The sequence below is a fragment of the Canis lupus genome, chromosome 3 (assembly GCF_011100685.1).
Source record: "Canis lupus familiaris isolate Mischka breed German Shepherd chromosome 3, alternate assembly UU_Cfam_GSD_1.0, whole genome shotgun sequence".
NCBI lineage: Eukaryota > Metazoa > Chordata > Mammalia > Carnivora > Canidae > Canis > Canis lupus.
This window is the reverse complement of record NC_049224.1, coordinates 53,453,170-53,575,065: the sequence shown is the minus strand read 5'-3', so window position 1 is coordinate 53,575,065 and position 121,896 is coordinate 53,453,170. Positions and strand designations below refer to the sequence as shown.

General features: G+C 49.3%; 2 protein-coding genes and 2 long non-coding RNA genes across 10 annotated transcripts; 3 read left to right on the top strand and 1 right to left on the bottom strand.

Annotated features, from left to right (window-relative positions):
- The first annotated feature begins 249 nt into the window (after positions 1–249).
- On the top strand, positions 250–16,787 carry IDH2 (isocitrate dehydrogenase (NADP(+)) 2). Its single transcript, XM_038532853.1, has 11 exons — positions 250–451; positions 9,666–9,757; positions 10,626–10,791; positions 12,026–12,186; positions 12,269–12,412; positions 13,228–13,364; positions 13,559–13,710; positions 15,542–15,654; positions 15,829–15,926; positions 16,037–16,129; positions 16,447–16,787. The coding sequence occupies exons 1-11, from the start codon at positions 331–333 to the stop codon at positions 16,529–16,531; spliced, it is 1,362 nt and encodes a 453-aa protein (XP_038388781.1). The 5' UTR covers positions 250–330; the 3' UTR covers positions 16,532–16,787.
- Positions 16,788–20,748: 3,961 nt separating this feature from the next.
- ZNF710 (zinc finger protein 710) lies at positions 20,749–84,720 on the bottom strand. Of its 3 annotated transcripts, none has more exons than XM_038532851.1 (5): positions 84,670–84,720; positions 29,011–30,499; positions 25,935–26,126; positions 25,322–25,496; positions 20,749–20,951 (listed from the first exon to the last, which is right to left on the bottom strand). In XM_038532851.1, the coding sequence occupies exons 2-5, from the start codon at positions 30,469–30,471 to the stop codon at positions 20,785–20,787; spliced, it is 1,995 nt and encodes a 664-aa protein (XP_038388779.1). In that variant the 5' UTR covers positions 30,472–30,499; positions 84,670–84,720; the 3' UTR covers positions 20,749–20,784. The 3 variants fall into 3 exon arrangements, with proteins under 3 accessions (XP_038388779.1, XP_038388778.1, XP_038388777.1); XM_038532850.1 differs by lacking the exon at positions 84,670–84,720 and adding an exon at positions 48,443–48,863; XM_038532849.1 differs by lacking the exon at positions 84,670–84,720 and adding an exon at positions 30,647–30,797.
- Positions 32,553–45,428, top strand: LOC111095226. 5 transcript variants are annotated; one of them, XR_005357079.1, is made up of 3 exons: positions 32,553–32,695; positions 37,419–37,572; positions 42,018–45,428. It is a non-coding gene; the product is annotated as an uncharacterized LOC111095226 (long non-coding RNA). The 5 variants fall into 5 exon arrangements; XR_005357081.1 differs by lacking the exon at positions 32,553–32,695 and adding an exon at positions 36,915–37,270 and having other exon boundaries at positions 37,422–37,572; XR_005357080.1 differs by lacking the exon at positions 32,553–32,695 and adding an exon at positions 36,915–37,270.
- A 7,203-nt stretch (positions 84,721–91,923) lies between the features above and the next one.
- LOC119876138 lies at positions 91,924–92,604 on the top strand. Its single transcript, XR_005357073.1, has 2 exons — positions 91,924–91,982; positions 92,064–92,604. It is a non-coding gene; the product is annotated as an uncharacterized LOC119876138 (long non-coding RNA).
- Positions 92,605–121,896: the final 29,292 nt, after the last annotated feature.

The window sequence follows — 121,896 nt, the reverse complement described above, 5'->3', positions numbered from 1 at the left end:
CCAGCGCCCAGCTCCCGCCCGCGCCAGCCGGTCCGGGGCAGTGGGGGCGTCGCGAGGCCTCCCGCCGCAGGCCGTGCGCGCCAATGGAGGCGCGCGCCACGGGCGCGGGGGCGGGTCCGCTGCTGCGGCGCCGCTCGAGGAGTCCGGGTCCCGGCCCGCCTCCTTCCGGGCGAGGCCCAATCGGGGGGCGGCCCCCGGCAGCCCCGCCCCGCCCCGCCCCGCCCCCGCCCGGGCGCCGGGCTGGCCTCTGCCGCACGCAGCCTGGCCGCCGGGAGCAGCGCCGGCGCCGTCTTGCCTGTGGCGCGCGGGGAGCTGGCCTGCGGCGGCGGGATGGCTGGCTACCTGCGGGTCGTACGGTCTCTGTGCAGAGCCTCGGGCTCCGGCTCCGGCCCGGCCTGGGCCGCCGCGGCGCCCACAGGTCCCAGCTTGCAGGAGCAGCCGCGGCGCCACTGTGAGTGCCACGAGGAGGATCCGGGCGCGCGCGCCGCGACGTGGCGGCCTCCCGGGCGGGGACCGGGGAGCGCGGCTCGGGACCGTCGCCGGGCCGGGGACGGCGGGGTTGGCGCGCAAAGAGCGGGGGGACGGGGACGCGCTCCCCGACCCCGGGGCTTCCGGCCGCGCCAGGCGCACGGGTGGGGACTTGAAGGACAGTGGCAACTGGTGGCCCTGGCGCGGCGGGCGCTGCGGCCCTGCGCGGGCGGGGTTCTGGGCTGCTCCGCGCCCCCAGATACTCCTGTAGGGGGTGCTGGGGGTGTCCGGGCCCGGAGGGCCTCCCGCCTGCCCTGGGAGGGGGGCCGGCCAGCGAAGAGGGGGCGGGAGCCCCGGGCCGGTGTTCCCGTGAGAGGGAGGGTCGCGGCGCGGTCTCGGCTCAGACAAAGGCGGGGAGGAGGCATCCACTTCCCCTTCCTTTGCAGCCCGGCGCTCTGTAATCCCTCCTCGCTGTCAGGCCCTCGTCGGCTATTTTAGGAGCCTTTTACGCGACAGCTGGAGGAGCGTCCTTCTTATTTTCCCTTTTGTTTGGACACCCCCCCCCCCCCCCCCCCCCCCCAGCCCGTCACTTAAGTCTCCATCCCGGGTCCTCTCCTTGGCCTGAGCTGCCTTTTCTCGCCAGCCGGCTCCTGCGCTGCTCTTCGGCCCGCCCCACTCTCCCGCCTGGGAGACTGGGCCCTGGGCAGCCACACCACGGTGCCTCTCTCCTGAATAGTGCCTGAGTGCTTCTGTGGTACCCTCAGCACCCTGCTTAGGAAAGAAGCCAGTAGTCAGGTGAGAATAAGCAGGATTTAGCCTGAATCTCCATTACCAATGCCTGCTGCCCCCTGTGGCATGTGGGCATCGCCTTCCCCGTGACTCTCCATTGCCAGCTACAAAAGGCCAGGACAGTGTACCCCCCTTGGCCCTGCCTCTTGCCTGTTGCCACGGGAACCTCTTTCCTGACCTGGCCTGGGGCCCCTTGGAGTGAGCCAGGGCAGTGAGGAAGAGGGAGGGGGGCCCAGGCAGCCTGGCATTACTGGTAGGGTAGGTAATCTTTAACGAGTGTGGGAGCAGCTGACCAGAATTGGGGAAGAGTGGGCGGTGGGGAGCACAGAGCTTGGGCCCCCACCCCCACTCCCCTGCCAAGGAGAAAGGGACATTTCTGCTTTTGTACTTCTGGGATGTGTCTCTTAAGTGGCCAACCCTGCAACTCCAAGATTCCAAGTGCCCACAGGCCCCAGAACAGTTTCCCATATGGCACCACCTTTAGCAAAATAGTTAGAGTTACACTGTCCAGTTCACCCTTTTTCTCTCCTGCATCGATGATAAAGAAAAAGAAAGTTTTTAGTTGTAGGTCCTTCTAGAAATCCCCAAGTGGTGGGTTGGTTATTAATGGGGTGAATACATAGTATTTGATTGAGTTAGACAAGAGATGACAACTGTGGCCTCTGCTAGCTTGTTACCTGGCAACACTGCTGGAGAGAATATTTGGCATTCCCCTTGATGACCAGAAAGAATATATTTTTTTTGGCTAAAACACTCCTGTGTCTTTGCTGCTTGGTAATTCCCACGTCTCTAGTTTTGCAATTCCCTGGCCTCCAGCGACTGCTGGTGGTAGTTCTGATAAACTGGACTTTGGGAAAGTGAGGGTGGGCTCTGCTCAGGCACTCCCTGGGAGAATTATCTTGGCTGGCCCTCCTTAGCTCTGTTCCTCACCTAGGAACTTCTTGATTTTTCTTACCCTCCCTCTTCACTTTTCAGACCTTGGTGACTTGCCTGCACTCTTAGATTCTAGGGCAGATTATTTAATGATTGATCAGCGTTCTGCAGACCTACCCGTGGGGTGGTGATTATGTGTTCTCCGCTTGTTTTGGCCACATCAGATAAGACCACTGCTGCCCCATCAGAGGTGTTTTGGGTGGTCATGTTTAGGTCCAGCAGGTTTGGAGAAAGCCTGGGGCCCTCAAATCCTCCATGTGAGGTTGGAGCCTCTTGTGCTGGTTGCATTCCGGGTGTGAGGTGCTGGACACTGCCCTCTGGTTACTGGAAGCCATGCTCTGTGACCTACCCTGGAGTTTACATTAAGGTAAATGCATGTTTAAAATGTCAGTGGATTGCACATATTAACACAGTATAAGTTGTGAGTTTTTCCAGGGCAGTTTGCCCATTGCCTGGCAGACATGCCACCCATGTACATTTGTGTTGGTCTGGTGAAATCTGATGGGGAGAGCTCACTGGTCTCTGTGTGGCATTCCCAGAAGGTAGGAGGGGAGGGGGCACATTGCATCCCAATAGGAGGTGAGGACAGGGTAGCTGCTTACTCTAGACCAAACTGACTGACTTGGCATTCATTTGTGACTTCAACAACTATGGTGCTCTACTGTGTGCCAGCCTCTGTGCAAGGTGCTAGGGACAGAGCCAGAAATAAGAGGCAAAGATTTCTGCTCCTGTGCAGCCTAAATTCTAATGTGGGGACAGTCAGTAAAACAAGGTAGAAATTGACTAGTGTGGTGTGTGAGAACACGAACTAAGGGGAACAAATTGGTCAGGAAGGTGTGTGTGGAAGTTTTTATGGGGCCGCCAGAAAAGACCTTGAATGAAGGGCTAATGGAATAAGGAAACAGGTCATTTGGTTATCAGGTGCCAAGGCCTGGTGGAGAAGTGCACTTTTGCTTGTAGGGAAGCAGAGGGGTAGGGAGTGCCTGAGGCTGGCACAGAGTAGGGTGGGGAGTGGGGGTGGGGTAGGGAGGAGGGCAGTAACAGATCTGGTCGGGCTGGTTGGGAGGTGGGGGGCATGCTTTTTTGAGGACTTTGACCTTTGGAGGGTTTGAGAAGAGTGTCTTGGCCTGATTTAGATTTAACAGGTACACTTTGGCTTCAGAGTTTTGGTAGGAGGCTTGGAGTCATAATCTGGCAAAAGAGGGTGGCCTGCACCTGGCTGGTTGCGCTGGGGGTGGTGAGAAGTGGCTGGACTCTGGATGTGTTTTGAAGGAAGAGCCATTAAGATTTTTTGATGGTGTAGATGTGGCTGTAAGGAAATGGAGGAGTGGAGGTTGACACCAAGGAAAATGCTAGAGCCTCTTCCAGAATTGCTGCCCTGCCTTCTTGAGCTCCCAGGAATTGGGGGCTTCCCCCTACATGCTGCTCAGCTATGGTAGCTGAGAGCAGCCTGAGTGAGAACGTGGTAAAGTACTTAGTCTTGGGGGTGGTAGCTTTCTTGGGAGGGATCTTTAGCCTTGGGTTTGGAGCAGCAGGTGGATCCTGAAACTGGGGACAGGTTTTAAAATCCTTCCTTGGGGAATATAAATAATAGTGAAAGGGAATATAAGGGAAGGGAGAAGAAATGTGTGGGAAATATCAGAAAGGGAGACAGAACGTAAAGACTGCTAACTCTGGGAAACGAACTAGGGGTGGTAGAAGGGGAGAAGGGCGGGGGGTGGGAGTGAATGGGTGACGGGCACTGGGGGTTATTCTGTATGTTAGTAAATTGAACACCAATAAAAAATAAATTAAAAAAAAAAATCCTTCCTTGGTGTTGGGTGCTAGCAGACCAGATGGTGAGGAGAGTTGGCCTACTGTGACTGGTGTGATTCCATCCCACACTCTGGCCAGGACAGTGTGCAACGTGTCTTCCGAAGATTTAATATGGTGGCTGTTCCTTCAAAGCTTTCAGGGAGGTCCGTGCCCTTTTCATTGGATTTCAGATTGCTTGTCATCACTTGTCACCCAGAGAGGGGCAGACGATGGGGGTGTCCCTACCATATCGGCTGAACACACAACATCTCCTACTCTGATGCCTTGGAGCTTATGTCCTCTGGAGGGTACAGGATAGGCCTGGAATCAAGAAGCTGTCTCTAGTGCCGCCCATCCTTGCCATGAGTGAACACCATCTCAGTGTGGTAGAAGCAACTCACCCTTCAAAGAAGAGACTGTATTTTTACGTAAAATCTCCTCTGGGTTGTTGTTGTTGTGTGTGTGTGTTTCTTTTTTTCTTTTTTCTTTTTTTTTGTTTTTGTGTGTTTTTCCCCACTGGTTTAGATTTTTAAAGACTAAAAATTGGGCAGCCCCAGTGGCTCAGCGGTTTAGCGCCGCCTGCAGCCCGGGGTGTGATCCTGGAGACCCGGGATCAAGTCCCACATCAAGCTTGTTGCATGGAGCCTGCTTCTCCCTCTGCCTGTGTCTCTGCCTCTCTCTCTCTCTCTGTGTCTCTATAAATAAATAAATAAATAAATAAATCTTAAAAAAAAAAAACTAATAAAAACTAAAAATTTTTCTTATTTTGCATCGTGGCAAAACTGCGTAACAAAAATTTCCATGTTAGCCATTTTTAAGTATGAAGTTCAGTAGCATTAATACTTTCACGTTGTCGAACGACCAATCCCCAGAGAGACCAATCCCCAGAGATTTATCGTCTTGCAAAACTGAAACTCTGTGCCCATTAAACAACAGTTCCCCACACCCTCCTCCCCCACAGCTCCTGGCAATGACCAACCAACCGTTCTACTTTCTGTTTCTATGAATTTGACTCCTCTAGGTACCTCTTGTAAGTAGAAGCAGGCAGTATTTTTCTTTTTGTGACTAGCTTATTTCAGTACTCTTAATGTCCTGCAGGTTTGTTTTTTTTTTTTAAAGATTTATTTATTTATTTATGATAGAGAAAGAGAGAGAGAGAGGCAGAGACACAGGAGGAGGGAGAAGCAGGTTCCATGCCTGGGAGCCCGACGTGGGACTCGATCCCGGGACTCCAGGATCGCGCCCTGGGCCAAAGGCAGGCGCTAAACCGCTGAGCCACCCAGGGATCCCCTGTCCTGCAGGTTTATCCCTGTTGCAGCTTATGTCAGCATTCTCTTAATTTTTAGGACTGAATATTCCATTCTTGAGATACCCATTTAAAAAAAAAAGAGTTTAAAATTTAATTGACCTTCTGGGTAAGGTACAGGGATTGTGAGAAGCTTAGGCAGTATATGGTTATTAATTCCTTGCATAGTTATTACTGCTTTTAATTTATTATAAGAGTAACCTTCTAGAGGTACCTGGGTATCTGGTTGAGCATCTGCCTTTGGCTCAGGTCGTGATCCCGGGGTCCTGGGATGGGATGAGTCTTGCATTGGGCTCCCCGCAGGGAACCTGCTTCTCCCTCTGCCTATAATTCTGCCACTTTCTGTGTGTCTCTCGTGAATAAATGAATAAAGTCTTAAAAAGGGGGGGAAAAAAAGAGTTACCTCCCAGAAATGGTTTGAGAGTGTTTGGGAAATGTGGAAATGCTGTCTATGTAAGTATACCACATCATAACTCCACTGGCCATCCAAGGGGAAACTGGCTTTATGGGATTTGAAACAAAAGAACTTGAGCAGCAAGAGATATGGAGGTAGGTCTGGATCCATTGCTGTCACTGACGGCGGCAGCACTTCCTTTTTTAGTTTCCAAGCAAGTACATTCACATTTGAGTGCTGGGGAGCCCAGTCTTAGAGAAACTTGGAATTATGAACATCATTTAATCTTTTGTAGGGACGTTTTTCTTAACCTTCCTGCATTAGTTTCCAGTGTCCTCTCGAAGGCTCATACCACATTTCATTCATCCATTCGTTCCTTGGTGATATTTGAGTTGCTCCCACCTCTTGGCTATGTGAATAATTCCTTTTTTTTTTAAATTTCATTTATTTATTCACGAGAGACACAGAGAGAGGCAGAGACATAGGCAGAGGAAGAAACAGGCTCCCCACAGGGACCTGATGTGGGACTTGATCCTGAAACTCCAGGATCGTGACCTGAGCCGAAGGCAGACGCTCAATCGCTGAGCCACCCAGGTGTCCCAGTGTGTGAATAATTCTGCTATGGACATGAGTGTACACATATGTCTTTGAGACCCTGCTTTTAATTATTTTGGATACATATCTAGAAGTGGGATTGCTGGCAAGGTGGCAATTCTCCCTCCCCCCCACCTTTTTTTTTATAGGGGAAGGGCAGAGGGAAAGAGAGAGAGAGAATCCCAAGTAGGCTGTCCCCCCAGAGCAGAGCCCGAGCCCCAACCCCATCTCAACACTGAGATCATGACCTGAGCCAAAATCAAGAGTTGAATGCTTAACTGACTGAGCCATCCAGGTGCCCTGGACAATATGGCAATTCTATCTTTAATTTTTTTTTTTTTAAAGATTTTATTTATTTACTCGAGAGACACACAGAGAGAGGCAGAGACACAGGCAGAGGGAAAAGCAGGCTCCATGCAGGGAGCCTGACGTGGGGTCTTCCAGGATCATGCCCTGGGCTGAAGGCAGGCGCTAAACCGCTGAGCCACCTGGACTGCCCTCTATCTTTAATTTTTTGAGGAACCATCATACTGTTTTCCATAGTGGCTGCAACATTGTACGTTCTTACCAGCTGTATACAAGGGTTCCAGTTTCACCACATCCTCACCAACACCTGTTGTTTTCTGTTTTGGGTTTTTTGTTTTGTTTTTGATAGTAGCCATCCTAATAGGTGTGAGGTGGTATTTCATTGTGGTTTTGATTTGCATTTCCCTAGTGATTAGTGCTGTGGGGTGATTTTCATATGCTTATTGGCCATTTACATGTCATTTTTGAAGAAATATCCATTTAAGTCCTTGGCCCATTTATTAACTGGCTATTTGTTGTTATTGTTGTTGAAATTACCTTTTAAAATCTTAGTCACCAATTAATAATATTTAGTTTCTTTATTTTTGTAGTTGTTTATAATTTTTATTTTATTAAGTCTGCTCCGTGCCCAGTGTGGGGCTTGAACTCATGACCTTGAGATCTGGAGTTGCATGCTATACTGACTGAGTGAGCCAGTGCCCCAAGTCTATGCTGCTTTAGCTCCCGTGGTTGCCCCCAGCTCTGGGAAGTGCTCCTTCAGGGTGGCTGTACTCCTGACTCTGATGACAGAGCAGCTGCTTGGTCTCTCTCCATCATAGATTTACCCTTACTCACACTCCTTGAGGCCAGGCACTGTTATGTTTTTCTCAGTGTTTCAGGAAGAGGTGCTTAGCACCTGGTTGTAAATAAGTGGGCCTGTGTTCTCTGAGGGTTTGACACCTGCAGGCACAGCAGGGAGGGCTGCCTGCTGTGATCTTGACATTGAGTTCCCCATACAGGTGTCTGGTGTCGGAAGTCCAAAAATTGAGCAGACCCAAGTGAGGCTGAAACCTTTAGGATTAGCCCCAGATGACTTCTCCTTAGGGATTATGATTATGGCAGATTCAGTACAATTAAAATAACACCTTGATTAGCTCTCATGACTTTAATTCAGGAGAAGCGCTCTTAAAAGCTGAGCTAGCTCTGCAACAGCCCAGTAGACTTTCTGAGGTCCCGAGGCCCTCTCAAGCTTTCAGCCAGGAAAGGTGAAGAAATTTTGTAGCTTGGGTCCAAAGGCCCCTTCGCGTCCTGGAAAGGGTGGTAGAGCAGTGCCAGCTGCATCCACCTTGTTCTCTAGGGAATGGAATGTTTGGAGTGTGTGTTTGCTTTCTGCTTCTCTACATGTGACCCATGAGGGTATCCAGAGGCTATGCTTGAGCTAGAAACCTGGGATCTATCCTGACTTCTGACATAAGCCACACTCCCTGGGTCTCATTTTTCTTCCTAAATAATCTCTAAAAATCTTTTTCGATTAAAAAAAAAATCTGTTTGCATATCTTTGGGAGATTATTTTTAGATTAAAAAATCTGTGCACATCTTTGGAAAGTGAGTCATTTTGCTGCACATAATTCACCTTTTTCTCTGTGGGTTGGGGATGCCAGCATGAGTCATGGTTGTGGTGTGTATTGTGGGACAGTTATATGTTTGGAGTTGTTGGGTTTTGGTCACTTCTGTTTTAAATGTGCGTAGGTGGCAATGCTTTTTTTAGTTTGAGGGCCTGCTTTTCATAGACTTCTGTCCCTTGCTGTCTACCCGGCAGTGGTCACTTCTTCTGACCATTTAAGTGTACATCCTGGTCCCCTCTTTGGACTTGCTCTAATCTCTGGTGAGGTGGAAGACCCGGAACTATATTCGTAAGGATTGTGTGTGACATAAAAGTTAATGGGCCCTAAGTGAGGGCTGAGGAGACTCCACTGGGGACAGAGCCCCACTCTCAGCTGTCCTCTTGCCTGGGTTTCAGCAGTGAGTGAGCCTTCTGGTGATGGAAGCCCAGTGGTAGGTTTGACACAGATCTGGTCGCCCTACTTAGTCACTGCTTCTTCCTGGCTGTGGGTAGAGGAACGTGCTGGTGCTCAGGTACCTCTGTCTACTCCAAGTAGCCTGCACTGATTTAACTGGATGAGCCATTTTCTTGTGTTTTCTTTGGACCTCACTTCCCAGACTGTTGGTTTTTCTCATGAGTCAGACTTTCCTTGGAGAGCCTCCCCTGGTTCCTCTTGTCCTCCACCATCTCCCCGGACCTTTAGTGCTTCTCTGTGCGACAGGCCACCTTGAGCCAGCTCGGATCCAGGGTTCTGAGTTCCATTCCGATGTCCTAAGCCTATGCTTCCCATTGAGAAAGGTGGAAGATGTGTTGTCTTCAGGCGGTGTAACCTTTGGCAGTAAGCTGGGAAACTCTGAGAGTCTCAGTTGTATCACATTTAAAGGGGGAGATAACCATATACCGTTTTGGGAGCAGTTTGAGACCTAAAAGGAATCACGTAAAGGGCGTGTGTATGCCATCAGGCACACAGGAGGTGCCAATACAGTTTCTGTCCTCACTTAGCTTTAGTCCGGCTCCTGTTACAAGGTTAGTAACTGGGTGACTTTGAGACGAGGTTACAGAAAGGATGTGGGATAGCTCATAGAGCTGCAGGGATTGGGCCACAGGGGCTGCTGGCTGCCCTGGGGACGGAGTGGCAGCAGCTTGTAGGCGTCCGCTTCCTGACTTGCTGTTGGACAGGGTGGCCCCAGCTGGCTCTTTGTCTCTGAGTTGGTCTCCTCTGCCTTCAGATTCCAAGGGAGAGGATCTGATTGTCCAGGCTGGCATCTCTCTGGCTGGTCCTAGCTGCCCGTCCTCAGTGGGGTGGTCCAGGTCCCCCAGGTGGCCCAGGAGCTGCTCCTGCTGAGGGGGAGAGGGAGGGCACGTGGGTAACTGGGCCCCTTGACAATGCTCCCTCCTGGGTGAAGGGCAGGTCTGGCTGGTGGGGCGAGCCAATCCCCCGCCCCCCGCCACCGCGGCCCTCCCCAGAGGTGTGACGCACTGCGTGTGCCCGGTCCTAGATGCCGACAAGAGGATTAAGGTGGCAAAGCCGGTGGTGGAGATGGACGGCGATGAGATGACCAGGATCATCTGGCAGTTCATCAAGGAGAAGGTAGTTCCTCCCAGAGTGGGCAGCTCTCTGCACAGCTCCCTGTGCCCCAAGTCAGGTCCCAGGGTCACCAGCTGCCCTGGTGGGCGGCAGCAGCCCTGTGGCCCAATCTGTCCTTCCATCCACCTTGCTGTCATGTCCAGACCATGCATGGTTTTCACAATATCGGGCAGGGGTCCGTCCTCAGCAGTGTGTCCTGTGCTGGTGCCAGAGCCCACATGTTTTACAGAGTGTGTGTGCATTCAAGGCCTACCCTGCATCGTGGCCTTTTGATACCCCATGTTCTGATGTGCTTTCTGGAAGGAGACAGGGGCTGGTGTGCCGGGCAGCATGCATAGAGTTAACCTATCCTTGGGGTTCGGGGCTGCTACCCAGATTATGGCTGCAGTGCTCATCGGACAGGGATGTATGTGTCTGAGCTATCATGGTGTTGGCTTCCAGCATGGCTACTTGGCTTCTCCAAAGTTGCTGTGGTGTGGATCTGCCTGGGAGAGCCCATATTGTGTGTGTATTCACAAGAAGGTTGAGAATTGCTACTTCCCATTGGGGAGGAACAGGGAACCCACTGTACAGAGAAATACAGAGATACTTGGAGTTGGGGTTCAGCTGAGTTGGGCCACTGCTGTCCATGCTGGGAGCAGAGCCCTTCCAGAGGCTGCGGCCTGGTCTCTCCCGAGAACCCTGGCATCCTGACAGCTCTCACCTGGCCCCACTGAGGAATGGCTGATCTCATCCCTCTGCCATGCTGTCCCCTTGCTCCACTGGCCTTCTGTCATCCTTGCCCCAAGTGGGTGTCCTCTGCTTTCGCCCATGCATGCCCCTCGGTCACAGACATCTGGGCTGATACCTTGTCCTGGTCATCTGTCTCTAGCTCATCCTACCCCACGTGGACGTCCAGCTCAAGTATTTCGACCTGGGACTTCCAAACCGTGACCAGACCAACGACCAGGTCACCATAGACTCCGCGTTGGCCACCCAGAAGTACAGTGTGGCTGTCAAATGTGCCACCATCACCCCCGATGAAGCCCGAGTGGAAGGTGTGAGGGGGCGGAGGTGGGTGGGCCAGGGCCGTGGGGGCTGAGCCACGAACCCAGTCTCCCTGTGATTGCCTGGGAGGCAGGGGAGCCCTTGAGGTTCTTGCAGATGAGGCTGGGTGGGGTGGTGTTCCCAGGCCCGTGGGCTTTCTGCTGTGCTATGTGGCTCTGGCCAGTGTAGGTGTCTTTGGTGACAGTGAGGAGGATGCTCATGCTGATGCCGGCACAGTAAGGAGAGCTGCTTTGGCAGCCTGCCCCTCTGGCCTCCTGGATTGTTCAGCAGGCAGGTTTACGAGAGCCTTGGTGCCACCTCTGTCCAGCAGAGTGCTGTTTATCAGGCTCGAGAGCCTCAGGGGGCTCTGGGGAGCATTGCTCATGTCTCGCCATCATCTTGGCATTGCAGCTCTGCCCCTTGCCCCTGTGGCTGTGGAAAGGTCTCAGCCGCCCTCACCAGGCTTGGACTGGCTGCTGGTCCCTGGTTCTGGGGACCACTTTTCACGGTTCCAGGAAATAATGGCACCAGCGTGTGGATAAAGGGGCCAGGTTTGGAAAATTTGAGAAAGGGTGGTTTAGGGGTTTGCAGAGCTCTTTCTCTCTTGCTACTTGCTACAGTGTGAGGAAGCTAGAAGGAGGCATTCAAGGCACATTTCCAAATGCTCCAGAGCTCCTCCCGTCTTTCGGGTGGTATTGGAATCATTTTAGTGTGAGGCTTTTTTTGCAGTTCTTATTTCTCCTGAGCCCTGGGATTTATATATTCTTATTTTGTGGACAAGGAAATAGAGAGTCACAGTCTTAGCAATGTGGGCTGGACCCCGAGGTTCGTGGCAGTACCGTGGCAAGAACAGAAGAAGGTCTGCAGAGTGGCAGCGTGCTGCCAGAGTCCCGTCAGACCGAGCGTGATGTGGGAATAATGGCAGCTGATAGAGCACTTCTTTGCCAGGTGCTGTGCTAGCCACTTTACATACGAGTTCATTTAATCCTCACAGCAACCCAAAGGCTAGGTATCTTATCAATAATTTCATTTTATAGCTCAGGTTAAGCCATTTGCATAAAACTCACAGTTGGAGGTGGTGGACCTTGCAGCCAAGGAATCTAATCCCATGGCCCACTCCTTCATATTCTAGGCATTCCCCAGGATGATTTGCAGGCTCCCATCAGGCTGCATTCTTGCTTAGGGTTCACATTTTGGTTGGAAGGTGGGGGCTGCAGCGGGGCCGCTCCATCTCTGTCCTCGTAGAGTTCAAGTTGAAAAAGATGTGGAAGAGTCCCAATGGAACCATCCGGAACATCCTTGGGGGGACCGTCTTCCGGGAACCCATCATCTGCAAAAACATCCCACGCCTCGTCCCCGGCTGGACCAAGCCCATCACCATTGGCAGACACGCCCATGGTGACCAGGTGGGCCACGGCGGGAGTTGGCTCTCACTGGCCTGGGACCCTCACTGGACCCCTGGCCTGAGCTGCACTCTCATCTCTGTAGTACAAGGCCACAGACTTCGTGGTGGACCGAGCTGGCACGTTCAAGATCATTTTCTCCCCAAAGGATGGCAGCGGTGCTAAGGAGTGGGAGGTGTACAACTTCCCCGGCGGCGGCGTGGGGATGGGCATGTACAACACCGACGAGGTAAGGCTGTGGCTCCCGAGTCCCTCCTCGCTGGGCCCTGCCTCCCTTCAGGCCACCTGGAACTGCTGACTCTGACTCCTCCCGCGCCCAGGGCCTGGAAAGGTCTGAGGCCTGTGAGCCAATGCCTCCGAGATGCGTTCAGGGGGACCCATGGTGTGCCCGGTATGGAGTGGGGCTCTAAGACCCCTGCTCAGCCAGACGCCCCTGCTCTCCAACTTCCTGTGCTCATTCTCCCAACATGCCTTTGGGACTGAGTTAGTTGTCAGGATGCTTGGCTTAAACAAACCGGATAAGCATTCTTTTTTCCCTTTCTCCAGCTCTTGGTTTTCATTTCTTCTGTGGTTGGCTTCATTCTTGGGTTCTGAGGAAGTGGCCATCAGTAGCTCTGGGCTTATCCCCGGCCAGCTTGGTTTCCCTATCAGGAAAGTGCCCTTTTTGTTCATGGTTCCAGCAAAAAGTGCCAGGCCTGGGTCATGAGACCATCTCTGAGCCAATCATGGAGGTCCCAGATAGGCTCCACCGGGACACACGGTCAACTCTATAGAGATGGGTTGGTGGGCTGGGGGAATCAGGGGAGAGGAGGGGCAAAATTCAGGGGCTGCTTCCTCCCAGAAGTTGAGAGGGGGATACTAGGCCAGCAGACACAGCGGATGCTCCCTCCAGGGTGGTGGGTTCACCCAGGCTGTCAGAGCAGGTCGTACATCTGGAGGGAGAGGATGCCATTCCTGGGGCCCCGGTCCTGACCCTGGGGACCAGGAAGGGTGGGCAGTGCCCAGACTGGGTACCATGCCAGGGGCCTCTCTCTCTCCCTACAGTCCATCTCGGGTTTTGCGCACAGCTGTTTCCAGTATGCCATCCAAAAGAAGTGGCCCCTGTACATGAGCACGAAGAACACCATTCTGAAAGCCTATGACGGGCGCTTCAAGGACATCTTCCAAGAGATCTTTGAGAAGTAACAGCCTCTCCCTTTATTGCTCTCTAAGGATCCCACACCCTTTCTATGGAATACACTAAGCAACCCCCTCAATCCCCATCCTACAGGGTGGCTGCTGTCCCAGTGAATTCAGCTCAGCTCTGAGCTCAGGGAGAGATCCCCAACTTGTTAGCTTCCTGCCCTCTCCCCACATCAGGCCCTTTTGCTTCCAGGCACTACAAGACCGACTTTGACAAGAATAAGATCTGGTATGAGCACCGGCTCATTGACGACATGGTGGCTCAGGTCCTCAAGTCTTCAGGTGGCTTTGTGTGGGCCTGCAAGAACTACGATGGGGATGTGCAGTCGGACATCCTGGCCCAGGGTATGCTGGGAGTGCTGTTCCCCAGGGGGTCGATTGTTGATTTTCTCTGGCTGGGCGATTTTCAGACCCTTTTCAGAGAAAACCTCTTTAGTGAGGCAGTAGGACTGGGGCTCACTAGCTCATTGAGAGGTTCCGGTTCCCCGTGGACAGCAGGGGGCAGGAGCTCCCTGGAATAGAAGGGAGGAAGGATCGCAAATTTGGTTTGGACTGGTGTATTACTAAGGCTACTTTTCCAGAGAAAGGAGAACATAGGAATTCAGGTCCTAAAGGGTGAGGTGTGTCAGCTTTGAGGTTGCTGCTGTCCACGAAGGAGCCAAGTCACCCTGGCTCCAGGTTTGGGCTAGATTTGGCTCTAGCAGAAAAATGGGATTGAGCACAACCGAGTGCTTTTTGAATTACAGAGAATTCATTTTGCCCAGTAGATCTGTTGGTTGTAGGATAATAGTGGGGAAGGTGGCAAAGCCCCAAGCCCTAGAGCATCCTATGAGACAAATTGGATTACAGCAAAAAGCATGGATGAGGCCATTAGAGAAGTAGCTATAAGAACTAGCTCCTGAGAAGAAAAGTGAACTCTACTTTTTCCAAGTGAAAGTTGTGAGGAAAAGATACAGTGTCCTAATGTTTTATAAAAACCTTTGGTTCGGGACTCCTGGGTGGCTCAGCGGTTGAATGTCTGCCTTCGGCTCAGGGCCTGATCCTGGAGTCCTGGGATCGAGTCCCATGTCAGGCTCCGTGCAGGGAGCCTGCTTCTCCCTCTGCCTGTGTCTCTGCTTCTCTCTCTCTCTCATAAATAAATAAATAAATAAATAAATAAATAAATAAATAAGTAAAATCTTTAAAAAAGCAAAAATAAAAACAAAAATCTTTGGCTTTATTTCAGTAAGTAGATCCTCTTACTAGAACAATTCCTGTCTAGGATGGAAGGATGAAAAGCCATAGCAGACAAGAGAAAGACATGATAATTACCTTAAAGTATATAAGGAATTGGTGGGTATGAGAGTCTAGTAAACATAGAGAAGGGACCCCTTTCCCATGCCCCAGCTGCAGGCATTTTAGAAAACTAATTTTCTTTTCTTCTTAAGATTTTATTTATTTATTTGAGAGAGAGAATATAAGTGGGGTAGGGAGAGGGGGGATGAGTAGATGGAGAGGGAGATGCAGACTCCCTGCTGGTCTGGGAACCTGACTCAGGACACAATCCCAGGACCCTGAGATCATGACCTATGCCAGAGGCAGATGCTTCACTGAGCCACCCAGATGCCCCTTGGACAACTAATTTTTTTTATAAGTTTTTCACTTTTTCTAAATCTGGGGACTTAACAGTTCTTATTTTTGGTGCTGTGGGGTGCTTTTGAAGCCCAAGAGACCTTGACAATAGAAAAAGTTGACATCTGGATTTGGGAAAATTTGGGAATAAATCATAAATCGCCAAAAAGTCGCCTAAAAGAGCAGCAGATAAAGTGATCGTTGTGCAGTAGCTGGTGGTGGGCTTTCTGCTTGAATGAGCTGTTTGGTTATGAGCCAGACTGGGTGGGTGGAATGCTTGGGGTCTGGGGCCCTGGCAGTGGGGACACAGATGTATGTTCACAGGCTGATGTGTAGCCATCTGTGAATAGCCCCGTGCCCTGTACCAGGCTCTGCAGACCCACGACAAGGGTAGTCAAGCCCAAAACAGTGACTGTCCTCCCAGGCACAGTCGGGGGTCATGAGCAGAGAGGCAGCTCAGAGCTGAGAGGCTCCTCCTCACAAGCAGGAGGGCAGGTGGGCTCAACCCATGGTTGGAGGAGTGGTACTCACACTCCACTGAAAGGAAGGTCTTCCCCCTCTTCAGGCTTTGGCTCCCTTGGCCTGATGACATCTGTGCTGGTCTGCCCCGATGGGAAGACCATCGAGGCTGAGGCTGCTCATGGAACGGTAACCCGCCATTATCGGGAGCACCAGAAGGTGAGTGTAGGGACTGTGGTCGCACGCCCATCTACCCCAGGGGCCCAGAACCCAGTGATGCTGAAGGCTGGGAGGATGGAGTCTGGTTTGTCAGCCTAGGGGTGGCCAGCTGCATCCAGGTGCCCCCTTGTCGGCTGGTTTGGTTCCTGATGCCCCTGTGGCCCCCACCCCCAGGGCCGGCCTACCAGCACGAACCCCATTGCCAGCATCTTTGCCTGGACACGCGGCCTGGAGCACCGGGGGAAGCTGGATGGGAACCAGGACCTCATCAGGTGAGTGGAGAGGGAGGGGGCCTGAGCTGATCCAGGGCAGATCCTGGGTCCTGGTGCTGTAAGCTGGGGCCTCACTCTGTGTCCCCCCCCCCCCCCCCCCCCCGCCGCAGGTTTGCGCAGACCCTGGAAAAAGTGTGTGTCCAGACTGTGGAGAGTGGAGCCATGACCAAGGACCTGGCAGGCTGTATCCATGGCCTCAGCAAGTGCGTGGCCTGTGGCAGAGGGTGGGACTGACCTTTAGGGACCTCAGGGTTGGATGGGAAGAAGCCAGAGGATCCTCTTAGAGGCCCCCTCTAGGGTGAGCTTAGCCACCAAGGGCCCGAGCTTGGACAGGTCCCTATCCCCGAGGCTAGCACCCCGAGCCTGGCCATCCCCTGCTGAACTCACTGTGGCCCTTTGGTGGTGGGCTCTCAGCAGCCTCTGACCTGGGAGGGCGGCCACTCAGGTGCCCAGGCTCAGGCTCTGCCCTGGGAGGGCCCGGCTGGAGCCGCTCCTCATGCGAACGGTGTTCTCTCGGCAGCGTGAAGCTGAATGAGCACTTCCTGAACACCTCCGACTTCCTGGACACCATCAAGAACAACCTGGACAAGGCTCTGGGCCAGTAGTGGGGGCGGGCCGCGGGTGGCGGGTGGGGCTGAGCTAGCAGTGGGCCTCGAGTGAGCCCCCTCTCAGGCCTTTGTAGGGAACTTTTTTTTATAAGCAAGATGTTTTTAAAAGTATCTGTGTGTTTCCCCTCATGGTGATGTGAGGCGGGAACAGTGTGTTTTACCTCAGCCACTCAGTGTGTTTTGCATACTGTAATTTATATTGCCCTTGGAACACATGGTGCCATATTTAGCTACTAAAAAGCTCTTCACAAAACTGTCTGTTGTGTTTGTTGCTGAGGGAGGGAGGCACCCAGCCAAGGCCCTGAGAAAGAGGTCCTCGGAGGGCTGGCGGGTTCGGGTTCCACCTGGGACAGCCCGTGATGCCGCAGGGCTGTGTCGCGCACGGTTCTCCATTCAGTCAGGGGCCACGATGGGTGTGAACATCCTGAATGCTGTGGTGCTGTCTGACTGAGCCCCGGGGAGTCTCAGGGTGCAGGCCTGTGGGCTCCCTGAAATTTTCTAGCATGATCCGGTTCCTACATCCTCCTCTCCATTTTCTGATTGTTACCGCTTCCTCATAGATTGTTTTTTTGCTTTGTTGGTTCTAATGTTCTTTTTAAAAAAAGATTTTATTTATTCATTCATGAGAGACACAGAGAGGCAGACACCGGCAGAGGGAGAAGCAGGCTCCCTGCAGGGAGCCTGATGTGGGACTCAATCCTGGACCCCGAGATCATGACCGGAGCCAAAGGCAGACTCAACCACTGAGCCACCCAGGTGTCCCTCGGTTCTAACCTTCTAAACCTCGCCAGATCTTTATTTGCCCTTTTCTCGGTTTTCAAAATGAGTCCCACCCAGCAGCTGCCTCTCCGTCCTCTCCATGGCTGCCTGGGGCTTGGCGCTGGGACTGGGGGCCCCATGGGGTCTAGATCACTGCATCCCAGACTTGGGTTCATTTTCACCATTCTTGGGCAAAACCAAAAGAGTAAGATTATAAAGTTGCTGTAAAGCGAAATAAATCCAGATTAAAGGGCTATTTTTTATGCAGGGATCATATCCTACTTTTGGTGTTTATATGTCCAGGGGAAGACTTGTACCAGCTTCACTTGATAAAATAAATACTTGGCAACCCAAAGCCAATTCCCCAGTTTCGGGGGACTCTCGTGGCTTCTGACACTGGACCTTGATAGCTTTGCGATGGGCTCCAGTCGCCACTCACACTGGTGGCCTCCACCTGTTCCAGGGACTACTCGCTTGCTTGTCTTCAGTAATCACACCGAGCCCCCAGGGCTGTGGGAAAAAAGCTGGTGAGCTGGCCCAGCTTAGGCCCAGTTTCTGGGCCTAAGCTCGAGGTTTCCGGCCCCCTCTTGCCCACTGGTAGAAAGGGCTGGCAGCCTCTGAAGTGCAGTCTGGCATCGTGAGCTGGCTTCTTTCCTGGTGCTCTGTTGGTGGGTCAGGAGGGGACACGGCTTTTCTCTGCAAGTGGTGGGAATTCTGGGGCCTTGGCCAGAGCCCTTCCCTCTTGGGCTTGGAGCTGCTTCGTGTAGGCGCCTGGCCCTGCAGGTGGCCATTCTGATGCCAAGGATGATCTGGGTCTCTTCCCCGCCTTGGGGAGCTATGGCCCGCGGCATGGGGTTGGGAAGCCCTGTTAGGGGTTCCTCGTGGGAGGAGGGCAAAGACCAAGGCCTCAGGAATGATGGGAAGAAGCACTCACAGTCACCTCACTAAAGAATATTCATTTATTTATAATTATTGCTAAGTAAACTTCTCTTTTAAACGGGAACATAAAAACACAGTAGGGCTTTGCACAAGTGGAATTTCTAAACAGTTGGTTTGTATACACGTCAAAATAAGTTAGAATGGAATTCGTCCAGGAGTTTCTAAGTCACCCAAGAGGCTGCACGCCTCTCTTGAAAGGTCGGGGAGGGGTGAGGACAGGAGCCTTGCCGAGACCACCCCCCAGCTCAAACTGTGAGTTGTGCTGCTTCCTTCTCTTAGCTTTGCCCGGGTCCAAGGCACAGGGCAGGGGGGCGTTCAAGTATCGAATCTCGCAGAAGGCCGGTGCTGATGGCAGGGCTGGGGGAGGAAGGGGGAGCCCCACCCTGGGGGCCAGACCTTCTCCCTTAGGTTTCCAAGACCAAGGCCACTGCACTGGCAGGAAAGAGGAGGAGGATGGGGAGGAGGTACAGGGTTCTTTTTGGTACCAGGGGAGAAAGACATTGTGGGAAGAGGTAGTTTGCAGGGGGTGATGCTTCTGCTCAGCAGGAGAAAATGTCTTCTACAGTGACGGGGGTCACTGCCACCTGAGGGTCATCATGGCGGGCACCTGGGGGGCTGTGGTCAGGGGGCCTCGGGGTTCTGGAGGGGAAAGGCTCCTGTGAGACCCCAGCCATCTTGTCTGCTGCCTCTTAGCATGAGCTTTAGCAGAGACGGAAGGGGGCACCTGGCTGCCCGATCCCGAGGCCACCTTGTCCTCCCCTCTGTCCTGATCACAGCCACCCTGAAGCCTGGCTTGGTCCTTCACTAAGGATACAGCTTTGGGGGTAGCTGCATTTCAGACTGGTCCCTGCACCCCGCCCGGGCTGCGACCCCTCCTTTCCTGGTATCCAGGCTGAAGTTGGCGGCTTCACTTCCTTCGTGCCTTTGGGGACAGCCCTGCCTGCCCCTCCCCACTGAGGCCTCAGGAGGTAAGTGGGTAGGAGTCTGGGTGCCCTAGTGTTCCTGAATGTGCTATGATTTCACACCCTGGGCCTGTCTTTCGGTTCCCCGGGGCAGGAGCTGTCATGGGGACAGAGGCGATGCAATCGGGCAAGCAAGGGAGCGAGCTGCCGGCCCCAGCGGAATCAGCCGCTGCGGTGGGTGGTGCCAGGTGAGTCACTGGCCAGAGGGGCTGGGCAGAGGCCGAGGGCCTGCCCAGCTCTGTCTCCCGCCTCTTGCCCGGCCCGAGGCTCCCTGCGGGCACCTGCGAGGCCAGAGCAGCCCCCGCTCTGCCCGAGTCCTGCCTGGCTGGCTGCTTGCTCGAGGTTGGGGAGGCACGGAGCACGCACAGCATGCGAGGGAGCTTCCATTTGGAAAAAGAAAATGATCTCCATCAGAAAAGAAAAGGCGACACAATTGGAAAGGAAAAAAAAATAAATTACCTTCAAAATACCCCTTTTGCTCAAAAAAATTTTTTTTCTCTATGGTCTTCATTTTCTTTTTAACTATGTTGCTCTTCTTGGGAAACTGTTGACTCTTGGCTGTCCACTTCCTCAAGATGGATACTTGTTAATGATACGATACTCCAGCCGCCGCCACCCCGGTGGTCCTTGGCCTCCTCTGAGGACAGCCCTTCCAGGTCCCGTGATCCCATCTCTGTGCCCTGCCCCTCGTCCAAGGGCCTCCGCCTGTCTTAGCGTGTGCCCAGTGAAAGGCATGTCCCAGCTCTGTTCACACTGGGGGACCCTCATACAGTGACCAGTATAACCAAGAACTGGGTGACATCTGTTGAAACCCACTTTAGGGACACCCACTTTCAAGCTGCTGTTAGATGGGAGCCTTGGGGGGTGGGCTGGAGAGGGCATTAGCTGGGGGCTGGGCCGCATCCCGCTTTCCTGAGGCCAGGGCCGGGGCTGCATGCATGCCTGGCTTGAGGAGAGCGTGGGGACACCAGGAGGTAGAAGGCAGAGGGCCCTGCCTGGCTGTTCATGGACAGGGTGGGGAAGGGGCCTCTGGGTTTCCCTAACCCAGGGGCTGGTGGGGGGTGGAGGTGGGGGGCAGTGCTGACCAGCAAAGGAGCTCAAACATCCCTAGAGGCAGGAGTTGGTCTACAGGGGAAACAACGCAAGGCTCAAGTTCTTCCTCCAGTGTCAGGACCCCTGAGGAGCTATCGGGAGGCCCTACCCACACCGGCTGCTCCAGCTCGGCTGGGCCTGGAGAGACCTGAGGACCTGTGCCCTTTGTGAGCTGTCCCCAGCTGGCCCCATCAGCATTTCTCCCATCCTCCCACAGCAGAAGGCCGAGGAGACCCAGAGCTGGGCCTCCTGCATCCTCCTTCCTCCCCCCATGCCTGGGGCCTGTGCCTGGCTCGCAGCTGAGGCCAGTAGTACAGTCTCCATTTGGTCAAAAGGTCCCTAGTGGTGCAAATGACTCAGTGTGTGTGTGTGTGGGGGAGGCCTCAGGACTGTAGGCAGTAGCTTCTCAGCTGCAGGAGGTGCAGCCCGCAGCACGTGGGTCCCCCCCCACGCCCCCTGCCCCCCACCCCCCGCCCCTTCTGGGCGGCCCTGCTTGTGCTATAGCACGTTGTAGTAGGCCATCTCTTTCATGGCCTGTTCGGTGAGGACGCTGGCCTCAGCGCTGCTGTCCACACCGGCGTAGGCGTAGGCGTTCTCGAAGTCCTCTATCTCCTGCTGGCTGTCAAGCTCAGAGGGGTCCGTGCCCGTCAGCTCCATCATGGGGTCTGCAAGACAGGGGCACGGTTAGGCCCGGATGCTGCCTCCTGGCAAGAGCCAGTCGCTTCTACATGGAAGCAGATGACCTTTCTCAAGGAAGGACTCTTAGTCATTGCTTCCAGAGGATTCTCAGCTGCCTCTCTTCCTTCCTGCACTCGGAAACCCCAGGCTCCTGTGGCTTCTCAGAAGGGTCACCAGACCTGAGCGGTAAAGCTGGTGGGGAAGGCGGGGGGGATGGTGCAGGCCTGGCCTTGAGCTCTTCTTTGGGTCAAGCCTCTGCTGCCCTCCTGAGTCAGCCCTACTATGCATCCTCTGCAGTGTTTCTCATTGGTCCCATTGGCCACATGAAACCCTGCTGCTCTACGCCATGTTTCTGCAGCACCACTTATTTAAGCACCTACTGTATGCCCAGTACTTCCCATACACTGTCTCATGAATGCTCGCAGCAATCCCATGGAGTAAGTCAAAAGGAAGTTCAGAGAGGTCAATCAACTTGCCCAAGGGCACCCAGCTGGTGCTGTTGTTTTGATCCACTGCACTGCTCTGGCATTTCAAATGGTGGGAGGGAGCCCTTTCTAACCTCTGCCTTGCTACCAGCATTGGTGCTTGCTTGCTTGCTTTCAAGATTTTATTTACTTATGAGAGACACAGAGACAGAGAGAGGCAGAGACACAGGCAGAGGGAGAAGCAGGCTCCATGCAGGGAGCCCGATGTGGGATTCGATCCTGGGACAGGGATCACGCCCTGAGCCGAAGGCAGGTGCTCAACCGCTGAGCCACCTGGCGTCCCAGCATTGGTGCTTTATTTTTTTATTTTATTTTATTTTTTTTAAAGACTTTATTTATTCATAGAGACATACACAGAGAGAGAGAGAGAGGCAGAGAGAGAAGTAGGCCCCATAAAGGAAGCCTGACATGGGACTTGATCCTGGGTCTCCAGGATCACACCCCAGGCTGCAGGCAGCGCTAAACCACTGCGCCACCGGGGCTGCCCAGCATTGGTGCTTTAAACCCATTCTGCCCAGTGGTCTCCTTGGGCTTTGCTCTTCAAGGACAAACATCCAAGGTAGCTTTTTTTTTTTTTTTTTTTTAAGTAGGTAAGCTTGCTTTCTTTCTTTCTTTCTTTCTTTCTTTCTTTCTTTCTTTCTTTCTTTCTCTTTCTTTCTCTTCCTTCTTTTCTTTTTTAAGATTTTATTCATTTATTCATGAGACAGAGGGAGAGGCAGGCTCCCTGCAGGAGCCCGATGTGGGACTCCATCCAGGGACAGGGATCACGCCCTGAGCCAAAGGCAGATGCTCAAACGCTGAACCACCCAGGTGTCCTCAAGGTAGGTTAACATAGATGCACAAGGCAAAACCTCTAGGAAGCCTCTTGTAATTTTATTAATTTGAAATATTACTATAAAGTGCTTAAGTATCTGAACAAAAGCCAGTTGGAAAGCTCCACAGAGGAGGCCTGAGGCCACCTTCTGTTACATGGAGGGAAGCCCAGGGTATGATCTGGGGACCCTGGGAAGCTGGCTGGCAAGGATTGAGCCCCACCTAGGACAAGTGAGTGATGTGTTTTGAGGAGAAGCAGACCCCAGTGGGGGGGGGGGGGGTAGCCCTAATAAACTTAAGGCAGGGTTTTGGGACTATTAACATTTGGGCCATAATTCTTTGTTGTGGGGGGTACTGTAGGATGCGCATGATGGGATGACTAGCAGTATCCCGGGGCTTTACCAGCAAGATGCCAGTAGCATCACCCCAGGTGCAACAATCAAAAATGTCTCTAGACTTGGCTAGACATCCCCAGGGGGCAAACTCACCCCCAGTTGAGAGCCAACGGTCTAGGGGTAATTCCGGCCCTTGCCAACCAGAGGTTCAGGAATGAATTCAGGCCTCTGAATCCTGAGGAGGGGCCTGCTTCTGAATTCTTTGAATTTACACAATTCTCATTGGTTTTACAGAGCAAAGGGAATAGGCTTACTCTCCCACTGGTTGTGCACAAGCAAGCACACTGCCCTGAAGAGGCTGGCAGCCATCTTGTGACCATGAGGAAAATCAGAGCTAATGCTGTGAACAAATGGAGGGAGCCTCACCCCGCTGACATTGTTGGGGGGCTGAATCAGGCAACTCTGAAGATGGCCTGGATTTCAAGCCCTTTCTTAATCTATTTCATTATCGTTTCAGCCAGCCCAAGTGTTGGGGGTGGGGTGAGGGGGTGGGGAGGTGGTCTACTACTTGTGCCCAGAGCATCTGACACACTATGAGTCTTCCTGACTTTATAAAACAAGGCCAGCTGTTCCAAATCTTAAAGACACTAGGCTGTTTCTTCCTGAAATCCTTGTGCCATACCTTCACATGACAGTTAACTAAAGGATGAAAGACAAGCTAATAGTGTACCATTTTTGACAAGGACATTGATCCACCTCCCAAATCATAGTTCCAGTTTACTAGATGGTTCCATCTAGAACGTACACTGCCTTCCTCCTACACAAGTGTGAAGCCTAGGCTTTCAGACCAAGGTTATACGTGAGGCAGGTTGGCTTGGGTCCCAGCCATCCAGTGCCCATCACTACTTTACGTCCGTCATCTGGCACAGTCAGGAAGAAAGCAGTCATGTGTATGCCTGGTTCCTGACCTCAGACAGAAAGAGCTGGTGCCTTAACCACCCCTTGGAAGCAAGGTGTGCAGGACAGCTGTTTCCAAAAGGACAAGTTCTGTTCTGGTCCCTCCTGGTGGGCTAGGTACAGGCAGGTCTGCTGGAGCAGTGGCTCTCAAACTCTACTGCACATAGAATTATCTAAAGTGCTTTAAAGTGCTGATCCTAGACCACATGCCAGATCAATTACATTTGAATCTCTGGGGTTGAGACTCGGGCATCAGCATTTTAAAAATTCCCCAGGTGCTTCCGATGTGCAGCCAAGTTGGAGAACCAGACCTTTAGAGTCCAGATCAAAGGTTCTCAAAGTGAGGTCCCTCATCAGCAGCTTTGTCATCCCCTGAGAACTTGCTGTAAATGCAAATTCTGCAACTCTACCCCAGACCTACAGATTCAGCTGCTCCAGGGGTGGAGCCTCACCATTGCTTTTAACAAACTTCCAGGTGATTCTAATGCATACCAAAGTTTGAAACCACCACTCTAGTGCCATTGCCTCTAAAACTCTACTGTGCAAACTGATCGCCCTGGGATCTTTCTTGAAATGCAGACTCTGACTCAGGAGGTCTAGGGTAGGACTGAGTATGCTGTTCTAACAAGATCCCAGGTGATGCTGATACTGTTGGTTCCATAGCACATTTTGAGTTTGGAAGGGCTACAGAGAGCGCCTATATGCAGCCAATGGGGTTGCATCCTTGCTCACAAGACTAGAAAACTGATTGACAGTCCTTTCTGCCAGAAAACCCAGGCCATTCACTGGTTAGCTGCTGCAAAACCAAATCAGGGTTCCTGCAGTCATCCCCCAACATCTGATTGATGGCTAGTGAGTAATGTCATCCAGGCAAGTCAACTTACCCATATTGTCAAGGCATGTTCCTTGCTGCTTTGTCTATAGGGTTTTTTGTCTATTTGCATTTCCAGCAAGTTCTTTGACACTAGTCAAATAGCTCCAGACCATACAGGGAGACTTCCTGACGTGCCATCAGCTTTTTCTTCCAGTAGAATCTCTAAAGTCCCTCCTCCCCTCAATATGCCACAGAGACTAATAGTCTTCCATGTCTGATGAGCGTGGAGGGGACAGGCTGTCACTCACACTTCAGGACGTTACAACACCAGCCTATGGAACTGCTATGGACCGTGAAGAGTGTGACGGATCACATTAAGCTTTTTGCCTTGGCTGCTGGGAAGCTCAGAGCTCCTCCCAGATGCCCACAGACCTTCCCATGGTATAGCTGGAATTAGGATCTCACCCGGTTTCCTTCATCTCTCCAGCTGCTCCTTTTCCCTTTTGATCCTTTCAGTCCCAGCCAACCATAAATCTTCAATGTCATTGTCATAGTCATAAAAATGTCTGTGTCCCCTGCCCCCGTGCCGCCCCCGCCGTGTTGTGACCTTCCAAGCATTACCTAACTTCTCTGTCCTTCAGTTTCCACATCTGTAAGATGAGGATAATTAGTAGAGCCAACTTCACTGTGAGGATCAGGTAAGTTACTAAAGGCCTGACACACAGCATGGGATCAATATCACTTAGTGTATTTCTTTATGATCATGAGCATGCTGAAGTCCTTTATAGAATATGTCAATACCCCATTCTTATCACCAGGACAACCCTCACAGGGACCTGCTCTCTCAGCTGGGGCCCCTCCCAGTGAGATCCCAGGCCTGGCCGGCCTCCCCAATGTCCCTGATGGGACAGGGGGCTCCCAGGTGTGCTGCCCACTGTGTGGGGCTCACCCACCTTGGCTGTCCAGGCCGATGTCCATGACACCATGTTTGACCTTCATGTGTCGGCTCAGGTTGCCTTTGAGGTTGAACTTGCTGGAGCAGTAGGGGCACTTGAAGGGCTTGCTGCCCGCGTGCAGATGCATGTGACCCAGCAGGTTGTACATGCGGTTGAAGGACTTCCCACACACCTGAAACACACCAACTTGGCGTCAGGAGACCCTGGAGCCTGCCCGCCCTCCCAGAGCCCCTGGTGGGGCTGGAATCCCATTCATTCTGGACAGCACTCACTCTGTCCCCTCCTATGGGACCCTAAAGGCCTGAGAGCTGGAGAACCAAGCTGCTCATTTTGGTCTCCCTGATCAGGAGTTTCTAGAACCCCAGGGCTGGGCTCTTCCACCACAGAGTCCTACCCCTGGGCTTTCTCCCTCCGGAGACCCTCACCCCTTCCCCAACTCCCAAAGCAATACCACCTCTGAACACCACTGCCCACAGCGACCCCCTCAAGCCCAGGCATTTTCACCCAAACCTGGGTCCCTTGCTGGCACTGGCCAGGCAGGATCTGAGGTAGTGCTGACTCTGGGCCACCCATGGGGACGTCCTGCTTTGGGGCCCCAACAGCCTGGTACCTTGCATTTGAATGGCTTCACAGGTGAGTGTACAATCATGTGGGTCTTGAGGGTTTGCTTCTGGACGAAGGTCTTGAAGCAGATGTGGCACTGGTAGGGCCGGACGCTGGTATGGATCAGCATGTGCCGCTTCATGTTTGCCTGCAGGGTGAACTCCCGACCGCACACCTCGCACTTGAACTCCTTCACGCCCTGGCAGGGGGTGGTGGTGGGGAGAAGGTGTGATAGTCAGGCTACGGGATGGGCACAACCTCTGGAAGTGTGAGTGTGAGTGTGTGTGTGTGTATAGGGCACGGTGTCTGGGTATATGCACAGCTTCTGGAAAGCGACTTCTTGGGGGTGTTCTGGATGGGAACAACTTGTTGAAAGCCACTGGGAGAATGTCAGGCCAGGGCCACTTACTCCAGGAAGCCTTCCAGTAACAGGCAGAGACTGGCTGAGCCTTATTGTTCCTACACACCTGTCTCTTGCCCACCTGTACTTCTAGGTTTGTACCAGCACACCAAGGCCAATTCATGTTCATTCATTCATTCGTCCAGCAACGATTTACTGGGCATCTGTGACAACTAGCATCACACAGGCACCAGGGATCTGTGGCCAAGAAGACAGTTGTAGCCTGGCTGCTGTGCTCAGGTCAAGGGCATGTGTATGCATTTTCCCCTCAGTGTTGTGGTCCTTCTGGTTCACTGACCCTTTTGAGAGTATGACAAAAAGTATAGACACTCCAGGAAAAGTGACATTTGGATCTTGAACACAAGAGTTCTCAAACCTCTGGAGCCTATCCACTTGACCCCTTGAGGCTATTCCAAGCTTCCCTGGTAATAAGAACCACCGTGTTGCACACCCAGCATCTCGGGAGAGTCTTCCCTGGCGATTCTGGGCCAGTGAGCCCAGGAATGTTTATTCTCAACAGGACCCTCCAGTGATTCTTCTCACTGAAAAAGTCTGGGACACTTGGCCCTAGGAGACAATGATTCCAGTGGAAAACCCTCCGGTTTGACTGTCAACATGTTCTTCCACTGTCTAGAGGTGACCCCAGAGCAGGAAAGGGTGTGGTAAGCACAGGGGGGCTGGTGTATTGTCTGGGGAGGAAAGTTAAGACAATAGTTGGGAGCTGACCTCGTTGCTGAGGCAGTAATCTAGGAGACCCCCAGAGGGACAGATGGGTCAGACTCTATGTGTGGTCGCAGCAGCTGTCCCAACTGCTTATTCGGCACAAAGTTTCTTAGTATAAGCAACCGGTGCCTGGGTCTGTTTCTTTGAGCAAAAAGGGGCTCAAATGCTGGCCTGTCACACTGAGGAGGTGTCTGACCACCAGGGGGCCTTGCCTTGGGGCACTTGGTCTCTAAGTGTATGATGTACGCATTGTGCAAATGGAGGCTGATGACAGGGATATTTTCAATTTTATCAGCCTTTTTGTTTTCAGTTTTTCTTCGAGATATTATTTCTCTCTTAACACTTTGCAGATCGTGGGGATTTTTAGTAGGGGAGAAAAATGGCACATAATGGGCACATGTGCTTATCACTCCCACTCTCTCCCCTGCAGATGCACGGTCAAGCAGTCATCTGGTTTCACTTGATGCACAGTCTGCTTTTATGGCTGAGCTCATCCGCTTCAGAATCCTTCTTAACATCACGTTCTGGGCAGCTATACCAACTGACTGCAATAAAGCCTACTAATCATCTCTGCTCTAGCAGAAAACGTTCCCAGGGTGGGGAAGGCTGGATTCTTGGCCTGGCTACTGCTCTCCCCATGTACTGCTGTTTCCACTGTGAGAGGTGAGGACAAAGGTTGGATGCAATGTGTCCCTATGGCTGCCATTAGGGAAAGAGGGAACTCTGTGCACATTGAGCTTCAGAGCGTGAAGTTGGTTGGATTTGGAGTGGAAATGATGGGGCAGGCTCAGTACCAGACTTAGGCTGTGGGACCCCAGAGGCCTCATCTTATCTGCCTGGACAGCAGGGCCTCTGGGAGGGGGTGACAGTGGCTGGAAGGCAGGGTGGTCAGTGGCCTGAAGGGAGGGAGAGGACGGTCGGTGACAGTGGGCCAGAGTGGTAGCCAAGGGACATTGTGGACAAGGACATCACGTTCCATCTTCCATCCCTACAAACCGCTCTGCCTAGGTTAGTCATATTGCACTTTTCCATAACAGATATTTTTCCTTATATCTGTTCCCCTTTAAAATGAAATATATTTAGCTTTTTCCTAAAGGGAAGTCACAGGTTCTGATACAGTTCTGTAATAACAAGGAGCAGAGGAAATCCGCTCTACTTCTGACTATCTTGTCCACTGCCCTGTGGCCTCTTGGCCTCCACTCTCCCTGGAAGGCAGAGTGCTTCAGTGATTACCCAACTGGGTTCCCTGGGTCCTGCAGGGGTTCCTCCAACATTTCAGTCACAAACTTTTAAAAAAATAAGTTTTACTTAAAAAAAAAAAAAAAAAAACCAAAACCCCTAATTTCAGGGCACCTGGGTGGCTTAGTCAGCCAAGTATCTGCCTTCAGATCAAGTCATGATCCCAAGGTTCTAGGATAGAGCCCCACGTTGGGCTCCCTGCTCAGCGGGGAGTCTGCTTCTCCCTCCCCCTCTGCTTGTGTGCACATGCGCATGCTCTGTCTCTCTCATTCTCAAAAGAATAAATAAAACCTTTTAAAAAAATCATAAAAAGGGCAGCCTGGGTGGCTCAGCGGTTTAGCACCGCCTTCAGCCCAGGGTATGATCCTGGAGGCTCAAGATTGAGTCCCATGTCAGGCTCCCTGCATGGAGCCTGCTTCTCCCTCTGCCTGTGTCTCTGCCCTACCCCCCCGTATCTCTCATGAATAAATAAATAAAATCTTTAAAAAAAATCATAAAGTCCCCTAAATTTGATTGTATTTTTTTCTATTACTCCTCCGAATGAATATGGAACTATAAACATAAGAAATGTTCATCTGTGTCCCATGTTCATCTACACTGCCCTCCTAATGATCTCCAGCGGTACTTGGGGAAGCACTGGATGAAGGACCTGCAGGAGGAGAGGCCCCTGGGGGTGGTGCCCCCCAGGGAAGGAGGCAGGGAGAGCGGCAGGCAGCCCTACCTTGTGGGTGAGGGAGTGCTGCTTGAGGTGGTGGATCTGACTGAACTCCATGCCACACTCCGTGCACACGAACGGGCGCACGTTCTGGTGCTTGAGCATGTGGTTCTGCAGCTGGCTGCGGTAGTGGAAGGACTTGTCGCACTCGAGGCACTGGTAGAGGGTGGGGCCCTGGTGAGAGGCCAGGTGGCGCTTGAGCTGGGTCAGGGTGGAGAAGTCCAGGCCGCACTCGACACAGACATGGCAGCGGCCGCTCTCGTGCTTCACTTCGTGGGCCTTGAGCTCGCTGGGGTAGGCGAAGCCGCGGCCGCAGAAGTGGCAGCTGTAGGGCTTGACCTCAGAGTGCAGCAGCATGTGGCGCTTGAGGTGGCTGGTCTGCGTGAAGGCCTTCTGGCACACCTGGCACTTGTGGGGCCGGGTGCCCTGGTGCGTCAGCAGGTGTGTCTGCAGGTGGCTGGGCTGCTTGAAGAGCTTGCTGCAGTGCGGGCACGAGTGCGGCTTGATGCCGTTGTGACCGAGGATGTGCGTCACCAGGTTGTACTTGGACGTGTAAGACTTCTCACACATGCGGCACTGCCAGCGCTTCTGGCGGTCGCCCGCCTCCACCAGGTACGAGTCGTCGATCTGCACGTTGATGTCCAGCCGGTCCAGCTGGGCCTTCTTGTGGCGCTCCACCGTTGAGCCCGCCGAGTCGGCCTCGAACTCTCCTGCCTCCTGCCACACGAAGCCCTGCTCTGGCTTCACCGGCTCTGGGGACTCCATGGTGGGGGCCTCGGGATCACTCAGGGGGGCCAGGTGGGGCGGCTCAAAGCCACACTCGGGGGGCAAGGCCTCCGGCCCGGGCAGCGCCACACCGGGCTCGGGGAAGCCATCCCGGGCCGGGTCAGGGAAGTGGGGGTCATAGGGTGCCGTGTCCAGCTCCGGCCTCGGGGCTCGGGGCAGGTGCCGCAGCGTCCGGGGCTTGCGGCTGAAGGCGCTGAGGTCGATCATCTTGACGGCGCTGCTCTGCACCAGGGCCTCGCAGCCGCCACTGGCCACCTCGGCGGGGGCCTCTGCGGGGCCCGCATCCTTGTCGTCCCCGGGCACGGACACCTCGTAGACCTCCTGTTCTTCCTCCTCTTCCACCTTCTCAAACTTGACCTTGGGCACCAGCCGCACAGGTGGCCGTGTCTTCCGCCGGGTGTGCTTCTCGAAGGCTGCCTCTACCTCAAGCACCTCCTCTTCTGCTGGCTCCTCCAGGGCCCTCCCGTTGCAGGCCAGCTGGTAGACGTCAGGTCCCGGAGGCCCGGGCTCCCCGATGGCCGTCGCCGACAGCTCGGGCCCCAGGTCCGGGTAGAAGGCTTCGGCGCTTATGGTGGCTCCAAAGAGCTCATTTTCCGAGACCAGGCCCAGCACGGCGGCCTGAGCCAAGGACAGCACCACCACGGCATCCGTCTGTGTCCCTGAGTCCATGAAGCCCTCCATCCCGTGGCGGCCGGCTAGGAGGGCATCGCTGCGGGAGGGAAAGGGAACATCAGTACTGCCGGCTCCGCGCTGCACACATGACAGACAGACACACACATTCAGCAGGGGCTCGGCTGGTTCTGGGGGCATGTGTCCCTGGGTGTCTTTCTCCTCCTGCCTGGGCAACAGGACGCACTTGTCATTACGGGGATCGACGACGCCCTCTGCGTAGCTGCCCATCTTCTCCATCTCCCTGGGGGATATCAGATGAGCCCTGCCCCCTTGCTGGCCTGAGTCTTCCCACCTGCAACAGGAAGGTTGAATTTCCACAGCGGTTCTCACACTATGCCCCTCATCATGTCCTGCAAGGGGTCTTCAAAAAGCTGATTTAAGGGACGCCTGAGGGGCTCAGTCGGTGAGCATTGCCTTTGGCTCAGGGCGTGATCCTGGGTTCCAGGATCAAGTTCCCATCGGGCTCCCTGTGGGGAACCTGCTTCTCCCTCTGCCTATGTCTTTGCCTCTCTCTCTCTCTCTGTGTGCCTCTCATGAATAAATAAATAAATCTTTAAGAAAAAAAAGCTGATTTAAAATTGCAAAAACTAGGGGCACCTGCGTGACTCAGCGGTTGAACGGCTGCCTTTGGCTCAGGTTGTGATCCCAGGGTCCTGGAATCGAGTCCTACATTGGGCAGGGAGCCTGCTTCTCCCTCTGCTTATGTCTCTGTCTCTGTCTCTCATGAATAAATAAAAAAAATCTTTAAAAAAATTACAAAAAAATAAAAGATTCTTCTCTTTTAAAAATTGATTTTAGGGAACCCATCTACTCAAATGCAATATACACCTCGCTCCAGCACATTCTGTAGCCCTACTGGCTTTGTTCCTAAGGTAATTAACTTTGCATAGGCCTGGAGGCCATACAGTGAGGTGTTAAACAACCGCCACCATTTGTGATGGCTTGACCATATGAGGGAGGGGTTTGGTTTAAAAAAAATATATATATATATATATATTGGGGTGTTTGGGTGACTCAGTTAAACCTTTGGCTGAGGTCATGATCCCAGAGTCCTGGGATCAAGCCCCCAACTCCCATTTGTCTGGCTCCCTGCTCAGAGGGGAGTCTACTCTTGCTTCTGCCCTTCCCACTGCTTGTGCACACACATGCACATGCACTCTCAAATAAAATCTTAAAAAAAAAATATATATATATATACATACACACACACATATTGCCAGGAGGGGGAGCTGAGGTGGGGATAAAATAAAAAATATATTTTATATTATATAAATGGCAATAAATTGGCAAAACCAAAACAACACACAAAGATAAATTAGGTGCCAAGGTCGATCTCAGTGGCTACCACCTATCTATTAAGGCTTATGCTACACGACTGTGTCTATCACAACAGGTGATTGTTCTGGATTCGCTAAGTATCATACATTTAGATATCTAAATTTATGCCAATTAAAAATACAGCTTTCATCTGATTTGTACACTGGAATTCCAGGTAAGAAGATGTGGTGTGATAGAAGGGCCTGTGCTGGCCAACACGTTTGAGAGAACTGTCTGAAATGAATGCCAGGTTCACAGGCACGCTCCTCTGGCCTAAAGGGTTCTGAAAAAGCCGAAGCACCCACTGTCTGGGTCCAAACCTCAGGTCTGAGCCCCAGCACACTGGCCCCCTCCCTGCCTTCCCAGGGGCGCAGCCTGAGCAGCCAGCCTTTGCCGGTGGGTACCCCCCCTCCCCCGCCCCGCTGAGTCCCAGCTCCTCTCACCACCCTGCCAGGCTTCCCTCAAATTCCACCTGTTCCTGGGACTCCTTGGGCCTCCCCCTCCCCCAGGCCCTGGCGCCCTCTCTGGGCCTCCGGGCCTCCCCAGGACTGGTATGTGCCCCAGATGTGAGTGGCCCTTCTGCCTGGCCTGGGATACTTGTCAGGGTTTTAAGGCCCACCCCTGCTCAGTGCAGGCACAGCAGAAGAGCTCCAGGGGTGGGGGAAAGACATTACTGGGGTGTCTGGGGCCACCTTGCCTGCTCTGCTCTGTCCCAGGATCAGGGTCAGGGTCAAGCGTGCATGGTGAGCTGCGGCCCTTCCTCAGGAAACCGGCTCCCGGCCCTCAGGCCTCGTGTCTTCCTCCTCCCACAGGCCAGGGGAGCTTCCCCTTCCTGAAGCCGGCTAAAAATAAAACACCCCAGAAGGAATTTAGCTTCCTTGAGACGGACACTAAAGACTAAACTATTAATCTGGAGGTAAGGCTCTTGTGGGAGGGTCAGGTGGAATGGAAGCGACCTGGGTCCAGGGTCCATCTGGAACAGGGTGGAGGGGCTCAACCTCCTTCAGCACCCCTCATGCCCCTGTTGGTAAGAGCCCCCCAGTGGGGGGTCAGGCAGCCTGGGCCCAAGTCCAAGCTCTGTCACTGACAACGCACTAAGAAAGGTCCCGTCTGCACCTCAGTTTCTCCATCTACCTACCCACGGGATGGAGGCACCTACCTACACAGGGAAGGATGGCCAGAGCTACGAGGTCATACTAGGTGACGGCGATTCGTTAATTATAAAGCCCTCACCAAATGGAAACAATCAACTTCTTTGCGCAGATCTCTGGGCAAATAAAGATCAGATTTTCCTGGTCAGATTTTTCTGACGAGGGCCACAGAGCCTAGAGAGGTCTCCATCCCGGGGCCCCCAATTCAGCAAAGGTTGGGGTGCTTCTGGGATGAGAACTCATTCATTTCTCTGCACAACAAATGCTTGCTACTACGTCCCTGCTCCAGGTCAGGCCCTGCGCCTGGAGCTGTGAGTACAGGAGGCAGGGTCCCTGTCCTCACAGAGTCTTCAGAGGAGACTGCTGTGCCTGCCACGGCCACGCCATGGGGCAGCATCATTCCCCCGCTCTCGGCCGCCAGTCTGACACAGCACCCGGACGCAGCCCTCACTCCGGCTGTGGGTTTGAGCAAACAACAAGCTCAGCGCTTTTTCTGGACTTCGCTGAAGTCAGGGCCAGAGAGGGAGCAACTTATCCCCAGCGGCGGCAGAGCCTATGCTGGGACGTGGCCCTGGGTATGTTCAAAACCAGATTTTGGCCATTTCTTGCTCAGGTACATCCCATAGTGTCCCAGGCCTGTTTCTTCATCTGTGTGGAAGGGGAGCAGGGCCTACTCGTGGGGTGGTGAGAAGAGATGAGGACGTCAGTGTAAATATTTCCTCTCTGTCCCTTGTCTCCTCCGCCCCAAAGTTGGCACCCTCTCCTCCTGGCTCTGTCAAGGGAATGGGAGCAAAGAAATTATCACTCTGGCAGCAGAGGAGCCGTGGGAACCCAGGGGCAGGTCTGGTGTAGTCCCCTGTGTGGCGGGTCATCATACACTTTACCATCCCTGCTAATGATGGTGCCAGCCCTTGGCCAGGCAGGCATCCCCTTCCTGTGGGAGCAGGCAGGCAGTTTTGACTTTGGCATCAATGTTTCTGTAATAGGAATGTAAAAGGGGACCTGCCCGGGGTTCTTGTTCATGAGAGGTTTGTGCCCAAGTGCGGTAGGACACAGAGGTGCCAACAACTAACCACAAATCTGGACAGAAGGGCTAGCTTCCTATTACCGGTGCTCACAAGGTCCCAGGTGAGCCATGTAATTGTAAAAACAACCCATGGGAGGGTGCGGGTAGGATGCACCCCACTTCACAGCCCAGGAATCCAGGGTCTGAGTCACATGCTTGAGGAGGACCCTGTCAGGGCAGAGCTGGGTCTATACCCAGGCCTGTGGGCCCACAGCCAGGCCCCATCTGGGCCCATGCCTCTGGCTCTGCTCCATTGCACAGCTCCGGTAGTCATGTCAAGACTCTGAGCCTGGTATCAGCTCCCAGGTGCTGCCCTGTGGTCCCCAGGTCCCGAGGAGCCCAGTAGGTGCTCATGAGTTCCAGGCAACCTGCAACGGGGAAGCCTGAGCCATCCCTGTCCGGCTGGTCCGGGGTCCCCTCCATGGGTCTCTACTCAGCAGCAGCTGGAAGCCTGGCCAGTCAGACCACTGCTCTTCCTGAGAACTGGAGAACACTTACTTGCCTGAGCAGAACACATATCTGCCTCTATAAGTGCATGTTCATTCAGTGTGGTGGCCAGGCTGGCTGTGCGTGCATGTGTGCGTGTGTTTCAGAGGGTCTCTGTTTGTTGAGACAGAGGCCTAGAGAAAGAAGACAGAGGGAATCTAATTTACTTGCATTTTGCATGCGTCTTCCGTCTACCATACACAGAAACAAGTGGAGGGAAGGCAGGGACTCTGCAACCCAGTGTCACTATTTTTCCTCCTCCTAGGTCATCTTTTTGGAGCCCCTCACCCCTGCAACACACACACACACACACACACACACACACACACACACACACACACACACACTGGCTACAGCCCTTGTTTTACACCCTAGCTTGAGGCTGCCCAGGGCAGGAGAGCCGGCCAGGTGTGCACCAGCTGTGTACCCGGCACTCCCTCCTCAAGGCTCCTGCTGCCATTGGCCTGGGGCTCCCCTGAGGTGCCTCCCCTCTTAGGCAAGGCCTTCCCCCCCACCACTTGTGCTGGGCCTCAGGGTCCCATAGAAAGGAAGCTCAGACCTTCCTGGGCTCTCTGCAGCCTCGCTAGGAGGTGAGGGGCATCCATCTGGGCAGGATGGCTCTCTTCTCCTTGGTTCCCAGGGTGGAGAGAAAGGACATGGCAAAGGCAGGAAAACAGAAGATAGAACAGCTGTCTGATTGTAGCTTAAAGTCTGGGACTGGGAGTTGGGGGAAAAGAAGCCATGGGAGGGGCGGGTGGGGCCTGGGAGGAGGGAGGAAGGGAGGGAGAGAGAAGCTGTGGAGGCCGAGAAATAAAAGCAGAGGAAGGAGAGGGAAGGAGGAGCAGTCCTATTCCCCAGGGCCCAGCATCACCCAGGCCAGCCCCCTGGGGAGAGCCCCAAGCCTCAGTGTCTGAGGCCCAGCGGAGGCCTTCCCCACCCAGACAGGGACCCTGCCCTCCAGAGCGCTGTCACTCTATCTCCTGCTACACTCTAAGGGTTCCTGTAAACAGACACTCTTACCACATGCATTAATAGGTGACTTGCTGTGTGACCCTGGACTAGTCACCTGACCACACACGGTCTTCATTTCCTATCTGTAAAAAGGGTACAAGTGGCTTCTTGGAACCTTGAGGGCAGGTTAATCCTTGGCCTACCTGCCTGTCACCTGGGGTCCCCTCTGCAAGATGCAGCAGCATCTCTGCTCACCCCACACTGCTCTATAGGTCCCTTTCCCATCAGTGGGAGCCCCTCCACGGCTCTGAGAGCAGGAGAGGGCTGAGGAGCTCGGGGTGGCCGGTGTCCTTGGAAAGCAGATGAATGGGCAGAGCTCAGATGGAAGGCCCTGGAGGCCTGGTGTGGCTTGGGGCCACTGGGAAGGGAGTGGCCATCATGTTATTTTTTGACCAGGACACCTTCTTAAAAAATCAACTGGCAACATAGGAATGCCCTGGGGCTCCTGCCAGCCCAGCCTTGGAATGTCACCAGGCACCCCGTGATCCATTTATTGTGATGACTACCCTCAACGGTCTAGTAGGTGTCAGGGCCAGGACACAGGCTTCCCCGTGCTCCAGGCTTCTGCTGGGAAGGCAGTTTTAGCTCTTGGTCCCTTCACCTTGGCTTTGAACCACCAGGTGGCTCAGAGGCTAAGTCTCCAGTCCTGCAACCGAATCACTGACTCGGCCACAGTACCGGGGGGCCCAGCAGGTGCTGGGTATTGGTCTTGGTCGTTGGGATAGACAGCAAAATAAAGTTGCTGTCCTCAAGGAGCTGCCCTGAGTGAGCTCAGTTAACAGTGGAAGCACCAGGATGGGGTGGGGGGTGGGGTGCAGCACTGGGGTTGACTGGGGGCAGGGCTGAGGCCTGGTTCAGGGCCCTACAGAGAACAGAGGCTGGTCTCATGCCTGGGTCTGGCATTCGCGCCCTCTGGAATGTGGCTCCCGCTTCCTTTTCTGCCTCTGTCCCAGCTGCACTGCTGCGGGGGTGGTGCACACGAGTGTGTGCACGCGTCTGGGCCCTCTGCCCTTGGGTCCGGAGAAACTGGGTCTGGAGTGGGGCGGGACAGGTAGCTGGGCCGGGGGAGGAGAAAAGGCCGTCACAGCTAGGTCCGGGGCTGTAAACCCTCCAGAAAGGAAGAGGAAGCAAAAGCCAGAGCTGGAGTCTTGTGCAAAGGCCGGGGCTCCTTGCCATAGTCTCACTTGTGTCAGCCCTGGGCCTCACTGGATGGGGGGGCAGGTGGGGGTGGGGCGCGGTGGCCAAGGGGGAAGTGTGTGAGTCTCTCTCTCCCTCAGCTTCCCCTTTTCTCTACGGACAGATTTGCTGAGCCCGCCCCCAGGAGTCAGAATGGCTGGGCCACCAACCCACAAACCACATGAGGGCCTGATGTACGTGTACACCGTGTCCAGTCACTTCTTTTTACACATAAGGAGGCCCGGGGTGGGGACTGGTCCAAGGTCACACAGTGTGAGGGTGAAGCAAGGACTAGAGTATGGGCGGTGGCTCCGAAGCCCAGCCTCAGCCACATGGCTAGAGGATGAAGTCCTCATGCCTTAGCGGGCTGTTCAGCACCGTCCCCGGCCAGGCTCCACCGGACCCCCATCAAACCTTCCTGCCTCTCCGCAGTGTGGGCATGCACACATACACACACACCTGTTCTCTAACCTCAGGGCCTCTGCACAGGCTGACTCCTGTGCCAGGGCTGCCCTCCGCTGCACTGATTCGGTGCAGGCACGGCCTCCAGGGAAGCATTCCTTAGACTGCAAAGGCCTCTTTGGCAGCCTGAGTCTCTCAGGTTAGCTTTCCTGTAGACTTGGCTAGACCAGGGTCCCATTGTTTGCTCAAAGGCTAATCTAGATGTTGCCGTTAACTATCCTGTGGACGTGATTCACATCTACCACCAGCTGACTTGAAGTAAAGCAGATTGCCCTTCTTAATGCCAGCAGGTCTCATCTAATCAGCTGAAGCCTTAAGAGAACAACTGAGGTTTCTCAGAGAAGAGATTCTGCTTGAAGACCGAATCGCAGAAATCCTGCCCAAGTTGCCAGCTTGCCAGCTTGCCCTGCAGATTTCGGACTTGCCAGCCCCCACAATTGGGTGAGCCAATTCCTTAAAATAAATCTCTCTCTCTCTGTATATATATATATCCTACTGGTTCTGTTTCTCTGGAGAACTCTGTACAATCACGCTGATTCATAACTGTATGTTTACGATCCTCTCACCACCACACGGCCCACCCGGAGGATGGTGACTGTAGGGGAACAGAGAGGGCCCCCAGGGGAGTGTCCGGGAGAAAGACACCAGGCGAGGGAAGGGGGATGAAAGAGTCACTGAGGCACGTAGAATGAATGAATGAATGAGGCCCAGGGGAAATGCTTGCCCGAGAGTTCCACGGGCACTTTTGCTCTTCTCTGCCTCACCCCTGGACAGTCCTGCCTCCTCCACAGGGGTGGACTCCAGGCTGCACGGGGAGGGGGGTTGTCTTGCTCTGGCAGAGTCCCCAGGGGCTCAGATCCAGGATCTCTGAGCTATTCCCACCCGTGACACTCTCCCAGGCAGGCCAGTGACAGCAAAGCCTGTCCTGAAAGCCCTTCCCTTTTAGATCTCTCAGGACTCAGGCACCCAGACCCCTCCTGGGAACCACACCTCTGCTTTACAAGCTGAGGGCTGAGGTGGGCCTGGCTGCCATAGAGCAGCCACTGTGTGAGGTCCCTTCCTCCAGGGAGGTCATGGTGACCCCTACACCCCTGGAAACAAAAGATGGAGTCCCCATAGGGAGAGGCTGACCTCTCAGACTCAGAGGGCAGACATTTTGGCTTCATAGAGTCCAAAGGCATCATCTGATTAAGAGTACCAGGGCCCGGGCCTGGAATCTCTGGGGATGGGGGCCTCAACATCTTGTTTTCTTTCTTCTTAAGTTTATTTATTTATTTTGAGTAATCTGTACACCCATCGTGGGGGTCAAACTCATGACCCCAAGAGCAAGTGTTGCACGCTCTTCTGACTGAGGCGGCTGGGCTCCCCTGGACATCCTATTTTCCAAAAGCTCCCCCACTGATCCTGATTCTCCAAATTGATTAGTGAGATCTGATGAGCACCCTTGTGGTGACTTGGCAGGTGAATTAAGAGTACTCTACCTTACTAAATATGTGGAATTTAAGAAGCAAAGGGAGACACACACACACACACACACACACACACACACACACACACACACACCAAGAAACAGACTCTTCAGTGTAGAGAATGCCCTACTGGCACCAGAGGGAAGATGGGTGGGGGATGGGTAAGCAGGTGATGGGGATGAAGAAGGGCATCATGATGCCCTGTGATGAGCACCGGGCGATGCACGGGAGTGTGAATCCCTATACCGCACAGCTGAAACCAGTATTGCATGGTATGTTAAGTAACTGGATTTTCTTTTTTAATAATAAATTTATTTTTTATTGGTGTTCAATTTGCCAACATACAGAAGAACACCCAGTGCTCATCCCATCAAGTGCCCCCCCCTCAGTGCCCGTCACCCAGTCACCCCCACCCCCCGCCCACCTCCCCTTCCCTCACCCCTAGTTCGTTTCCCAGAGTTAGGAGTCTCTCATGTTCTGTCTCCCTTTCTGATATTTCCCACACATTTCTTCTCCCTTCCCCTCTATTCCCTTTCACTATTATTTATATTCCCCAAATGAATGAGACCATATAATGTTTGTCCTGGATTTATAAAGGAGTACCCTGCCTTCCTGAAGCTGTGACAACTCACCCCACGTGGGCTCCTTCTTCTTCTCCTGATGGGCAGCTGCCCCACACAGCTCAGCCCCACACAGGTGGTACACACAGGAGCCATGGCCATGGCTCCCACCTGATGCCCCACCGGCTCCCTGAGCAGACGCATCTGTTTCTTTACCACAAAGGAAGAAAGCTCGGTTTTCCCACCAGGGGGACAGTGGCCCTGCTGGAGACCCTTCACCCCGGCCACTTTGGCTGGCTTTGGAGTCTTCATCAGCAGGGCTAGGATGAACTCTATGGACTCTCCTGTCTAATGTTGTCATTTAGAGATGTGGGAAGCGAGGCCCCAAGCCCCCACCCCACAACAGGGATGGACCTGAGAGCTCTTGATTCCCAGCACGTTTCTGTCCAACCATGTCACACGTGGTGGCCGCTCCACACTTGGGCCTCCCTACAAGGGTGTCTGCCTTCCAGAGTCTGGAGGCCTCCAGGGTGGGCACCAGGGGATGGGGTAGCAAGGGATTCAACCAACCTGCACAAAGCATCTTGAGTTCTCAAGAGTTCGTCCTCACGGCCCTCTGACCTCAAATGCTAAAACAGTCCCGGCTCCCCGCCCCCCCCTCCTTCAGGGACCTTCAGGGCCCCAGCCGCTTCCCCTGCAGCCAAGTACAATCACCCCACCAAGGGCTTAGAAGACCTTGTGTGGTTGGTCTCTGCTCGTGTGGCAGCTTCACGGCATGCTGCTTCTTCTCTTACTTACCACCCCCCAGACACATGGGCTTTTTTCATCTTTAACAGACCTGCCTGCACACAGCCCTTTCATGTGCTGTTCCCCCTGCCTGGAATGCCCTTCCTCAGGAAACCTCCCCTGACTCTCCCCGTGGCCCCCATCAGGTCAGACCCCGCAAGTTCTAGGAAGTTAATACATTTGATACTGTCCCTTCCTGGACCTTATTAAAATTGTAACGATAGATTTATTTAACTATTGGCTTGTTGCCTGGCACTCCAGTTCCAGCACAGAGGAAGAGGGCCGAGAGCTTGTCAGCGCGCTCCCCAGGGCATTCCCGGTGGAATGCACCTACACAACACTCCAGTGGAACCAGCCTCCTCCCCTGGGCCTGGACTTCCTCTGCTTGAGCATCAGGACCACTACCTGTTCCCAGGAGAAGGGGCAGGAGGCCTCATGTTTCCAGAAAACTCCATGTCCTCCTTCCAATTCCAGAAGCAAGAAGCGCATCTGCTCCAAACAATCACCCTGTGCTGGACCCAAAGATCACCAGCTTAACGTAACAGGGAAAAACAAACAGGTCTCGGGCTTCCAAGTTCATGGGACAAAGATAATCACAGAGGAAGGAGCAATGACAGGGCCATTTATCGGGCTTGAACTTTGTCAGGCCTCGTGAGGAGCGCACACGACTTCGAGGCTCCTGGGGTTGGGGGGACCATCTCCATGTTCCAGTTCTGGAAACGGAGGCTTGGAGAGAGGCCCTGCAGGGTGGGGGCAGCAGACTCCTGCTGTCTCCCCAAGATCCTGGACCCCTCTGGGTGGGGACGAGGGTCCTGATGGCCTCTTTCTCCCCTGCCGACCTCAGTTTACCCGCCAGGGCCTGTTCTAGCCGCAGGAGCCCCTCATGGCTTCCCTTCCTCCTCGCCAGGCCCCGCCCTTGCTGAGACCTCAGCTTCTCCATCCTGTCTTCCTCTCCCTCCATCCCTCCCCTCCTTCCGTTTCCGTGGCAACCCCATCCTCTGCTCTGCCACTGGGTCCCGTGCTCCCATCTCCTCTTTCCTCTTTCATCTCTCTCCTCCGTGCAGGGTATGGTCCAAATACCCCTCTGTCCTTTGCTTCTGGTCTCTCACTCCCTTTTACTGTGCTTTTATCTCCTTCAATGTTCTCTTGTCATCTCAGGGCGACATTTATTTATCTCCTGCTTAAGAAAAAAGAAAAAGGAAGGAAGGAGGGAAAAGAAACCCCCATTTCGCTAGTCCTGGCTTCTCTGGTTCGGTCCCAGCCACCTTGCTCCTAGGGAACCTAGAGACACAGATGCAGACAAACCCAGGATGGGCCCCCTGCCCGCCACCAGGCAGGCTCCCTACTGACCTCACCTGCAAAAGGGAGGAGGTAAAATGCATAGCAAGGAGGTGTCCCGGTGAGGGCACGCCAGGGGCAGGCACGCCAGGGGGCTGCACCCTGCTTTCCTGAGGCTGGGCTGGGGGAGATGCTAGAGACCCCTCTCAGGATGAAGCAAGGGCAAGACCTAGAGTGTGGGATAAGCCAGGTCCAGGATTCCTCTTCGGTGCAGCCCAGGGAAAGCCCACCTGCACACTGCCCCACACTGCAGCACACAGGGGGATACCCCATGTACCAGGCAAGGTACACTCCCACCCCAAACAGGATGGTGGATGCATCCATTCTTCAAGATTCACTCTTTACCATAATCCTAAATTGTCTCTGAGAAAAGGAAGTGTATGCTCTCCTAACCAGATCTGTGTCTCCACAGTTTAAGGTAGAAATAAGGTGGTCAGCCAATTTCCTTTTCAGCCATCATTTACCAAGCTTATGGGATAAACAGGGCATATAATACAGGCCATCCCATGAAGATGGGATTCATTTTCCAGATGGACAAACTGAGGCTTGGAAAAGCTGTTACTTGTCCAAATCACACAGTCAGAGGTAAGGGTGGGCTTTGAATGGATTATAATCATGTTCTTCCTCTTTTATGTCCCTTCTTCCTATGTTCCCAGGAGGGGAGAGTCAGGTCAATCCCTGGCTTGGCTCCTCCTCCAACCCTGCCTTCTACATTTCTGTGTTTAATCTGCAGTGATCAGAAATGACAGAAGAAACAAAGAGATTTACCACAGAAACTACAAGCAAGCCGATTATCACTGTGGCCCTGGCATCTCAAAGTGACAGAGGGAATAGATGGCCTGGTGAAAAGTGGTGTTACTCTCATCTGAGACAAAAGTCACCTGGAGAAGAAAGGGGCCCTGGATCTTTGGGAGCCCCAGAGGCTTGTGAGCATCTGTGGGAGCTGCTGGGCTAGGGTCTCGGTCCTGGTATCGATCCCGAGTTCCGGGACTCAAAGCTCTGCTGGAGTTGCTTCTGGCCCACCTTACCGGGTGCACCTGCCAGGGCCTGGCCACAGAATGCAGCGGGGCACAGAGCCCAGCCTGCTAAGCCTGCAGAGGTGCCGATGACACAACAGCTGTGCTTCTCCCCCAAGAGGCTATTGGAGCACCTCAGGATCCCTGGCATGCAAGGCCTGGCATAGGAAGCAGCAGACAGAGATGGGAGGATAGGGAAGAACAGCCCCTGGCTCTGCAGATGAACAGAGTGGGGAGGGTCTGGCCTGCACCCCCCTCTCTGCCACTTATGAGCTGTGTGACCTGAAACAATTTCCTCCACCTCCCTGGGACTCCCTTTCCCCAACTGTAGGATAGAGTAGGGATATGGAAAGGCCTTGACATGACCTGAAACTCTTCCTTCAGGTTAGGTTTGTACCTGATGAGATCATGTATGTAAAGTATGGAATCCTGATACAGATCCCATATCACAGAGGAGGAAGCAAAGGCTCAGAGGCATAGGGTGACCCACCTGAAGTCACCAGAGAAACATGGAGTTTGGGTTTCCTTCTCGGGTCTAACTTAAATGCTTGTGCTTAAAAGGAGATTGGGGAGATAAGATTTGCTAACATGGCTGGAGCATAGTAAGGACTCGATGTCTAGGAGCTATTTGTTCATTTTCTCCCCATCGCCATCCACTCTGTTGGGTCAGGCCCCTGCTGGCTCCTGGTGGGACCCAAAGACCCTCCCCTTCCCCCATGCTCAGGGACCTCACAATTTGATTAGATAGACAAGACCAAGAACCATGAAACAGAAAGGCAAAATAGCAGACAGGAAATAAGCCCTAAATGTGTGGGCTACCACAAAAGGACAAAGTAACGTTGGTTGCTTTTTCCCCTCCTCTGTTTCAGCTTACGGGGTCAGGAACATTCTTCGTTATCAATTGGAGCTTCAGGAGGCCATAGAGGCTCAGAGCGTGGGCTATAGGGCCGGCTGCATCCCTTACATGTTGGTTTGTGTGAGCCTGTCTCTTCTGCGACAGGTGACAATGGTTCCCACTTTCCAGGGCCATCAGGATATCTGACCGAGCCCACCAGCCGGGTGAGCATGACCTCGTGCTGAGTACACAGAGGTCGGGTGGAATGGTGGGGAAGCCTAGAAACAGGGGAGGCTGGCTAGGAAGCCTCCAACCCCAGAGGTGCAGAAGAGGTGGAGGCAGACGATGAAGGAGGGAATGTAAAGAGAACAGAAGAGCAGTGGGCAGAGAAGGTGCTGAGGGACGAGCATGGGGGAGGAGGGTGTCCTGGGCACAGAGCCCTCCCCTTCTCTCCCACAGCCACCAGTGTGTGAGTCACCCCACGGCCTCCATCCCTGCAGAACCTCCGAAATGGCTGCCTCCTGATGCCCATGCCATAATCAACATTTATTTTGCAGTCACCCACACGCCCAACTCGAGAACGGATTTATGCCAGGAGAGGAGTAAAAAATGCCTCTCATTCACGTAAAGCCTTCATGCATCTCCTGGGCGGGGAGGGACAGCTGGCCCAACATTTAGGCTGACAGTCTACACATGCAGACATCACACATGCACACCGTCCACACAGGCTATAATCAGAGGCAAGCAGGAGTGATGTGCAAATCCATTCTTAGTCACCTTCATGCAGCAAGATGGACGGGACCCACTCGAGGGGTGGGAGCCCAGTGTGCATATACACGCTTGTGGACTCTGCACAGTGGCCGGGGAGGAATGTACATGGGGGTGGAGGGAACCTACAGTGCAGCTGTGAGATAAGAGTTTAGGCAAGAGGTTGGCAGGAAAGGTGGGATGGGCATCCCAGCTGGGGGAAGTGCTGGGTCTGTCTGGCCCCGGGAGCCAATGTAGTGGGCCAAGGTGGGCCTTATCCACAAGCTGGAGGAGAGGTAGGGGGAATCCTGAAAGGCAGAGCCAGGAGAGGCCCTTGGCTGCAGGTCCCTAGCGGCAGGGATGGATCCACCGACTCAGAAGAAGTTGCCCCAAGAGGCTAGCTCTGCCCAGTGCACTATCTGGTTTCCTCTTAAATCTAGATCACAGGGCAGCCTGGGTGGCTCAGCGGTTTACCGCTGCCTTCAGCCCAGGGCATGATCCTGGAGACCCTGGATCAAGTCCCACGTCAGGCTCCCTGCATGGAGCCTGCTTCTCCCTCTGCCTGTGTCTCTGCCTCTCTGTCTCTCTGTCTCTCATGAATAAATAAATCTTGGAAAAAAAAAAATCTAGATCACAAAGGATGATAATCGGGCTCCTGAAGCCTCATCTGCAGAGCGGTGAGCTCCAGAGCATGGATCCCCAGGTGCAAAAATTCAAATGCATGTGGTGCTGTGACCCAAGGGCCAAAATGACTTTAGTAGAGGTGACAGTTATAAAACAAGCAAATATCTGGCCTTCACCAGAGGCGTCTGTGGTCCAACTTGAGGGCTTCCTCCCCACTATCCTGTGGGATGTGGAGTCAGTCTCACTGCTGCCTGGCTGAATGGCCTTGGGTGACTTGCTTCATTGCTCGGAGCCTCAGTATTTGCTCAACTGTAAAATGGGGATGCCAGCTGCCTACCCCACAGAATGGTAGAGAAGATTAAATAAGTTCTTAAAGATCTTAAATAAGAAAGTACCTGGCATGCAGGCTGGCATTTGGTAAATGGTGCTTTTTGGGTCTCACCGCTACAATATAAGTGCACACACAATGTGAATCACCTAGGACCCTAAAGTATCTGGCATGTACTCATTAGTACTAAAAATACGCTCTTACCACTCCCATGAATTAGCATGACCACTTGGAAAAAGCATCTGCTATTGTGAAGGAGAAAAAGTAGCCAAATTGTCGGAGGAGAGAGGCTGAAACAAACTTGGCTTTATGGAAGGTTCTAGCTTAGTTCTCAGCCCACAGAGGAGCCCCTGGCTTGTCTGGGGATGGGTGTTCCCGACCACTGTGCTTGTAGGCCATGAGGGTCCCTAGGGCCCCAGGACCCAGAGTAGAGCCCTTGGAGAGGCAGGTAAGGCTTGGCCTGGTAGGACACGGAAGCCCTCCTTGTAGGTGCCAGACATCGCCTTTTTTCTGAAACTTTACAATCCGTCAAGGCAGCTCCAAAGATCAAATTCCCACACAAATCACAAAACCCAACTCTTCCCATGCATGTAGTTGATTTCTGGGATCCCTGGGCACCTGCTCAGTCTCTCATTGCTGGGATGACCCAACCATCAGCAAACACAGCCCTGATGGGTCACAAGGTGAAGGGGAGATGCTCCCTGGGCTGGCCCCGATTCCCTGAAACAAAAGTGTCCACAAAGCTTCTGGTATGAAGAAGCACTCACAGACACATGCATGGGTCCGGGAGCAAGGGTCACCCTCCTCCCTGAATTGCAGCAAGGCCTGCCTGGGCAGCATCCTGGCTCAGAGCAAGCCCCTCCCCCCAACGCCCCCAGGTCTGGGTGCCAAGTGCAGGACAGAACACAAGCTCTTCCGGGACTCAGAAAGATAGGCCGGGCTGGGGAGTGAACACGCCGGCTCACGCAGGCACAGCCCTCCGCCGTTTACAAAGCCCTCCCAGGCACAACGCCACGGGATCCTGGCTGCTGGGAGCCGACCTGGCATCTGTACGGGCAGCTCCTGTGTGGGCAGCGCTTATTCCCACTCCGCAGATCGCGGATGAGGATCCTGACATTAGCAGACTGCCTGGCTGGCCTGGGAGCTACGGTGCCAGCCCGTGCCAGCTCTAAGGGCATTGTCTAACTCAGTGCTGACCACCGTATGTGTGGTTGGTACTCGTACCGTTGCCCCTATCCTACAAATAAGGAAACTGAGGCACGGAACAATTAAGAACAGCTTTAGAGCAGTCCTTCCATATTGATGCAAGCAGGTAGCATTTAGGGTGTTTTTTTTTTTGTTTTGTTTGTTTTTTTTTTAATTTTAGAGAAAGCAGGGGAGGGACAGAGGGAGAGGGAAAGCATCTCAAGCAGGCTCCCAGCTGACCATGAAGCCCGACGCTGGGCTCCATCTCACAACCCCGAGATCGTGACCAGACCCGAAATTAAGAGTCAGACGCTTAACATGCTGAGCCACCCAGGCGCCCCAAACAGGTAGCATTTAGAAACTTTTACAGAAACTCGAAATTGCTAGGACATCCAGGCAGGCCTGATAAGGTGCTGGTCTGTAAGGATCACAAATAAGAGTAATTTTAAGAAGAAAAGCACTGGTTTAGAGCCCAGACTGGTTTCTGAAGGTCCAAGTTTAGTCCCTGTTAATTCCCAGAGGTGTGACTATTTCTCTTTACTAAAGTGTGGTCGAGGGATCCCTGGGTGGCTCAGCGGTTGAGCGCCTGTCTTTGGCTCAGGGCATGATCCTGGAGTCCCGGGATCAAGTCCTATGTTGGGCTCCCTTCATGGAGCCTGCTTCTCCCTCTGCCTGTGTGTCTGCCTCTCTCTCTGTCTCTCATGAATAAATAAAATCTTAAAAAAAAATAAAAAATAAAGTGTGGTTGTGCTTAGAGCACCTGCCATACAAACCAAAAGATGCAAAGTGCTCCCAAAGAACCTGGCACCTGTTTGCTACTATTATTAGTGCTTGGCAATGTGCTGGGGACCATACTGCTAGTTCCTGGAGAAGCTGTGCTCCTTGTTGGCAGTTCTCGAAGGGGGCTTGACCACCTGCTCTTCTGCTATCCTGGTACCCGGGGCCCAGGAAACACGCCTGCCTCCGGAAGCCTTCCCACCGCTGCAGACCCTCAACCCCCCTGCCAGGAGCTAGCTGCTCCCCTATCACCTCCAAGCCAGGTGGGTGTGGGCACCTTCATGGGGTATAAGGAGATGTTCTTGCCCAAACCAGAAAAACCTGCCGGGCAGCCAGCACCCCTAACTCTTGCAACCTCCAGTTTTGCCAGCAGGTGTCTTGAGAAGCAAGTGGGGCCAGGAAGAGGGGTGGTGGTGGTGGCCTTCTCACCTGGCCCCAGTCTCAGATCTCTCCAGCTGGGACAACCTTGCTCCCCAGGCTTCTCCATGCTCCTCTGGAGCACAAATTCTAAACTTCCCCAGATAAGCACATTCCTCACTACCTTTACCCATAGTCCACTTTGTCCAGTCACTCAGACCCAGAGTGAGAACACAGTCTGCTTGTGGCATGTTTCCTGAGCAAACTACCCTTCGCTGGTGAGTGGGGCACAGGGTGGGTTCAGATCCACCTCCCCAAAGCTCTTCCTCCACCTGGACCCCAGTCGTCACAGTTGAGTCTGCTCTGTCCCCACCCGTGCCTGCTTGTGCCACCCTCCAAGTCTGGTGCTGACTTGTCCCTCTCCCTTCCTTCACAGACGTGGCTGGAACCTTGCCCAGTCTTCCTTGGGGAGGAGACCACCCGCTTCCCTTGATCCCCTGTGCCCTCAGGGGGCAGGGGATGGGGCCCCACTTGATATGAGGCTATCCTCCCTACTAGCACTTGGGTATGTGCTGTAACCATTCCACATCTGCTAAGGATAAATTCAGTTCACACTTCAACAAACATTTATGAAGCACCTACCCTGGGACCAGCTGTGTTGGGTGTGGCAGAGGAAGGAGACACAGAGCTTGCCCTTGGGAGCCTCCCACTAGCCCAGGCTTCCACTTCAGCCTCATGGCTTATGCCAGCATCCTTGCTCCACATCACCCGGGCCACATGCACCCCACGGCTCCCTGTATCCCCTGAGGTTATCTGGCTCTTCCTGGGCCCCCCGGGCACTTCTGGGCTAGACAGAGGCCCTCGTGGCTGCAGAGACCTGAAGACTTGACCCTTTCTCCTGGCTCTGAGGAGGTGCAAAAGGTCCCCCAGACCTGTAGCCTGAAGCCAGCTCTCCCCAGACCTGGCCTCCTCTCCCCTGCAGGTCTGCCTCTCCTACTCTCCTCAGGTAACCCTGATCCACTGACACGCCTTCCCTCTCAGGCCTCCAGCTTGGGGCCTCCACCACACCCTGGCTGCAGCATCCGGCGGCGCCCAATGTCTTGCCTTCTCTCTCTACCCCTGAACAGGGGGTCAGATCCCATTTCCTCCACCACCTCTTTGACCCCACCTCTCTGTCCCCTCCACTGGACATCCTTGGTGAAAGCTTCCGCACACTCAGGCTTTGAATCAGGCCTCCCTCCTGACCTGGCTGCAGCCCTGCCATCCCCCCTGGGCCCCAAGCCACTCACAGCTTCCCTCTGTCTCTGCTCTGTCATCCCGATGGCCTCTGCTTTCCCATCTTGCCAGGGCTTCCTTGGACTGTCCCCTCTGTGCTGATGTCACCAGCAGAGCCATGCCTCTACTCCACACCCCAGGGCATTTCCTAGGTGTCGAACCTTCTGTCAACCATCCGTTTCAACTCCAAGGATTGCCAGCTTCCTGGGAGCCACCAGCCCCCTCAGCGTCCTTCTTTCTGCGGTTCTAGTTTTTTCAGTCTCCTCTTTGGGACTCCAGGTCTGGCCGAGGCCTGGCCTGCCAGCCCTAGGGGCTGGGACCACGCCAGACAACGGTGGCAGTGCATGCGACCCCAGCCACATTCCTCATGCTCAGCCCGCAAGCCACATTCCCATGGTCTCCACTGCAGCCTCCAACTTGCAGGACAGCCAGGCTCTCCCACAGGAGGGAGTTTGGGGAGGCAGAGGGCCCCTGAGTCCGCCTCTGACCTTGACCCTCACATGGAGGCCCATGCTACGGCCCGGCCGAGAGGGAGTGGGTGCCTGGGGCTACATGTGAATCCCGCAGGCTCCAGGACCAGCCCTGCAGCCAACCAGCCCTGGTGGCTGGTGCGGGGCTTCCTAGGGAGAACCTTCTGCCAGCCAGTGGCTCGCTCTGGCCTGGTGGAGCCCCATTTCCAAACATCCTTCCCTCTCAGAGTGGGAGCCTGGAGGAAACCATGTCCCACATGGTGGTTTTTTTTTTTTTTTTTTTTGTCCCTTTCCTTTTACACATTTAGAGCAATGGAGGAAAATGAACACATTCACATTCTCTCTGCTCAAATAAACCGACTTCTCTGTTCATTCCATCCCTTGAAAACAGAAGCACTATTCAAAAAGAAAAAGAAAAAAGAAGAAAGAAAGAGGCAAAAAGAACTGAATAGAAGAGGAAGAAGGGGGGAAGGAGAGCAGAGCAGAGTGGTCCCCAAGGGAGCCGGGCAGGACTTGGAATGAAAGGCAGAGCGTGGAGGGAAGGAGAGCCGAGAGACAAAGCGGGAGAGAAAGACGGGAGCTTTGAAAGAAGAGTGGTCGGCGTGAATACAGCGTGCAGGGGAGAGGGGAGCACTTGAAAAGGAGCAGCCGAGGCGGTGACCCCTCATTCACACCCGTGCCAATCATAGCGACAATGTAGACAGACCCTTGCTTCATTTTTCCTTCTCCAGTTTCTGGGGAGCTGTTTCTGAGGAGCGAGGGAGGGAGGGAGGGAGAGGCTGAGAACTGCAAGTTAGTTCCTAAAAATACAAAAAATAAATCCAGTTCTGCTGGAGAAGCATCGAAGAGCTGCTTGAAAGGCTCCCCCTTGCCCCTGAAACTCACTCCACCTGCAAGAGCAGTGCTCCCTCTCGGGGAGTCAGGGTGTAGGGGGTGGGCGGTGGCCATCAGCTTTATTTCAGGGTCCTGGAGGAGCCAAGGCAGAGAGGGCCCCAGGTTGCAATGCTGTGGAGGGAGGCATGGTCTCCATGGGCAGGTGGCTTGGCCCTTGGGGTTGTCCTGCTTCCCGCAAAGAGCTAAGGGCCTAGGCAGGAGGGTCTGAGTGGGGGGGGGGGGGGGGGGGGAGTGGCAGCTGTTCCCGCCTGGGCCGTGCCTGGGAGCAGGAGACACGTGACACTTGTGGATGGGGGCGGGGAATGATTCTTTCCAGGGACTGCCGCAAGGAGGTACTGCTCAGGCTTGCTGAGGCCAGCCTCCCAAGGCCGGGTGGTAGGTGTGAGAGGTGGGGGAGTCCTCTTCATTAGCTTCCAATTGTGGGATCACTGTGCTTACAAGGGAGGGGCCTCTGCGGACACGTCACAGATCAGCACTTTCCTGATTTCATCAAGATATACAGGTGCCCCAAGGATTCCAGGTCCCTTGTTCAGGAACAGGCCTGGATGTGGGCTTCCGTCCTTCCCTCCTCTCTGCAGCCAGACATAGGTTATGACCCGGTATCTACCGTGTGCTCAGCCCGGTGCTAAGCTCCGGGTGACACAGAGCACAGGACCTCACCTACCCACACATAGCCCTGTCTAGGGACCAAATGGCTCCCAAGATATTCCTCTGAGATCACCGGTCAATGTCCCTGATCCCCCTCTCTTTGTTTTTCCTGGTCTCACTCTTCTCATCTTTCAACACTCAGCGAGTCATGACGAAACCTGAAATGGGGTCACCTTTATGCAGAGGTTCCTTTTTCCTTCTGATCATTCAGACGCTGGATAATGAGTAATGCCTGGGAACAGCGAGGCGGCCGGGTGCAGGAAGACTGATTGGTTTATTGATTGATTGATTGAGCGAGTCTCACCCTCACTCCTCTATAGAGCAATCAGTCTGTGCCGAGCTTAGTGGCGTGGGCTGAGATTCGAAAGTGACAAGGACCAATCGGAGGCCCTGAGACGCTTGAGGCCAAGCTAGTGGGGGGTGGGGGTGGGGTGAACCAGGGAGCCGAGAAAGGAAACCCAGCCTTTGCTAGCTTCATCTAGGAAGGGCTGTTAAGTTGGAACGGGCCCAGAAAGGCCTCCAAACCCAACAAGGAAGCCGAGAGAACAGGCACATGGAAAATGCAAAAGAGCGCAGGGTTGGAAATTTCACTGCACCACCAAGAGCATATAATTACTCTTGCCTTTCAATCCAACAAATGCAAATTCCAACAAATATTTATTGAGTGCCTGCTATGTGCCAGCCAGCTCTCAGGCATTCCTAGAGAATGCAGTGAACAAGAAGACCAAGGCCTGCCCTCGATAACTCATACTCGAGGTGCAGGCGGGGGTGGGGGTGGGGAGTATCAGGCAAGGAAACAGGTGATTACAATTTAGTGTGAGCCCTGAGGAGGGTCAGCCTCGGGCAGCTGCGGGGAGGGGTCAGGGAAACCTTTTCAGAGGGGGCATGGAGTCATTGTAATCCGTTAAAATGAACTACATTTTCATTTGTTTTGAGAAAGCTTTAAAGAATTTCGCTGGCGAGATATCCCAGTGTCTAAGGGAAAAAAAAAAAGAAACTAATCAATGAACTACAGATAAAACATCTGATAGATGTTTTCTCGATCCTTTGGTGTATTGGGAAGAATCAGAAATGGACCCAGAAAACTAAGCTGTTGAGAACAACAATTAGTTCTTTTTATTTTTAATTTTATTAATTTTATTTTTTTTTTCAATTACTTCTTTTTATTTTTATTTTATTTTAATTTATTTTTTTTTGTTTTTTTTTCCAATTACTTCTTTTTAAAGAAGAAATGTAGCTCTGCACTAGGCTCGGCGATGAATCCTATTAACACTGTGAGTTTAACCCCAAGTCATGATAGAATATTAGCAGGAAGGGCAAGAGCATGGAGGCAGCAGATAATGTCCAAAATTGCTAAGTGGAGAAGTGGTAGGATAAACATATTCTTTCAAAATACGGAGGTGAATAACAGAGGAGAAATAAAAGGAATTGAGAAATCATTTATGGGTCTGGAGGGCTGGAGTGGGCAGGAAGGCAGGCGGGGCCTGCTGCTTCATCCTGACCAGGCCTCTAGTATTGTCTGACATGAAAAAAAGATGCATATGGATTAGTTTGATAAAAAAACAAAACGAAAAGCAAGCAAACAAGCAAAAAAGACTTGGCAGAGGACTCACTGTGAAGTCAAATTGGGATCTTTCTGGAGTACTCAGCCGAGAAACAGAAAGGGCACCATGCTTATACATTTATGAGAACAGAAATTTCTTTGAGAAAGAGCACGATTCAGTGGGCTCCTGCCCAAGGTAACACAATTAGACAGAAGAGAATGGAAGGAAAGTACCTTGGGAAAAAAAACCTGCAAGATATTGGCATGTGGCTCCAACAACGAGATCTGAAGCACTAGGGACCCTTCTCTCGGTGACTAGGAGATCCAGACACTGGGATGCTGCTCTTGTGCAGGAGCTGAGATGCTGGAAAACTGGGGTGTGTGCTATACAGCCCACTTGGGAGAAGGAAGCATGATCTATGTGCAAGGAGGGTGGTGGTCTGCACATGCTGGCCTGAGGCCGGGGACCCCTCGCCATGCCCCAACCCGAGCCCCCCGGCTCAGTGTTGAGGCCACAATGTCCAAGTGACCTCGTGCTCCAGCACTCACACACGCATCAGTCACTCTGCTGACCATTATGGTCCTTTCTAGACCTTTTAAACTTGAAATGTGTGCGGGGCGCCTGGGTGGCTCAGTCAGTGAAGCATCTGCCTTTGGCTCAGGTCATGATCTCGGGGTCTTGGGATCAAACCTCAAGTTGGGCTCTCTGCTCAGCTGGGAGTCTGCTTCTCCTTTTCCCTCTGCCCCTGCTTTTGCGTGAGCTCTCTCTTTCTCAGCTAAATAAATAAAAATCTTTTAAAAAATAAACTTGAAATGTGTGACAGCAACATCTCACTTGTCCAGAAGTCCCTTCTCTGGCAACCTCACTTCCCCCAAGAATAGAGACGAGTGGAGCATACCAAACAGCTCAGAAAGCCCAGAAGTTACTTGGACAAGGGTGCCTCCAAGAGTTGTCTTTGGATTTACAGTAAACTCTTTCTCCATGACAATGCCCGTTGCTGGCAGCCTCTGGACTCAATTCTAACAAGCTTGTGCATCTGGTTTCCTAAACTGGTGGATGCAAGCCGCAAATGAGAAGGACGAGCAGGGAGGTGGATGGGGTGCTGGTGCTGGAGGCTGTGATAGTGAGAGTACAGGATACAAAGCTCCCAGACAGCAGCGTGGGACCAGTTGAGGTGGGGCTGGAAGCTCCAGCACCTTTATACCTCAATTCGGTCACTAAGCTCATAACCAATCAAGACAGGTTAGATCCTATTAGAGTATATCCAGTATTCTGCTTAGCACTCAGGAACACATGTGTTGGGTCCAGGGCTCACCTCGTAACCTACCCAATCTGGGGCAGGCACAGCTGAGGCATGGACACTGCCCCATCTCCTAGCTGCTACATCAGTGCAGAGGGCACAGGAAGCCCCAGTGTGGGTCAGAAAGGCTGGGCTCTGGGCCAGTTCTGCCCACCGTGTGGACCTGGGCATGAACATGAACCCAATCTCTCAGAAGCTCATCTACTCAGTGGCTAGAGAACACCTGCTGGATTGGGCAGGGCTTGGTGCAGATCAAGTGAAAATAATCTTCACAGTCAGCTGAAACATTTTATAAATATAACGTTATGTTACTAAAGCCACCTCTTTTTCTGGTGGCTGGACAGGACATCCCATGACTCCCACAAGGGTAGAGGACAAAGGAGATACTCTAGACTGTACCCTCTGCCTTAGGACTTTTCTCGATACAATGAAGCAATTATCAGGCGAGTTTCAAAACCATGCAAAGTTAACTTGTGCAGACTCCATCAAAGACAAAGCCAGATCCATTCTACAAGATGGTTGGCCTGCCTGGACTCTTCAAAGCCACCGGCACACACACACAAAGCAGGGAGACTATTCTAGATTAAAAGGGGCTAAAGAAACATTACCAAATGCAATGCATGAGTCTTTTTGGGTCAGGAGAAGAACCTAAGAAACACTTCTGGAGGACGATTGGGGAATATCATATTATTACATATATATTATAGTACTGAATAATGGTCATTTCTTTAGGCACGATGATGGCATTGTCCCTCTACAAGGGGCAAGTTCTTGCTCCTAACAGACACCTGCTGAGGTGTTGAGGGGTGAAGTAGCATGCTGTCCATAACTCACTTTCAAATGATTCAACACAACCATGTGAAAGAGAATGAGAGAAAGCAAACGGAGCAAAATGTTAACAACTGGTGAACCTAGATGAAGGCTCTTGGCTTTTCTGTTAGGCTTGGCATTTTTTTTTAAAGATTTTATTTATTTATTCATAAGAGAGAGAGAGAGAGAGAGAGAGAGAGGCAGAGAGAGAAGCAGGCTCTATGCAGGGAGCCCGACGCGGGACTTGATCCTGGGACTCCAGGATCCCGCCCCGGGCCGAAGGCAGGCGCTAAGCTGCTGAGCCACCCAGGGATCCCCGGGCTTGGCATTTTCAAAATAAAAACTTATGAGCAAACAGACCCTGCGTGAACTGTGACTCGTTCTTTGCATTTGTTGGGCCAATCTTTGGTTTGTTATCCAACCTGCCCAATGCAGAATTGACCTGCTCGTGATGAGATTGAGGGCCATGCTGTGCTCCCCCATCCGCACATGCAGGAAGTACCTGGATGGTGTGCTGTGCAGGCCAGGGTGCTCACGGCCAAGGTTGGCCACAGCTGGCCCAGCCCTGCCCAGCCCCGCTGCTTGAGGTCTGAGGGCAAGTCTGCACCTGGACACGGCTTCCTCTTGGCTTCCTCTTGGTTTGGCCCCTGGAGGAGATAATCTCTGGCCTCCAGCACATCTCCTGGGCATCCAGATTTCAATATTTATGACTGGGCCCACTGGGCCCCCTGGATCCTGAGTTCTTTATGTACAGAAGCCCAGATCCTTGTACCTTATGTGTGAAGGTCAAAGAAAAGGATCCAGAGTGTGGGGCTCATGGTGCTGAAGATGCTCTAATGGTCAGAACCATAAAGGACCTGTTGGAAATCATTCAGACTGTAATGTACTAGCTCAGCCCTCATTCTGTCCTAGGCAGGTGGTGGTGAAGCCTGGAAACCCCGGACTCTGCTACCCAGTAGTGATGTTCCCAGGTGATGAGGGCTCAGTTTCCCTTTCTGAACATGGGTCCTGCTGGCTGACTCTCTAGGGATCCCATCTCTGTTTAGTGCTCTCTTAATTTTTAAAAATATTTTATTTATTTATTCATGAGAGACGCAGAGAGAGAGGCAGAGACATAGGCAGAGGGAGAAGCAGGCTCCTTGTGGGGAGCCCAATGCAGAACTCAATCCTAGGACCCCAGGATCACGACCTGAGCCAAAGGCAGATGCTCAACCACTGAGCCACTCAGGTGCCTCCCCTCCTTCCTTAGTTCATTCTGGCCAAGAAGCACAGGGTTGATTGAGCAAAGCAGCTTCCCATCACCAGGGAAAAGTCCCGGTGCATTCTTGCTGAGGCCATCTTCCTAAAGTGCTCATTGGGGATTCCCGGATGTGCTGCCCTGGGGGAGCAAATGAGAGCACCCAGGACAGGCCCATCCCCGGAGGCTCTGGTAATTTTCAAAGCCCCATTGGGATGTGCACCAGGCCAGAGCCAAGACAGACCGTTCTCTCCCTGTTCTCTCCCCGTCTTGCTGCCCCTCCTCCCCAGCCATCTTGGACTCCCACCTTCCCCTTGTTCTATAGAGGAGCCATTCCTTCCTTGTATATCCCCTCCCCTTTCTACCTCCCTGAACCTCTAGCATTCTTCAAGTTGTGGATCAAGGGTCACTTCAGCCACCCTGGGCTGCCTGCCTCTCCGGGGGAGGGACATGACCTTCAAGGGGCCGCACCAGGGTCTGGATGCCATTCTCAGGCATCAGGAGGCCAGGGGACAGTTTTAGGCCAAGGGAGTATTGTTATCCCGTGGGTGCTCTGAAAGTCCTTCTGGTTACAGTGTGGCGAAGGTGAAGGCAGGCGGGGACAGCATCCCATGGGGCTTATCTCTTTAACTCCTTCATAGTCCCCACCCCCAGCTCTCTACCCACCCCGAGGAAGCCTAGAAACCTCCGTCTTTGGGAACCATGGCCAGGTTTGTCACCAGGGCAGGAACGGTGTCATAAGGAAGAATGGAGCAGACTTTCTTTCCACTGTGGCCAGTAGGGCTGACAGCTGAATGTGAGGAGGACATGGTGAGTGACAAATGCTAACAATGAGAATTCAGTCCAGGCTCCCAATGGGCAGAGACCATCTGGACAGAGCCAGAGGCCACTGAAGGGATGTCCCTCGATGGGGGAAGGTGCTTGCTTGAGCCACTTCAGAGAGAGACTCTGGAAATCCAAGGAGTGTTCTTGTTCATTCAAAGGGACATTTAAAATCAAACAACACCTAATGAATGGTTGGGAAATGTCACACAGCAAACATGGGAAGGGTTTTCCCCCAGATGAAAGCAACAGGAAAGGAAGAGGGAAACAGAGCTGGAGTGAGGGGGAGGGCGGCACAGGAGGAGGAATGGGAGGGAGTGTCCAACGTTTCTGAGTTTACAATGAAAGGGGGAAGCAGGGTAGAGGAGAAAAAGAAGAAGTGGAAGTGGAAGTCACTCCAACCCTTGAGAAAAGTGGCCTATGGGACAGAGGGGGGAGAGCATGTCTCAGGACTCACAGCTGGCGTGGAGTTGTAAAGTCCCTCTTTTTCCAAAGAGAATTTGGCCACCAATTTGGCCACCCCAGAAGCATCAGAAATCTAAAGGCTGGGAAATACTGACCTCAGGGTGCAGAACCTCCCACCCCCGCGCCAGGGTGCCAGACTTAGGAGGGCCTGTGCTTGGTTCCCTTGTGCTCTGCTATAGCCATCTTGAAATTCTTACTAATTTCCAAACCAGGGCCCTCTTTTTCATTTTGCAACAGCAAATTATGTAGCTGGTCCTGGCTGACCTTTCCAGAGGACATTTTTGCTAGAAAGGCAAGCAGGAAGGCAGTGGGCTGGCTCTGGCTGCTGTTCCCTGTTTGCTAACCAAATATGCATCCTGGCCTTGTAGACTCAGCCAGCAGGTATTAGCAAGTACAGGACTTCCCATCCCTGCCTGACTCAGATGAGGTGTGAGGAGCTGTGTGTGCACCGTGGAGTACAATCGTTTTAGGAGCTCTGAGGGTCCGGCCCACACTGGCCACAAGATGGTCCTAACCCCATCCCCCGGTGTAAGAGGCACGGCTGGTCCTCAGGCCCCAAAGCCAGGCTAGACACCCAGCCCAAGTTGGGGACCTGCCTCCTGCAGTTCAGTAGTGCCTGAGGGGCCACATCTAGGAACAGCTGCGCTCCTCTGTGGAGTGGAGACACCACATCTGTGGTTGCTGAGGGCTCTGAAAAGGGAGGCTCAGCTTGTCACCAGCATGCTGCAACCAGAGAGCTACAGTGTTTGGGGGCAAGACCTCAGATTCATATGGTGGTCACCATGTCTCTAAATGAAGTGGCGAGGTGGTTCTAGTTCAACACGGCAACCACGTCCCTGACTCGAGCCCAGCCCAGCCCCCTCCCAGGCTGTGCTCCCCTTCTCTGCTGCTTCTTCTCTCAAGGGTCAGGACCTAGGCTGGGGACCCCAAATCCCAACACACTGGCTTCTCCCCACTACCAAAACTTTCCTTCTGAAGACCAAAGGCATACTCTCCAGACACCCTTTCTACCAGCAGGGAAATCCTGGGGTTTGCGGCTCCCACCCTGGTGCCTTTCTGTAATCCCTGGCCTCAGCCTCCCACTCTGAAGGAGCAGAGGACCCCAACAGCATCATTTCCAGGGCTCACAGTTCGGATGACCAAACCTCTTGGCCCCAACCTGGGGGCAACTTGGAAGAAGCCCAAGTCCCCACAGGTGCCAGGTGGGCAAAGGAAACACACCTGCAGGCAAAACCCAAGGCAGCTGGAACCCGGGAGCCCCCCCCCCCCATAGCCAGAACAAAGTCAGGCTCAACAGGCCTGTAAAGGGCATCCTAGGCCTGAGGTTGGAGAGAGAGCGGGTGGGCTTCTTAGAAGGGGCCAAGAGAGTGAGGCAGTGAGGCAGGCGGCCAGGCCCCCTCACTGCCAGGGAAGGGCCCCTCCAGGAACTGGATTAATCAGCAGGAAACCGATGACTGTTCCCCCAACCCCCCACGGGCACAAAACACACACACACGCACACACACACACAGGAATTCAGAAACAGAGGGCAGCTGGCAACTTCCTGGAGACCCACAATGCAATCCATTTTTTCAAACAATACAGACAAAATAGCACAAAGAACATTCCCTTTCCCAAGCGCAGAGTCCCCAGCGTCATCTCATTTTCATCTCACATGTAAGTCCTTCCAGGAGCAACTATCATTGCCCCTTTACTCAACTCTGAGACCTGGAGAGGGAAAGCCAGTGGGGCCGAAGTCACAACTGGTAGTGCCTATTTCCGAAGCCAGGAGTGCAAGGCCTGCCAGGGCTATCTCTTAAAATCACTTCACTCCATCCCAGACCAACAACTCTCTCCTGGGCTCCCTGACCGGGCTTTACGTGCATCTTCTAGGACAAGCAGAAGGTCTCACAAGGGAGTGGCCAGCTGGTGTGGCAGTCAACCCCCTTCTGCACGAACTGGCCCGTTGAGACCCCATATAGAAAGAGAACTAGCGGGCAGCTCCCGGCCCCATGACTGTCGTGGAAGATCAGCGATGGCCACGCTGGTCCATGCCTGGCTCGAGATGCAGCCGTAGGGCCCACCCTCGGATGCTGTCCTGGCAGTGGCACACAATATGAGTCGCCACAGCTCATTCTCAATTCCTCTTGGCTGGGTGATGCTATGCAGAGCAGCACCATCAGCCCACGGCCCATCCTTTTGTGTGGCACTGGCCTAAGAAGGTCTGACAGTGCTTATAAATTTAAGAAATTAAATGTAGATGTGTATCTTTCCTCTTAGGTGAACCCTCCACTGTTAGGAGAGCCTCAAATTTGCCCTTCTGAAGGTCATCTTGCCTGCCTCTCCTCTCTCTTTAAAACAGAAAAAAAAAAAAGAACCCCAAAACATTTAAGTTTCTTAAGTGTTCTTTAAATTTACATTCAACCGCACATGGCCTGCTGAGTTCCGTGGAGCTGAGGTTTGAAGAGAATCTTCTGTCAATGGGAAATTCACAAGTGTTCAGAGTACAAAATTTGCAATCCTTAGCCACATTCATCGCTCTACTGGGTTCCTCCGGATGGAAATGGGTTCTGGTTTATACTCGCCCAAGCGTCTGCAGGTTTATTTTATTTTTTTAAAGGTTTTACTTATTTATTCATGAGAGACACACAGAGAGAGGCAGAGACACAGGCAGAGGGAGAAGCAGGCTCCCTGTGGTGAGCCCGATGGGGAACTCGATCTCAGGACCCCGGGATCACAATCTGAGCCAAAGGCAGATGCTAAACCACTGAGCCACCCAGGTACCCCACATCTGCAGGTTTAATCTCAAGAAGGAAAAGGCCACTCTAACAGTTGATGGTTGGCCCATGTTGGCCACAAAAAAGACCGGCAGCTAGGAACCAACCTGATGTTATTTTAAGATATGGTCTCTTGAGCCCTGCCTGGATTCAGTGGATTTGGGGCTGGACACAGGGAACAAGCACCGAGCAGGGAATAAGGAATGACCTGACCACTCAAGATGGCCCTGCTATGTAAGAACCAGGAGTTACAGGGCATCACCAGGGGCTCAGAAGCTTCAGCCTTGGGAAAGTCAAACAAGCCCAAACCAACAAGACCAACTGGGTTATGGCACCGGGGCAAGTGCCGTGCTAATCCCTGGCATAGAGATGCCAGTGGCTGAAATCCAGTCTGTTTGCTGAAGGCGGCCTCACATTCTCTGCTCAGCTGAGCCTCACACATAGTAAACACTCAACTAATGTCAGCTGCTGTTGTTCATAAACAAGGAAATTAAAGCCGAGAGGCTTGCGGTTTGCTGGAAGTTAAGTTCTTGGCAAAACTGAGACTTGCCCTAGAACTCATGCCTCAGTTTCTTGATCTAAAAAATGGAGATAAAATAGCTGCTAATCCTTACATAGTTGTCAAAACTAAAAGAGAGGATGGCTTTGTAAATGCACTTAGCCTGGCCTCCGGGGAGTGCTCAATAAAAAAGAACTGTTCATATAACCATTACTATCAATTTTGAAAAGTCTGAGAATGATATAAAATCTGCTTCTGTCCGACTAGAGTTTGTTTATTCCACATGAATATTAGCACTAAATGCCCTGGTGATGCTGAAAGGACAAAATGGCTCCTCTGCCTGGGTGGGGGCCCTGTCTGGTTGGACTGGGAGAGCTCACCACCTTGCAAATCCACCACCCCAGGACACACACCTGGCCTGTGCCTGCTCTCGGGGAGACCAGCTGGCAGAAACTCTCTGCAAACACATTCCGGGCCCTGAGAGGTTTCCCAGTGGGCATTTGTCCAGCACACTTATTATGTCCATAATGTGCCAGACATGGTGCTAGGCACTGGAAAATAAAAGAATAGCAATAAACAGAGCAGAGCCTTCCCCTGCCGTGAGCTTACAAAACTGTAAAGTGGGTACAAATTTCTTTTTCTGATTAAAAATTTCTATTATAAAATTAGTAAAACGACCCATTGCAAAGAGTTTGATGAAAAGGATGGAAGAGAAAAAAAATACTCCTCCCCTTCACCGAGCCCCTTTTTGTGTTTTTCTTCCTGGGCCTCTCCCAAGCGGGTGGTTTTCACAAGATGTTAATCGTGGCATATACACCCGGTGTCCTGCTCATTTCCCCTTACCTGGACCACTGAGCAATTTTCCATGTTGTACCTTCATAATCAATAGTCTGTGTTCATAAACACAGCATATCCACACGAACACACAGACCACCATCTGCCTGCCTGCCCACACTTACACCAAAAGACACTCAGATTGCTTCCCATTTGTCCATACAACCCACAAAATGCATTCGTGCAGACAGAAGATAAAGGGAAGAGGCAGATGTACAATGTGATGGGGTCAGATGAGGTTCGGTTGAATAATGCCACTGTGTGATCTTGGTCAAGTCACTTAACCTCTCTGAACTTGTTTCCCTCCAAATGGGCATAACACCACCTTCATACAGTTGTGAAGAGGATTAAACTGGAGACCATCAGTAAAACACCCAGCACGGGGCCTGACAATAAATACATACTTTTTTTTCTCGTAAATACCAGAAGGTCATGGCTATGACTCCTGAATGCCTCCTAAAGGGCTAGGACAATCTGCAGAGACACCCCTTGGAGGATGGTGCAGGAGCTTCCCAAATCCTCTGCACAGCTAGCTAAATTCTCGGAAATTTAGGATTCACAACTGAAGTAATTCAGAGAAGTGTTATGTATTCTGCAACTTCAAGATGATTCAGGAAAAAAAAAAAAAAACTACACATACAGATAAAAAACTACACGTACAGATGAAGCAAAAATTGCAGCAAATGTCATTGTTATATCTAGTCAAGGGTGTATGAGTATTTACCGTATTATTTCATTTCTATATACTTGCAATTTTTCATTATAAAACCTTGATGAAAACTTCTGCTTTAAATTTAAAAGGTAAAAAATGATGTAATACTTTAAAAGCTTGCACTGCATTAATTTATTTGTTCAACAAATAATACTTAGTACAATATCTGGGATGCAGTGAACTGAACGGGTCCCTGACCTCATAGAGCTTACCACCCAGCATTTCTTTGAATGGGGTATATATTTGCTAATTTTATTGTCTGTTCACTTTCTCTTCAAGTTTAAATCTTGATTAAAAAAAAAAAAAGATTTACTTATTTATTTGAAGGAGGAGGGTCAGAGGGAAGGGGGAAAGAGTCCAAAGCAGACACTGCACTGAGCGTGGACCCTGACTCCGGGCTTGATTTCATGACCCCAGAGATCAGGACCTGAGCCAAAACTATGAGTCTGACCACCCAGGGGCCCCTAACTCTTGATTTTTGAAAACAAATATAGATATGATCTTAGTAGAATCAAAATATTAACTCTTTAGGGTATCTTATGAGAAAATCTTTTTCCCCAGGCTCTCAATTGTTTTGTAGAATTCACAGAGCAGTTACACTTTTTTAAATGTAGTCAAATCTGTTGGATTTTTTGATGACTTTCATACTTCTAAACTTTGGAAATCAACTTCTAGCCCAAGATATGGTATGTATATATGGAATGTTTACTTCTTCTTTCGTATATATTTGTTTCAGTATTATTGAGGATCTTAAAAGCAAGGTTAGACAGTGAATCTGATGGCAGGCCTCCTCACTTTACTACTGGTTTCAACAGGAATGCTTCTAGTATTTCATGGTTAATTATAACATTGGCTATTGGTTTGAAATAGATATTCTTCATCATGCTACAAATGTGCCCTTCTATTCCTTTTTTGGTGTATTGATTAGGTAGAAATGGTTGCTCGATTTTAATCAATTTTCCCCTACATATATTGGAATCAATCGTTTTTACTTCTTTAACCCATTAGCATGACGTAGTTACTATATTAAGCTTTCCTGATATTGACAATTGCCCCCACTGGGTTATGGTAGATGACTTGTTTAATACATTATTGAATTCTATTTCCGACATAACATTTCCATCCTTTAATACGCTCTGTGCCATGGTTAATATCAGGCTTATTTTGCTTTGTAGAATGAATTGGATCATTCCATCAATCTTGTGCTAAGCCATGGAATAGCTTAATGTTATCAGTATTATCAAATTTGAAATAATTACCTAACAAAAACACTTGGGATCGGTGACTTCTTAGGGTAAAGGAGGCAGTGCTTTGATAACAATCACAAATTTTTTTCTCCATTAACAACATATATATTTTTTTCAGAACAGTCTTCATTTAATTGAGATTTTTCAAACTTAAGCCAATCACACCTACATTTTTATTTCTTGAAATGTCTCTATTGCGACATTCCCTTTCTTGTTCCTATTTTTTTTTTCTCTTCTCTTTTTTATTTCTCAAGTAGACTTGCCAGAGGTTAGTCTATTTTATTGTTTGTTTAAAAACAGAATCAGTTCTTGGATGTATCTGCTAATTTCACTGTTTCTGCTTTCTAATTCATTTATTTAGGGCTTTACTCTTTTTTTCTCTCCTTTTTCCTTAGGGGCTGTTTTTTATTCTTTTTTTCCTAAGATCTCAGGCTAATGCTTGGTTTATTTTCTTTTTCTGTCTCCCTTCTTAATAATAAAAGCATTTTAGTCTACAAGAATAGCGACAGCTGCCTCCCAGAGGTTTGGTTATGTGACATTCTGGTTTTCAAGGCTTTCTAAATATTTGTCACTATAGTCTTTATTTCTTCCTTGACCAAACAGATTCGGAGAGGGTTTTAAATTTTTCAAGTGGCTGGGTTTTAGTTTTAGTCTGTTTAAATTTACAATTATTTTGGCTACGTTTACTGCATGATGATCAAAGGACTCCCCGACTGGCACAATTTCTGTTGTGGGTGGAACATGAGTTCTTATAGTTGGTTACTGGCGGCTGACAGAAATGTCTGCAAAGCATATGCTCAGTTGTAAAGCCCAAGCGCTTTGCAAAAGTTCTTGCTTGCCATAATATGACGTCAAATGAAAGACAAAGAGGATACAAAGTTCAATGTGCTCTTAAACATTCTTAAAATACAGTATATTTGAATATGTACACTAAGAAGGCTGTGACAATATATAAAGGCACTGAACAGTGTTGGTAATTTCTACTTGAGGAGACTATGGGCAATTTTTACTTTCCTGTATTTTTCTTTTTTTCTTATTTATTTTTTTTAAGTAGGCTCCACACCCAGCATGGAGCCCAACTTAGGGCTTGAACTCATGACCCTGAAATCAAGACTTGAGCTGAAATCAAGAGTCTGACACGCAATCCACTGAGCCACTTGGGCACCCTGACACTTTCCTTTATTTTTAAATTTCCTATATAAGTGTAAGATTTACTATTTTAATAATAAGATTTCTTTGAATGCTTATTTGCCTAAGCTTTGGTTAGAGAAATGCTCTGTAGCTCAAAGTGTTTTTGCAAAACTCCCCCTGGCCAGAGTCAAGGAAGTCACCAGTAAGAACCTGAGGAATGCCTAGATTTGGACCCCAAATGGTAATGACTCCCAAAGATGGTGGCCCTTGTGAGGGACTCACAGTCACTCTGGTGCCGGAGGTCCCCTCTGGAGGACACTCATTTGCAGGGGGGTACCCAGGAGAGCCACCCTCATCCTCCATAGTCCCTACTCACAAATGAGCTTGCCCTCATTACTGTGATGGTGGAGTTCTTCCTCAAAGGAAAAAAACGGCAAAATCCAACTGCCACAACTGACCCATGTAGGCTTTTATTTTCTCCCTTCCTATATGAGCTCTAAGGCCTACCCAAAAAAACACATTTTCAACCCCAGGTCAACTGCCAGAGCTGAATGTGGAGCAACTCTGGCCAACCGCCCCCCTCCCCCACCAGGGCTCTTGCAAATGGAAAAGGTGGCTGATGGTCCCCTTGGCTGTTCCACCAGCTCCTAGGGCTCCCTCCAATACCAGCAACTTTGGAGACGAAAAGATCCAGAGATCCTGCTCCGTGGCTGCCCACCCTGAGAAGGAAGCAAGGAGGGAAGCTGAGGGAGAGGGGGCAGTGGGGGAAAAAGATGAGACAGGGAGTGGAGAGGTAGTCCCGGTGTTCCCGGGAGACCTTTCTTTCAGAACCACGGGCCAGTGAGCATGCCGCACAGGTGCATTGGCCCAGCCAGCCACCTGGGCTGACTCCCCCTCTCACGTTCATTACCATTACCAGGAGTCCCTCACCCTGGAGTCTTTCTTCTGTTTCCCTGCCCTCCATCCCCACTGATCTGACTCCTCTGCACTGGAAGAGTGGCAGGGAGGAGGGAGAAAAGCATGCTGGGGCAGGAGGACCCTCAGATGTCTCAACTGGCTTCCAATGAGCCCCCTGCCCAGTCTGGTGGGTAGTCTGGGGCCATCTGCATCATAGGGAGGAGATACTTAGAAAGCCGGGGAAGAGAATCCTGACGGAGGTACCTTCCCCACACGGAATGTATTAAGGGGGCCAGGTGAAGAAGACAGCAAGGGTCAAAAGCAGGGCAGGGGTAGGCAGAGAGCCCTGGGTGTGTGCCCAACTCCCAGCGGTGTCTTATCTCTGGAGGGCATTCACTACCTGGGTAGGTGCAGGTAAGAGGTGTGGAGGAGGGTCTCGTGATGCCGCCAGAGAAAAGAGCCACAGACATCCTTTCTCTAAAAACCCTGCCTGCCCCCCTTTGCTGTTCCTGTGGCTTCCTACATCCAGGCAGAGTAATGCCCACCACTCTGGATGTTCTGAGCAGTGACCTTTAAGCATATCTATGTTTAAGCTTGATGGCACCTATAGGCACCAACTTCCTGCCCTCTGCTCCATGCAGCGTCTACACAGCGGGTTGAAATACCCAAATCAGAATGCAGCCAAGGACTTGGAGCTATCACCCTTTGGAAGAATGCTCTCCAGGAAAGCAGTGTTCTCAGCACGTCAGCCAGCAGAAGAACTTACAGAGGGAGGATGGGAGTGAACTCGTGTTTTCGGTTTAATTTTTATCTAGAAGTTAGCAGGCTCTCCAGTGGCTCATCTGGCCCACCTCCGTATGTTCTGCTTTACTGTTCTGTTGTGTTCCAGGGGTTGGGTGGCAGAGTGGTTCAATGGATGGAGTGTGAACTCTGGACTTATTCACACCTGGGTTCAAATCCCCCTATCAGGTTCAAATCCACCTTACAGCTACAAGGCCTTGGGAAAGTGGCCACCTTCGTGAACCTGTTTCCCTGCCTCTAAAACGAGTCTGGAACATTGTTCCTTGCAGGGTTACTGAATTAAGAGTCTAGCCCTGTGCCTGGCCCAAAGCAGGTGCTGAAGAAGCACTGGTTTTCTTTCTCTTGCCAGGATTTAGGGAAACCCAGCCTGAAGATCTCGTGCACTCATGCAACATTTCAAAAGATCTTCCTACATTCTCAAGTCAATTTGGTAACTATAAATATGTATTAGGAACACACCCTGGTGAAAAATTTTACTTGGGGTTATTTCTTGGTGAGTTTTAAGAAATACAATCAAGCATAGAAAATGTACTTTTGTAAATTATCTGTAAACAACTGGTGCAAAGCTGAAATTTTAGGTGAACTAAGAAGGAATTCAAGCAAAAGTGCTATACTTATTCCTCTAAGGGGTTTCTCAACTCTCTGATCAACATTTTTTTTTAAAGATTTTATTTATTCATGAGAGACACACAGATTGAGAGAGAGAGAGAGAGAGAGAGAGAGAGGCAGAGACACAGGCAGAGAAAGAAGCAGTCTCTATGCAGGGAGCCCAATGTGGGACTCGATCCAGAGTCTCCAGGATCATGCACTGGGTCACAGGCAGGCACTAAACTGCTGAGCCACCCAGGGATCTCCACTCTGATCAACATTTCCAAGAGGATTTCCCCACATGGATTTAACAACAACAAAAGTCCCAAGTCCCCTGGTTCATGCCAGTGATCTATCATGTTGCTTCTTTGCTCAGAACCCATGCGGGCCTCTGCCTAGCCTCTGGATCAAGTCTAAGCCTTTGGACAAATTCCCAGATCAGCCCCTACCTACACCTCCGGCCCCATCTCCTACCATCCCACCTACATATCCTATCTTCCATCCACACCAAATCACCAGAGTCTTCACATGTGCCTGTTCTTTCTGCCTCGTCTGTGCCATTACCCAATGGAAGGCTCCTGCTCCCCTTGCCTGCTGAGCCTCGGCTAAATACCACCTCCACCAGGCAGTCTTCTCTGCACACACTCCTGTTCCCAGCATGTTCCTAACTTCCCATGCTCTTGTTTGCATAACCAATATTCCTTCTGGCTGAGGGCTCACTGTGGATAAAAGCCCTGTCATTTCCCTTCACATCACAGAGTTTAGCCCATGGTAGGTACTTGGTAAATGTTTGCTGATCTGATGAAGGAAGAAAGAGATGAGTAAGGAGATTTATAAGAGACAAGACAATTCAGGATGGCTCTTCCCTGACTTCACTGCCCTGCGGTACTCAGGTCACAGTGATAACCATGTGTTACACAGCACAGAGCACAGCTATACAAAGTAGGCTCATAAACCCATTTCACAGGCCATGAAACTAAGGCTTGGCAGGAAGGTTGTGCCTCATCAGGGCTAGGGGATGATGAGCCAAGACGGAAAGCCATGGATCCCGTGCACCTGAGTCTTGTGGCTTGAAAGTAATATCCCCCCCTTTGCCACGATGCCCACTTTCATGGAGAGCTTGTGGGGAAAAGAGCAGCTCCATGTTTCTGCATTGAAAACATTTCTGTCCTACAGAGTCCCCTGGGCCAAGAAGGCGCCAGGGCACAAGGTGGAACACATACGAGAGCAAATCTATGACTCTGTCTCAGGCCACCCTGAGCCGAGCCCCCCCCACCCCCCTGGGACCCACTGCTCAGGGTGGGGTTCTACCCCCCCTCTAGTGGGACACCAGACTTGCCCACTGCTTGTACCTTTGGTGGGTCCAACACCATTAAAAGCGGACCCAGGTTTTCCCCAGGTCTTAATCGGCTCAGAAGCAAAGTGACAAGTTCCATTTTACATAAGGTGGCAGAATGGGCTCTAACAATGTGTCATAAATGGGGGGTGGCAGTGGTGAGGTGGGGTCGAGAGTGTGGGATGGCGATGGGCCATTCAGGGAAGAGAGCCAGGACAGGGCAGATAAGAGATCTCATCCAGCAGACAGATAACGGAGGCTACAATGACAAAAGAGCCAGGAGCCGTCGCTGGTGCATCGAGAGAAAGGAAGAACATATTAAATTTTAAAACAAAGCCCACCCCAGGGGAAACCTCCAGCCTCCGTCTCCCAACCCGCGCCTCTCATTTCCAGCACAGGTTCATAGAAACTGAAACGTCTGTCCCTCATCTCCGGGGGCTGGGTTTTGTGTGTTTTGGTTTTTGTAACCCTATGCGCAGCAGCTAGCATACTGTGTCTCTGGGTTGGAGGGGAGCAGCCTGGGCCTCCAGGAACCCCTGTAGCCTTCCCACCAGGCCTGGGAAAGATGGGCAGGCCGGGACTGGGCCACCCTCTTGACAGGATGGTGAAGGGGGGTTGGGAACCAGAGCAGGGCAGGGACTTGCCTGAATGTGCTAGATCTGGAGGGTGGGCACCAGTCTGGGTGTCAGCAGCAGAGAAGAGGAAAGAGGGAAGCTAAGAAGTAGGGAAGGTCCTCAGAGGCCACGCCAACGAAAACTACCATAAAGAACACGCTGACATGCAGGAGGAAGAGAGCCGAAAAGGAGGAAGAGCGAGCGTGGAGCTGGAACAGGAAGGCTCGATTTAGCCTAAGCAAATGTTACTTCCTCAGTAATTCCATCAAACCTCCCTCCTGGCCCCCTCCCTCCCCGCCAGGGCAATGGTGGAGGAGTCAGGCTGGCGGGGCTGGAGGCCTGGGCAGATGCACTCCCCCTGGGGCCAGTACAGGAAGCCGCCCCCCACCCGGACGCCGACCCAAGACCCCAAACCCCGACCCAGATTGGGAGGGGTAGCCTTGATCTCTGGTTAAGGTCAGATGTTTGCTTTATGAGCATCCTCTTGGAAGGGAGACTGTCAGAGCTCCCCGAGAGACTCTGAGCCCTCAAAGCCAGCACTGTCCAGGGCATTCTGAGGTTTCCCTGGGGAGCTGCGGGCCTGCCCAGCTGCTGCCTGCAGTCCGGGGAGACACAGCCCTGGAGTCTCACTGCTAACCAAGGGGCAGGGATGGGACTTTCTCCATCACAGCTCAGCTCAGACCTTCCCTGACCCCTGGCTCTCCACCAACAGGTGCTCAACATTTGGCAAGTGATGTCTGAGAACCACACAGCCGGGGTTTAAAAGAAAATGACTTTGGATTTGCCCAAAAGGAGTAAAAAATATGAGACAACCTTTCTGGAGGGCAGTTTAACTATTTTAATCAAGAGCCTTTAGGGGTGCCTGGGTGGCTCAGCAGTTGAGTGTCTACCTTTGGCTTAGGTCGTGATTCTGGGGTCCTAGGATCGAGTTCCGAATCAGGCTCCCTGAAGTGAGCTTGCTTCTGCTTCTCCCTCTGCCTATGTCTCTGTCTTTCTCTCTGTGTCTCTCATGTATAAATAAATAAAAATCTTAAAAAAAAAAAAAAAAGAGAGAGAGAGACTTTAGACTGTGTCCTTGGGCCAGGGGTTCCGTTCTAGAAACAGATGCCAAGGAATAATCAAAGCTGTGGGCAAAAACACCCAAGGATGTTCACCACAGCATTCCTTATAAGACAGAGAAAGAGGAAATAATGTAAATGTAGGAGGGCTGATTAAGTATATTATGATTCTTCTGTTCGAAAGCATATTATGCAGCCGTTTAAAGTGAGCTGGGCACAATGAGCTCTGGGAAGTCCTGGAAGTGTTGAATCACTACACCACACCTGAAACTAATACAACACTCTATGCTAACTCTACTGGAATTAAAATTTAAAAAAAAATAATAATAAAGTGACTTGGAGGAAGAGGTTTAACTCCATGAAAATTTTAATCACAAGTTGTTAAGGAAAAGCAAAAAAAAAAAAAAAAAAAAAAGACAAAGTAACATGAAGGTACACACAGTATGATCTCATTTTAATTAAAAAATATAGGGTGGGAGGGCATATAATATACCAAAATATTAATAATTATAGAGGGTTCTTCTTTTTGCTTGTTTATAGTTCCTAAATTTTCTGCAAAAATCACAAATCTCTTTGTAACAAGAAAAAAAATCAATAAAATCTATTTTCTAAAAAACAAAAGGAAGAGATCCAAGAGCCAAGAGACTATTCATTCCTTGGACATTCAAACCTGAACTGGATTTGAAACAAACAAACAAACTGAACAGAGATATCTTAAAACCGCCTAAGAATATTTTCAAGAACTAAGGAGTAGTTTCCAGTGAGGAGGAATTAAAATCTCCGGGAGGGCTTTCTGCTTGCAGGCAGGGTGTGAATTATGAGCAGAGAGCCAAACCCCCCAGAAAACTCAGAACCCAACTTCTCAGTCCAGATCCTTCAAATAATTGCCACCGGGGGAGGAAGAGGAGAGCAAGCAGAGGGGCCAAGGTGCAAAAAAGGTAAAACAAACATTTCTTTTGTCCTTCGTGGAGGACACAGGACAACAGCCATCTCTTTAGACAGTAAATCCAAAAAGAAAGAGAGGTTTTGGAAAAAACAGGCCCGTTCCTGAGCTGAGACTGGTTAATTTACCTGGGTATAGGGAATGAATTTTTACAACCAAGGTATAAAAGTTCTAAAAGGTGAGTTTGGGGGCACCTGGGTGGCTCAGTTGGTTAACCGAGGGACTCCTGATTTCGACTCAGGTCATGATCTCAGGGTCATGAGATTGAGCCCTGCATGGGGAGTTGGGGAGTCTGCTTAGGATTCTCTTCTCTCCCTCTCCCTCTGCCCCTTCCCTCTGCTCACATGCGTACTTTTTCTTTCTAAAAAAATTAAAATAGGGGTACCTGGGTGGCTCAGTCAGCTAAGTGCCTGCCTTCTGCTCAGGTCATGATCCCAGTGTTGTAGGATTGAGCCCTGTGTTGGGCTCCCTGCTTAGCAGGGAGTCTGCTTCTCCCTCTCCTTTTGTTCCTCCCCCAACTCATGCTCTCTCTCTCAAATAAATAAAATCTTTAAAAAAATTAAAATAAAAAAAGATAAAATAAAATAAGGGCCTGGAAGACAAATTCTCACAAGCTCTGTAACCAAAGCAAAAGAACTTAGCTGATGTTACATAGAAGTTTTCCCGGAGAATGAGCTGGAACACAGGCAGATAATGGACTGGAACACTTGAGGGCATTGAGAATACTCAGCACACCATTTACAGAAGTTGGCCTCAGCCTAAAAAAGATGACCTAAAGACCAAGGAAGGAAAAATTCTACAGAGGATGGTCTTAATTATTCAAGCATCAGGAAAATCCAAGGAGGAATAATGGTAGACATCTATATTTCTCCAGTCCTCTTTATGATCAAAAGTTTTAAAGTCTACCTCAAATATCAAAGTTTATTCATTTGAGGGACATATACTGGGTGCCTCCTGTCCGTTCATGTGTTCAGTAAATAGCTGGGTACAAACTTCACATGGGGACAGTTCTGTGATGTTCAAGGCACTTCCACTGGCCAAACAAAAAGGGACAGGGTGGGTCATTAGGATGCATCCCTTGTAAAGATGCCAAGTAGCACTGTGACAGGGAGTTGGACATGTTGGCTCAGGCCCACAGACCCTGAAGACTTCTTACCCCCAAAAGCATTCCTCAGCCCCAAAGGACCCTGCCTATTTCTTAAGAAATGATGACTCCAACTTAGAAAATAAATATGACACCACACACGAGTACAGGTGGTGCTGGATGATTTTATATCTCTTAAAGACATCAAATTCTTCCCCCGGGTGAAGCTGTACCTATAAATTACAGCCTCATATTATATATGGCCAACACCTTTAGCTTTGTTCTCCTACAGCATTTCTCCTTGACAAAAAAAGAAGCCATCAATACTCTACTTTGAAAACAGCATAGGAGGTATTTCTGTGAGACCAAAAAAAAAAAAAAAAAAAAAAAAAAGGAAGAAAGCAAGCACTTTTCCTTCCCTTTAATTAAAGGGATGCCATCCAGTTGCACCTCTGGATAGAAAAATAGAAACAGAAAAGTATTCTTCCAGAATCTTCTGAGTACCAAGTACCTTTAGCCCTACAAACTTCACCATCTAACAAAGTGAAAGCCCCAGCTTAAGGCACCAGGAAGTGTTCCCTTGGCACCTGGCAGCAGCTGGTACCTACCTGAGGCCAGTTCATAGACAGTAATAAAAGCTCCCTTGAAATAATGTTAAGGTTCAGACACTCTGATAAAAGCTGGGAACTTCAAAGGTAGGACTGCAAAGCCCATCCCTAATCCTCCTCATTGTGTCTGATGTGGCTGGTTGGGCTCTGGGTTGGCCCTACCACCTAGTGTCTGAGCTTTGCCCCATAGGCATTTGTGAGCCGGACAGCCAGCTGGGGTGGGTGGGACAGAACTTCACACTCACTCCCTAGGGAGGGGCGGACCTTAGGCCACAGTGCATAGCCACTGGTCTCTGACCAATGGGGTATCAGTTAAAAATAAGGGAAGAAAACAAGAAAAAAAAATACTGATCTACAGGCAGGAGCCCAGTGGTTCTGGAGTGACAACGGGATTCAACGCCAGGTTCCGAGGCTCTCTATGAACTTGTGCAAGTCACTTCAGACTTGAACCTTAGTTTCTTTGTCTATAAAAATGGTAACGTTACTGGGAGTTGTTGATGGGAGTAAAATAACCTGTGTGAAAATGCAGAGCAAAGGTGAGATTCTTCTTCCCACCCACCCTTCCTTTTTTCTACTCTAACTTCCTTCTTTAAAAACACCCCTTTTTTTTTGGCTAGATATGCCCAAGGCACAAAATTCGAAATGTAGAAAAAGTAACCTTGCAGAGCTATTGCATTGCTGGGCCTTCTATCTTGTACTCTCTCATTTAAGAAACTATCTCAGTGACCAGGACCACATCAACTGACCACATGGATACATAGGGAGCTTTCACATTCTTTTTTTTTTACAGCTGCATGTATTGCGTTGTATGATCAAAGGACAGTTTATTTGCCAGTTCCCTCCTGGTGAACATTACGGGGTTTTTTTTGTTTGGTTGTTTGTTTTTTGCTTTTACAAGCAAGATGTAATGAACTATCTTGAAAAATGCTCATTTTGCATGTTATACAACAAACCTGTGATAAAAATTCCCAGAACTAGAATTGCTTGTGCATTTTGGATTTTAATAAATATAGTCAAAATCCTCTCTATATAATATGCACTCTATCGACAGTTGTGAGAGTATCTGTTCCCACTGCCACTTCTTCATGGTGGAGTTAACTTGCATCTCTCTAGTTAGTAGTGGGCTGAACATGTTCTTACATGGTTGAGAACCATTTGTATTTCCTTTTCTGTGAACCGTCCATGTTCTTAGCCTATTTTAAAAACTGAGTTGAGGGTATGCCTGGCTGGCTCAGTTGGTGGAACATGCGAATCTTGATCTTGGGGCCATGAGTTTGAACTCTATGTTGGGTCTAGTGCTACTTAAAAACAAAAAAGAAAAAGAAAAAGAAAAAGATGAAATAAAATAAAACAAAAAAAGTTGGGTCGAGGGGTGCTTGGGTGGCTCAGCTCAGGTCATGATCCCAGGGTCCTGGGATGGCTCCCTGCTCAGCGGGGAGTCTGCTTGTCCCTCTCCCTTTCCCATTTCCCGTTTGTGCTTTCTCATGCTCCCTCTCTGTGTCAAATAAATAAATAAAATCTTTTTTTAAATTGTGTAGGTGGTCTTTTTCTTAATGATTTGTAGGAGTTCTTTAGGTATTAAGGAAACCAGCTCTATGACCTGCATAGCAAAAATGTTCTCCAGTTTTGATTCCCTTTATGATGACTTTAGCCACACAGAAATTTGTTACTTTGTGAATAAATATATCAATATTTTCTTTTATGGCTTCTGGGTTTTAAGCCATAGTATTTTCCCAGGTTCATTTTTTTGTATTTACCATCTTTAAGCCATCTGAAATCTATTGTGTTATAATTTGTTTGTTTTTTAAAAAGCCATCAAGATGTTGTCTCAAGTCACAAATTTTAAAATGCCATCTTTCTTTCTTTTTTTTTTTTTTTTAAGATTTTATTTATTTATTCACGAGACACACACACAGAGAGAGAGAGAGAGAGAGAGAGAGAGGCAGAGACACAGGCAGAGGCAGAAGCAGGCTCCCTATAGGGAGCCCGACGTGGGACTCGATCCTGGGGCTCCAGGATCATGTCCTGGGCCGAAGGCAGGTGCCAAACCGCTGAGTCACCCGGGATCCTGCCATCTTTATTTCATATCAAATTACCTTTAATTGACCTCTGATTCCCTTCTCTTTTTTGTCTTCCAAATCCCGCCTAGTTGCCTCAAATCATGCTCTTTCTCTCCATGGCCCTCATATCCCTTCATTCCATTCCTGAGCCAAAGGTTGATCCACGTTATCGTGACTGACAATCATGCAGATCATGCTGAATCTCAGCATCTTAGAGCAAGTAGAAATCTCAGAAGTGTCCCTTCATTTTATAGATAAGGACGTTGAGCTCCAAAAAGGTGAACTGGACTTGTCCAAGATTACAGAGCAGATTAGTGCTTAGATTTTTTTTTTTTTAATTACTATCCAAGAAGAAAAGAAGAATTGATTTTCCCATAAATTCTGCTCAATCAATAGGTATCTATTAAGCAACTACTATGCCCAACAGTGAACCAGGCTTTGGGGCTCCAGAAATAAATGACACAGCTCAAGGTTTCAGGAAGCTGAGTCCAGTGTGGGGTCTAAACATACACACCTATAGGCTAAGAGGTAAGGCAACAGTGGCCACTGGATGTGGAAGAACAAGTCATTTTTGCAAGGGATGGCATGGGGAAAGCTCAGAAGATACACAGTTTTTATTTTTATTTTATTATTTTTTTAGAAGGTACATGATTTTTTTTTTTTTTGAAGATACATGATTTTTAATTGGGCCTGGCATGACCAGGACTTTGTCCAAATATGAAAAGAAAGTATTTGGCAATAGGGGAACAATGAGACAAAGTGGGGTGTCTCGTGGTATATAGTCAGGAAGGAAGTAATCTGGCCTAGTGTTAGCTGTGGGTGGATTTTCAAGAAAAGGTTCCTCTGAGGATCTGTGGTCATTGCCAGGCCCTCAAAACTGCACAGTAAGACATAAATAAATGGACCCATCTGAAGGGCCTTTAGGTGCCTGGCAGAAAGCAACATATCCACTGTGGAAGAATGTACTTTCATCCCATACCTTAAAGAATTCTCACAGATAGAATTCTAACAAACATAAACTCACAATCAAAAATCATGATACACATACAGGGGTACCTTGTGGCTCACCTTGTTAAGGGTGTGACTCTTGATTTTAGCTTGGGTCATGATCTCAGGGTCTTGGGATTGAGGACTGTGTTGGGTTCAGCATTCAGTGAGGAGTCTGCTTGAGGACTCTCTTTCGCTCCCCTTTTCCTTATTCTCCTCTCTCCATCACATGTATGTGCGTGTGTGTGTGCGCGCGCGCATGGCATGCTCTCTCTCTCTCTCAAATAAATCTTAAAAATAAACACAAAAATCATGAAACACGTGGGAAGCAAGTTCTCAAGAGTGGGAATCAGCAGAATTATCATACAACAGAACTATACCTGCATACACTTCAGAGACTGGAATTAGTGGATACAGAATACAAAGTAAGTATGTTTAATGTGATTAATAAAATGAGGAATTAAAAATACAAGTAAGGAGTAAGATATTACTACAAAACACAAACTACCGGGATCCCTGGGTGGCGCAGCGGTTTGGCGCCTGCCTTTGGCCCAGGGCGCGATCCTGGAGACCCAGGATCGAATCCCACATCGGGCTCCCGGTGCATGGAGCCTGCTTCTCCCTCTGCCTATGTCTCTGCCTCTCTCTCTCTCTCTCTCTCTCTGTGTGTGTGTGTGACTATCATAAATAAATATAAAAAAAAAAACTATTAAAAAAAAAAAAAAAACAAAACACAAACTACCATGCATACTCAGAAAAGGATAAAATAGGAACACAGAAATAAAAAAAAATAAGCATCCAGATTAAAAACTCAAAGGATGAACATCAAAAATAATAACTCCAGGGATCCCTGGGTGGCGCAACGGTTTGGCGCCTGCCTTTGGCCCAGGGCGCGATCCTGGAGACCCGGGATCGAATCCCACGTCGGGCTCCCGGTGCATGGAGCCCGCTTCTCCCTCTGCCTGTGTCTCTGCCTCTCTCTCTCTCTCTGTCACTATCATGAATAAATAAATAAGATCTTTAAAAAAAAAAAAAAATAACTCCAGGGGCAGCCCGGGTGGCTCAGTGGTTTAGTGCTGCCTTCAGCCCAGGGCCTGATCCTGGGGACCCAGGATCGAGTCCCACATCAGGCTCCCTGCATGGAGCCTGCTTCTCCCTCTGCCTGTGTCTCTGCCTTTCTCTCTCTCTCTCTCTCTGTCTCATGAATAAATAATAATAAAAAATATTTAAAAAAATAATAACTCCAATGGAAACATATCAAATATATTAAAATTTGTGAGTTAATACTGATATTAAAAATACTTCCATGGAAGGGCTAACCAGAAGATTAGAGATAACTGAAGAGAGAATTAGTGAGCTGGAAGATAAGTAAGGTATTATCTAGAAAACATTACAAAAAAACCAAAAAATTGAAAATGAAAGTTAAGAGATATAAAGGATAGAATAAGATCTAACTGAGACAGAGATAAGGATGGAGAGACAATATTCGAAAGAGACAACTGCTGAAAATCCTCTAGAATTGACAAAAGTCACCAATCTTTGGTTTCAGGAAGCCCAATGAATCCTTAGCCAAAGAGATTCAAATCCACTCCTAAGTAATTAACAGTGTACTGCAAAACATACCAATGAGTGCACACACACACACACCCCACCACCAACAACCAGGCAGAAGATATTATCTAAGAAAAACAGTAATTGTGCTACCAAACTTCTCAACATCAACAATGGCCAAAAGACAATGGAATACTATCTTTATTTATATATTTATTTTTTAAAATATTTTATTTATTTATTTGAGAGAGAGAGAGCAAGCATGCATGTGTGCATGCTCACATGCAAAGCAGGGGGAGAGTGGGGCAGGGAGGGAGAGGAGAGGCACAAGCAGGCTCTGCGCTGGGTTAACTGTATAGAACATTAAAAATAAAAGCCTGGGGGCGCCTGGGTGGCTCAGTCGGTTGAGTGTCCCTCTTAATGTCAGTTCAGGTCATGACCTTGGGTTCGTGAAAATAAGTAAATGAATGAATGCCTGATTTGTGTGACTGAAGAGAGAAATAAGATGCATCTAAACCATTGTGTGACAACTGAATGTGACTTTATATAAAGCATTCACCAAGGTCCTTGTATTATTTAAGAAAAGGAAGACACCGACTAACTTTAAACCTGCAATCTGCATGCATCAAAAGAATAGAAACAGTGTATAAACTGCAAAGCAGTAGATAAAAAACAGAGTGAAGGAAAGAAAGAAAAAAAAGAAACCCTTTTAATCGATTTAAAAGAATGAACAGGGGCTCCTAGCTGGCTCAGTCAGCTGGTGGAGCATACGACTCTTGATCTTGGGGTGTGGATTTGAGCCCTGGGATGCATGATGTAGAGATGACTTAAAAATAAAGTCTTTTAAAAAATTAAGGAATAAATGAAGAATCAGAAAAAGAAGAAACAGAAAGCACAAAATAAGATGGTAGAAATCCATATCTAAAACTATAACCAATGTAAACCTAGCTCTGAAACTGTTTATAGGAGACAGGAAGACAGGGACATAGGACAAGAGTCCTGTCCTTGCAGGCTGAAACCAGACATGGAAAGGAAAGAGTAGCAGGGAACCGTGGCTGAGGCACCCAGTGTAGCCAGTAGAGAAGGGAATGGCAGAAAACAGGGTCAGAGAGGGAGGAAGCGGGCCCAGAGTGACAAGCCAACACTCTCTGTAACAGCATCTGCTATGGAGAAGTCAGGTAAGTAGAGGTCTCCAAATGGACTACCAGGTGGGATTAGGGAATGGGTCAGGGTCCCTGTGAGAGCAGGTAGGAGTGGGGGGTGAAATACTCTGCTGTTTCAGAGCTGGAGAGAAGAGGGGGACAGAGGAGGCAGGGACAGAACGGGTGAACTCTTCTCTGTGAAGTCCTAGGTGGGGAGAGAGTGATACAGGAGTTGAGAGGTAGAGCCAAAGGAGAGGGAGACAGGTGTGTCTGTACCTGTAGGTATGGGACTGGGGCACAGGAGGATGTGCTCAGGCCTATGGAGGCAGCTGGGGCAGGATACCTGGGGATCTAGGGATGGAATTGATGGTAGGCATGTTCCCCCAGTGGGTAGGCACTGGTTCCCCAACTTGGGCCAAGGGTGCTTCAAAGGGCTGTGCAGTGGTGAGAGATGGGAAGAATTCTGAATTTCAAACGTGACCTGCTTTCAGATTAATGGCAAGTCCACAGTGAACTCATGGTCTGTGGCTAGTGAATGTGGCCCTGAAGGGCAGTGAGGCATGTAAACTCAGAGACCCCAGGATCAAACACCACAGTGTGGGATTAACCTACCAGCACTGCCAGCCTCCAAAGGGTACTTGATGCTCTTCAAGAGGCTGGCTTGGATGTGAGGAGGTTATGATAGGTTTGGCTCTTGTGTTTTACCGAACACATGCAGGATTGCCTTCCCTATCTGGAAGCCTATCCCATGGCTGCCCTCTGGGGAATCGGATGGGGTCACTGATGGCATTCAGATGTGACCCAGAGGACAAACCACACATAACCAAGAGTCATCACAGACGTTACAGTTTCCCATGTAAATCTGGAGGGTGGACATTCCTGCTTTCTGTGGGGATCATTCTTACCTGATTTTGATCCCCTACTTACTCCACACTGGGGGTGCAGAAGGAAGAAAGGGAATGTGGTCGGGCTACCACAACGGGATCCCCTATTCTCAGCTTCCAACTGTGCTGAAAATCCTCCCGTTTCCAACATCTCTCTCAGTACTCCCAAAATATACACACAATAGAGCATATATATTTAATATCAGAGATACCTTTACGATGATGGTTGCAGAAGACAGAATTAAACCCCCCCTAGAGGTCAACCCACTTCTAATAGTCCTTTTACTCCGTTTATAAATATATAGATGATAAAGATAAGACACACTGATAAAAATGCACAGAGCACAGAAATGAATTAAAGAGAAAACAAAAGGCCTCTGTAGTTGGGGGTAAGGCACTGGGGATGGGGGAAGGGTCAGGTCTTCGAGCTACACACATTAATTAGTAAGTAATAAGAACCAGTCATTTTACCTTTTGAAGCTGCTGATTCGACATAGGTTTTTGGCTCTGCTCTGGCTTCTCACATCTTTTGATCCCCCTTTTGGAGTCTGCCCTAATCTCTAGCCACCACCTCACCCCTTATTTGACAGTGCATTGCTTCAAGTATCTTTCTGCCTAATGCTAAAAATTTTAATTTAGCCTGTAGCACTGTGGCCAACTTGTTTTCTATTTATTTATTTATTTATTTATTTATTTATTTATTTATTTATTTATTTAGCAAACAAAAATGAGTTGGGCCCAACAGTGACACAGGCTCTCATGGGCTAGCCTGGCAACCTGGTATAGCTTGTAACAGGTCTCCTTTCTGTTTTATGCATGGGCAATTGGGGGACACTGGTAATCGTAGGGGCCTCCGTAATCCCAATTTCTGTTCTACCAAAAGAGTTCTCCCCTAATCCCTGTACAAGGCCTTTTACGAAGTTAGGCTTTGTGAGCAGGGGCTCTGTGGCCCAACTACTCAGGGCCAGCCTGGTTCTGACACCTGACCTCGGGAAAGTTATTCCACCTAAATGAAGAGATATGTGGAAAGTGCTTATACTAATGCCTGGTCCATATTAAGTGCTGTGTCATTAGAGAGCTGGGTGAGATTAGTTAAGAGAGGCATTTGCCCCTAGTTCCGGGAGGCCAGAGATCCCTTTGAGGCTGGCAAGAGCTATGGGTCCTCTCCCCAGCAAAGTACACATACATGCACATAACCCTCTGCACAGCTGCTGGTGCCCCCCATGCTGCAAGGCTCAAGGACCACTGGTCTTGGCCCTCTGGTCCTCTCTATGCTGATGTGAGGATCTCAGGCGCGAAACTCTGTGGCAATGGTTCAAGTCTTAAGTTCACAAGCAATGGCCTATTGAGCAACTCCCTCGTTTCAGGTTCCGCTTTTGGCAGAAATGTTACACCTTTCTTCCCCAAAGCCCTTCTGACCCTTGCCAGTTTTGCTCTTGATTCAGGCCAAATCCTCCTTGGGTCACCTTAAGACTATCACTCTGTGTGCAACAAAGCTCCACATGCTCTTTGCGAATCATCCTGGTCCTTCTGCAAAGCTCTGATGGTCAGGCCACTGTCCAGCATTGGCTGAAGTCAGACCACTGCACGGACTGGTGCCTGCTGGGCTCCCACCGAAGGCCCTGCAGAGGTGGATACTGCAGACGCCCAGGCCCTCACTCTTAATAAGCTTAGAAATGGCACAAAGCAGGAAAAGCCAAAGATGACAGAAGCCAGAAGGAACTCATGAGATGATCTAATTCCCTCATTAACCCAGAGAAGTGACTTCCCCGTGGCCACCCAACTCATTCACAGCAAAGCTGAGAACTTAGCCGGTTCAGTGCTTGGACTCCTTCGGCATTTTTCAGGCTTTACCAGGCAGGTGAGTTGTGTTAAAATGCAGATTCTGCATTTCTAACAAGCTCCTAGGCTGCAATGCTGCTGCTGCTGGGGGTAGATGGGCCACTGAGAGTAAGCAGGAGTTTATGTCACAGTCAACAGACTATTCCACCCTAGTTAAAGCCTCCTCATCCACCCTTCCTGTGGCTGTTTAAATGTTCTTTCTTCAGGAAAGCCTCCTCCTTCCCCTCCATCCTCCCTGATTATCAGCTCCCATGGCCTCTGTACTTTTCCCTTTGAAGCGTTTATAACAACTGTAATTAAAGAGTATTTGTATAATTATTAGCTCAGTGTCTGTCTCCCAGGGAGACTACAAGCTCCATGAGGTCGGGCCCAGCACAGAGAGTGGTAAGTCATACTATCAGCCAAAGGGGGACTGTTGTGGTCTGGAATGGCCTGGGCCAGCATTCTGGAATAGGAAGGGATGGATCATACACCTTCTGGATGGAAAACACCTTCTGGAGGCCTCAAGACCAACAACGACACTGCTAGCTTTAGAATTCCCCAAGTTTCAAACACATACCAACTGAAATTTAAGTTGAAAAGCATCTTTCAAAAGAAGAACATCTCCTGAATGTCTATCAAGTGCAAAAGAGCCCCAATCTGGTACTAGCCACTCTGCCTAGGGAACAGTTAGGCCTCCCAAAGAAGCATTCTCTTGGAATCTTCGTTGGGCAAATGGTCTCTGAGCACTGTATGGGACCCGGCAACCACAGCAGAGGCCACGCTCCCTGTCTAGCCTCACTCCTCTGCAGACCAACAGTTTCTTTTTCAGTTTTTCTACTGCTATCCTTCTGAGGAACCCCAAAGCTCTGAGTGTTCAGCTCTTTGGTGTGGGCAGAAAGATGCCTGACCTCGTGGAGGAGGCAAAGTCTGAGGTCAGTTGGCCTGGGTTCAGGTATCAGCTCTGTGCCCTTGGGCAAGTGACTCCAACTACTCTGCGGTCTAGTTTCCCCATCTGCCAAATGGGAATAATGATGTAGCGAGCAGCAGCTGCAAGGACTCAAGGACAGAACAAATACACAGCACAAGCCTGGTCCCAGATCCATGATTATTATTATTCTCCCTCTATCCAGTACAATTCAAGGTCTCTCTATTGTTTGGCACAATCTCTTCTACCCAGTGGCTCCACCTATTCAGGATCGACTCTTCCCTGCTGCTCCTGCCTTACCTGTCTGGAGCTTGTCTGAAGCCATGACTCACTGCAAAACTCTGCAGGTCCCATCAATCACCTCCCTGTCCCCGCCTCTGTGTGTCACTCGTAGGTTCCTTCTGAGAGATAGGTCTTTTTCCCAATGCCCAATACACTTAATCACCAGGTATTATTGAGGGCCAGCCCTGTGCCAGGCTCTGTTCTGGGCACAGGGGGCTAAGCAATGAACAAAGGCTTTCTACCATCACGAGCTGATATTCCAGTAAGAGATCTGATATCAGCTCAGGTCTCTGGCTCTTCCTTCACCCCCATTCCTCTCCACAGGCCAATCTTAAGTAAATCGCACACAAGTACAAAGCACGCCAGATCAAAAAGCGCGGAGTGTGACTTAGGAACATCCCAGTGATTAAAATCCTGCCCCACTGAACTGGTGGACTTTGCTCCTGGTTCCCTAGCAGTCGTGCTGGCCTGTCAAATCCTCCAGAACAGAGTGTGTGTTTAAACACCTGGACAATGGGGTGCTCCGTTTATGTGTCTCATGCAGGTAGCATACACCCATGGTTTCATTATTCTCAGAGCCACACTCTTTGGACAGAGCCTGATTCAGGATTCCCAGCAGGAATAGAGGCCATGGCCTTGGGTTCAGGAGCACTGGAAATGGACTCTGAAAGCCCATGTTCAAGTGCTGGCTCTGCCAACAGAGTGTGGCCCCAGGCATGGAGATTTTCTGCGCCTCAGTTTCTTTTAGACAATCTCTGAGGTCTTTGAAGTCTAAGGGTTGCGATCAACCATCATTACCAAGAGACTCAGCAGATTCAGCTGAGATTCAGCTAATTCTCCTTAATTCAGCAACATGAGTCCCTGCCCTTGGACGTGGTGGCGAGCTAGCCAGATGAAGAGCCTGTGAGGAGCATCCTCTGAGATATACCTGACTTCTCCTTGGTTTATTTACTCCCTTCTAACTTCAAACTTGAACTTTTAAAGAAAACTCTGATAGAAATATCTCCAGGCCACAAGGCAAACCTAAAATAGAAGTCATGCAAAATCTCTGGTGGTCCCATTAGTCTCCCTTCCTTCAACTCGAGAACCATTCCAGACCTTGTCTGTCTCCTTATCTCTAGACAGAGAGCGTAAAATAAGTCTCTCAGTAGGCAATGCCAGGTTGGGATGGAAGTGACCCAAGTGCAGAACAAATGGCCTACCGGCCACACACCACAGGACAAGGACTCACCTAGGACTCTGCCTGGAGAACAGTAAGCACCTGCCCTCCCCTCAACTTACCGCATCTCCCTCCACAGACAGGTGGGCAACCAGGCGAGCCTGGAGGAAAAAAAAAAGTGACCCAAATGTCCAACTCCCCCTGCTCAAAAGAAAGCAGCTCTACTCCCACTACCCTCCTGTGAGAAAGCTAGGTCCTGAAGGTTTCTGGAACAAGAATGCATCTGGAACTATAGGTAACTACTTATGGGTCAGGCAGGTGCTTGGCCCAGGTGACAAAACCACCAAGAAAGCTCTAGAAAACAATATATTCACTTTAAAACAAGTAAGAAAGGTATAATCATACTTGGTCTCAAAAATCAAAACTGGACAGGCCCATGGATTGATCACAACCGCTCAAAATACATATTCTAATGTCTAATGACAATTAGGGGTGGTTTTCTTCCCTTCTCCCATAAGACCCGGTCCTTTGAAGGCCCCTGATAAGAGCACAACAGGGATGCAGGCCCCGGGGCCCTCTACTTGGGAGAAATTGAACTTTGACTGTTTGCGCTTACACGTGTCAAAGAGTAGCTTCAAAGTTGGCTGGGTGACCCCCGAGGGTGCAAAGTCCCGCTTTGCGCACCTGTGGGGGAATTTGGGTGAATTTCCCAGGCGCCCACGGGAACCGTTTACGTCCCCTCCAGGACAACCACCAGCTAGGAGTTTCCATTTTGCACAGAAATAAAGGCGCTCAGCCTGCGGCTCAAAGGTGGGCCACCAGGATGGTCATTCGCTGGGCCGCTCAGACAAGGAAGGACGAGCCCCTCGCAGTGTCCCTGCGAAAACCCACCCCGGCTGCGGCTCTGCCTTTGCCCCAACCGACGAAGAGCTCAGAGATACACTGAGGACCGTTTTGGGTTAGTTAAAACCCACGCCAGCACCTCCCTGGCTTCTTCTACCTTCCCAAACTACAGCCTAGACTGGAGGGAAGCAGTTGCAGCGACCATACAAGTCATCTTAAAAGGCAAGTTGGAAAAAAAAAAAATCCGACACGCACTAGTTAGCAAGTCCGCAGTTAGGGGGGCGGTGGCCCAGGGGCCGGGTCTGTGGGATCCGCGCGCCCGCAGGGGCTGCCCCGTCGGTCCCCGGGTCCCCGCGCCCACCCGGCAACTCTCGGCCCCTCGTCTGACGCCGGCGATCACACCCCACAGCTCCGTCCAATTAGGAAAATGACCGCGAGGAGACCGAGCGAGGGGCGACGGGGAAGGGGAAGTGAGACGAGGGAGCCCAGGGACAGGCCGCGGGGACCCCGCCGGCCGGCGAGCGCCTTCAACAGGTTCCCCCGCCCGGGGCGGCCCGGGTCCCGCAGCGCACGGTGCGCGGCCGCCAGCTGCCTCCGGGGGCGCCCCCAGCCCCCGCCCCCCACGCGGCGGCGGCGCGCTCGGCCCTCCCCCGCCCCCCGCCCCCCACCCCCCACCCCCCACCCGGGACGGCGGGGACGCGCGCAGCCCCCCCCACCCGGAGAATAAAGTTTGTGGGCAGCCGCAGGGGCGGGGCGGCGCGGCGAGGGGGTGAAACTTTGAGTCCCGGGCCGGGTGTGGGGGGAGCGCGCGGGGCGCCGGGACACCCACGTGCGGGCCCGGAGCCGCCGCCGCCGCCGCCGCCTCCCGGGCCTCCCGCTCCGCCGCCGCCGCCGCCGCCGCCGCCGCCACCGCGGCGCTTTCCTTTCATTTCTGCTTCTCTCGCTCCCTCTCTCTCTCCATTCGCGCGCTCTCCTCGCTCTCGCCCTCTTTCGCTCGCTCCTCGCTCCCTCCTTCCCCTCCCCCTCCCCCCCCAGACGCCATCTCTCCCTCTTTCCCCGGCTCTCCCTCTCTCCCTCCAGCTCCCCGGCATGAGGGAATGTGGAAGTGAAAGGAAAAGACGACATGTTTGCAGCGCGGCGCGGGCCTGCGCGCGGCCGTCCCCGGGGAGAGGCGGGGGGCGGGTCGGCCGCGGCCGCCGCGACCCACCCCCGCGCCCCCCGCGCCCCCGCCGGCGCGCCGCCCGGGGCTGCGGGGCCGGAGCCCGGGGGCCGCGCGGGACACTCACCCTGGTCCGGGCGCGGCTCCTGCGCTGGGGCCCTCGGCGGGCCGGGGCCGGGGCCGGGGCCGGGGCCGGGGCCGGGCCGGGGCGGGCCGGGGGCTCCTGGCTGCCCACCGCCCGGGCTGCTGCTGCGCGCCCGCCGCCCGCCTCCACGCGCGCCCGCCGCCTGCTCCTGCCGCCCTCCCTCCGGCTCCTCTCTTTCTCTCCCTCGCTCTCTCTCTCTCTCCCTCTCCCCCCTCTCCCTCTCCTCTCTCGCTCTCTCTCCCTCCTGCTCGCTCTCTCGCTCGCTCTCTCTCTCCCTCCCTGGAAGAAGGGAATGAGGCAGGGCTGACGTGAAGGGATGCAAAACAGCTCCTCCTAACCCAGCTCGCAGAGGAAGAGAGACAGAAAAGCAGCCCTTTTATCTCTCTTTTGTTTTCTCACTTCCTTCCACCGCCCCCCCCAGCACCCCCCTCTTGTCAGCCCAAGTTTTCTTTTCTCTTTCTACCGCAGAGAGGATTTTTCTTCCTTTCTTTCTCTTTTCTTTCGGTTCAACTCTCCCACTCAAATTGAAAGCCTGGAGGGTTTTCTTTCTCCTTTTTTTTTCTTCCCTCTTTTCTTCCTTCTTCCTCCTTTCTTATTTCTCTAAAAGGGTTTTGTTTGCTGTGGGAGTTTCGTTTGAAAATCAAGTCACGCCTTTTTTCCTCCTTTTCTTTCTTTCTCTCTTTTTTTTTTTTTTTTCTCCTCTCAGCAGAAAAGGGGAACAAAGATTAACTGAAGCGGGGGAGAGGGGGAGCGTCAGAAGCTCGCATGGAAATGGGGGCCCCCGGGCCGGCCCCGCACAAAGGGGGCCCGAGGGCTGCGCGCCCCCTCCCCCCTGGGAAGCCCGGGGCGTCCTCCCGAGAGGAGGGTCGGCGGGGGCGGGGGCCGCGGCGGCCGCTGGGTGCCGGTTCCTTCCGAAGTGCGGGCGGGGGCCGCCCAGGCCGCCCCTCCCCAGCCAGGGGTGGAAAGCTGGGTGTGTGCTTGACTTATATATTTTTAAAGTAGGCAGATGGGCTTGGAACAAACATCCCCGCAGAGCACTGAAGTGTAAAAGAGCCTTTAAACAGCTGTTTGCAGAGCCCTGGACGGCCAGGCTCGAGGGAGCGGCGCGGGCTGCGAGCGCGGGGCCGGGGTGGGAAGGGGCTCGGAGGCGGCGCTGGGATCTCCCCCCCCCCCCGCCCCCGTGGGCTCTGGGATCCCAGGGCCTGGGCCCCGGCTCCTCCTCCCCACCCAGCCCCCACCCCGGGCGCACGGCTGGGGGGCGCCGAGGCGTGGCCGTTGCCGGCGCTGGGGTCAGGCCCCAGGCGCCTCCTCCTGGGCCCGCGGGCTTTGGCACCGCCTGGCCTCCCCCAGACCCCGCTCCCGGGCGGGCCGGACCCTCGGCCTCCGACCTCGGGAACGGCCGCCACTCCGAGCGGCTTCTCGACTCCGAGGCTGGGCCGGTCGTGCGTCCCCCGGCTGAGCCGGGCAGAGCCGCCAGGAAGGGTCAATTATTCATGGGGCGCCTGGGCGTGCTCCCAAGACCTGCTCTGCCCTCAGCTTCTCCGGAGAAGTGGGGAGAAAACAAGGCAAAAGTTCCCAAAGTTGGCCACGTTTCTCATTTTCCCAAGTAAGTATTGAGCACCTGCTGGATGCCTGACCCTTGGACTGGGGCTGCTGCCAGCGGCTGGGGGAGAAACGTGAGGTCTCCGGGGGCCCCGAGAGTTTCCGCAGGAAACAATGCCAGAGCCGGCTGCAGCCCAGGACCAGGTCATCGAGAGGAAGGAAAGCCTGAATCCTCACCCCTCCCTCTTCTCTTCCTTCCCCTTCTCTTCCTTCCTCCCGGCGGCTTCTCCTTGGCTCCACCCCTTCTCCTCATCAATTCCTCCCACACTTCCCTGCTCTCCCTGGCTTTTCACTGGAGGGTCCCTTCTCCCAGCGAGGAGCAGATGCTGAGCCCCATTGTCTCTTCCCCAGTGACTGCTGCCTCCCGGGGACAGGACCTGCCACTCTTCACCCCTCCCCCTTGCCCATAGGCCTGGGCCTTTGGAGACTGGAGCCCCAAGGCCACTGCCCCTCGCCCCACCCTAAACCAGCTCCTGGTGTTGTGAGCAGTGACTCCAGTCCCTCAGAACATGGTTTGTTTTCTGCCTGGGAGTGAGCAAACAGTAGCCTGAGACTTTGCTTTTAGCAAGGAGAACACCATGGTTTTCACATCAGAGCACTGAGCCTGGGATGACCCCAGAGCATTCGCCTACTATGCCCTCTTCATAGGATAGACAGGAAGCCACATTGCTGTCATTTTATATCCTCCCACTTTAGTGCACCTAAGCTGTATTCTCCAAACAAAGCAGAACACAGCTCTGCTAATCAAGCATTCATTCGTTTAACAAATGCTTACTGACTACCTGCTCTGTGCCCGCTACCGTGCTGGCTGCTGAGGACCTGACCATGGTCACACTTGGTCCTCGCTTGGGCTTTGTAGCCTTGCAGGGGAGGGGAAGGGGCCCAACCACAAGTGCTGTGGGACACATACCAGGATGAACTGAGGAAGCACCGAAGAGGGTACTTGGACTGGAGCGCTCAGGGATGGCTTTCCGGAGGAGGTGACATCTAAATGAGTAGGCCCGTGCCGGGCAAATGCATGGGAAGGTACAGCCTGTCCAAAGGCCCCAGGGCAAGAGAGAACATTCTTACAGATTCTTGGAATTGCCACAAGTATTTGCTGCAGTGTGGAGTGCATTGGGGGAGTGGGGAATGAGGACTGTTAGGTGCACAAGTCAGAGGAGAGGCCAGTGCGGAGTGTGTCAGGGCACAAGTCAGGGAAGGGGTCCAATATCAGTGAGATGTGCACATTTTAGCTTCTCCCACTTGGCTAGCTTCATGAAATTGGGTGATAGCAGCCTCAGTGAATAACTTAGACTCAGTTTCCTCACTCCTGAATTGGGGTTAAGAAGACCTGTGGGCTGCAGAGACAGGGTCTTCTGTTGAAGGGCCCAGGCTTATTGCTGCATATCCCTGGGCAAGTTGACCTAAGTTTTCTCATCTGTAAAATGAGGATGAAAGCTCCTGACTCACAGGGTTGTGGTGAGCCTTACCTGAGCCCATGCCCAGCACAGGATCTGGGACGTAAGTACCAACATATGGTCACTTTTATTCATTATTATTATAAATCAGGGAGTGACTGACAGGGAGGTTCCCTTACAACCTGGAAATGACATTACCCTCTGGGTTGAAACCAAAGTGACTCACCATGTCAGAAATGTGATGTGCTCTCTGGGGAAGAATCATTCCTTCAAAGATGGCCTGGAAGGTGACTGGGATTGGGTGGTGACTGGGATTGGGGGAACACCTACATCTGATCAGGATGTCCAGGGTGTCATCTCCCGAACATGACTGGAATGTGCAGACAGGAGTTACAGAGGCCTGGCCTGATTAGTGGAGTTGTAGTCTACCTGAAGAACAAATAGGAATCAGAAGTGATGGGGGCCTCATAAAATCCAGGAGGGCCCCTAGGAGCAGACACCTGGCTGCATTTGCTTAGTGGAGAGAAGTAGACACACAAGTTCACGCCGAGAGGGAGAGAGGGAGGAAAAGAGATTATTGACTCCTCCAGAGCCCTAATTAAATCGATTAGAACCTCTCAGGCCTTTGCTTGGGTTTCTCATTCCCCAAGCAACGCAGGTAAACTTGGCACCAGCAAAATGCCCCCTGGATAGAGGTAGACCCCGGCATTCCAGTTCATGCATTGTAAACACTTTATGCTTCTATTATTTCTTTATGACACGAGTTCATTGTGAAAGAATTTGAAAACCAGCTAAGCCCAGCTGAAAAAGAACCCCCTGTAGAGACATTATATTTTGGTGTATATCCTTGGACATTTGATACCCACATATCCTCACATAAATGCACACATCATGATGAAACTGTGCAGAGTGAATCTTGTTAAGCAGATGAATAGTGATACATGTAAATATGTTATTTTTACAAAATTAACAAAAATGACATAGCACTACACCTACTGAATTACAGCCACTTCTCCCCGGTAACAGGCCACAAATATCCTTCCCTGTGCGTAAACGTCCACATTATCACTCTGAACAAATGATACTATTCCATGGTGTGCGTATGTCTCAATTTGTTTAAACAAATTTTTGCACTGTGGGTTGTTTTCCAGTTTTCCACTTTTCTACTTTTATGGATCTGCTCTGGTAAACATACTTCTATAGGCACCGGAGTGCCAGGTGGATGTGGATGTCATATTCTGCTCATCGTTTTGTTTATTTTTATTTTCATTTTTATTTTAAAGATTTTATTTATTTATTCATGAGAGACACAGAGAGAGAGACACAGAGACATAGGCAGAGGGAGAAACAGGCTTCACGCAGGAAGCCCGATGTGGGAATTGATCCCAGGACTCCGGATCACACCCCAGCCAAAGGCAGATGCTCAATCGCTGAGCCACCCAGAGTCCCCTGCTCGTTGTTTTAGATAGGAGGAGACGGATGCACAGAAATGTTAAAACAAAACAAAACAAAAACCCACAAACTTCCCAAGGCCACAGCTGTGGAGTGGCTGGACCAGACCTTGAAGCCAGCGTTTCAGGTTGGGAGTTCCTTTCCGGCATGTCTGTTTTCTCTTTTTCTTTAGAGCAACTGTTCCCTTCATGGACCTCCCTGTTACCTTTTTTTTTTTTTTTTTTTTTTTTTTCACAGATTGCTTCCCCATGACAACTGGTCAGGGCAGGTGACCCACTTCCTTCTCTGATCCCTTTTTAAACTTGAGGAATGTCCACTTCTGGGGGCAGTTGGGAGGAATAAAAGCAAGTAATGTATGACACGGGCCACGTGACACTGTATTTCATAAATTGTAAAGACCATGTGAATGTCAGGAGCTCCCATCAAGGGGCTAGACAAACAGATACCACTGCTATTGAGCCAAGTCCCCTGACCTACCTCAACCCAGGAAAGAAGCTTCTAGATTCACACTAGAGAGGGAGAAATCAGCTCTCGTGATGCAGAAGAAGCAAATGGAGGCCTCTCCTGGGAATGCCATGGTTGCCCGCCTAGAGCAGAAATGGGAAGGAAGGTTTGTCATTATAAGGTGTGCTCATCCTCATGGTCTCCCTGAAGGAGGATGCATTCATGCCACAGGCCTTCCAGAATGTTCACATCCATCTCTGAAAATCTGAGGATCTTGTAAGCTGAGAAAAGAGATGAAACACAGCTCTTCAGTGTTTCAGTTGATGTGTTCGCCAGAGTAACTGCTTGGAGGTGAATATTAAAATCTGTTTCTTTCAATTGACAAAACCAAACAGACATTTAAAAAAGTATCAACAGTTGCTTTACAATATTTAAAATTCAAATTTTAGGGGATCCCTGGGTGGCGCAGCGGTTTGGCACCTGCCTTTGGCCCAGGGTGCGATCCTGGAGACCCGGGATCGAATCCCACATCAGGCTCCTGGCATGGAGCCTGCTTCTCCCTCTGCCTGTCTCTCTTTCTCTCCCTCTCTCTGTGACTATCATAAATAAATAAAAAATTTTTTTAAAAATATTAAAAAAAATAAATAAAAAATAAAATTCAAGTTTTAGTATAAAGCCTCCCAACTGGAATCCAACCAGTGAAAGATGTAGGACCCCAGGGTCTTGCTAAAAGGGGCTATGGAAAAGCAGAGGTGGATCTAGGGCACCTGAAAGACCAGCTTAGTAGCCGGGGACTCAGAACTGGCGGAGAGTCACTAAGTACTGGGTTGGTGACTGGGCTTCCACGGAAGATGGGCCTTGACTCAAAATCCTCAGAACTATAGTTACAATTTAGGAATACCCAGGATTTCCAGGGCAAACCCAAAGGAAAGCGAAAGTCTGGATAAATGGGGCTAACCTCTGACATCTGCAGAATATTTTTCCAGGAGTAATGACAGGTTGCTTCAGATAGTCCACCTCTAGTCCACCTCCTCTGACCCCTTACTTGTGACCAAAGGTGCCTATTTGCATAAGTTTATTCCCATCCTCCCTTGGATCCATAACTTAACTGGCCTTCTTTGCATAAATATAAGAATAAAAATACGCCCAAACAAACACAGGTCATTGACCATAAACAGGAAACTGCTGGTGTCACCAAACAGTTAAAAACAAATAAATGCAAGAAAGCCACAATGACAACAGGTATTGCTATGGATGGGCTAATTGATACAAAGCCTGGAGAATTGTTTGGTATTAGAAATCAAGAGCAGTTTAAAAGTTGCTTAGATTCAGTAACTTTTGTTCTAGAAATCTGAGAGAAAGAATCAACAAAGTGGACAAAAATGCATGTTAAGGATGTTTATCAGAGTATTATTTATGTTGGCAGAAACTACAAACAAAACAAAAAAAGGAGAAGGAAATAACCTAAGTATTCAACAATGAAGAAATTTTTAAAGAAGTTAGGGTGTGCACATTTGATGTAATAGTGTATAATTATTAAAAACCATGTTTTGGGGGGTGCCTGGGTGGCTCAGTTGGTTAAGCATCTACCTTCAGCTTCAGAATCATGGGATTAAGCCCTGTAGTGGGCTCCCCACTCCTCAGGGAGCCTGCTTCTCCCTCACCCTCTGCCCTACTCCCCTGCTTGTGTTCTCTGTCTCTCTCAAATAAATAAAATCTTTAAAAAACAACAGCAACCATGTTTTTTTTTAAGATTTAATTAATTAGCTAATTAATTTAAAGAGCACGGGTCAGGGGAGGGGCAGAGGAGAAGAGAGAATCTCAGACTCTCTGCTGAGCATGGAGCCCAATGTGGAGCTCGATCCCATGACCCTGAGATGGTGACCTGAATGGAAACCAAGAGTCTGATGCTTAACTGACTGAGCCACCCAGGCACTCCTAAAAGCCATGTTTTTGAAGAATATTTAATGACCTGGGAAATGTTTGTGACATCCTGAGCAAGATACAAAATTGCATATGCATCAGAATTCTATTTTTGTACAATTTTGTGTATACACATACATTTATCCCAAAAACACATATAAAATACTGAGAAGGAAGTACAAACAAGTTTAAAAAGTTATTTCTATTTGCAAGAATTATAGGCAACTTTTATTCCCTTCTTTGACTTTTAGTGTATTTGGTAAGTTTCTATTTTTTTTTCCTTTTTTTTTTAAGATTTTATTTATTTATTCATAGAGATGCAGAGAGAGAGAGAGAGAGAGGCAGAGACACAGGCAGAGGGAGAAGCAGGCTCCATGCAGAGAGCCTGACGTGGGACTCGATCCAGGGTCTCCAGATCACGCCCTGGGCTGCAGGCGGCACTAAACCGCTGCGCCACTGGGGCTGCCCTATTTGGTAAGTTTCTATATTGATATTATTTTAAAACAATAACTTAAGTGTGGAGACCAAGATCTAGTCTCCTTATCCTCTCCACAGGCAACAGTGAAAAGACCCAGGCCAGGCCTTCAGGGAGCTTCCACTCTGTAGGAGAAACAGCCAAGCAAACAGCAAGTGAACTCTGCAGAATGCAATTATTTCTCCTCCCTTGGAAATGTTTGAAGACCTAGGAGGAAGGAGGAACCAGCGTTTTGGTTGCTGATGATTTGGGCTCTGGGTTGAATAGACTATCTATTGTGAAAGTGTATTGTGCAAAAGGAGAATGGGGCTTTTTATGAAGGGAGATAAAGAGGGTGCGGGGTGGGAACTGCTAGGCTGGGGGAGGAGGAGGCAGGCCTGGAAGTGGCGGGTGGACAATGGGCAGGGCTACCCTGAAGGTCCTTCTAAGTTGCCCTCTCCAGCCTACACCTGGGTCACAGTGTCCAGGGCCTGCCGAGTACTTGGCACTCTGTGCGGAACAGGGGCTCAGCAAATGTTTACTGTCCATAAGGATAGATGAATGAATAAGCATGTAATATCAGGGATCACTCTCATGAATTTCCTTTAAGGCATTAATTAAACATGTTGTCTGGAAAAGAAAGACCCCATTGTGAAGCCATGATGATGGGCAAGACAGGAGGAGAATTTATAGTCTTCACCAAGGCAGCAAGGTGTGTGTGTGTGTGTGTGTGTGTGTGCACGTGTGCGCGTGCGTGCACATGTCTGCTTTAATGTCAGGAGGGTCCTGAGTTCAAGTTTGAAGGTGGCAACAGCTGGAGTCTGAGGAGCTCTTGGCTGTGGCAACCTATCAGGTCTGTGACCTTGGCTAGAATCAGTCTCTGAATGTTTCACTGCCTAGAAAATGGACTTAGGGCAACCTCACATTCATGGATTCATGGAGATCAGCCTCGATAATGCCTACAAGAGAATGCCGGTAGACTGCAAAGCACTCTGCAAATGGAATGAGTTTTTCATGTCAGTACCATTACCTATAAACCCCCAGGCATCACCTGCCCTGCCTGGCAGGGACAGGGGAGGGGGACCAAAGGGTGATGGCTTTGTTCTGTTGAATCTTCAGAGGTGAATTCTCCTTTTGCCTTTAATCTTCGCTTCATCAACAAACAAACAAACTGAGAACCCCCACAACGTGCTGGCCACCGTCAAGGGTCTCCCAGGCAACCAAGGGTGACACATGTAACACCAGTGATGACTTATACAAAGAACAGAAGAGGAGGACTCAGCTCTTATCTTTGGGAAGCCTTCTTAGAAGTGGTGACTTTTAAAATGAATCTTGAAAGAAAAGCGGGAATCTGCTCAGCAAAACTAGAAGGACAGGCTTTGAGCAGGGGAACAGACTTGAGGAAAGTTACTTACCCTGCATTTTTCTGCTCTGAAGCATCCTACCTCTGCTGAATGAGACAATACACGCAAAGGGCCCCGCATAGAGCCTGGCCTTCAGTGGCTACTGAAAAAAGCCAGTTCTTTGTCCTCTTGGTATCAAAATCACTTCCCCTTTGAAGCTTACTTCCTGTTCACATTTTGTGCTTCCCCCCACATCCCCCCAGAGTTCCTGGAGATATTGTGACTGTTGGCTTGGGTCATAAGTTACACTCAGCCTATTTTCCAGGATCCATAAAATAATTTTAAAAATGGAATTTTCGACCGTAAAGAAAATCCCAATACATTTGAAATACAGACCTCATATAGACCAACCAAAATTATGAAAACCAACAGTGTATGTGCAAAGTTCTACTCAAAAGTTTATTGAACTTATTTATTTATTTATTTATTTATTTATTTGAAGGGGGCAAGGGAGGGGAGGAGCAGAGGGAGAGGGACAAGCAGACTCCCTGCTGAGCACAGAGCCTGATGTGGGGCTCTATCTCAGGACCCTGAGATCATGACCTGAGCTAATTAATCAAGAGTCACACGCTCAGCCAACTGAGCCACTCAGGCGCCCCCCACTCCAGTTTTTTTTTTTTTTTAAGATCTTATTTATTTATTCATGAGAGACAGAGACAGAGCAGGAAGCCTGCTTCTCCCTCTGTCCATGTCTCTGCCTCTGTGTCTCTCATGAATAAATAAATGAAATTTTAAAAAAGAAAAAAAGAAATGTCAGAAAAAAAAACCCACATAAAGATAAGGAAGGAGGAGATCAGGCAAAAAGCGGAAAAAAATAAATCAGGAAAATGGGAAACAGTCGAATTGATGCATGTGCCTTTGCGTTGGTTTTTTTGGTAAAAACGAGGTCTGAATAATACAATGGACAAATGGAAGGAAGAAAAAAAGCAGAGACAAACACAAGGTGAAATGGTGGGAAGAGCAGAAACAGACATTAAACATAAAAATACAAAAGGATATTATGTGACGTTGATGAATTTGAAAACTCCCATGAAAAAGGCAATTTTCTGGGAAGAAGAAAATAGAGAAGTTTCTCTATTTGACAGAATCAAAAGTAGAACATCTAAAGTACGTCCTTCGTACTTCGGTTTCTGCTCAAAAGCACCCTGGACAGAGAGGCTTCCCCAACCAACTTTCCCAAGCCCCGCGCCCCCACCGCTCTGTTTCCATTTCCCCGGCAGCGCTTCACACCATCTGATATGACATATGCCTAATTGCTTACTTGTTTCCCTTCTTCTCTCCCCCCTGGAATAGGAGCTTCCTGAGAAGAGAGGATTTGGTTTTGTTTTTTTTTAATTAAACTTTTTATTTTGACATAATTGTGTTTTTTTAATTAAACGTTTTATTTTGAGATAATTGTAAGAAAACCGCTTGGCTTGCTGCTCTATACCTACTGCACAGAACTGGGCCTGGCACACACAGTGGGCTCTTGAAAGAAATACTACTTTAATGAGTAAATGAATCGAGGAAGAATTTAAGGAAGATAATCAAGCACACTTCCCCCCCAAAGTTGTCAGTCTGGAGGGTTTTCCTGGGGAGCGGGTGGATGTCTTTTAAAGTTTTGAGACACCAGTAGTCCCATGCTCTAGAAATTAAACCAGAATATAGCATTTTCTATATAAAGAAAACTGCCTTTTTTTTTTTTTTCCTAAGAGAAGACTTAAGTAGGGAGAGAGCTCCCCTATGCCTGAGGTAAAGGTTAAATAATGTGCGAGTAGAAAGGTCAAATGAATTTACAGGCTTAGTGCAAATACAAATGTGGCTCTTTTTCAAACTTTTACAGAAAAGATTATAAAATTCATTTAGCAATATTAACAGATTTTTGAAGAAAATTTTAGAAAACAGGAGTAAGGAAGGAGGGAACAGATCTATATATAAAAGATACTAGAAAATTATAATATTTCAAATTGTGTGGTATTAGGGCAAAAATGTGCAGTTATTTGTTTATCTTATTTATTTATTCATTTTAGAGAGGGAGGCAGGGAGAGAGAGAGTGTGCAGGAACTGGGGGAGATGGAGGAGAGGGAGGGACAGAGGGGATTTAAAAAAAAGATTTATTTATTTATGTATTTATTTATGAAAGACACAGAGAAAGAGGCAGAGACATAGGCAGAGGGAGAAGCAGCCTCCCTGCGGGGAGCCTGATGTGGGACTCGATCCCAGGACTCCGAGATCATGATCTGAGCTGAAGACAGATCAAAAACCACTGAGCCACCCAGGTGTCCCGAGAAATGACTCTTTAAGCTTAGACTCAAGGGAGGAAGTCAACAGAAAAATGAACATTTCTTGTGATGTAAATAAGTCAAACCTCACCATGCTAAGAAAACCAAAAGTATTTCCAAGATCTATTATTAAGTGAAGAAGTCAAGGTGCAGTCGGTAAATGTTCACATAAGGAAGAAAAATGTACACAAAACAAAGTTCTCTATTTTTGTGTGACTATACATGTGTGTAAATATCTAGAAAGTGGTGAGAAGGGAGGTAGGTACACACACTATAGCATTTGGGGTGTGGAGGGGACTGGAAAAGAGAATGGGCCAAGGGGACATTGGCTTCATTTGAAGCATATGCTTTTAAGTTTTTGGCATCAAGAATATGCTCATGATCACCTGTGTAATTTTATTTTTTTTATTTATTTTATTTTTTTTTGAGACCAGATATCTGGTTTTATTTTATTTATTTATTTTTTATTTATGATAGGCACACAGTGAGAGAGAGAGAGGCAGAGACACAGGCAGAGGGAGAAGCAGGCTCCATGCACCGGGAGCCTGACGTGGGATTCGATCCCGGATATCCAGGACCGCGCCCTGGGCCAAAGGCAGGCGCCAAACCACTGCGCCACCCAGGGATCCCCACCTGTGTAATTTTAAAAGATAAAGTAGCAACAAAAACAAAAAGGCTGGCTGTGGTTAAACATTTTAAAATATTTTAAAAGCCATTTTTAGAAATCATATAAACAGCACGTATAAATGATTTTTTTTAACTGTAAAATCCTGACAGATAAATTGATCATAAGTCAGGTCACTCAGGAGAAAATACCAGAAAACAAAACTATAAGAAAATGTTCACACTCACAGTCATTTAAATAAATCCAAAGTGGAAGCTAGCACTAAGAGTTCAGAGTCCAGCTTCCTTCTGGGCCCCACGACTAGCCCCATCTTGGGAAGTGGGCACCTCGGGGGAGCTCATAGTGGAAGGGGGCCCCTGCCCAAATCCTCCTAGTTGGAGATTTTGCCAACACTGGCCACCCCTTGCCCTTCCGTGGAGTGGGTGGCCCTGTCCTGCCTGTCCTGCCCCAATACCACCTCCCTGCCCTTCTCCCAGTGTGAGGAGATCTGGTGGGATCGCCTGGCTTGAACAAAGTCGAGTTCTTTGCTGGGGGCTGACCACCAGAGCATGGGGAGAGGTGGCATTAGGGCTTTCCAGAACTCGGGGGGGCGGGGGCCGGGAACCAGAGGATAAGGTGGGCAGAAATAATGAAGACAAAAGGATTTTTTAAAGCTCATGGAGCAGGCATGGCTCAGTTGGTTAAGCATCCAACTCTTATTTTCAGCTCAGGTCTTGATTTCAGGGTCTTGAGTTCAAGCCTTGTGTTAGGGTCCCTACTTAAAGCTCTTGGAACAGAGTGGAAACCCCTGGACACACAGGGGCTTCATGCCTACTGTCCAGATCCCCAGTGTCGCTTACACTGTGTGACCATGGACAACTCACCCCTCTGGATCTGGACAACTCCGTTTTAAATTCCAGCTCTAGGGATCCCTGGGTGGCGCAGCGGTTTAGCGCCTGCCTTTGGCCCAGGGTGCGATCCTGGAGACCCGGGATCGAACCCCACGTCGGGCTCCCGGTGCATGGAGCCTGCTTCACCCTCTGCCTGTGTCTCTGCCTCTCTCTCTCTCACTGTGTGTCTATCATAAATAAATAAAAAAAAATAAAAATAAAATAAAAATAAAATAAATTCCAGCTCTACCTACCACCTACTTGACACGAGGAAAGTAAGCCAACCTTCCTGAACTCCTTTTAGTAAGTGAACCTTTCTGAACTCATCTTTTACTTTCCTGCATTGAGGATAAGAACAGAGCTCCAAGGGCGTGGAGAGGTTCAGGGGGAGAGCCAGTAAGGTGCCCAGCATGAGGTCAGGCCCAGTAAAGGGCTTGCTAGCAAACGGTGGCTGGTTTATCATTCTCCAAAGGCCTGACCTCTCATCGGCATGAAATGGTTCATGGATATGAACTTGTACATCTTGTAGCTATGGGCTATCTCCACTTACATGGTCTCTTTCCATGTCACTTGTGCAAGATAGAGCGCCTCATCTCCTTCCAGGGTTCATGCCAAACCTGTCCTCATACTGGGCTCATGTCAATGGCACCACATTCCATCCAGGGGTGACCAGAAACCTGCCACTCCCTCTCTTTCATCCTTGATGCCCATTAATCTTGGAGGTGATCGATTTCACCATGGAAATGCTTCTCAGGCACTCATCAGCCTCTCCACTCCCACAGGCCTGGTCCAGCTGCCAGTATGCCCCTCCCCGTGATAGCCTCTGATGGCTCTCTCAGCGTCCACTCTGGACCCCTCTGAACCATTCTTTAAATGGGTCAGATGTCTTCTCAATGACTTAAACCCTTTTGATGGATTTCTATTGCTTTTACAATAAATCAAAACGAAAAGCAAAATTTACTAAGCAACTACTGTGTGCCAGGCACTGTGCTTTGTCTCAGCTTAAGAAAACCTTTTGGGTAGATACCATCACTTCCACTGGCTGAGTCACCTTCAGCAAGTTCATTTAGTGACTCAGTTTCATCATCTGTTAAGTGGGGGAGAATACCTTACCTTGTTGCGTTCTTGTGAGGATCAAGTTTGTTCTATCATGTACAGTGCTCAGAATATGCCTTGCAAGTAGTAAGTGCTTATTAAACTTAGCTAAGTGTTAGAAAAAATGTGCCATTTTGCAGATAGGGAAAGAGAAACACAAAGGTTAAGAAACTCGCCCAAGGGCCTCTGGTGACTAAATGGCTCAGTCAGGAATAGCACCCAAGCCTGCTGACTCTGTTACTGTGCTGTCTTCAAGACTACTCCAGGAACCCTGCCTGTTGCTCACCAGCCTCCTCCAAAGCCACCCTGGCCTGCTATACCTGCTGCACCCCTTAAATGCACCTCAACCTGCCCATCTCTGTCCATCTCCTGTGGGCCTTTGTCTCCTCCAGGAAACCCTCCCCAGGCTCCCCAGACCAGATGAAGTCCCTGGTAAGTCACTCCCATAGGTCCCACCCACCACCTAACTTCTTGGCAACACTTTGTGTACTAGCAATTGTTGAATTATTCATAACACTGTGTTTTCTGCCTATCTCCCTCTGGCCTGTGGCTCTTTGAGTGTGAGGACCGTGTCTTTCTTAAAGCCCCTCGTGCTCAGTCAGTCTTTGTAGAATGAATGAACCAATGAATAAACTTGGGGTTCCAGTCATCCTTGTCAACTAGATGCTGCAAAGCTCTTCTCAGAGGGAAGGAGGTGGTGAGGGGAACCTGATTGGAAACCCAAGCCAGGCAAAGGAGGTGTAGGGTAACCATAAGGACAAAGAGGGTCATTGGTACGAGGGGCTGTGGGGGCTGGATGGAAGGGAATATCAAAACATAGAAGTCAACATACTCATTGACAGCATTTTCCTTGAGTTCGGAAGCTTGGGGGCCTGAGTGCACACAGCTGAATAGAGAGAGCCTGGCACATGGTAAATGCTCAATAAATGTTGGTTAATTCATATTAACAGAATAATAATCTGAATGGAGTTCTGGCCAAGGTTGTTTTACTTGGGAAAAGGGAAGGAAGCAGAAATAATATGAACAAAAATACAGAGAAAAGAAAGCACAAATCATGTGCTTGTGGTCAACATGGGGGAGCCAGGGTACATCTGTAGAACAACTCTGGGCAATGAGGCCAGGAAAAGGGGTTGTAGCTGGAATGGAAAGGTCTTGGATGCCTTGTTGGGGTCTGGGCTTTATCTTTTAAACCAGTGATTCCCAAAGTGTGTTTGTTAAATGACAATGCATAAGAAGGGCTTCTGTGTCTAGTAAGGCAAAGGATTGATAGAGCAAAAAATCAAAACAGGTCCTTTACTGAAAGGCTGCTCAGAGCCTTTAATTTGTCATTTTGTGTTGGGATTCTTCAAGAGCATATATGCTATAGAGGGTTTCTTAAACTTATTTGACCAAGAATGAGGGTTCTAAGGAACATAAGGAAGATTATAAGAAATGCTGCTGTAGGCCCTGGGCAAACTTGAAAGGTTCTGGGGGGTTGCAAATGATGGGATCAGATTTGTGTTTTAGGCAAAGAAATTCTGTGGTCTGGTTGCCACTGTGGAGAGAGCACGGGGGAAAGGCGAGGGAGGTGTGTGTAATCGGCTTGCTCTCGGGAAAACAGAAGCAATAGAAAATCACCTTCCCTGGGCCAATGGGCAGTGGGTGGGGTGGGGTTCTGCCTAGACTCAGCTGGGGTGCTGTTGCCATACTTCTGGATGGTCAGAGAGGGGAAAGCCTGAGTGCTAAGGACTCCTGGGTTTGAATGCACCTGTGGTTGAGATTAGCGCCTCTCCTGTCTATTCCCTCCCACAAGCTCAGGTAATTCTTCGGCAGGTCCAGCCTCTCCATTGTAGGCAGGTTTCCTCCATCCCAGAACCTCTCCCGCCCCTCCCCTTACACCACTTCTTGCCCAGATGCTATGGAACCACCTTCCAGATCATGGGACCACCTCCTTTGGATTTCTTTTTTTCTTTTTTTTTTTTTTTCCTTTGGATTTCACTTGTAGGCTCCAAATGACCCAAATCATGGTGGAGTTGTCAAGACTCACATCTTCCAGGGACATCTGTAAAAAAGAAGTTGTAAGACGGATGTTCCCCTTGATACAGCTATGTCAAGAAAAAGGAAAACCATAACATGTGAAAGGAAATTCGACATCACAGAGAGTCCTGCTGTCAAGCTCCTGAGCCCTTGGAAGGTTGAGAAGCCCCCTTCAGATCCACACTGGAGTCTCCATCTGCTAGCTCATTCTCATTAATTAGCGTGCTTTTTCTCAGGCATCAGCACTCACAGCAAATAGAGACAAGGTTTCAGATCCAAAATCTTTTTTATTTATCACCCACTGTTGTAAGCTTTGCTTTCTATTTTTCATTGCAAATATCCAAGCATTTCCACTACATTATGGATTATATTTTAAAATGTTAGGCTAGTTTGGGGAGTTTACAATAAAACATTCCCCCTCCCCTCTCCCCACATGGGTAAAAATGTGCTGAGTTCGAAACTGATTTACAAATGAATTTTGGGAGCATAATCTGTCTGGAAGCTATTTGGCATATCTCTGTAACCACAAAATTGTGGATCTGTTTGTGCATTTGTTCACCCCAAGTAGACTTTTGCCTTCCTTTCTTTTCCTCCTCCCTCCCTCCCCCTCTTTCCTGCCTTCCTTCCTCCCACTGCCTTTGCCTCTCTCATTCTTTCTGACATCCATCATCACCACCACCCCCATCCTGCTTCTCATGATTTTTCCCAATATTGCTTGGAGGGCACCACCCCTCTATCACTCTACGTCCAAGCCTAGCTGTGTGTTGACCCCCATCTCAAGGGTAGCCTGTGCCCAGGCCCAGCACATCATCAACACAGCACGTTTCCCTGTGTCAGTGTTAAACCGAGCCAGGCCAGCTAGAGCCAGTGAAACTCTGGTAGTTGTTTGACCTGTTGGACTACCTTTCTCCTTTTCCTGAGGGGGTAAGAGGTTTGGAGCTGTGGCTGCCATCTTTCCCTGATAGGAAAGCGAAGCCAACATGGAGGAGAGCAGAGCTGAGAAGCTGGGACGTGGAGTCAGCCTTTGATCCTCTGATAGGCTGCATTTGAAGCTCCACCTACATTGGGGTTTTTTGCTCTATAGTCAATAAATCCACTTTGCTTAAACCAGTTTGGGTTGGGTTTTCTGTCACTTGGTAACCAAAAGTGTCCTCACTGGTTCCCCCTCTCTTTCATGTCCAGTTATCTATCTCTTCTGCATTAGGAGTGAGCCTCACGGCAGATTCACTGATCCCCCACTGTTGATTCAAATACACTACTCTTCTTCTCTTCGTATGATGAGCAGTGCCTACATGTCTTGCTGAAAGAAAAGGAACGGTTTCTAAGCATCCTGAGTGTTTGTCTCCTCTGTACCTGCAAATAGGCAAGTCACATATGTTCCCAGGGTTCCAGCAGACACTAGCTGTCCTCTGGCATCTGTCCTGAAACCCAGAGCAGTTCTCCTGCAGGGAGAGGCAGCCAGTCCACAGGCAGAACTAAGGAGACATGAACTCAGGATGTTCTGAGTCTCCTGATGGCTAAACTGACTAGACTTGCCTCTCCTGCCCTTTCTCTGGAGGCAGAGAGGATTCGTGCCATGTTTGGAAGATCAAACTGGCTGTTAGGAAGGGCGAAAGATGATTAAAGGCATCAGCCAGATCTGAGTCCAAATTCTCATCTCACTGCTTGCAAGCTGCATGCCAGTGGCAAGTTACTGAGACTCAGCTATCCCACGTGTAAAATGGGAATAGTGGTATCCACCTTGTAGAGCATTTGTGGGAACTGAATGACCTAATGGGGTAGAGCACAATGCCTGAAATAAGTGGCCAGTATATGGGGGTGGGGTGGGGAATAATGATTCTAATTATCACTAGGTATCTCCAAACCTGGCCTAACCTAGGAGCATGCTGAATGAAGCATCCTGTTAACTGGAAAGGTTCTAAAGATGGAGAAGGCAGACAGTGGCTATGGTTTGGCTACTCCTCAGCTGGACCCTTGGGGTAAAGAACATGGACTTTAGCTTTAAGGATAACTTAAGTTCATGTCTGGCTCAGTCCTTATCAGCTGTGTGACCTTGAATAAGCTATGAGTGGCTTTTCTGAGTCTCCATTACCCCATCTATAAAATGGGCAAGTGGAAACCTATCTCAGAGACGTGTGAGGATGTGATGAGCTAATGCATGCACCTGCCTAGTTCAAATTGTTCAAAGCTCAATAAGTAGTAGGGTACAGCTCGAGCATGTCCAGAGGCTGGCTATGCAAGCAATGGTCCATAATTATGTGAGCACAGGAAAGAGGCTGCTAGTATCTTCACTTAAGCGGAATTAATTATTCCTTAGACAAGGGATGTAATTTATGGTGAGAGACAAGGAAGAGAAGCAAAAGGAGGAAGAATAATGAGAAAACAGCACGTGTGAGGGAGGAAGAACTATGCGAGATGACACTGGAGATCTTTCTGCAGACTGCTGCTCTCTGCCAGCCCAAGCCAGGAGCGCTGGCCCAGGTGTTGGAGGGCCGAGTCCCAGCCTGTGCCTCCTCCTCCGGAAACTCATGTCCCTTTAGTTTTGACTAAGATGCTTTCCTTAACTGTGTGACCTTGCATGGGTCACAGCTTCTCTGAGCCTTGTGTGCTCTCTGTGAGATGAGGGTATTGACACTTGTCTCTTTCACAGGATGGATGTGGGGGCTGGAAATGTGGAACGTGGAAACATTTTAAGAATTCCCTAAAATCCTTTTAGGATCCCAGATGGACTCAATCTTCTATGGTTTGGGTCCTGCAATTTTCCAATGCACATGAAACATTTTGAGCATTCTTTTTCTTTTTCTTTTTCTTTTTCTTTTTCTTTTTCTTTTTCTTTTTCTTTTTCTTTTTCTTTTCTTTCTCTTTCTCTTTCTCTTTCTCTTTTTCTCTTCTTCTTCTTCTTCTTCTTCCTCTTCTTCTTCTTCTTCTTCTTTAGAGAGAGAGAAAGGGGGAGGAGGGATGGAGGCTCAGAGAAAGAGGGAAAGTGAGAATCTTAAGCAGGCTCCATGCCCAGCGTAAAGCTGACATGCACGACCCTGGAATCATGACTTGAGCTGAAAGACCCGGATGCTTTACCGATTGAGCTGCCCAGATGCCCCCCCAACATACTTTTTCTATGCCTGTTTCATGTTCTGGAGGATGGCTATAGTGGGGTGGGGTAGGTAGGGCAGCCCCACAGAATCTGGCTTCGGCTGGGCTTCTTGCTAGAAGAGGTGGTTGGGGTGGGGCTGTTAAATGCAGCAGGAGCTCAGGGGATGGAAAAGAGGCAGGCTAGCTACTTAGGTGTCAGACAGACCTGAACCTGAATCCTGGCCTCCAGCTAGGAGACGTTGGGCAGATCCCTTTATGAACTTGCTAGTCTCCCTTTATTCATGGGGATGAGAGTGTTACTGTGAAGACAGAAAGAGAAACATATGTAAGGCACTTAGCATGGTTCCTGGCACCTTTTCTGTCTCCTGTCTCTGTGAGTTTTGTTTTATTACCAAAAGAGGAGAAACAAATCAGAAACTCAGGAATCCCTGAATCCAGCCTGGGTTAATTCAGAAATGAATACTCAACCCTCCAAGGGTGAGTCTGATTTTCAAATGTACTTATCTTCCTTCACTTAATATGACTGGATTGGCTTAGAACGACAGAGTGGGAGCTCTCACGGTTGGAAGGGATATTAGCCAGGGCTTGTAGCCATGGCCTCAGGAATCTGCAGAGCTGCATCAGTGCCAGGAAGGCCCACTAGGCACGGTTCCAGGGGTTTGCTGTTGGGGTGGTTTGCAAACCCCACAGCCCCATGCTTAAGTCTACTATGGTGCTCCTCCTGTGAGGCTGAGGCCCTTCTTGGAAGAATCCTGGAACAGTAGACTTTATTACCTTTCTTTACTGGAGCAGGAATCTTTTTTTTTTTTTTTTTAAGATTTTACTTATTTATTTGACAGAGAGAAAGAGAACAAGCAGGGGGAACAGTAGGCAGAGGGAGAGGGAGAAGCAGGCTCCCCACTGAGCAGGGAGCCCAATGTGGGGCTTGAACCCAGGACTCCAGGATCCTGACCTGAGCCAAAGGTAGATGCTTAATCAACGGAGCCACCCAGATGTCTCTGGAGCAGGAATCTATTGTTCAGTCATGGTCATCCGTGTCCAATTTTATTTTCGTTTTTCCAAGTTTCAGATATTTATTAATTAGCGTAAACCACAACACAACATGCCAATATGATTTTGTATGTTTAGAGGAAAAACATTTCCTGGATAAAGAGGAAAATTATGCAGATGAGTTCTGGAAGACCTCCATCATAAGCAGCTTTATAGTGAGACATTTCATTTAGAAGTCTGGACCTTCTTGCTTCGGTTCAGTGTAATCTACATTCACTGAGTAAAACTTGTATTGATCATTGGGATCCAGTGTGTTCCAGGGTTCTGGGTTATTTTTCTTACTCTAACTGACATCTAGATTGAACAATACCGGGCACATGACCTACAGCGCTGCTCCAGTACCCTCCCCTGCCCAATAATACCGAGATGGAGATCAAGCTCCAGATGCTCCTTGGCCTGACCAAGGATCCAGCAAAACAATGGTGGCAGCAGAGGCCTTGGATCCAGAAGGAGAAAAGATCAGATCTGCGAGGAGCAGCATTCAGTAGTTCCTATACCCTATGTTCAATTTTGGATAGATTTCTAGAACTCTCCATTTCTAAGAAGCAGGTTCCAGCATTACCCACCACGAGCTCCAGGGTTCTGCTTGATAGTCCCTCCTGAGGATGAGCTGGGGTGCTGAGGCTCATGCTGAGCAGCAGAAGAAAGGAAATCCAGAATCTTTGAGATCTCAATCCTTTTAGCAGGGAGGTGGAGGTGGGGTGTCTGGAGGCCAGAGGCCAACAGGACAAAGATCACTGTCCTCTGTGAAACCTTAGACTGTAATCACTGAGGCTCCAAAAGACATCCCATCATTCTACTAAAAAAGGAAAGCCTGAGAGGCTGAGTACCCAGACTGGCCTGCAGACACTCGCCAGGCCAGGCGCCTCCAGCAGAGGGCGCACACAGGGACGGGAGGTGCCCCCACGCCCGATCCCATCTGGTCCTGCTCAGCCAGAGCAGGACAGGTAGCCGGAGACCTGCTGCCCCAGGGATATGAGTCATTCAGATGAGAGGCTCAGGAGTGTCAGTGTTGCACGGACTGGGTTTCCACCTAATGCAGGGCACAGCTTGGTCTTTTCTGCATATTGCCTCCAGATTCACCTGCTGAAGACCCCACTCAAATCACGTGTTTCTGCTCTAGAACCTACAATGACTCCCCATGTCCATAGCATCATGTGATCCTACACATGTAGCATCTCTACACCCAATGTGATGTCTCTGCCTGCGGTGAAGGCCTTTAGGACAACCTACCTCCTCCCTTTGCACCTGTGTTATCTCTACGTGCACCGTCTCCCTCGGGCCGACTGGTGCCCTCATGCATTCCCCCCAGACTACCACCTGCTTTCTCTTCTGTAACATGGCCCTTCATACACTCACTGTTGCATGGATTCCATGAGAGAACCCATGTGAACCACACGCCTGACACACAGTAGGCATTATTATAAATGTTCATGATGATAATGACACCGCTTCTGAACTGATCCCTTCCTTTTTAACATCCTTCCCACCTCTTTGCCCAGATGGTTCTGTTTTTCACAGCCTGGCTCAATGCTATCCTTCTTTGCGGGGTCACTTTGGGCTAGTAGTTTTTAATTCTGGGAACTGGGACTCACCTAAGAAAGTCTGTTTCTCTTTTAAATGGTTGAAATGTTTTCTCTTGATGGTAGAAGCACATAACATAAAATTTACCACCTTAATCATCTTTAAGGGTCCAGAGCAGGAGTGTTGAGTGTATTCACATTGTTGTGCAACAGATCTTTAGAACTTTTTTATCTTGCAAAACCAGCACTGCATACATTAAATAAACATTCCCCATTTTCTGCTTGCCCCAGGCCCTGGAAACCACCCTTTAACTTTTGTCTCTATGATTTGACTATTGAGATGCTTAGTATGAGTGGAATCATATAACACTTGTTTTTTTTGTGATTGGCTTATATCACTTAGCATAATGTCCTCAAGGTTCATCTGTGTTTAGCGTGTGACAGGATTTCCTTCATTTTTTAAAGGCTAAATAATGTTATAATTATAATGAATAACATTAATTGTAAACAATGCTACAACATTATTATATTCATTACTATACACCATAGTATATACACACACATACATACATACACATATTTGTAAACCACATTTTCTTTATTCGTTCATCCACTGATGGACATTTGGGGTGCTTCCATCATTTGGCTATTGTCAATAATGCCGCCATTAACAGGAACATGCAAATATGTTTGAGTCCTTGCTTTTAGTTCTTTTGAGTCTTTACCTGGAAGTGGGATTGTTGAATCATACAGTGCATCTATGTTTCATTTTTGGAAAGAACTGCCATAATTTTTCCTTGGCTGTTGCACCATTTTGCAATCCCACCACCTGTATACAGGGTACTAGCACTTTTTCTTTTTCCCCTTCCTTCCTTCCTTCCTTCCTTCCTTCCTTCCTTCCTTCCTTCCTTCCTTCCCTCCTAAACATTTTATTTTTAAGTAATCTCTACACCCAATGTGAGGCTCAAACTCACAACTCCAAGATCAAGAGTCACATGTTCCATTGACTGAGTGGTCAGGTGCCCTCTTCAGATCTTCTTTTTCTTTCTTTTTTTTAAAGATTTTATTTATTTATTCATGAAAGACACAGAGAGAGTGAGAGAGAGAGAGAGAGAGAGAGATAGAGAGAATGAGAGTCAGAGACACAGGCAGAGGGAGAAGCAGGCTCCATGCAGGGAGCCCGACGTGGGACTCGATCCCAGGTCTCCAGGATCAGGCCCTGGGCTGAAGGCGGCGCTAAACCGCTGAGCCACCTCAGCCCCCAGATTTTCTTTTTCATCATGATCTAGTCTTTTTTTTTTAAACCATGTTTTACACTTTATTTTTTTTTTCAAAATTTCAGGTTCATTAACATGCTATGTTATGTGAGTTTCAGATGTACAATATAGTGATTCAATAATTCTATACATTACTCAGTGCTCTCATGATAACTATATTCTTTTTTTTTTAAAGATTTATTTATTCATGAGGGAGAGAGAGAGAGAGAGAGAGAGAAATATGAAATAGCACCAGCAGGGGGAGGGGCAGAGTGAGAGGGAGAAGCAGACTCCCTGCTGAGTGGAGAGCCTGCCACTGAACACCATCACCGGGTTTGATCCCAGGACCCTGAGATCATGACCTGAGCCAAAATCAAGAGTCTGATCCCTAATTGGCTAGGCCACCCAGGTGCCCCACCATAACTGTATTCTTAATCCCCTCCATCTATTTCACCCAACCCTCTCACCCACCTCCCCTCTGGTAACAACCAGTCTGTTCTCTGTATTTAACAGCCTGTTTATTGTTTGTCTCTTTTTTTCTTTGTTTCTTAAATTCCATATATGAGTAAAATCACATGGTATTTGTCTTTCTCTGTCTTATTTTACTTAGCTTTATACCCTCCAGATCCATCCGTGTCATTGCAAAGGGCAAGAGTTCATTCATTTTTATGGCTGAATAATATTCTGTTGTGTATATATGTATCTTCTTTACCCATTCATCTATGATGGACACTTGGATTGCTTCCATAATTTGGCTATTGTAAATAATGCTACAACAAATATAGGCTGCATATATCTTTTTGAAGTAGTGCTTTCATATTCTTTGGGTAAATACCCAGTAGTGGAATTACTGGATCATACGGCAATTTCATTTTAAAATTTTTGAGGCACCACCATACTGTTTTCCACAGTGGCCTGTGCCAGTTTGTATTCCCACCAACAGCGCTCCTTTGTCTCCACATCCTCATCAACACTTATTATTTCTCATGTTGTTGATTCTAGCCATTCTGACAGGTGCAAGGTGATAGCACATTGTGGTTTTGATTTACATTTTCCTGATGATCAGTGATGTTGAGCATCTTTTGATGTGTCTGTTGGCCATCTGCATGTCTTCTTTGGAGAAATGTCTGTTCATGTCTTCTGCCCATATTTAATTAGATGATGATGATGATGATTGGTGTTGAGTTATATAAATTCTACATATGCTTTTTAAATTTTAAAATTTAAATTCAATTAACAAACATATAGTACATGCTTAGTTTCCCATGTCGTGTTTAATAATTCATGGGTGCACATAACACCCAGTGCTCATCACATCATGTGCCCTCCTTAATGCCCATCACCCAGTTACCCCACCCCCCACCCACCTCCCCTCCAGCAACCCTCAGTTTGTTTCCTATAGTTAAGAGTCTCATGTGGTTTCTCCCTCTCTGATGACTTACCATTCAGATTTTCCTTCCTTATCCTATTATCCTCTGCCCTGTTTCTTATATTCCACATGAGTGAAACCATATGATAAGTATCTTCCTCTGATGTATTTCACTCAACATAATACCCTCCAATTCCATCCACATCGATGTAAATGGTAAGTATTCATTCTTTCTGATGGCTAATATATATATATATATAGACATATTACCATATATAGTAATATATATGATATATATATATAGTATATATATCATCTTCTTTATTCATCTGTCATTGGAACATCTAGGCTCCTCCCACGGTTTGGCTAGACATTGCTGCTATGAATGTTGGGATGCAGGTGCCTGTTTGGATCACTGCATTTGTATCTTTGGGGTAAATACCCAGTAGTGCAATTGCTGGGTCATAGGGTAGCTCTATTTTTAACGTCTTGAGGAACCTCCATACCATTTTCAGAGTGACCATACTAGCTTGTCTTCCCACTAACAGTGTAAGAGGGTTCCCCTTTCTCCACATCCTGGCCGACATTTGTTATTTCCTGTCTTATTAATTTTAGCCATTCTGGCTGGTGTGAGGTGGTATCTCATTGTGGTTTTGATCTGTATTTCCCTGATGCTGGGTGATATTGAACATTTTTTCATGTGTCTGTTGGCCATCTGTATGTCTTCTTTGGAGAAATATCTATTCATGTGTTCTGCCCATTTCTTGACTGGTTTATTTGTTTTTTGAATATTGAACTTGATGAGTTCTTTATAGGTCTTGGATACTAGCCCTTTGTGTGATAGATCATTTGCAAATATCTTCTCCCATTCCCTAGGTTGCCTTTTACTTTGTTGACAGTTTCCATTGCTGTGTAGAAGTTTTATATCTTGATGAAGTCCTAGTAGTTCATTTTTGCTTTTGTTTCCATTGCCTTTGGAGACCTGTCTGGCAAGAAGTGGCCGAGATCAAAAAGGTTGCTGGCTGTGTTCTCCTCTGGGATTTTGATGGATTCCTGTCTCAGATTTAGGTCTCTCTCCATTTTGAGTTTATTTTAGTGTATGATATAAGAAAATGGTCTAGTTTCTTTTTTTTTAAGATTTTATTTATTTATTCATGAGAGACACACACAGAGAGAGAGAGAGGCAGAGGGAGAAGCAGGCTCCATGCAGGGAGCCCGATGTGGGACTTGATCCTGGGTCTCCAGGATCAGGCCCTGGGCTGAAGGCGGCGCTAAACCGGTGAGAATGAACTACATGTGGCTGTCCAATTCTCCCAGCACCATTTATTGAAGAGACTGTCTTTTTTAAATTGGATATTGTTTCCTGCTTTGTCGAAGATGAGTTCACCATGCAGTGGAGGGTCCATTTCCAGGTTCTCTATTCTGTTCCATGGATCTATGTATCTGTTTTGGTGCCAGTACCATGCTGTCTTGATGATTATAGCTTTGAAATAGAGCTTGAAGTCCAGAATTGAGATGCTGCCAGTTTTGGTTTTCTTTTTCAATGTTCCTTTGCCTGTTTGAGATCTTTCTGGTTCCACACCAATCCAAATTTTACGACTATTTGTTCCGGCTCTGTGAAAAATGTCTATGGTATTTTAATAGGCATTGCATTGAATGTGTAGATTGCTCTGATAGCATAGACATTTAAGAATATTTATTCTTTTAATCCATGACTATGGAATCTTTTTCCATCTCTTTGTGTCTTTCTCAATTTCCTTCTTAACGGTTCTGTATCTTTTAGAGTACAGATCCTTTACCTCTTTGGTTAGGTTTATTCCTAGGTATTTTATGGTTTTCACTGCAATTGTAAATGGGATTGATTCCTTAACTTCTCTTTTTTCTGTCTCATTGTTAGTCTGTGGAAATGCAGCTGATTTCTATGCATTGATTTTGTATCATGCCACGTTGCTGAATTGCTGTATGAGTTCTAGCAATTTGGGGGTGGAGTCTTTTGGGTTTGCCACATACGGTATCATGTAATCTTAAAAGAGAGAGTTTGACTCCTTCTTTGCCAATTCGAATGCCTTTTACTTCTTTTTGTTGTCTGATTGCTCAGCCTAGGACTTGTAGTACTATGTTGAATAACAGTGATAAGAGTGGGCATCCCTGTCGTGTTCCTGCCCTTAGGGGAAAAGCTCTCAGTTTTTCCCCATTGAGAATGATATTTGCTATGGGCTTTTTGTAGGTGGCTTTTATGATATCGAGGTGTGTTCCCGCTATCCCTACACTCTGAAGAGTTTTAACCAAGAAAGGATGCTGTATTCTGCCAAAGGCTTTCTCTGCATCAATTGAGAGGACCATATGGTTTTTGTCCTTTTTAAAAAAAAAAATCTTATTTATTTACTCATGAGAGAGGCAGAGACATAGGAAGAGGGAGAAGCAGGACTTGATGCGGGACTTGATCCCAGGACCCCAGGATCATGAACTGAACCAAAGGCAGATGCTCAACCACTGAGCCACCCAGGTGTCCCCCTCTTGTCCTTTCTTTTATTAATGTGACGTATCACGCCGATTGATTCGTGAATGTGGAACCACCCTTGCATCCCAGGAATAAATCCCACTTGATCGTGGTGAATGATACTTTTAATTACCGTTGCATCCTAGCAGTTGATACCTTGATGAGTATTTTGACATCCCTGTTCATCAGGGATATTGGTCTGTAATTCTCCTTTTTGATGGGGTCTTTGTCTGGTTTGGGGATCAAGGTAGTGCTGGCCTCATGGAACGAATTTGGAAGTTTTCCTTCCATTTCTAGTTTTTGAAACAGCTTCAGAAGAATAGGTATTATTTCTTCTTTAAGTGTTTGGTAGAATTCCCCTGGGAAGCCATCTGGCCCCGGATTCTTGTTTTGGGGGAGGTTTTTGATGACTGCTTCAATTTCCTTGTTGGTTAGGAGTCTGTTCAGATTTTCTATGTCTTCCTGTTACAGTTTTGGTAGTTGATAAGTTTCCAGGAATGCATCCATTTCTTCCAGACTGCCTAATTTGTTGGCATGTAGTTGCTCATAATATGTTCTTAAAACCATTTGAATTTCCTTGGTGTTGGCCATGATCTCTCCTCTTTCATTCATGATTTTCCTCTTTTCCTTTTGGTAAGTCTGGGTAGGGGGTTATTGAGCTTATTAATTCTTTCAAGGAAACAGCTCCTCGTTGTGTTGATCTATTCTACTGTTTTTCTGGTTTCTATTTCATTGGTCTCTGCTCTAATCTCTATTATCTCTCTTCTCCTGCTGGGTTTAGGCTTTACCTAAAAGCTGGAGTTCTTTCTCCAGCTCCTTTAGGGGTAAGGTTAGCTTGTGCATTTGAGATTTTTCCAATGGTTTGAGAGAGGCTTCTTTGCAATGTACTTCCCTCTTAGGGCCGCTTTTGCTGTATCCCAGAGGTTTGGCACAGTTGTGTTTGCATTTTCATTGGTTTCCATGATTTTTCAAAGTTCTTCTTTAATTTCCTGGTTGACCCATTCATTCTTTACTAGGATGATCTCTAACCTCCAAGTGTTTGAGTTCCTTCCAAATTTCCTCTTGTGATTGAGTTCAAGTTTCAAAGCATTGTAGTCTCAAACTAGGCAGGGAATCATCCCAGTCTTTCTTTTGGTATTGGTTGAGACCTGATCTGTGACCCACATGTGATCTATTCTGGAGAAAGTTCTATGTGCAGTCGAGAAGAATGCGTATTCGGTCACTTTAGGATGGAATGTCCTGTATATATCTGTGAAGTCCATCTGGTCCAGTGTATCATTCAAAGCCCTTGTTTCCTTGGTGATCTTCTGCTTCGATGATCTGTCCACTGCTGTGAGTGGGGTGTTGAAGTCCCCTACTATTACTGTATTATTGTCTACAGGTTTCTTTGGTTATTAATTGGTTGATATATTTAGCTGCTCCCAAATTAGGAGCATAAATATTTATACTTGTTACATCTTCTTGTTGGGTAGGCCCTTTATGTATGACACAGTGTCCCTCTTCATCTCTTACTACAGTCTCTGGTTTAAAATGTAAACTTTTTGATATGAGGATTGCTACCCCGGCTTTCTTTTGAGGTCCATTCGCATGCTAAATGGTTCTCCACCCCCTCATATTCAGTCTGGAGGTGTCTTTAGGCTTAAAATGAGCCCCTCGTAGGCAGCATGTGGATGGGTCTTGCTTTTTTATCCACTGATAGTCTGTGTCTTTTGATTGAAGCATTTAGCCCATTTCCATGCAGAGTAACTATTGAAACTAGAATTTAACACCTATAAAGTCCCTGTTTCTGTACATTGTCTCCATTCTTTCTGGTCTATGTTACTTTTGGGCTCTCTCTTCACTTACAGGATCCCCCTTAATATTGCTTGCATTCCTGGCTTGGTGGTCACATATTCTCTCAGTTTCTGTCTGTCCTGGCAGCCCTTTCCCTCTCCTTCATTCTGAACGGCAGCCTTGCTGCATAATGACAGCCTTGGTTGCATAATCCTCTCATTTAATACCGTGACTATGTCATGCCAGCCCTTTGTGGCCTGCCAGGTGTCTGTGGATAGGTCTGCTGTCAGTCTAATGTTTCTGCCTCTGTATGTTAGGAATCTCTTGTCTTGAGCTGCTTTCAGGATTTTCTCTTTACCTCTGAAATTTGCAAGCTTCACTATTATATGTCAGGGTGCTGATCTGTTTTTATTGGTTTGGGGGAAGGGTGCTCTCTACCTCTTGGACTTGAATGTCTGTTTCCTTCTCCAGATTATGGAAGTTCTCAGCTAGGATTTGCTCAAATATATCTTCTGGTCCTCTCCCTCTCTCTTTCTTCTCCCTCAGGGATCCCAATAATTCTATTTTTTTTGTTTTGTTTTGTTTTATGGATCACTGATTTCCTGAAGCCTCCCCTCGGGGTCCATTATTTGTTTTTCTCTCTTTTCCTTAGCTTCCTTCCTTTCCATCAACTTGTCTTCTATGTCACTTACTCTCTCTTCTGCCTCATTTACTCTAGCTGTTAGAGCATCCAATTTAGACTGCATCTCAGTTAGAGCATTTTTAATTTCAGCCTGATTAGATCTCATTTCTGCACTAAGAGATTCTCTAGTGTCTTTTATGCTTTTCTCAAGTCCAGCTAGTAACTTTATAATTGTTATTCTGAATTCCAGCTCTGACATTTTACTTATATCCATATCAATTAGAAACGTGAGAGAGTATTACCTCTGGTTCTTCCTTTGTTGTGAATTCCTCCTTCTAGTCATTTTGTCCAGAGAAGAATGGAGGAACAAGTGGACAAAATAAAAAATACTAATCATGACCCAATCAAAATGCACACTGGACTAATTCAATGACGTCAGAAAGCAAAACAGAAAAAAAATGAAGAAAACAAATGGAGTGGTGGAGAAGAGAGAGTATAATCTCACAAGTTGGACAGAACAGTCCAATCCACTTGTTTGACTGTATTTTGGTCTGTGTGTTAGAAGACACTAAATCCAATAATTGTAAAGAAAGCAAAATGTGTATTTCTACAAAAATAAAATTGAATAGAGTGAAAGAAAGCCGGAAGTAAGTATATATGTATAAGATGTAAATGTAAAAAATGGAACTTAAAAAAAGGACTTAAAAACAAAGAGTTGATAAAATAAGAAACTAGTTGAAAAGGCAAAAAAGAAATGGAAAATTTTAAACTGAAAGATAAACAAATCATGAGGAAAAAACCCTCAGATTCTATATATTATTTTCCCCTAGTGCTGGAGTTCTACAGTCTTGTGGGGTCTGTAAATTTGCTGTTTACCTGTTTACCTGTTTTTCTAGGTCTTCTGAGGAGGGGCTGCTGCACTTATTTTCTGGTGTCTTTGCCTGTGCAGAGTTGCCCTGCCCCTTGCCAAGAGGCAGGGCTCAGTGGAAGCAGGTCCTCAGTGTGGCTTTTGTTCTGAAGGCTTTCCACACCTCTCTAGAGGATCCAAATAAAAATGGCTGTCCCCTGATCTCCAGCCCCAGAGGGAAAAGATTGTGGTCCCCTCTCTTCAGTAAATCCTCAGGGATAAGCAGTCTTTACTCTTGTGTGTGCCACAGTCTGCAGACTCTTGCAGCGTGCACCCACAGCAATCCTCCTAGGGTAGTTGGAGTGTCTCACCTTACTGTACTTTGTAGGGGCTTGGATCCTGCATGCACCCACTCTGCTCTACCCTGGGGGATGACAGAGGGTCCCCACACCCCAGTCTTCTGCAGGTTTCCCAGGCAGACAGCAGTCACCTGATTAGCCCCCAGCTCCCAGTCTATGGCCAACCAAGTTGACAGCCCCCTCCTGGCTGACCATAACCAGTTTCTTTGCTCCACTGCTTGGGAACTCCACCAGCAGAAGCACCCCCATTAGTTCTGTGACTTCAGGGATCCAGAGACCAGACTGTCCCACATAGAATTCTGCCCTTTTCACCACCTGAGCACCTTTCAGGCATGGATGTCTCTCACTGGAGCAGATTTCTAAGTGTTCTGATTTGGAGCTCCAGAGTTCTATCACTTTCCATCAGCTGGCTTGGGAGGCTCCCTCTCCCCACCATTGATCTTCTGACATCTCCCCTCAGATTCCCTTTTTTGCACCTCTTACCTTGCAGAAAGTGGTCACTTTTCTCCTTGTAGAGTTCCAGATATTCTTTTCTTACATCCAAGGTTGAATTCATGGGGGTTCAGAGTGTTTTGATAGTTATCTAGCTAAATTCAAGGGACCAAATGAAACAAGGCTCCCCACTCTTCCTCCATCTTGCTTCTCTCCCTAAAAGTCTCTCTCTCTCTCTCTTTCTCTCAATTTTAAAGAGTATTTAGGGATGCCTGGGAGGCTCAGTGGTTGAGAGTTTGCTTTCAGCTCAGGGCATGATCCATGGTCCAGGAATGGAGTCCCACAGCAGGCTCCCCCGCAAGGAGCCTGCTTCTCCCTCTGCTGATGTTTCTGCCTCTCTCTCCATGTCTCTCATGAATATATAAAATCTTTAAGGGCAGTCCGGGGGTGGGGGGGGTGGGGCTCAGTGGTTTAGTGCAGGCTTCAGCCCAAGACCTGATCTTGGAGACCCGGGATCGAGTCCTGCATCATTCTCCCTCTGCCTGTCTCTCTCTCTTTCTCTCTCTTTCTGTCTCTCATGAATAAATAAATAAAATCTAAAATAAATAAATAAATAAATAAATAAATAAATAAATAAAATCTTTAAAAATAAAAAATAAATTTAAAAAAGAGTATTAGCAAGGAAACATTCTTGAAGCATCAGATAGAGAAAAAAGTTTACACAACTATACGACATCATCTTAATTTTACTGTATGAATATATATTTCTACATCTTTATATAAATTAAACGATCTGGAATGATAAATGCCAAAGTAAAATGGTAGTTATCCCGGGATATAATCATGAGTGGTTTTTGTTTGTTGGTGTCTGTGTATTTTCTGATCTTTCTGTAATAAGCCTTTATTGCTTTTCTAATAAGAAATAAAGTCATTTTGTAGTATGGGCCTGGGAATAAACTAACAGATCAATAGAACAGAACACAAAACTGAGGAGGAGATTCGCTAGATATAAGAATTTGATGTGTGATAAAGGTACGATTTTGAATCAGTGGGGAAAAGATGGGTAACTCAATACATTATGTTCGTTCAGCTGGCTAACAATTTGGAAGATAAAGTTGAGTCCTCCTACCAAATGCTAAATAAACCCCTATGTTATTTAAGTGCAAACAAAAAACTTTTACTCATACAAAGTAAAAGCATGAAAGTTTTAGAAGAAAATCTAAGCAAAAGCCTTCCTAATCTTAGAGTGGAGAAGACCTTTCTAGTCTAGTATCAAAGTTGGCAGGTGTGAAGGAAAAGGCAGACAAATTTGACAATATAAAAATATACAAGCACTATATATATACACACATATATATGCTTTAAAACACCCTAAGTTCAAAATAATAACAGCTGTAAAATGCCTAGGAATAAATTTAACAAGAAATGTGAAATTCCTGTGTGACAAAAACTATACAACTTTACTGGAGGACATAAATGTAGCTCAGGGAAAATGGAAAGCTCAGTAGAAGGAGTGGATTTATTCACTGAGCTTTGCTTATGTTTAAAGAGAGGGAATGCGTCTAAATGTTCGTGAATAGATTAATCCTTTTGACTGCATGATGTGCAGTGTTTAAAAAGAATGTGTCAGCTCTGCGTGTACTTTTCCATGCAGGGAAGATCACTCTGGCACTTCCAATCGACACACCCCAAGCCTGCAGGAGGAGTTAGGCTTTGATGGGGCCCTGTCTCATAGGGGTGAGGTTGCTGTGTTAAATGGACACGCCCATGCGTGCTCTTTCCTATGCCACCCTTCATGCTCCCCCTTGAGAGCTGGTCGCTCTTGGGCTGCACTGGGGAAGCCTGGCTGTGCCTCACCCTGGGTTCTAGTGAGCTTCTTCAGGTTCCCCTACATTGGGGATGCCCAGACTTGGCTTGGCTATGTGCCACAGACCAGCTTCTACATCTGAGTCCTGGGCGAGGTGTGGCTGCTTGTTCAGACCATCCTGGGCCTCTTGACCTAGAAGATGAGGACGCATGCTCACTGCACACGGATGCAGTGTGACTGCCTCAGTGTCTACTCATCACTTTACTACGAGAGGACACTACACGCATATGGCATTGTGCTGTAGGAAGTTAACCCATGGACCCAGATACAGGATAATGTAAATAACTCACAGCACTTACAAGCTAACTAGAACAGCATAACAGTTACGAACACAGATTTGAGACTGCCTATGTTCAAATCCAGATTCTACATCTAGCCAGCTGTGTGACTCTTAATAAGTTACTTAACCACTCTGTTCCTCAGTTTTCATCTCTGTAAAACAGTATTATCCTAAAATACTATTATACAGTGTTTGCTTTCCAGAGCTCTTATGAGGATTAAGAGTTAGCATGTAAGGGAGGGATCCCTGGGTGGCGCAGCGGTTTGGCGCCTGCCTTTGGCCCAGGGTGTGATCCTGGAGTCCCACGTCAGGCTCCCGGTGCATGGAGCCTGCTTCTCTCTCTGCCTGTGTCTCTGCCTCTCTCTCTCACTGTGTGCCTACCATAAATAAATAAAAAATTAAAAAAAAAAAAGAGTTAGCATGTAAGAGGCATATTCAGAGTGGCGACTGACACACTATGTGTGAGTTGCTATCATCGTTACAATGGAATCCAAAAGACTCCAAAACCCCAGCTCACGGAGAGCTCCAGCCTGTGCAGCTGGCTACCCTAGCACCTCTTCTGAGAGGGAACCAGAAAACTGGAGTAAGCCACCCCAGCATCCCCAGCCCGTTGCCACCGCCACCGAGCACTGCCAGCTAACTGGCCTCCTGCAACTAATGGCATGAAATGGAACTGCTCTAATATGGAAGCACCAAGGTACATGTTTTATGCTGGTTTTCAAACCCAGGCCTCTCCAGTTTCAGGCACTTGCTCAGCTAATAATGAAACGAATGGCATTTTGATCCTCATCTGGCTGCTGAGCCACATACATGAACTCCCTGGGGGACCTCTCCCGTGATCGATCGGCAAGTGCAGCCTTCCAGGGTTTCCTGGCTCAGGGCTACAAAGCCCACCCTGCCCATGGTTCCTTCACAACCCCACCTACTCAGGGCTGACATGGAAAGACATCCATCATGTGCCTAATACAATTATTATTTAAAATACACATGAAAATACATTTTCAAATTCTAGAGGGATGTACGTTGAACAGCTCATGGTCCTTATGTTGGGTTGGTCTTCCCAGGCACAGAGGTGTGGGTCAGGAGGAAGGAAACACATGTACTGTTTGCTATAGGCCATTAATGCATCTGGAGGTTAGAACAAGCATATGCAGCTTTCACTATTAGGAAATAAAAATGTTTCTTCAGCAAGCATCAAATCATGGGAATATATTCACAACACAAGTGGCAGACAAAGGGTTACAGCAGTATCTGTAAGTGTTCGTGGATAGAAAAAGTAGTTGAGACTGGAATAAAGCAACAGTGCTTATCCCTCGAGGAGAGCTTAATGGGATAGTTTAATTTTCTTCTTTATACCCTTTTCCTATATTTTCCAAACATTTAGCAATAAAAATGCATTACACTTCTGAGTGAGAAAAATATGATATTTTAAATTGAAGGGAAATATCACAATAAAAACAGATAATTAAAGAGGAGATATGAAAGGAAACCAGAAGGTTTAAAGGGTTGGAGAGAACAGAAGGTAAAATGAGACCATTTAAGAGGGAAAAATAATCCGAATAATAATAAAATACATACACTAAAAAAAAAAAAAAAAAAAAAAAGAATGAGCTAAGATATTAGAAATCAGTTGCCAGACAGGTTAAAGAAACTACTAGAGATCAGACCAGTGGTCTCATCCTCATGCAGGTCTGGCAGGCAGGAGACCCCTGCCAAGGCCCCATAGCATCCTGGTGAGCACAGGGCCTCACACGGGCTTCCTGGGAGGGAGGCCACAGGACGTTCCACACTTTGTGGGCACCCAGCAGCCAGGGCTTCACCTTCTAGGATCCTCCTCCTCACCTCAGAGTTGCATGGGCATTTGTCTCAACACCCCCAGGACTGCAAACTCCATGAGGGTAGGTGCTGGGCTCCACATGCTCCAGGCTCTGCTAGACCCATAACTAACCCCCCTCCCCCGTTGCTTGCCCAGCCCACCCTGAGGCTGGCCAGGCCCCTGGTCTTAGCTTTCCCAGGGCGGGCCTGCAGTGTGGCCCACTGGGCAGCCTGGGTCAGTCACCTCAGAAAGCAGAGCCTCAGCTCTTGGCCACTCCTTTGAGATACTGGGGCACAGATTAATCAGGTATTTGTAAAGTACCTCCACACAGTGGGTACTTAGCAAATGCTTAGGGAGTGAGTGACTGAGTGGCATCCCAACCCCCAGGTTGTAGGACAGAAAAATCAGAATTCCAGCCTGCCCCAGGTCCAAGCAGGTGCTACTCTGCCCTCTCCAAAGACGGGTCCCTCATAGCAGCAGTCTCCATGCTGCTCCATGCTGATCCCAGGTCAGCCAAGGAGACTCACTGTGCAAGACAGAATGGGCTTCTGCAAGTATAGGAGGATGCCCTAAGACTGGCAGGGAATCCTTGGCCGACCCCTTCCTCACCCAGACCCCCGCCGGGGTATACCCCACGAGCTCCTGTACAGCTCACAGCCTTTAGCCAGCCTCCTTGGGGCCCGGAGGTGCTGGCTGGGAATGCATTTGTGGTCATCAGCCAATGATGACACTAAGTTACAAATAAACCCTTAGCTGATGGCTGTGGTCAGCCCAGGACAGGCCACTTTTCCTGAAACCAAAGGAGGCTATCAGGCAGCAGGCAGCAGGCAGCAGGCAGCAGGGAGCAGGGACAGTACTTCTCAAGCTGTTCTGTGTACAGAGTCACGTGGGATCTTATAAGAATGCAAATTCTCATTCCTAGGGCTGGAGCAGGGGGCCTGAGATCCACATTTCTAACAAGCTCCCAGCCGATGCTGCTGGGACAGGTATCACACTCTGAGTGGCAGGCTGCAAGACAGTGCTTCATGGCCCTGAAATCATTACACACAGAGGGACTCCAGAGACCATGCTTTCCTGTTTCCCATTAAGACCAGAAAGCTTTCCTGCGGCATGTCTGATGGCGGGACGGGGCCTGGCATATACCAGGTGCTAAATGAATGTTAGTTGGCCTGAAATAAAATTATTTCCAGGAACAGGAAGCTCTTCTGGTAGAGCAGCTCTCTCGTGGGTAGCAAGCTCCTTCTGTTAAAGTGGCAGGGCTCCCCGAAACTGCCACCCGCTGGCCTCAGCACACCCCATGCCACTTCACACAGTGCTGAGGCAAAGCAAAATGTTTGAAACCTAAAAAGCCACCAAGAAGCAAGCAAAAAAAGACAGACTTCAAAGATTAAATAAAGCACAATCACAATAAATGTTTGCCTGCAAAATGTAAGCTTTGTCAAACAGATAAGTGCAATGCAACTCTTAACATAGTTAGCTGTAAGTGACATTGAGTTGTGGGTGCAGGTGCATTTTATTATTATGTTTCATGTGACCTGGAGTGGCATGTTTTTGACTCTCAAAGATCTTAGGTAGCCCTGTACCATCTTCCTCAAGCTCTCCTCCTCCTTAAAAGTCAGCAGTGGGGGCATCACTGCTCCCCCAAGCTAAGTCTGTCCCACAGGCTCCATGAAGGGGAACACATCTCAAAAGCAGCTTAGAATGCTTCCAATCTTCTGTCAAAAATAACAGTGGAATCAACATCTTTTTTTTCTGCATAAAGCCTTTTTTAATAGGATGATTTCATGGGCATAAAGACTCAGAGAAGATGAGCATCACTAAAATCTCTTTTACCTTCTTATTCAACCAGTTACCAATCCCATCAATCCTTTTTTTTTTTCAATCCTTTCTTTTTAATGTCTCTTGAATCCATCTACTCTTTCAAGTTCATCATTTATTTATTTTTTGTTTCTTTGTTTTCAGAGATATAGCCACTTATGAGAGAGAGAGAGAGAGAGAGAATGTGAGTGGGGGAAGGTGCAGAGGGAGAGGGAAAGACAGAGAGAATCTTCAAGCAGACTTCCCTTGGAGGGTGAAGTCTGACACGGGGCTCGATCTCAGAACCCTGAGATCATAACTTGAGCTGAAACAGAGTCAGACACTCAACTGACTGAGCCTCCCAGTGCCCCTCAAGTTCACTACTTAAATTCACATTGTCAGGATGTATTGCCCAGATTTAGGCCAAAGCCTCCTGCCTGGTCCCCCTTATGCTTGTATTGCCTTTCTCCACTGTATCTTCCATATTTCTAGTAGAATATTCTTCCTAAAATTAAATTAGAGGGAATCACTCTCCCACATAAAATCTTTAGGGAGTCCTTGTCTCTAGAACAGAGTTCTAACACTTTAGACTGGCTCACAAAGCCCTTAATGCCTGAACCCTCCTACTTTCCCATCAGGTGCTCAGGGCACACTCCCTACCCCCCCCCCCCCATCCTACTTATGCTGAGCCAGTTACAGCCCCTCCCCCACAGACAGAGTCCACGCTATTCCTTGCTTCCATGTTTTCATGCACACACTAATCTCTCTGCCTGGGATCCCCTTTCCAGATGCTCTTTGCACAAAATACAACTCTCTCTTCAAGCTCAATACATGTCTGGGGAGGGAGGGAATGATGAATATGGATACAAACATTCTGAAACACTGACAAGCACATGAATGGGTTATGGAAAGCAGAGGCTTGGAATCCCCTAATGTTAGAGCTTCAGGGAAGGAGGTTCTGAAGACTATCTTGTCTCCATTTCATGGATAGGAAGCCTAGGAGAGAAAAGAGTGCTGACTGGTTTCCAACATCCCCAATAACTGGTGGCAAATTTGGGATGAAAATCCAGGAGTCTTAATTCCA

Bases quoted from the DNA above. Each gene is read 5' to 3' on its own strand.
- IDH2 (XM_038532853.1), top strand. From the start codon at position 331: ATGGCTGGCTACCTGCGGGTCGTACGGTCTCTGTGCAGAGCCTCGGGC. The intron at 9,758-10,625 runs GTAGTTCCTCCC...ATCTGTCTCTAG, and splicing joins GGCAGTTCATCAAGGAGAAG to CTCATCCTACCCCACGTGGA. The intron at 16,130-16,446 runs GTGCGTGGCCTG...TTCTCTCGGCAG, and splicing joins TGTATCCATGGCCTCAGCAA to CGTGAAGCTGAATGAGCACT.
- ZNF710 (XM_038532849.1), bottom strand. From the start codon at position 30,699: ATGGAGAAGATGGGCAGCTACGCAGAGGGCGTCGTCGATCCCCGTAAT. The intron at 30,500-30,646 runs GTGCGTCCTGTT...TCCCTCCCGCAG, and splicing joins GTCGATCCCCGTAATGACAA to CGATGCCCTCCTAGCCGGCC. The intron at 20,952-25,321 runs GTGGGTGAGCCC...CCTGTCTTGCAG, and splicing joins CATCGGCCTGGACAGCCAAG to ACCCCATGATGGAGCTGACG.